The 144,179-nt window shown below is 39.0% G+C and overlaps 1 protein-coding gene and 1 pseudogene across 1 annotated transcript; both read left to right on the top strand.

Moving 5' to 3' along the window:
• Nucleotides 1-17,234: 17,234 nt before the first annotated feature.
• Nucleotides 17,235-62,712, top strand: LOC149217378 (putative inactive leucine-rich repeat receptor-like protein kinase At3g03770; annotated as a pseudogene).
• Nucleotides 62,713-70,169: 7,457 nt separating this feature from the next.
• LOC149217379 (uncharacterized) lies at nt 70,170-70,799 on the top strand. Its single transcript, XM_089390199.1, has one exon. It carries the CDS (start codon nt 70,170-70,172, stop codon nt 70,797-70,799), a length of 630 nt encoding a protein of 209 aa, XP_089246325.1.
• Nucleotides 70,800-144,179: the final 73,380 nt, after the last annotated feature.

A 144,179-nucleotide genomic window follows, 5' to 3' on the forward strand; every position in this document is an offset into this window, starting at 1 on the left:
ATTTATCGTTTCAAAAGATGGAATCACCATAGATCCATAAAGATTCAAAGCCATCTCATAAATTCCCATGCCTCATAACAAGAATTCAATGCAATCTTTCCTTGGGCAAATCAATTTCGTTAAACGTTTTGTTCCTGATTTTTCATAGATTGTCATGCCTCTTCATAACATGATTAAAAATAATGAAATTTATAAATGGGGACAAGATGAGAAAACATCTTTTGAATCTATTAAGCAAGCAATTATTGATGCTCCTTCATTATCGTCTCCGGATTATTCCAGAGATTTTTTCTTATATACTTTTCCTCTGATCATTCTTACGTAGTAGTTTTAACTCAACAGAATCTAGAACAAGTTGAAGCTCCTATTTCTTTTTATAGTTCCACATTACAAGGAGCATAATTAAATTACTTAGAAGTTGAAAAATAAGATTTCGTAGTCTTTAAATCAATTAAACATTTTAGACCTTTTCTCTTAAAATCACACACAAAAGTGATTGTACCTTTTCCAGTTGTGAGACAATTACTTATTCAAAAAGAATTAGGAGAAAAGAGAGCTAATTGGGTCACAACCTTACAGGAATATGACCTTGAAATCAAACCAACTAAGATTGTTAGAGGTCAAGGTTTTTGCAGGTTGGTAGCTGATGCATCTGAGAATACATCTGAAGATGATTCAGGTAATAACATTGAAGTATCATAGGTATGTCTTAATGATATTGAATCCCAATATGTTGATTTGATTTTCTATTTAAAGAATGGCTATGCACCAGTTGAACTAGATTTCAAAAAGAAAAGAGAATTGAGATTGAAATCCAATCAATATCAACTTGTTAATGATGTTTTGTTTAGGAAAAAATATGATTATGTCCTGCTTAGATGTTTAGAAAAGCCTAAACCTGAAAAGGTGTTGCAAGAATTACATGATAGACTAGCTGGTGGACATTATAGTGGAGACAAAACTACTCATAAAATCCTCCATGTTGAATACTATTAGCCAACTTTGTTCAAGTATACACACGTGTATGTGAGAAAATGTAAAATTTTCCAGACTGCTTCAGGAAGAGAAAGAAAGAAGCCTTTCCTTTACAACCAATCAATATTGAACAACCCTTCGAACAATGGGGGTTAGACATCATAGGTGAGATTGTTCCACATTCTTCTAAGCAACATAGATATATCCTCACTGCTACTGATTATTTTACTAAGTGGGTGGAGGAAGTACCTTTAAAGGTGGTCAATTCTAAGGTTGTTATTGATTTCATAGATCAACACATTATTATTAGGTTTGGCCTTCCTAATCCTCTAGTGTTTGTTAATGCTTCGTACTTTGTTGGAAATGTAATTATTGAATTTTCACTAAAAAGGGGTTTGAAAATTAAATATTCTGCAAATTATTATCCCCAAGGGAATGGATTAGAAAAATCCACTAACAAAAACCTCTTGAGAATCATAAAATGAACTATAGATGAAAATCAAAATAATTGGCATAAAGATTTAATTTTTTCTCTATGGGAAGATATAATTACTCACAAATCTTCCTTGGGGACTTCACCTTATTATCTAGTTTATGGAAAAGAAGTTATGTTGCCTCCTAATATAGCTTTACCTTCATTATCCCTAGTGCAATCAATTGAAGAAAAACCTTGTTCTTCCCTTCAATTAAGATTGTCTCAAGTATTGAAATTAGAAGAAGGGAGAGATAAGGCAAAACAGATTCATGCAAAACATCAAAACACTATCAAGTCTTGGTTCGATGCAAGTTCAATTGGGAACAAAACTTTTGAAGTTGGATATTTGGTTCTAAAATAGGACAAAGCCAATGAGGAGAAAGGTAAACATACATGATGGTTTGAGGGGGCTTGACCCAGGTTCAGAGTGTGCTGCACACCAACAAATCCCTCAACCACTGGCACTTTCAGTAATAACTTGCAAGCAAATCTCAGTCTCACCTGAAGCAGTTATGGGAGGCTACAAAACAGGTTTCTGCAACCAGAGGGATATGCGTTTTGTTGCGTCATTATACTTATGTTTTCTACCTTCCTACAACTTCACGTACATAAATAACTTTGCATTGATGATTATCTTTATAGAATTAACCTTATCGCATCAAATAACATAAATAAGTATAACCTGTATTCTTTCGCACAATTTAGTAAAAAGAATGCATAAATATATTAACAAAAACAGATAATGAACACAAAAAGATACACAATACTTCGCCAAAAATTCTTCTTTATTATTACAAGTATTCAATACATATACTTCTTTGACCTGTGCACCCAACAGTAGGTGGTATACACACTCAACTGTAGACTCTTTCAGGCTTCCATGCACTCAGCTACAGAGCCTTCCCCAAAACTACAGACTATAGATGCGAATATAAAGATTCAATTCACTTATGATTATATGACATGATTCGATTACAAATTATTACATCTCCTTATATACATTACATCATGACAAAAACCATGGTCCACATACCATGGATCCAATAAAACAATGACTAATACCTGAAACTCGTTACAAAATAAGGGGCTTTGACCCACCCTAAAGCCCCTAAAACACCACACGATGAATATAATTTCACCGGCTCCACATCCTCCACTCCTCAAAATGTGGAGTCTTTGACCTAAAACTTGGACCAAGTTGGGTTGTGCCCAACAAGCCCCCAACACTCACGCATGACTCGTCCTAAGTTACTCAACTTCGGTTCCCTTGATCTTTGCTGCAATTCCATTGTATATTGAATTATAATGCTGGATTGTCTCTGCCATTTGTTTCACGTGTTTGTGCATCTCTTCCAGCAACACCTATGTGGTTGGGCCAGAAGCCTTCTGCAGTATCTCTTCAATTCTTTGAGCCTGTCATCCACTGCCAGAGACATTTTGAGCACCTCATCCTACCATGGCTAAGTTTGTGCTTGTAATATTTGATCCTTCCTCCGAAGCTCATATATCTGCTTTTGGAGGTTCTTCCCTTCAATAATGTTGATGAGTCTCTACAAGACTAGTAAGGTATTTACAGCTGTCAGGATCTCATCATGCTGCTTTTGCTTCACTTGTAGTTCTTCCTCGATTTTCTGGATGTTTGGATCCTCCTGCAGTGAGGTCCAAATGTGCATCGTATCATCTAATAACTTCTCGTAGTTTGCCACAGTGTCAAAGATTCCTTTCAACGTTTCTTTTAAATATTTATGTCCCTACTCTGATACCTCTGGTGGTGGGGCTAGCTACAACCTTATTTGCAGCTCTCTTATCTGCACTTCATAATCAAATTTGATCTTTGCCAATGTGTTCTTTGATTCCTTGATCATGAGGGTGAGCTTTGCAACCTTTTTTGTTGGTGGTTCCTCATCACCAATCTTCACATCCGGAACTGTGCTGCAACTCTCTTGGATGGATTTTTCCAATTGCTTTTGTTGCTAAATTGCATCATTTTTTTCTTAGCCACCTCTTCTAGATACTTATTCAATGAAACTTTCTCCTTCTTTGTCTGCATTGTCATCATCGAGGTTCACTACTCCCGCTCCTTCAACTCAGTTGTTAAACTTTGATGGAATTCATGCAACATTTGAATGGGTAGTGTGGAAATATTTATGCTAACATTCTTCCATACTTTAGCTCACTCTTTGTCCTCTGGTGAGTACTATTGAAGTGCCCCAGCTGGCATCTGCACAATTCTAATGCCGAATTTCATTTCTATTCTTTTCTCTCCATGTAGTGAGTGAGTTCTTTATTCTCGTTATTTTTCTACTCATGGCAATGCCTTTAGCTCGACAATGCATTTTTGTACTTCAGTCAAGATCATTCTGTATTGAACATCAATTCTACTTAGGTATCTGCCATGATCTCCTAGTCCTTTTCTCCGATCTTGTCAATGTCCCCATCAGTGAGGAAAAATGTTTCTAGCCCTTGAGCTTAACTGCCTTTTGATTTTTCCTCTTGCCTGTTGCAGTTGCGTCTCTTCTTCTGACAATAAAAGGTGACTCCTTTGATACTCCTGCATCACTGAGGGGCTCCTCATGCTCCTGCTTATTTTCCTCTATTTCCACCCCCTTCATCCTTTCCACTTGTACCTACATCTTGTGGGGTACCCTTCTCTGTTCCAACTGATCCACCCAGTGGACTCATCCATTCTTTTGGCCACTGTTATACTACGTTGAGAAAATCATCTTTAGTCACTAAAAATGGCATTGGATCTACACATGGTGGTGAATAAGCATCCAAGGTTGTCACGCAGTTTATATAAGCAGTATTGTCACATTGTAAATTTCAAAGCAGACTTCCACAGAGCTTATGTGAAAGAGACGAAGGAACCAATGAAACCATTTGTTGGTTTGAGGGAGCTTGACCCAAGTTCAAAGTGTGGTGCACAACAACAAATCCCTCAACTAATGGCCCTTTCAGCAATGACCTGCAAGCATTTCACAGTCTCATGCAAAGTAGTTGGGAGGCTGTAAAACCAGGTTTCTGCAACAAGAGGGATATGTGTGTTTTCGCATCCGTGTACTTTACTTATGTTTTCTACCTTCGTGTACATAAATAACTTCGTGTTGATGATTATCTTTATATAATTACCCTTATCGTATCAAATAACATAAAGTAGTATAACATGTATTCTTTTGTGTAATTCAATAAAAAGCATGCATAAAGATAATAACAACAACAGATAATGAACATAGAAAGATACAAAATATTTCACCAAAAATTATTCTTTATTATTACAGATCTTCAATACATATACTTATTTGACCTGTGCACCTAGCTGCAGGTGGCTTACGCACTCAGTTGCAAAATCTTTTAGGCCTCCGCGAACTTAGCTACAGAGCCTTCCACAAAACTACAAACTACAAATATGAATACAGAGATTCAATTCACTTATGATTACATGACATGATCTGATTCAATGAAAAATTATTACATCTCCTTATATATATTACATCATGACAAAAACCATGGTCCACATACCATGGATCCAACAAAATAATGACTAATACCTTAAACCCGTTACAAAATATGGGGCTTTGACCAACCCTAAAGCCCCTAAAACACCACGTGATGAATATAATTTCTTCAGCTCTGCTCCTCAAAATGTGGAGTCTTTGATGCAAAAATTGGACCAAGTTGGGCTACGCCCAAAAATACAAAGTTCTAAATACTTTGGCTTGGACCATTTCAGAGTGTGGAAAAACTTTTCCCATCTAGTTTTATTCTTCAAGACTTACAGGGTAGGATAGAAACCCTCCCCGTAGATGGGCTAATATTAAAAAAATATTTTCCTTCAGAACTCGTGCTTTGTTGTAAATATGTAAATAATCATATGTAATTATCGATGTTTCTTTAGGTTAGTTTTGTTGAATGTTACTCTCTTGACTTTGTAATTGGGCTTTTATATAATATTCTCTAGTCATTTTTATGAAATTCATATAAAAATAAAATTATTAAGAAAATGATTATTGTGTTATAGTTTATAATTTCATGAATATTCTAGTCTTTGATTTTGTGGCCATTATTTTGTGAAATAATCATCTCATGAATCTCTAAAAAGATTATTTTTTCTTATGACTAGTCATATTCTAGAACAATTATTGAAATAAGTAAAGACTATGGAAAAAATTCTAGCATCTTATGACTCTTACTGTCATCCACAACTCTTAAGGATAAGATTTACTTCCCCATCCACTAATCAAATATTTTTAGAGTGTAATTCAAAAATATTAAACTTGAAAGATAAGGGGTCTCATTAAGAGCCCACTTACCATGATCATGGGGAACTAATGATTTTAACATTATCAAATCTAGTCATTAAGCCTAGATAATGTATTATATCCAAAAGTTGTAAGACAAGAGGTCTCATCACAACCCGACTTGTTCAATATCATTAATACTTGTAATGAAATTATCGACATCTGGCCACCACACCAGGATAATAGCTTTCAAGGAAAAGAAAAAAGCTAAAAGTTTGAACTAAATGTCTCTTGGTTAAATGGTAACCCTATCGAGGATATGGATGCCTGCTGGCAGCAGTGGCACTACTAGTGACAGAAGATTCCATCTTTATGAAAAACTTCAAATAGCCTTTATTTCATCGCTATAACTGATATTATTAAATGGATGTCAAGGAGAAATATAGTCTTTCATACCAACAAGATGTGAAGTTTACAAGTAATAAATTTTATTTTATTCACTGAAATTTTTATCGGAAATATGGATTTGAGCATTCTAATATTTTCATTTTTATTCCTTTATTTTTTAAAAGATTCATTAGTATATTGAGAGATAATTCCTTTGCCCAATGCATCACCAATTATTGTAGCAAACAACAACCACCAATTTATACTTAGTTTCTAATAAACAATGGGTACCCTTTATGCTTAGTTAGTAGTTAAAACATTTAGCTTTTGTTTGGGAAATTTGTTAATAAGTGCTTGAAATTATTTTCATAAAACCTTAAATTTTTTCCCTCGTCAGAATGAATCATCAGAACTCTCTTATTAGAGGTGAATTTTAAAAGTATTACGAAATACTAAAATTCCGATGGGTCGACTATCGAAGTTCCCTTTATACATAAACTTATTATATTGGGTCATTTATTATCGATGCCTCTTTATTTCATAAGATTTATTAATATAGAGTTACGAAAACTTTAACTCCGAAACAACTTTCCCAATGCTTCCCTTGAAGGCCTTTATGTATCAGAATATTTCTATCAAAATTTTTTGAGAAAATTATAGGAACGACACTTCGAAATTATAACTCCCAAAAACTTTTATGATTAAAATATTCCATTTCAGAACTGCTCATTTTGGAGCCTCATTTTTAATTACACTTCTGAAAATGCACACTTCCAAAAAACTCATATTTCGGCAATGCTCATTTCGGGACTTATTATCATCTGAGTCATCATATTTTGAAGCATCTTCTTTCAAAGAATTGTCATATCGTAAGTTTATTTCAAATGGTTGTTTGATATTTTAACTTCCAAAATCCCACATGGCATCCTTGACATGGCTACTTGTTATATTACTTATTATATTTAAAGGTGATTTGAATGCATCTCAAAAGAATACATGGTTTACATTTAATTCACTTTGATATCATTTATTCGTTTCGAAAAGGGGATTTCTTATTGTAAAATTATTTTCACCGGTGCTAATTAGTTGATAGTTATTGGTTTTGATAAGGTCTTGCACCTGTCTCTTACAAGAAAGCTTTGGTTCCCATAATTATGAAGAGATGAAGAAGGGAGGCAAGGTTAAGAAGAAAGCTCCTTTGCAACAATCTTCTTGTCGATTTGCAAAACAAATTGATGAGAATAATCTAGGAGCCGGATTGTTTTCTAATGCAATATGCGCCAAGGACGTTAGACTTTCTTCCTTAAAAGCGATTTACGCACATTTTGAGGATGAGAATCCTAGGGTTACAGGGAGAACAATCAAAAAAGATGAGAGTGCCCCGGTTTCAGAAGATACTTCTACAGATGTTGTCAATTCTTTCTTGCATATAATTGCAGTCAGGCCTCAACTACTTCCTTATACATATATGTTATGTTGCGTTGTGGAGAATTTGGATATTTCCAATAGGCAAATTCACACCAGCAAGGGCACACTTATTGGGTATTTTTCCAGCAATGATTTGCAGAGCATGTATCACCTATCCAATCCACAATATAAATACAACAAGGTATATGTAGAAGCTTTCATAAAGTATCATGGACACCCATCCAAACAAATCAAACCTTGGAGAAAGGACCCGAATAAACATAGAGCAGAGGAAAGTGGTAAGTATTCGGTTGATTCTCTTGCCAGTCCATTTTCCCAAGTCATTGCTATGATGTGTCAGTTGCATTCATTAGCCATTGGGTCAAAATTACTCGATGAATGGGTACCTCTTATCTATGGATCCTTAGAGGGATATATATTTGATTGGGCTACTTTATTGTCTAATAATTTGGCTTCGCATATTCTAGATTTTAGAAAGGGTAGCAATATTTCAGAGAATAATATTCTTCCTTTCTATATGTTCTCCTACATTATGGATGTCTTATGTTTTTCAATGGAGTTTCCTACCATGGGATGGGAATGGACTCCACAATATCCAAAGCACATACATATTTATCATGATATCCTTTGGGAATCTAAATATCAGGAGCATTTTTATCAAATTTGTCACAAAGTTATACGTCCTATTTACAAAGCCATTTTTGGGTCCAATTCACCCTGGATGTCTCAGGAAGATGAAGATGATCTTCAGAGGGTTGGGAATTGGTTCAGAGATGAACTTTTAAATTATATAAGAGTTTATGAAAGTCTTGCCAATGCTCATGTCTTACCCTTGTTCATCCTAGACAAGCTTTTAAGCAGAGAAATTGCATATCAAACTATCGGATATTTCATTTCTATGACATTAAAGGATTCAAATAAAAGGATGTGGCCATAATTTCCTACTAAATTTGGTATATTTTCCTTATAAAACTATCACCACACAGAGAAGGAAATTCTATATATTTAGGCCCTCAATCTACCTATTTTGCTCAATGAGAAATATGATCTTATTTTTGTAGTAAAGAATTTCATTGCTTCTCAAAATCTTAGATGATTTGTCCATGAACCAAATAAATTGGATTATTTTTTGAACAATCCTCCACCTATTCTACAACTCTATTAAAAGTGGAAAATCAATTAATTCTTGAAGAAAAATGCCAATTTTCTCAATATTGCAGTTCTCGAATAACTAATCTTCCCTTACAATTGTTACGGTTGCTAGAACAGTCGCCTATATCTACAAGTCACCCAGAGAATTCTACGGAAAAATATGTGATTCTTAAGACTCAGCCATAGGTTGTTGTGATTTCTTCTCCTCCTCAAACTGGCGAATTTATTATTAATTTTGACTTGAATGAAGCATGGAATGAGTTCAACATGAGTTTAAATTCCAAGAGTAAAACCCAAAATCTAGTTTCTACTTCTTCACAACAAACAAATATTCAAGGGAGTACTAGGAAGGATGAATAGAAGAACAAATTAGATAAAATTGTTGTAATATCTTCTATTCCATATAGGAAGGATTTTGAGGTTATTCCTGCTTTTCCCACCTCTGAATTGATCCTAAATGTGGAGGATATTCCTCCTCTAGATATTTTTTATAGTCATCAGCATAAAGCTATGGTAAAAAGAGGAAGGAAAAAGAGAAAGTTGGATCAGTCTTAGTCATTGATTTCTGATAAGGCCTCTTCCTTTGAAGTCTTATGGAGAGGATCTACTGCAACCCCAACAAATGAGTTGGGGAAATTAACTTATTTCACCAGTGCTTATGCATCAGCTACCATTAATAAGGCTAAAGAGGTTCATGGCCTTTTAAAGGAAAAGGATGGAAACATCATCTTACTGGAGTAGTCTCTTGAGACTGAGAAACATAAAATCAATGAACAATGGTAGAACCAATTGACAGAGTTGCAGCAGAAGCTTGATTCCCTACAGATTCAGCATGAGAAAGAGATGAAAATGAAGGTTGACTAGATAAAGGGAATGCAATAGAGAATTGAAAAATTACATGTCAATCCTCAATAGTCAGACTTTAAGAAGAAGGCTAAATAATTAAATTATTTGCTAAAATATCAACAAAAAATGTTTTGCAATAAGATTACAATAATTCAAGATTAGTGTAAGATTGCAAACTCTCTGATTGATCATTTGTCGGATATGACAAATTATTTTGAGGAGGTAAATGAACAACTTTTTGATTTCCTAAACTAGCAAGAAACTGCTGAAGGTAGAGTTGCAAACCTGCCTAAAATGGATGAAAATTAGAAAATTATAATCTTTAGAGAATGGGAAATCCAAATGAAGTAGGTTGAAGTTGTTGTGCGTGAATCTTGAGATACTTCCAGTTCAATCATAGAAATGGTCAATGATACATTGTTGCAATCGAATTTCATTACTAACTACTCTGAGGATTCGTTGCCAGATGCCAAGATATTATTCAAGGCTTGTCTAGAACAGAGTGCAACAATGGCAGAAAGGATTGAATAGTTATCTAAATTGGTACCAGAGAATCATTGGTATTTCTTGGTCAAGCCACATAGTCAATGGCTAGTTCTTTGATTTCTCTCAAATGTCACCTCTCATATGCTGCGAGCATTAAAGTCTGCTATTTTTACAAGTTAGATGAGGATTTCCCAGGCACCCTATGAAACTCATGATGTTATTGGAAATCTACAGGCTGCAAAAAAATAGCTGTTGGACAATATTCTTCCTAAGATTGGAAAGCTATTGCAACAATTTACCAATTTTCCTATTCTTGTTGTTTTAGTTGAAGAGTTGTTAGGATAGTTTATTTTTATCTTTTGTATGTAAAGTTATAAATTCCCTCTCTGAGATGGAGAAGGGGTTCTGAATTTTTGCAAGAACATAATTAAATTGCATTATTGTATTTAAGTTTTTCTTAATATTAAGTTGAACCACTTGCATTTCCACGATGAGTAGAGCTATAGTGTATCGGGTACTACTTGTTAGCACAGTTCTAGGCTAAGTCATGAGTAAGTTTTGGAATTTTTATTTATTAGGATTAATTTTGTAAATTTAAAAAAAAATTCATGCGTTACTGGAATTTCTGGTAGCATCCAATTTTCTTGTTCAGACAGTCTCCCCTATTTTTTGGATAGTCTTTCCGTTATTGTTTTATTTCCTGTTTTCTATGAAAATTTCTCGATGCTACTGGATTTTCCGATAGCATTTCCCATTTTTAAAAATAAAGCCGAAAATGCAATCGTTTTCGATTCTCCACGTGTCATAACGACGGAATATCTAATCTAAATCATGAGATTTCATGATTGGATAGGTCACAAACTCCAAGTCAAGTCAAGTGGTAGTGATTAATCATTTTGGTTGATGGTTTTTGCTAGGTGTGAGTCACAATGATAACCAGTCATTGTCTACCTCACCCATCTTAAATACCTCGTGTTTCCCAAAATCTTAAGCATGTCTGTGGCATCAGTCTCAACCAGTTGTTTCAATTCTGATGGCCATTCTTTCTGTTCCACGTAATGCGCTACTGGAATTTCTGGCCAGTCCAAATTAATGCAGGAAAACTGCCAAATTTGCAAGATTCTCATACAACCACCTATAGCAGATCAACTGGACTCTCCAGAGTAACTCAAATTCATCATTACAACTACATGATGTCCATTATGACATGAAATATTATGTGATCATGAAGGATTATATGCATGGGAGACTGAACCATAACTTCATCTCAAATATTCGAAAGTGAAGGAAATGTCACTATTTCAAATTTCTGAAGTGCAGTTAAGGAGACACTAATTAAGGAGTTTAAGAACACATCCCAGATTTTCAAGCTGCCTAATTCAAGATAGTTGCAATAACTATTGGGTAAGCTTTCACACTTCGACACCTATTCTTCATAATCAGCAAGCAAATATTCTATGGCACCAAAGTCTAGGAAAGGTGGAAAGTTTAAGAGAATTGAACACGAAGGAGTTAAGCTAGTTTATGCTAATCCGAAGGTCAAAATGCTATTTATTCATGCAAGCTAGTATCCACTCTGCATGAGGTTAGGAGACTCACATCAAGGTGTAACCCGAGAGTTTGCTCAAACTTTCAATGGACATGAAGCTACCATTTTTGGTTTTCAGTTGTAGGTTTCAGAACAGTCAATTGCAGAGGCTTTTAACCTTCCCCGGGAAGGAGAAAAGTTGTTTAAGGACAACTCATTACAAGAGGAGATCTCAAATCTTTTATCAAAGATGAATACAGAGATCCTAACTAAGCCAAAGGAATTCCCAGCAATTATCTGAAGAAAGAATGGGAAGAAACAGTCAAACTGGTTAAGATTTTCCTCACTTGTGAGAGAAGATATACAATAGTTTTTCTTTACCATATGAGGTTTCTTTTTCATTTTGCAGGTATGAGGACTCTTAATCTGCCTTATTTCATATTGAAGAGCCTGACCAAAATGGCAGCTAGGATTCAAACACATCAGGAAGCATCAGAGTATAGCCTGTATCATCAGGCAATTATCAAGGTTCTGGTTGAAGAAGAACTAAAAAAGAGAAACCAAACCTGGGACCATTTCTTGTTTTACAGGGCAGGCCAACCTGCACCAAAACCCCAAGAAATTTCTCAATCTTCTTCAACATGGGTTCAGACAAAGAGGACATCAACTACATCAGCTGAAGGAAGCTCTAAAAGAAAGACAAAGAGGGAAAGTGTGAGTAGAGGTGCCAAAAGTAGCAAAGAGAAACCCTTAGTTGCTGAATCTGAAAAGAGAAAGGAGCAAGGTGAAATATCTTCTGCCCAGAAAACAAAAAGCTCAAAAATGGTTCCTCCTATTAGACCTTTTCCTAAGGTTTACATAAGAACTCAGAGAAGAAAACTTGCAGCTGAAGAGAAATCTAAAGCGCAGGTGTTTCTTGAAATTCCGGAAGCACATGAACAACAACAAGAAGACCAACCTCTTGATTCTGATGAGGAAATATTGAAGGAAGCAGGGTATACAAGAACCAGTAAAAACAAGAAAGAAGAGCTAAAACCAGTTGCTGGAACTAGGAGGAGGCATACTAGGGAAAAGAACAAATATAGACTGAAATCAAAGGCCCTAAATAATCCTAGTTTACTGATTGAAGTAATAGTTATAGAAGAACAACCAATAAAGTTGCAGACTGAGGATCCTTCAATTGCAGAAATTAGAAGATCCTTGAAGAAGCAAAGAGGTAAAGCTCCCATGGACCAGCCATTAGAGCCTTCCAAAAGAAGAAAGATCCAAAAAGAAGCAGAAAAGAAAGAGGCCATCATCAAAGGAGAAACAACCAAAATCACAAGGTCTAAATCTGCTAGAATTAAAACAAATTTGGATAAGCTTGTAGAGGTTGCAGCTCACATGGAATGAAAGGTATTTTTGAAGCATTTATGTTAAATTTTTGAAGTGGAAACGTTATCCTACCAAAAAATGTCAAAAATGTTTTCAGTTTTTTTGCTATTACAAGTATTTCTGGAATTTCCGGTAGCACTTGTCTCAATAGAAATATACAGCTGTCAGCAGCAAACCTGTGAGCCAATTTTGGAAGAAAACAATTTATAATGATATGGATAAGAAAGATGATGGATATGAGACAGTTATGAGGTTGTTGAAGGTTATATTTAATGAATACATATGGCCATTCAATAGGCAAGACCATAAAGGGAAAATTCAGTGGCAAAAGGGGCAACTAGTCAGTTTTTCCAGCAGCAAAGTGTCATTCTTCCTCTTCTTCTCATCTACAGCTATACTTTCTGTTGTAATTTGATGGGAGATGTTTTTGATATCTGGAAGACACCCATGTAACATGAAAATAGTGGAACCACCAATTTAGGAGAGCTGGAGTTGGTGCCTCTCTCCCTATATATATCTTTTGTAAATATCATTTCAGGGTTGGATTTTGGTTCACATGAAGACTCAGCTGAATAAAATAGCTTTTTCTACACTTCATGCTAGAGTATTTTGTGATTCAAGTCATATCTCATGTGTGGTTTGTCTATCCCCTATTTTCAAATTTCTGAATTATAAATTTGCAGTAGCTAGTATGGTATGAGTGAGAATCATTAAGAGCATCTGATGATGACTTTTCTACTGTCCAGTTTTCTGTAAATTATAATATATGTTCAAGTAGAACTTGCTAGTGAAGGTTTCACAAAGGATTTGTGAGATACTTTATACATGTTTTTACTTCCTAATTGTTGTCTTCCTTGTCTAGCCTGTTTTAATCTTTTAAATGATAAATTATAGCAGCTAGTATAGTATGAGTGAGAATCATTAAGAGGATCTAATGATGACTTATCTACTATCTAGTTTGCTGTAAATCAAAATATCAGTTTAAGTAGAAATTTTTAGTGAAGGTTTCACAAAGGATTTGTGAAGTACTTTATACATTTTCTTACTTTCTAACTGTTATCCTCCTTGTCAAAAAAAAATAGAGCTTGTTACAAGGCTTTATGTAGTTGAAGTGACTGTCTTAAGATACTCATCTTCTTAGGATAATTATCAGCTACCTGTTCTCTTTCCCCTACTCCCTACTCACTTAACCATACAATTTATGCTTTCCACAGCTTGCCAAATGCATGAAAGTTAAAGAGGAATACAATCATTTCAAAAATCCTTCAGGAAGCCATCCCACCACTTAAAAAAACCTTTTAAATTTTGAAATGAAATCATGATGTGTAAGGCTTAGTCCTTTGCAGTCTAGGTAAGTCTTAGTCCTTTGCAGTCTAGGAGTAACTTCTTGTGCTAACACTACTATCATGTTTATTTGTGTGTTTGATTTGAATGGAATTGTTATATGTTATTGTTGACATACATGTGTGAAAATCAATCTTTCATGGTCACTATTGATATGCTTGATTGAAATTTTCTTTATATTGTAAGCAACAGGATTTCAAACATATGTTCTGTTATAACAAATTAATTTAATTAACTATTTAATTAATTTTTTTTAATTGCGCTTATATCATGATTGCATAATGATCTATATTATCATGTTAATTGTGAAATCTTTGTATCACATATGTCATCATATTAATCAGGTATAATAAGTAGGTTATAGTAGTTCTTATTTTAGTTAACAGTACGTATTAGAATACATTATCACTTTCCATCCCACTCCATATAATTTTGCTAAAGGGAAACTGGTCCAATAATTCCAATCGGAGCCACCATTCCAAATGGAAAAGGATCTGATTTAAGGTCCTAACGAGGTGGTTTTCCCCAATGTTGATGAAGTCATTTAGGACCATCAAGAAGCGCCAACAGAGGTACTAAAAATATTAAAGGACAACTTAGTTACAAAATAGGATGAAACAAGAAGTATATCAACATCACAATGAAAGGAAATTTGAGGTGAGGGATTGGATATTTGTAGGACTACAACCATATAAATAGATTTCCTCAAGAAACAAAAGAAGAAAAATAAATTAGCACTGAGGTATTATGGCTCATGTAAGGTGTTGCAAACGATTGGAAGTTTGGCTTACAAATTGGAGTTACCTCCATATTTACGTATGCATCCAATATTTCCATGTTTCTTTCTTTAATATGGTAAACAATGACAATATCCTAGCCCATACCATTTTAACAAAAATTAATGAAGAACAAAAAATCATACTAGAACCAAAAAAACCCCTAGAAATAAGGATTAAGTAGCTGAGAAATTGAGCAATTATTAAGCAACTCATAATATGGAAGAAATTATTAATTGAAGAGGTGACATGGGAAGATGAGATTTTCATGTAGAAACACTAACAATTGGTTAAGTGTTAAGGACAAAAAAAATTTATTGTAATTTAGGAAGTGTTATGTTACGGAGAGATCAATATATTGCATCCAATAATTGTTATGTTTTTGCTATTGCCTTGTGAATAGGGAGATCAGGGCAGTTAAAAAACATTAAATTTTTTGTTAGATAATGAAATTTACTATTTATAGAATATTATATCACATACCAAATTGGGTGTCTTTCCCTACCAACTTACGTGTGATAGACAGAGGATAAACAAGCGATAACAATAAAATGATAATAATTGAGTGAACATATAAACTGGAAGTTTTCCATGAAACTTTTAAATTGATATAAGAGTAGGATTTGATTCACTATGTGTTCATGGGTCATGAAATCATTTAATATAGTCTCTAGTTGCAACCACATGTTCGACCACACCTCAAGGACCATGGTGTCTCCATGCTTTTAGGTTAGGCCTTCATGGGAGTTGAACCTTGTCCAAGGGTGAAAAACTCATCACTTTCCACCATTGGAATTGAAGTACATGGGGGTTAGCTTTGATCCACTTATGTGTGCATGGGTCATTAGATCATTTAATATAATCTCTTTCAATGCAACCACATGTTCAAATACTATCTTAAGGTGATCCCATGGCTTCAAGTTAGGTTCTCACGGGAATTGAATGATTCCCAAGGATGAAAAAAGAATTGCTTTCAACCATTGGATCCAACCCCTTCGGGCTAAAAATTTGAAGGACTTCGGGGTGGGATTCGATCCACTTATATGTCCACAAGTCAAGCGATCATCTAATATAATCTATTTAGGTGCAACCATGAATTCATCCATTACCTCAAGCTTCCCCCATGGCTTTAGGTTAGGCTCTCATGGAAATTAAACCTTTCCTAAGGGTGAAAAGCTCCTCACTTTCTACCATTGGATCCAACTCCTTTGGGCCATTATAATTTAAGGACATGGGTTGGGATTTGATTGGCTTATGTGTGCATGGGTCACAAGATTATTTAAGATAATCTCTCTTGGTGCAACAACACATTCAACCATTACCTATAGGTGCCCCCATGGCTTCAATATAGGCCCTCATGGGAATTGAACCTTTCCCATTGATGAAAAACTACTCCCTTTACACCACTATATCGAACCACGTTGGGAAAGTGTTGAGGACAAAACTTTTTTGGAGGGGAGGGAATGTTAAACCCTATATAAGTCCCATATTAACCTTAAAACCCCTTATTAATCCCTAGATATTGAGTATTACATTTCTATTCTTATATTTTTATGTTGGATAGAACCTTTCATTATTCTCCTACGTGCACACATGCATTCACACACACACACACACATAGAATCCAAGGAAACCCAGTATTAGGATCGTAAGATCATCTTATACATTGTGTTCATTGTAAAAGGGGGCTTCCCCCTCAAAGTGGATTGTGATTATTGGTTTCTTATCATTTTTAAGGCACATGGTTTAAAACAAATTCCACACATAATTGAGATATAGCATGATTCTCTATCACTTACAACTAAATGATAATTGTTATCAGTTCCCAACTAAACTATCAAGATTTCCAATGATTGTTCCCTTGATGACATAACAAGAGGTCCAATATATATTAATACATTATTACTAAAGCTACTTTAGAAATTGTTGAAAACTTATACAATAATGTATTTTCCAAAGAGGCTTCACAACATAGCCATAATATAAGCTAGTTGACAGTACCCAACAAACATTCAATCAAATTCAACCATCCAATTCTACTTGCCTAAGTAGACAACACACTATATATTTTTACTAGTGTTAGCATTAATGTCAAGATTAGGATAGATGAGGACATAACAATGAGGACAAAGGAGAAACGAGGATAGATAAATTTTATTTATTGTTTTTCTTGTGGATGGAGTCATACAAAAATATTTTTCTACTCATAGAGGCCTTAAGTATGGATGACTCATCATGTGAACAAATTCGAAGTTCCAAAACAACAATTCTATGAAGCTCAAGTTGGATATCACCATCAGAGAGATATGCAGTTGTTTGAAATGAAACTATTGTACATGGGTAGGCTTGAGGATGGAAATTTTCTTGTGATAAGGTGATTGGATTTTGAATGGATATATTCCATTCAAAATTTGAAACTTCACTACAAGTTTCTCTCAAATATATAGCATCACCACTTAGTCAGTCTTCTTGGACACTCCTTTGATTATGATGAATATGGTTCAACTGTAAAAATTATTTTTCACATTTTTAAATATGCATCTAATGGGACATTAGGAAGCAATCTATCTGGATGAATGACTGGAGAAGTATTAACCTGGCCAGAAATATTAGTTTTGGCAATCAAAGTAGCTAGGGGCATTTTTTTGTGCATACAGGGGTGGCAGCTAGTATCTTCCATAATAATTTGAAAATCACCAATGTACTGTTAGACCAAAATCTAGTTTCAAAATTAAATGGTTATAACTCTCCTATGCTTGTAGAAGATATGGATGAATTTGAGACAAAAGTTGTGTAGAAATTCTGCAGATTCTCTACAAATCTCGCACTAAGATCATGTAGAAAATCTGACTGTAGATTAACCCAATAATGCAATATAACCAAAAAAAAATAGTATAACCTACTTCTACTATCAATTTGAGGAATCTTAAATATTGAACAAGATTAAGCTGAACACATATAACCAAAAGAAGAAGAATCAATGCACAATACACATGAAAATACTACGGGGAAATCCTCAGCTAAAAACCCCACTATCTATATTATCATACAAGGTGGAAATACATAAGAATTATACAAAGCCTTAGCTCTCAGTACAATCCTCACAGATGCTCACAGAAAATCTTGGCTTCTCACAAGCCTTCCTCTCTGCCCTCCAAGCTCCTATTGCCTTGCGTTGTTCCTCTGGGATGATCTCCTCCAACCAAGTGGAAAACTGATCTCACACACTGATCTCACACCCTGTCAGAACTGTGCAATCCTCAAGGAATTAATTCCTTCTGCATGCATGAGTTTTCTTTATAAGAGAAAACATGCAACTGATAGTACACTATCCTTGACTTTAATCTCAACTCGGCCTTTCTCAGAATAGGCATGCATGAGTTACTGATAAGGGAATCTTTTGTTATCTAGAGTACACTAGTTGAGTGCATGCATGCATCAACTCACTGATAACTCACAATTAGTTCCTCAAATAGTTTGGAACTAATTTAACTGGACTTAACTCAGTAAACTGAGTTAACTAATTACAACTCAAATATAACTCAATCTTATCTCCTTAATTAAGGGATAATCTCCTTAATTTAAGGGATAACTCTTGCATGACTTCAGAAAGACTTCTAACTTGAATTTATCCAACTAATTAATCCATAATGAATTAATTAATTATTTCCAAGTAGCTGGTGAGACTAAATTCAATTTTAATTCACAATTTTAATTTAATTACAAATTAAAATTGGAATTTCTAGATTCTATTTTTATCATTTATTGTTGCTATTTTCAACACTCTCTCTCAACAAGAAAGGAATTCAACTCGATCTCATTGTGAACATTTGGAATGTTATGCATGCAACACTTCTCTCTAGTGTTGTTTCTCTAGCAACTCCAGAAACAAAAGAACATCCAACATGAATCAGTATGATGCATCTGTCATCAAAGTCTCTGACTGTTATTGCCTTTGTCAACTGAAAACTTTGCGCTTCTGCTGACTCTGCCTTTCTACACTATTGTCAATCCTTCTCTGCACTCTTCAATATCTGACTTCTCTAGCATCTGTCACTTTGATCTCTGACTACATCAATCTCGTTGATTCCTCCCGCTACTATGTACTTTGGGCTCCCATAGCAAGATACAGTCCATGAGATAAAACCTCTCAATGGACCCTGCCCAATTTCAGCCTTCTTGGGACATCACCCCACCTCACACTTGGAGGTATGGCTGCATGTGATCCCTCTACCCACTTGGATCAAAATTCCCCCCTAATGGAGGTATCTGCATGAGTGGATCTCTTCACTCAGTCTCCTCTCTGCTTCTCCAATTGTGGCTCCTCCACAATTATCTAAGACTTCTTCTGGGGCTACATGTTGAGAGGTAATTTACTTTCCCTCTCAACCACCAAGTCTCTAACATTTTCCTTGCTCCTCAAGTCTTTTCATGCATCTTGAACCTCAAGAACATATAGGTTCTTAACTTGTGAACTGATCCGTTTCACCTGTCTCGTGGTGATGTGTCTAAGGAAAACCTTTCCCTTACTGAAGACAACATCGTATTCTTTGTCCTCCAACATCGCAACTGATACCAAGTTCTTCTTTAGTCGAGGCACATACTTCACATCTTTCAAGGTGATAGGAGCTCCATGCTCCCTCTGTAAAGCAACCATGCCCACTCTTGAAACACTAGACCCTCCGTCATCACCCATCTCTATGCACATCTTCAGTTCTTTCTCCTCCAAGGCACTGAATAAACTTTTATCACCGATCATGTGGAATGAGACTCCACTATCAAGATACCAGACACAACCCATCATCGATGACACCATGCATGCGATGAGGGTAAAGTCCATTTCGAACTGAGAGGCTAATGCCTCACCTTTCGATCCATCCGAGGATCCTTTCTTGGAATTCTTCGATGGGCAATTAGTTGCATAATGTCCCATCTCGTGACAATTAAAGCATCTCACTTTAGACTTGTCACCCTTCTTCCCCTAATGAGGAGAATTCGATTTGGAATGGGAAACCTTCCCCTTCCCTTTCCTTGCCTTACTTGCTAAGGCCATATTGTCTTCATCACCATCCTTGAATGAAGAACCATCTTGTGTGCTCCTCCTAATCTCCTCCTGCATGAGATCCAACCACAGTCGTTCCCAATCCTGCAGTTTCTCCCTTACATTCACAGAGTCCTAGTAGCTATTCCAGCTCTTTGGAAGGCCAAGGAGAGTGAGGCTCACCATATAATCATTGGAAGTAGTTATTCCCACACTACTAAGCTCATCTCTGCAGGTGGTGAGCTTGTTCAGATATGTGGAAATAGTATTGCTCTTCTCCATCTTGATTCTTCAAAGCTTATCCTTGAGCACCAATTTCCTCTGGTCGCTACTACTCTGGTAGAGGTCCTCCAATGTCTTCCACATTGAATATGGAGTATCCTTCCCATGGAGACTCGAGACAATATGGTCTCGAACTCCCTCAAGGATGATTCGTCTCGCCTTTGCCACACACTTCTTCCACTCAACCAACTCTTGTGCATTAGTTGGAGCTGGCTTTTGGATTTCTTGAACAATGAAATTCTTCAAGCCATTGTCTTCTAATACAGCCTCCATGTGATCTTTCCATGCTATGTAATTTGAGCTACCTTCCAAGGCATACTCAAGTCTCAAGCCATAGAACGCCATTGGCCAACCTTGAAGTATGATAAGAATTCAATTTTCACCGGCAACCCCGAACTTAAAACTTCAAATTCTCTTCTTCGTATACTGTTCACAACTCTAATAAACTAGGCTTGATACCATGTAGAAATTCTACAAATTCTCTACAAATCTCGCACTAAGATCACGTATAAAATCTGACTGTAGATTAACCCAATAATGCAATATAACCAAAGCAAAATACTATATCCTACTTCTACTATCAATTTGCAGAAGCTTAAAGATTGAGAAAGATCGAGCTGAACACATATAACTAGAAGAAGAAGAATCAATGCACAATACACACGAAAATACTATGGGGAAAGCCTCAGCTAAAAACCCCACTATCTATATTATCATACAAGATGGAAATACATAAGAATTATACAAAGCCTTAGCTCTCACAGCTAGCCAGCTCTCAGTACAATCCTCACAGATGCTCATAGGCAATCCTGGCTTCTCACAAGCCTTCCTCTCTGCCCTCCAAGATCCTATTTCCTTGCACTGTTCCTTTGGGATGATCTCCTCCAACCAAGTGGAAAACTGATCTCACACACTGTCAGAACTGTGCAATCCTCAAGGAATTAATTCCTTCTGCATGCATGAGTTTTCTTTATAAGAGAAAACATGCAACTGATAGTACACTATCCTTGAATTTAATCTCAACTGGGCCTTTCTCAAAATAGACATGCATGAGTTACTGATGAGGGAATCTTCAGTTATCTGGAGTACATTAGTTGAGTGCATGCATGCATCAACTGACTGATAATTCAGAATTAGTTCCTAAAATAGTTTGGAACTAATTTAACTGGACTTAACTTAGTAAACTGAGTTAACTAATTACAACTCAAATATAACTCAATTTTATCTCCTTAATTAAGGGATAATCCCCTTAATTTAAGGGATAACTCTTGCATGACTTCAGAAAGACTTCTAACTTGAATTTCTCCAACTAATTAATCCATAATGAATGAATTAATTATTTCCAAGTAGCTGGTGAGACTAAATTCGATTTTAATTCAAGGACAAATTAAAATTGGAATTTCTAGATTCTATTTTTATCATTTCTTGTTGCTATTTTAACAAGTTGAAAGCATAATCTTGTGCAAATAGAGCCAAAATATTTAAGGAGGTATCTAATTTTTAAATCCATCAACCATAAAGTTAAAAATTATTTCAAGGAGGAAATTTGTTGATTAAGGAAATATTTATAACTTTTTTTTCATTATACTGAAAACCATTTTTGAAAGACCACTTTCTATGCATAACCGAGAAAGAAACATAGTTCAAGAGCTGTTGAACTTCAATACCAAATGAGGAAAGTAGAATGCGAATTATTGATCCTATTATTTTAAGTATTAGTGTTGATGAATCCTTGGCAACAATAATAGAAATTACTTGTAAATGTATTTCAAAAGATTCAAAATCTCATCCTTTAGTGGAAGATGTGCTATGACATTTGTGTTATGCAGCCAAAGTACAAGATACATTAGGTGGTGAGAATTGTGACATTAAACTTCCCATCAATTGTTTGAACCATGTCCAAAATTTCCTAGTGTGTGATAATAGTTTTTCAAGGACAACAGACGCCAAGCACACATAGTAAAACCTTTCCTTAGACTAAAACTTTCCATGAAGAGAGGAATGAGTATGTGATTTGTGATAGTACAAGTTCTGCCCAAATAACCAGTGACATGACCATGCTTATCTTCCTAATAGATTTGTGGATAAGTTTGGATCTGATTAGACCTTTGAATTTGATGATTTCTCTATTAGCTTCTCTATGGAGGATAGAAACGATAAGGACATAGAGCATGGTATAACTTTGAAAATCTTGAATGATGATATTGCTCTAGAATATGATGAGAAAAATGGCCATAAAGTAGACCTATCCATGTGATGATTTGCATAGCATGAAAATACTCAATGTTATTAACATCACAATTGGTGTGACTTGCTAATTTCCTTATCCCTAACTTCAAATGTCGAACACTTAATTTCCATGTTAGGCATTTCGAATATAAACAAACTTTTATAATACCATTCATTTGGAAGACTTTTCATTCCCTTGATAGGAATTTGTTTATCCAAATGTCAGTTTCAACTTTGAGAAGAATGTGAAATGAACGAGTGGACCACTGAATCACTTCAAATCCTTGCATTGGAATACAAACAAACAACTAGTTATATAAAAATAAATTTTTGGAATGTAGAATAGCTAGCTAATCGATTAATTTCATGAGAGACCTGGTTCATGAATTGTTTGGAAAAGAGAGAAATACATAAAGACTTGAGGAAGAGAAGCAGAACAAAATTTGACTTGAATTAGGGGAACATAGAAGAGAATCAAATGCAAAGGAGTAGATATTGAGTACATAATAGAGAGGAGAAAGAAGAATTCAAAATTAAAGACTAGGTAAACCAAAAAAATAAAACTTACATGTATTAGGGGATTGGTGTCTCCTTTTAGGTAGTATCCTAATAAAGAACAGGTTGGAGCCTGTAAGAAGAGGGAGTGGGTGCTCCCAAAAAGTTTTATCTTGCAAAAAAACAAGAGGTTGAAGCCTCCTTTAGGTAGAAGCCTACAAAAATTGATGTAAAAAGGGATTGGGTACTTGCTTTACATAACAGCAACAAAATACGTGGTTTTTCCCTTTATGGGTTTACACTTATATCTGGTGTCTACATGTGTTGCATTAGTTTCTTGTGTGTTTGCCTTTGATTTTATGGTTAATTTCTTATATCTTTATAATTTTGCTAATTTTTAAATAAAATGTTAAAAGGCTATTAAAATAATTTGGAATTGGTCATTGTGAAAAGACACAATTACTTATTTACCCCCCTTTCAGTAATTACCTAGTTTCCGACACATATTTCATTTTTGTTTGAATTTATAAACATTTCTCTATATAAGATTACAAGATTCTGTTTAATCCTCAAACATTTGTCTACTTAGGGATATTTCATTTTTGTTTTAATTTGTAAACATTTTTAGATATAAAATAAAAAAATCTCTTTAATCCCCCAACGTTGGATAAATATCTCATAGAAAAATAAAAACATAATTGTGTTTTTCAATGCCAATTATACAACTTAAAAACCCCTACAATCCTTATGAAGAAGGTCATACTCTTTATTTCATTCTAGTTGTGAATTATTTCTTAATTTCTTAACCTATGGTTCTTCGAGTGGTGATGGTTAAAGAGATCAACTCAAACAGATTAGAAAAATAATTTATTAATTGAAAGAATAATGTTGGTTTACTTTATATATTTAATATTGAAAGTCTTTTGTCTAATTCTTTAATCATTAGAGAGTTATGAATATTGAATTGTTTTGATATCATTTTCACAAGAATCACTTAGAAAAAACAACGTGTCACCACATGTTTGGTCTTCTCTTCATGGCATAAAATTAGTGAATTTAGCATTTCTAGGGTGTTAGGATATATATCCTACTTCAGAGTCAGTTAAGATCAACTCAATTTAGCGCATATTTAGGTAAAAATGTGTTTCTTTATTATGGATTAGTATGTTTTTGAAATTATGTAATTTAACAATTACAATATGTTTTAGACATAAGTGATTTGGTGGTTCATATTCTTCTTGATATTAATAGCTTGATTGGTCTATGATCTATATTTAAAGAGCATGAGGGGTCATTTACTGAAGATCAATTATGAGAAACGATTATGTACAATAACTTTTCTTTTTCATTAATATATTGCATCAAGTGGTTGTATTGGTTGGGAGCATGGATCGTTTCCCTCTTTGAGGGTTTTAACAATCTAAAAACACTAATGTATTGATCTTTGATCTAGTTATGTCAGTAGTTGTGTAAGGTATTCATCCCACGTGAAGATACCTTGTCTTGTCAAACATGGTATCAAAACCCATATTGGATGAGCCACTCTATTATTGATCAAGATCTTGAATCTGTATTCTTGCATGCATCAAATTATTTCTAGGTTTTATTATTTCTATGCATCTCTAGCCTAAAGAGTCTCTTTTGTTGAGTTTGAAGTGCTACATTCCGTGAAAAACATTTTTTGTTTCATATGAAAAGATTTTCATTTTCCCAAGACATGGATTTTTTTAGGTAGACCAAAAGGAATAAGTTTTGATTATGCCTTCTAAATTTTATTTTTACTAATTTAATATTTTAATTTTTCTATTTATATTCTCAATTTGTTACTCTTTCTATCTACACATGTTATTTTCCATGCATTCTATGTGATGTCAACAAATAAAAAATAGACCATAAAGTGTTTTATTTTCTAGGTATCCTCTTTGCTATATGCTTTATTTGAGGTCAACAAATTAGAAATAGAGAGAAAACTTGCATTTTCTAGGAAAGCTAATAGATATCTAATGCCAATATTTTTAAATGTTGATTTTCATTTTTGGCAAAATTTCACTTGTTTGCAACCTTGTTGAAGTATTTTGTAGAAAATAAGAAACAATTTTCAAGGGAAGCACACACTTCAAAAAAAGGGAAAAAAAAAAAGCACCCCACTCCTCCTTCATAGGATTTGCTATATATTTTACACTATTTCACTAGGTTGAAAGTCACTTTATCTAATAAGTCTTAAGTTCAATTCTTTCTTTTCCTTGTGTTATTTTTTAGAAACATATGTAGCATTAAGTTTTCACGTAGCTTTATTGTAAAATGCATTTCACTTATTTATATTAGTGAATCACTATTAAATTTACTATTATTTTCTAAGTTACTTTTTGTATACAATTTAATTCATAGAGAAAACTCATTGTAAAAGTGATTCTCACTTGTTTTATAAAAGCGAGTCATTTCATAAATATCTTATTTGTAAGAGTGAGTTTATAAGCAAAGTTAGGAATGGAATTTTCTTTACTTCAACCTCATTGTACATTCATCAACACCAAGACCAACCTTCACCTGCCACATGGTGCCTTGATTACATTTTATGCCTTTCTTAAAAGGAGCATAAATTTGACATCTAAAGTTTGTTTTTAGTGTCTTTTTAAACTATCTATCTTTTTAGAGCTTTCTATTCAAAAAAATAGTTACATAATTTGAATCCATATTATCCACATATATTTGTAACACCCTTAACTTGGGCCCAAATTGTAATATACATGTACATGTCATGCTTAGGCTAGTGATTCAGAACATTGAATACGATGTTGAGACATAATTCTATTGAGGCTTACATGTCTCTGTATGTATATAAAGGTTAGGCCAATGGGCCAAGGAACCAATATGTTTTAAGGTTGGTGTGTCTATGTAATTGGATTAAGAAACTCATATTATTAAGCAAGTGATTCGAGTTCCATTAAGGATTGTGTGCCTAGATATGTATGATGTATTAGGCTGGTTGGCCAACATACTTATGAATTTGAGGTTAGAGTACCCGAGGAAGATCAGGCGAATGAGCCTGACTGACATGGAATTTTAGGTAATTTGTCATTATGTTGTGAACTAAGGGAAAAAATAATTTGGGGGCCAAGAATCCACAACTAAAGGGCATCATGATATGAAAGTATATATTGTAATATTATAATATAAAGTAAAAATGGCTCAAAGCCTATAAAATTTTGTTTCCTTTATTCAAGGGACAACCAAAATAGAGGGATAAGAGTCTTTGGATGGGAGCCTCCAAGGTACTTATAAGACCCACAAGGGTAGCATAACTCTTGGAGTCACAAGACTTTGGCACATCCCTAGTCGACTGAGATAGGAGATAATGGGGGCATGTGATATTGCTGGTTGGAGGTTGACGAGTATGATACCTTAGCTCTGTGTGGCCTTGAAAGGTACCTGGAAGACTTGTGAGGGTAGTGGTGCTCCTAGGATCTGTAGGAATGGTTATTAAATGTTGCCATGCTTGGTACCTTAGTTGTGTGAGGCCTCGAAGGGTGCCCTGAAGGCTTGTGAGGCGAGTGGAATCCATAGAAGCCACATGACTATTACTTGGATATTGTCGAGCTTGGTAACTTGATCAATGATTGTTGGTACTAAGATTGTACTATATTTTTGGGTGTGTTGATGGTATGGAGTCGAATCCCAGCGATGGGGTGACCAATTGATAAGAGAACTAGATTAGTGTGGTATATGGCTAGGAGGAATATCTGAGATTTGCATCTAGCCAAAAAGTTTAAAAGATACGTGTTCCAAAACTTCTTATATTCCTATTTATATATTATCCTAAAATGTTTTTGCTAGGTAATCATACGATTTTTAGTTATTATGGTTTTACTGTGCATAATAGTTGTTGTTATCGAGACCAAATGGGTGACGAGATTCGAGGCCAAGCATAATCGACCAGTTTTTCAGCTTTGGCGCAGACTCAATCCTGGTCACAGTCCTATTCTTGGGTGCCAGTAGCCATGACGATGTGGGCATAGTCATTTTCCTTACGGAATGCACCACACTCTAGGTTCGAGCGCTGGCTGACGACAACACCTAAGAGCAAGCACATTCTACTACGGTGGACCAAGTAGGCAGACAGGTGTCACCAGGGAAAGCTTCATGCACCATATTCGATGAGTAGGCCACGTAACGGAAGCACGACCCTCCCGCATGACCTCACGGCTTGAGATATTCGCCCCTCACCCTGCGCGAAACACTACCACATGTCTTCACCCATGTCAGTCGGCTTTCCATTACACCACATCACCCATTACCTGGCACTCATTTCCGCGCCAAATCCCGCACGGACCAGTTGTGTCTCTTCCCTCTGTGTCCGCCTCATACGCCATGGAACTCGCCACATCTGCAGCCACGTTTCTATGCCATCCACCCACTGCCTTCCATGTGTCTCAGTCTCACCACCCAATCCACCACCGTGACATCACAAGAGCCTCGATGAAGAATCTAACACACTTATCAGGTAGCTACCTATCGAATAGCACGACGGGTTTCACATCAGAAAGTTGCATGGGGGTTAGTCAAGTAGGAGGTTGTGTAGCTACAGACATCTGGTACCCTTTTCCTCTCTGCACCATTTCGAGTCTCCGTAACCCGGAGCTTGACCATGCAAGAGCAAGACACGTGCCCTCCAAAAGCAGTCAAGCCTCCCACGTGATATGCCATGTGTACTTCAAAATATCCTGCAGAAAAACATGTGCGCACGTGTTAAGTCCCAATTGCGATAAATAGCAACAATCTACTCAGTTTGGGTTAACTACATTAATCATAATACTCGCCTCCAATTTCAGAGCATAGCCCCATAATCTTACTCTTTGAAGGCTTCTCACATTGAAATTCGACCAATTCCGCCATTTGTATCCCATTCTCAGCGTGTTTTCCAGTTGTATGGGAGGATAATATCCACCAAAGCCAACATCTTGGAATTCGCATGACTTAAATCCTACAGAAAAATGTTAATTCTAAATAGCCTTCTATCCACTGAATTACTCCACCCCAGGCTAAGAATTATTAGAACCACCGACAAAACCTCTTACATTTCATCTAAGTATGAGCTACGAGGGGTTGGTCATTGCATAATCCGTCACATCAACACATGGTTCCAGTCCACCCTCCCACTTGAAGTATATAATTCGGCTCAAAAATGGCCTCTCCTTCCGTGTATAAATGCACACTCTAAAGGAAAGGAGGTGGAATTGGCTGTCCCAACACTAGCACCAACACTAGGAACGCACTCTAAGAGATCTGGATCTCAAATAATTACTACACATCTTGGAAGAAAAAATAGACTCCTTGAACATGTCAGAATATTTCGAGGACTCACGAACTCCCTCTCCAAAATTAATACAGAAGTTAGAAGCAATTGAAGCAAAACTTCATCAAGTAAGAGACTATAGTAGAAAGTTGGAGACATTACTCCTCCACCAGAAGAAGGAAAATTCCAGGAGATTATATCTCAGGATGGCCAACAGAATGGTTTGGGAAAGAATCACCAAGATGGTTAGCAAGCACGGGAGGTACCTGGAGTAGATGCAGGAAAAAATAAATGAAATCAAGGTAGCTAAGAAGGAACTGTAGAGACTTAAAGGGGACATTGAAAGGAATGCGCAAAAAGAGACAATGATAATGAGCTTCATCAATCATATGACCAAAGAAGAAGTTGTCGAGGTCAATATCGATCACTCCTAGTGGGCAGCCTAAACAGGGAAAATAAAAAGAAAATGTGAGCTGATCTCGCAGTTTGAAAAGAGAATAAGAGACATGACTCCGGAAATTTATAGCTTCAAGGGAAAATATGAGGTGATATGTAGGAAAAATATCTTGTCACTTTTCGACGAAAATGGAGATTTGTGCTCGAAGGAGCCTTTCATGAATGACTTGAGGGCTATAAAGGAAAGCTAGAAAGACATGGAGGAAGGAGAACAAGTAACAATGCAACATAAAGGCATAGTGGATTGGTATCAAAATCATTTTGAGCTATTTTTCATGCTCAAAGGTATTTTTGGGGAATGTAGGGGAATGGATTATGATCCCATCATGAGCCTGGAACGAGCATTACATGAGACAAGTGCATCTACCCACCAACTGACGAGGAGAGGAAGGGCATGTTGAACATTTATTAGTTAGTTGTCTGAAAGAATCTCACGTTCAGGCTAAGAAGAATCATGGCAGGAGTGGCCTCAGGTCCAAAGACAGTCCACATTGCTCGGTTAGCACCAAGAGTAGGAAGAAAAGCGACACCCAACTAGGAGGGAGAGATGCTATCAAAGCCAAATCTTGAGGGGCCCACTCTACAATCAATAGATGTGCAAGGAAATGTCTAGAAGAAATTAGTTACAATACAACTGGAAAATTTATAATAAACTTAAGTTGGTTTCCATATACCACTAGTAGTTTAGGGTAGGACCAAGATCTTGGAGTGCCTATATATAGGTCTCATTTTGAAATGTAAAAGGGGGTAAAATATTGGTTGTAGGGGAAACTCTGCCAAAATTTTTGGTAAATTGTTGGGAGGTCTTGAAGAAATTTTGGAAAATAATTTTGAATTAACTATTGGTCTGTCTATTTCTCTCATCATGTATGTGTTCATGTCACCTTTATTTTAAATTTTACTACTAATAGAAATCAAGTTTATTTAATTTTCATGGCATTTTGAGTTGTGAACCTGATATGTCGTGTAAATTGTGTAGAATTGTAAAGATCTAAGCTTAAATGAATTTTGGCATCAATATGATGGTTAGTTTTAGTTTTGCAAGATCTATCAAGCTAGCTTGAAGGCTATCTTGGCTTTCTTGATATTTCTTACAAGGATTTTAAAGGAACAAGTAAGTCTCATAATTATATGTCTTCTAATGGCTGAATTCTTAATTGCTAAGTCATCCACTAGGATTTATTTGGCTTAAATGAATTCTTAATTTCTCCTTTAAGTTAGGTAGAGCTTGATTCTCCATTTTCATCCTTCTTTTATTTTCAAAACTTTTATGTCAAACCCAAGGGTTATGAATGCTCCTACTCAAAATCAGCAAAAATGCAGCCTAGTAAAAGACTTAATATACTAGCACTTTTCCCCCAACCTTGATCCCAAACCACTCTCTAATTAACATCTACCCTAAGACAGATTTAACAAATATTTACTAGCTAATTGTGTATACCATGTGCTCATGCAGAATGCTCAAATAAAGTTAAATATGAACAAATTTCCTAAGATATATACAATTTTGATTCTCTTGATTGTCTTATTACAATTGATCATTTAAGAAAGAAGAGAACATAAATTCACACGAGGGTTTAACCTTATGGTTGTGATTGAATTCAACATGTTATTTCTTTTCTTGTGACACTTAAAGGTGAGAAGGAGATTCATGTGGCTTGAATGTGTAACATAAGGTTGTTATAATTAAGGTTTCAAGTCCGAGTTTCACAGCCATATATAATTTTTAGAGAACAATTAATTCATGGTTTTCCTATTTGCTGCAATATCATCATACATCAATTGTTGTTTGGAAAGGAAAGAAAGAACACCAACACTATGAGAGTGTCAAACATAATAAATCTTTCAAGAAGTAAGATAATTACAATTGAAGCCTGAATTTGAATCTTTTGTTTATTAAACAACACATAGAGACCATTTAGATGTTCCGAGGCTCTACACCATAGCACAATGTGGTGTGACTCTGGGGATCCAACAATAGTTATGTGTTCTGGTTGAATTATGTATGTTTTTTGGGTTTTGTCAGTATTGTGTGTGTGGTTCCACTCATTGACAGGGTTGCGGATGTTACACATGGAATTAGAGAGTGGTTGCAACATGGAGTCTACGAGGGCCAAAGATAAAGCATAGGGGAAAATTTTTTATTGACACCAACATGAAATCATCAAAATATCCTCCCTAAAAACATGTGCAAACATGATAAGTCCCAATTGCGATAAATAGCAGCAATCTACTCAATTTGGGTTAATTACAGTGCATTTTAATACTCACCTCCATCTTTCCCCAAAATTTCCAAATTAGGAAATTCAAGTGCAGGCATAACAATTTCATAGCATAACCCAAATGCGCCCCATAATCTTACTCTTTTAAGGCTCCTCACATTGAAATTTGACCAATTCCACCATTTGTATCCTGTTATTAGCACGTTTTCCAATTGTATGGGAGGATAATCTCCACCAAAGCCAACATCTTGGAATTCACACGATTTAAATCCTCTGGAAAATTGTTAATCCTAAATAGCCCTATATCCATTGAATTACTCCACCCCAGGTTAAGACTTATCATAACCATCAACAAAACCTTTTACATTCACCTAAGTATGAGCTACAAGGGGTTGTTCACTGCCTAATCCATCACATCAATACATGGTTCTAGTCCACCCTCCCACTTGAAGTACAAAATTTGTCTCAACAATGGCCTCTCCTTCGTGTGGAAAGGAGGTGGAAATTGGTTGTCCTAACACTAGCACTAGCGCTGGGAACACACCTCTAAGAGATCTGGATCTCAAACAATTACGCCACATCTTGGAAGAAAAAATGGACTCCTTGAACATGTCAGAATATCTAGAGGGCTCATGACGTCCCTCTCCAAAATTAATACAAAAGTTATAATAAGTTGAAGGAAAACCTCACCAGGTAAGAGAATATAGCAAAAAGTTGGAGACATTACTCCTCCACCAGAAGAAGGAAAATTCCAGGATATTATCTCTTAGGATGGCCAAGAGAATGGTTTGGGAAAGAATCACCAATATGGTTAGGAAGCACAGGAGGTACTTGGAGTAGATGCAAGACAAAATAGATGCAATCAAGGCGGCTCAAACGTAACTGCATAGACTTAAAGGGGACATCAGAAAGAATGTGTAAAAGGATACATTGATCATCAGCTTCATCAATCATATGACCAAAGAAGAAGTTGTTGAGGTTAATATCAATCACTCCTAGTGGGTAGCCAAAATAGGGAAAATAGAAAGAAAATGTAAGCAGATCTCGTAGGTTGAAAAGAGAACAAGGGACATGATTCAAGAAATTTAGAGCTTCAAGGGAAAATATGTGGTGCTATGTAGGAAAAATATCTCATCACTTTTCGATGAGAATGGAGATTTGCACCCAAAGGAGCCTTTCATGAATGACTTGAGGCCTATAAAGGAAAGTCAGAAAGACTTGGAGGAAGTAGAGTGAGTAACAATGCAACATAAGGCATAGTGGATTTGTATTGAAATAACTTTGAGCTATTTTTCATGCTCAAAGGCCTTTTCGGGGAATGTAAGGGAATGCATTATGACCCCATCATGAGCTTGGAACAAGAAATACATGAGGCAAGTTCATGTACTCTACAAGACGGTGAGGAGAGGAAGGGCATGTTGAAAATTTATAAGTTAGTTGTCTGAAAGAAGTTCACATGTAGGAAAAGCATAATCATGGCAAGAGTGGCCTCAAGTCCAAAGACAATCAACATTTCTCAGTTAGCACCCAGAGTAGGAAGAAAAGTGACACCCAACCAAGAAGGAGAGATGCTATCAGAGCCAAATATCGAGGGGCCCACTCTACAATCAATAGATGTGCAAGGAAACTTCTAGAAAAATTTAGTTACAATACAACTAGAAATTTTATAACAAACTTAATTGGTTTTCCATATACCACTAGTAGTTTAGGGTAGGGCCAATATCTTGGAGTGCCTATATATAGGCATCATTTTTAAATGTAAAAGGGGGTAAAATCTTGGTTGTAGGGGAAACTCTGCTAAAATTTTTGGTGAATTGTTGGGAGGCATTGAAGTAATTTTGGGAAATAATTTCAAAGGAACTATTGGGTTTTCTATTTCTCTCCTCCTGTATGTGTTCATGTCACCTTTATTGTAAAGTTTACTACTAATAGAAAAAATGTTTATGCAAATTTCATGACATTTTGAGTTTGGAACCTGATATGTTGTGTAAATTGTGTAGAATTGTTTAAATATCTAAGCTAAAATGAATTTTGGCATCAATATGATGGTTTGCTTTAGTTTTGCAAGATCTATAAAGCTATCTTGAAGAGTATCTTGGCTTTCTTAATATTTCTTGCGAGGTTTTAAAGGAAAGAGTAAATTTCATAGTTATATCTCTTCTAATGGCTGAATTCTTAATTGCTCAATCATCCACCAGGCTTTATTTGGCTTGAAGGAATTTTTAATTTCTCCTTTAAGTTAGGTAAAGATTGATTCTCCATTTTCATCCATCTTTTATTTTCAAAACTTTTATGTCAAACCCAAGGGTTATGAATGCTCCTACTCAAAATCAACAGAAATGCAACCCAGTAAAAGACTTAATGTAATGGTCCTTTTCCCCAAACCTTGATCCTAAACCACTCTCTAATTAACATCTACCCTAAGACATATTTAACAAAGATTTACTGGCTAATTGTGTATAACATGTGCTCATGAAGAATGCTTAAATACATTTGAATATGAACAACTTTCCTAAGCTATATATAGTTTTGATTATGTTGATTGTCTTATTACAATTGATTATTTAATAAAGAGAACATAAATTCACATGAGGATTTAACCTTATGGTTGTGATTGAATTCAAAATGTTATTTCTTTTCTTGTGACACTTAAAGGCTAAAAGGAGATTCATGTGGCTTGAATGTGTAACATAGGGTTGTTATAATTAAGGTTTCAAGTCTGACTTTCACAGTCATATATAATTGTTAGAGAACAATTAATTCATGGTTTTCCTATTTGCTGTAATATCATCTTACATCAATCATTGTTTGGAAAAGAAAGAAAGAACACCAACACTATGCGAGTGACAAACATAAGTAATATTTCAAGAAGTAGGATGATTACAATTAAAGCCCGAGTTTGAATCTTTCGTTTATTAAACAACACATAGAGCCCATTTAGAAGTTCCCAGGCTCTGCACCATAGCACAATGTGGTGTGACTCTGGGGAGCCAACAATATTTATGTGTTCTCTTTAAATTATGTATGTTGTTTTGGTTTTGTCAGTATTGTGTGAGTGTTGCCACTCATTTAGAGGATTGGGGATGTTACAAGTGGAATCAGAGACTAGTTGCAACATGGAGCCTACAAGGGCCAGAGATAAAGTATAGGGGCAAAATTTTGAGAATGTCTACCAATTGTCTGACAAAATATCTAAAATGGAATATGTAACGTGTGGGTATTTTGGAAATTACAATTTGAATTCCCATGTGGCTTTGGAATTTTCATGTAAGGGATTAGGGTCCAAAAAAATCACTTGAAGACTCCACTTTTTCTTTTTCACAGTTATCTCCATTTAATGGAAACCTATTTAACTGGGATGTAGTGTCAAGAAATTATTATTTCATAGAGGCTAGCAACCATCATTAGAAATATGGGTTTGGAAAGTTTCTCTGGTGTTCCAAATTGAGCTCTAAATCATTGTGATGTGTGCTAGAAAAGGGGATATAGATCTATATATTATGAACTGTCTGATTAAATCTTAGTGTTAATAGCAGGCTTGGCCAAACATGAATCTTTGAATGAAGAAAAAATATTAATAGGCCATTGTGATAAATTCTATATCTCAACCCGATTATTTTGTAGGGAACAATATTATCGACATACATATCAAATTTGGGTTTATGAAGTATGCTATAAACGTGTTTGAAAAAATTACTCAATGAACTCAAAGGAAACATTGTTGATTTTGTGTCCTAGCTTTAAGAATATAAGATAGCATGTTCTAGGAAAATATGCCAAACATGGACGCAAAGTTGAAATCCTCAAGTTATTTTATCAAATGAAAATATCAAGCCTTACAAACATAATAATTTCGAATTCCTTTTATTTTGAAAAGGATGTAACGATTTGGGTATTCTAGAATAAGGCAAGTTGATTCACATTTAGACATCTAATATCGTATCATAGATGTTTACTGTCATGGTGGAGCCATTCACACAAAGTTTGTTTATAATTACAAATGGCCTAAGATATGGTGTCTTATCTTCAATTGTTGTTACTTATATTGCTTGTACTTATGTGTGCATGATGAAAAAGATCTGGTAACTTTGTTCATTTGAAATTACTTATCCTTCTCACCTGTAGTAGTGGTTGAGGTGACCATCCCAAGTGGCTCTGGGGGTGGTTTTGTTTTTTTGTCCAGATGAGTGGACATGTGGTGTCCTTGATTGTTTCTACTTTCTAGACATGTATAAGGTTATAAAAGCTCTAGAGGATGGGGTCAAACAAGGATTTCATGCAAGATTTTTCCCTGGACATAGAAGCACTCATTGAAGTGGTGGTTCAAGTGACAGAAAATGTTAATCTTATTATCGCTAGGCTATGATTCTCACACTAGGAAGAGGAGTGAGATGTCTTTCTAGAGCAAGTTGCATCAGGGAATGATGTATCTCCTCTGTCTGGGGGGTATATTATAGAGAACTACAAGGGTAGTTGAGGGCGGAGGCACAAAGGCATCAAGGAAGTCGAGAAGAAACAAAAAATGGTTTTGGAGGATGACGATTTCTAGGAGAGGGTGGTAGTTTTAAAGAAGAAAAGATTGGTTGGAATATGGTCATACATCTAGATGATAGGGGAGAGGATGAAAGCATGGGTTGGTCAATGTTGGTCTCCCATCCTTTCATATAGACCTAAGGTAAGTATTTTATTCAAGCGTTGGTTCACCCTTCATTTGTGACGCCTTAAGGATGCAACTATTATTGTTGATCATCCATGGGTTAGAAACATGTGGTTTCTCTTACTTTAGAAGTGATATGAAAGATTCAATCCCTTCTCAGATATGCAGAGGCATAATATTATCTGGGTCAAGTTGTCGGGTCTTCTGCTTGAGCTGTGGTCTGAAAAGGCCATTATGGCTATAACTAACAATATTGGAAATTTTATTTTTGGGAGGAATGTAGTTGGTGATGCCTAAATAGGAGGATTGCATCGGTGCTCGTTGAAATGGAATTCTCATGGGGGGTGTCTGGTGAGATCCATTTCTATTGGGGTCCATAATCCTTCTGGTAGTGACTGGATTATTTGGTTGTTTCTTTTCATTTTCTATGTTGTCATAAGACTAGAAAAATCAATGTTGATTGTCCATATCACTTCTAGGAGTGTCATCGAAGGGGTGATCATCAAGGGTCTAATCAGGTCTCCCATGTATATGCCCATCATATGGAGGACATATGGGCTCCAGAGAAGGAACTATCATTGAATCTAGGAACTAATGATCCAATTAGTTACATATAGAGGGAAATGTTTCCATTGTTTATATTGAAGATCCCAATATTTCTGATGTGATGTTTTCCTCAATGGTTCCATTTCATACATCTGCTAAAAATATTAGAGATATGGGTAGGGAAAATTCTTGTATTTCTGACTTTCTTCTCCATAGGGAGGTGAAGGAGCCACATTTTTCTATAAATAATTCCACACAGGGTGGGTCAGATCAGGTATGGGATCAGAGTGGTCATGGATCAAAAGAGGACTATTTTTCTTCCCCAATCAAATTCAGAGAACCCTCGACCCATCTTAAATATTTGGTGTCTAAGAATATGGAATTAGAATATCCAGCCAAGGAGGATTCAAGTGGTATTAAATAATTTACTACCAAATTTTTCTTTTTTGATGAGAAGGAGATATATGTGAGCCAGACATCCACAAAAATTGTGACCATAAGGAAGAAAAAAGTAGTGAAGTATAAAAAAATCTCAAGTGTATCTATGATTCCATTTTATATTCAATATTCTTTTCTGGATTCCCCCTTGGATACACTCCCAATTGAAAAAGAGAATTCTTGTATTAAGGTCAAGCAAGTGGACGTGGCTCTTCTTGATATCTGAGTCCTTAGAGAATATACTCCCGATGAAGACCACCCCAAATGATTATTATGTCTTTGAATCTTCGGGGTTTGGAATCAACATCAAAATATAGATCCCTCCAACAATTGATCAAGAGTCACCACCTAGATATAGTCCTTTTTCACGTGACTATGATTAGCACAAAATTTACATGGGATGTTGTGTTGAAAGTATGTCCCCAATGGCATGTTTGTGTGACCAATTCCTACGAACTATTGGGAGGCATGGACATAATGTAGAATCCAACCTTTTTTAATCTAAAAGCATATTATTATGATGCATATGGGGATCATATTGTCTGGTTATCAACGTGGTGTTGTGAGGAGGCTCCACATTATAAATAGTTATGCTCCATATTTGGATAGGAAGTGATTTTGGGAGAGGTGTGGGGGCTGCGATATATTAGCTTTGAGGTCACTGATCATAGTTGGGGATTTTAATTTCACTCTGGATAAAGATGAGACTTAGGGGACATGAAAGGAGGATCCCTTGGTGCCTTTTCTAAATGACATTTTCTCCCATAAGGCATTGGTGGATATTTGTCCTATTTCTCTAGGGATGACATGGAGTAATGGAAAACATGGTAGTGTGCGGATCTCGCAAAGGTTGTATAGATTAGTTGTCCAGTCAGGATTGTTAGGCTACCTCGAGCAACCTGAAATCATGGTCACTTCCCTCTTTGATATCAAATATTTTTCCTATTTTTTTGGAATGGAAGGGAGATGTTAAAGGGAGATCCATTCCCTTCAAATTCAGTCATAACTAGTTAAAGGAAATGACTTTCTCTAAGCTAATTAACAACACCTATATTTTGTCAAATTTGGGGGTAGGGGTTTAAGCTATGGCATCTATTTGTTATAAGCTAAAGTCATTGAAGGGGGTGGTGAGGAATTGGGTTAGGGTTAAGAAAAAGAATATTACTCAAGAATTATTAGATATAGACGTGGAAATGGACCATCTATCTAATCCAGATAATTCTAAGTTCTTATCGTCAACCACAAGGGATAAGCTTATAGAATTGGAAGGGAGAAAGAATAAGATTCTGTTGGACAAGGAAGTGAGTCGACATGTTAAAAGTGGGGAATCTTAGGTTGCAGAGGGTGACAAAAATACACACTACTTCTATAATTAGGCGTCCTTTAGGAGGAAAAATAACACTATTTGTCTCATCAAAGATGATGAGGGAAATTTATTAACCACTCAAGGGAAATTTCAGTCAACTATATAAAGTTAGAGATGGTAAGTTTAGAAACAAATAAGTGGCTATTGTAATCTCTTCTTGCCTTTGATTCATGTGGAGGCGAGAGAGTTTATTGAGGTTTCAATCACCAAAGAAGAGGTATTTGGTCTTCTGAGGGCTTTGGAAAATGAAAAGAGCCTAGGACCGGACGGTTGGCCCATGGAGCTCTTCTTACACTTCTAGGACATCATGATGGAGGATTTAACTACAATGATTGAAGAATCTAGATGTTTGTGCTCGATATCGAGATCAGTAAACTCTAATTTCCTTGATACCATTTTGAAGGTTGCAAATCCTTTGTATTCCATTTATTATTGACCTATATCTCTTTGTAATTTGGTATATAAATTGATTTCTAAATTAATAGCTAACTGAATCAAACATGTATTATCGAAGAATATAACCTATGAAAAATATGGCATCCTATAATAAACATATATCCATAATGTTGTTGCTATTGTACAAGAATGTGCACATTCTATCAAATCTAGGCAGCTTGGAGACTATCTTCTAAAGATAAATCTCGTTAAAGACTATGATTGTGTGGATTGGGAACTCCTTAGGCTGATTCTAATCAAAATTGGGTTGGTTCTTAGATGATAAATTGGATCATGGCATATGTCTCATCAACACACTTGGTTGTTATCATAAATGGGCTCCTAAAAAAGTTGTTGCAGGTGACTATAGGGTTAAGACAAGGATGTGCTTTGTCCCCTTTATTGTTTTAGATTGTGATTGATGGTCATGGTAGGAGGATTTTGGAGGCAAGGTATAAGGGAATTTTCTCAGGATGCAGTATATCCAAATATATTACTCTATCACATTTAATGTTTGTTGATGACATTATTTGGATGAGGTAGGGTTCCTATTTGGAAAGGAAGGTGTTTTATCAAATATTATGTGATTTTGGGGAAGCTTCGGGCCTCATATTGAGAAAATAAAAATATTCTCTATATTCTTTAGACAAAGAGTTAGCCTTGGTCCAAGATATTTCCACTCTCTTTGGGGTTAAGTCTTATTCCCTGGATGAGGGCTTTTGATACCTTGGATTCTTCATAAAACCAAACCGCTATGAGATGAAATATTGGATTACTTGGTGAAGAAATTCAAAAAGAGGCTGAGATTGTGGTTAAATAAATGGTTGTTGTTGGGGGGCTGTCTAGTAATGATGAAGGCAGTGCTACAAAACATAACTATTTACTGGACGCACATTTTTAGTCTTCCAATTATTGTTATTTGCATAATTAAGTCCATCATAGCCAATTTTATATGGGATGATTTTGAGGATAAGAGGAAGATACACATCGTGAAATTATAAACTTTGTCAAGACATGTGTCATTAGGCATGTGGGGAATCATTGATATGGAAAGTTTTAATCATGCGCTGTTAATAAAGAACTTATGGTAGACTTTTAGTGGTGGTGGTGTTAGAAATTAATTACGGGAGCAATGAAATACACAAAATATTACATAAACACAAATAAAAAAACACATAAAACAAGAGAGACATAGATATAGGTGGTTCAACCAATTTGGGCTATGTCCACAACGAAAGAACCAGTCCTTACTTTTATATTATCTAGCAAAATGAAGAGAGACAACCTACAAAAAATCCAATGTAATTTCCTCTTTGCTCTCAAACATTCTCCTCTCTCTCTCTCTCTCTCTCTCTCTCTTTCTCTCTCTCAGAATAAAAATCCACAACTGCAATACAATTCCCTCATATAAACTGAGGGGTGCTTTCTAAGGGAAAAAACCTTAAATTAACATAACTTCTACCATCAGATCATTAGCCTAATGAACGACCTATATTGACTACGAAATTAGGGGGGAGGCGGGTTGGGGGCAAACGATGATTAAACAAGTGACGTTGATGCCATGATAGGAACAAGGAACCAACGTGAATGAAACAAATACCACAAAATGATCAGATAAATAATCAGGATCCACACCTAACAATATCCCACTTGGAGACTTATTATAGCAACTCACCGCTGCTTCACTTGTTGGACAATGCTTCCTCTTTGGACCTGGTTTTTTCTCATCTTCATCATCATACTTGAATACTAATTAAAGCTGAGCAAGATCTCAATTTCTCCCTGGTTACAAATTTTGTTAACATGTCTGTAGGATTTTGGCTAATGTGTATATTTTCTAGCTTCAACTATCTATCGTCCAACACTAATCATATGAAATGGTACTTGAGTTGTATATGTTGAGTCTAGGAATGAAATGTTGAGTTATTTTCAAGATGAATGGCACTCTAACTATCACTGTATAACTTGCCCATCTCCTGCTTCTTTCCCAACTCATCCATAAACCTTTGTAACCAAATCATTTCTTTACTAGCTTCTATAGCAACAATATAATTTGCTTCCGTTGTTGAAAGTGAAACAATGTTTTGCAACTTTGAAACCCAAATGATAGTTTTTCAACCTACTGTAAAGACATACCCTATGGTGCTCCTTCTATTTTCTCTATCACCTGCCATATATGCATCAACATATCCCTATAGAGTAATGTTTGAACCACCAAAGCATAATGCTTGATTTGTGGTACCTCTCAAATACCTAAGAAGCCACTTCACTATAATCCAATGCTATTTTACTGGATTTTTCATATACCTACCTACAACTCCCATTGCATGTGCAATATCAGGCCTTGTGTAAACCATTGCATACATTAAGCTTCCAACTGCTGATTTTTATGGAAATTTACACATATAATCCATCTCTTCATGAGTCTTGGGACACATCTCCTTACTTAGTTTGAAAAGTCTAGCCAAAGGTTTACTAACTAGTTTTGAATTCTGCATATTAAATCTTTCCAACACCTTTTCTATGTACTCACTCTAAGACAATGTTAATTTGTGATTTTCCCTGTATTTAGTTATTCTCATACCAACGATATTTTTTGTAGCACCCAAATCCTTCATTGCAAATGAAGTTTCCAATATTCCTTTGAGCAAATTTATTTCCTGCATGTTAGACCCTACAACAAGCAAGCCATCTACATATAATAGATATATATTATAGCTACCATCATTTTGTTTCTTAACATAAACACAGTGATCAAAATGACATCTAGTATAACCTTGTTTAGACATAAACCTATCAAATTTTAGATACCATTTCCTTGGAGCCTATTTTATGCCATACAATCTCTTTTTCAACTTGCACACTAATTTATCCTTCCCTTTGACGTCATACCCTTGTGGCTTTTGTATATAGATTTATTCCTCTAAATCCCCATGGAGGAAGGTTGTCTTTACATCTAGCTACTAGACTAGATGTAGCTAGATGTCTTTAAATTCTTCTATTGCGACTAGACTTAAAATAGTTATGATTGAAGTCATTTTAACAATAGGAGAATTTTTTTTATCAAAGTATAGGCTTTTCTTTTGTGCAAACCCCTTCACCACAATTTTAGCCTTATACTTTTGTTTATCTTCATCTTCTTCCTTCAACCTATAAACCCATTTATTCTGAAATGTTGTTTTACCTACAGGAAACTTGACTAAGTCCAAAGTCTAGTTATGCATCAAGGAGTCCATCTCTTCTTCCATGGCTTACTCCCATGTTGGGGGTGGGATCCCCCCAAGGCGCGTTTTGGGGCTTAAAGCCCAAGTTTTGACTAAGTCCATTGTAAAGACTCCGCGATTTGTGGGCGCGGAGCATGAAGTTGTAATAGAGTAATAAGGTTGTCCGCCCTTGTTTTTGTAATGTAATGTCGGTTTGAAAGATCTACTCATGGTCCGCGAACCATGTGATTGTATAAATAGAGCAAGGCCCTAAGTGTAGAAAATATAGAAGGAAGACATGAAGAAATGAATCTATGAAGCATTGAGTCAAAGTGTAAGTCGTGTCTTTGGGTCGTAGAGTAGGAGAAGGCTCTGCAGCTGAGTGCGCAAAGGCCTAGTAGTCTGCGACTGAGTGTGCGGACCCCTGCAGCTGAGTGCATAGGGCAGGTTGAGTTTGTAACCAATTGAAGCATTAATAAAGAGAAGTTTTAGCATATTTATGTGTATCGTTTTCTGTTTTATGCAGTGAAGTATATTGGGTATGAATTGCAAGTTTACTATTATTTTGCTGCACGAACTTATATGAATGTGCTAAACAAGTAAATATAACATAAGGCATCTGTGTATGCCAAGATAACTAATTGTTATAAGAATATAAGTAAGATCCACGAAATAGTGCGGATCATTGCCCTAATAGCACGAAAGCCCTAGAGCCCTAGGTTAGGGCTGCGCGAAGTTAGTTATAACAAGGGCGCGAAGACCTCGCAAGATAGGAGAGTGCACAAAGTACCCTGTGCGAAGGTATTCACAGTTGGACTAAATCAACCCCTCGGACATCTCAAGGGTGTGGAAACCTGGCTCTAACATCCTCTTATACTGCTTTGGGTGAGACCTCAGTCCACGCTCCGTGGATTTTTGTCAAAAGGGCCAGTAGTACATGGATTTGTTTGGCTATTTAACTTCGAACCTGGGTCAGGCCCCAACAAGCCAACAAATGGTTTCGTTGTCGGGACTAGAATCTGCATAGAGATGTCTGATGTCGTATCACTGGAATCCAACTAAGAAAGAAATTGAAGATTGGTTGGATAGGAATATTCACGAGTTCGCGGCACAGGAGAACAAGAATTCGTGACTATCAAAGGAAAAGTGTTTAGATTGCTACTTGTACACAGAAATCCACGAAATTTTTTTCGCATATTTCCCTAATGAGTTGTACGAGTGGATCGTGAAGCTAGAAGATAGCCAAGGAAGGTGGAAACTCGATAATTCTATTGTGTGGACTCCAGAGTTGGTGCTTAGATTGGAAGCATCAAAGGATAAGTTGGCATGCGCTGTTGATCACTGCCTCGATCAAATTATAGGAGGATTCAATACTGAGTTCGCGGTAGACACTTTAGTCAGCTATAGTGAGGCAGAACGATGCTTTCTCAAAGTACCGTGAGGTAAGTATGTTGAGTCTCTGAACACATGGATTAAAATTCTACTGTGTGAAAAGTGGAGTATGAAAATACATTGATGTTTGGGGCTACGTGAAGTGGGAGAATTTATAGAAACGAAGGTAGTACAGAACTAGAAACTAGCCCCTTGGTTTCACCTCCATGAGGGGACGAGGAAGAGCTCGCGAAGGTCTCACCAAGAAGTGCCATCAATTTGATAAGAGATAGGATTCCGTGCATACCACCCCCACCCACACCACCACCAGCTTCACCAGCTTCACCCCCATCTCCACCGATACCACCTCCGCCACCACCGTGAGTCGATATGGCAAGCACGATAAAGTTGTCAGTATTAAAGGGAATAGGAAATGAAGATCCAAACCAGTTTTGGTTTGTGATAAGGCCTGTATGGGAAGCACAGGGAGCTATAGATGATGACATAAAGAAACAAACGTTGGTCAGCGCTTTGTAAGATCGTGCGCTGACATGGTATATTAAGTATTCTAATGACAATCCAAATGCGGGGGTCGCAGATATCCAAATCGCACTGAACAAAGAATTTAGTAGGCCGAAGTCAGAGGCTGATCTAGGTGGATATTGGTGGTAACCTACCAAGTCCACTTGGACCCCCACCATTGTTTCTTTCAGCTTTTCAGTTTCCTTAATCGTAGCACAATTTACTATTTTTCGCAGTTTTTCGGGTCCTGAACTTCCGGAGCCATTTTGAGGCCCTAAACGACGTTTTTTTGGAAAAATGGGAGTAACATGGGTCCATGGACTGACGTTGCTCTTCCCAAATTTGTAGTTCTCAGATAGATCTTTCTAATGAGATACTGTGCACGTAAAACAGAGATCGTATGCCAAAGTTATGACCCCGAGAAGTTGATGTACGAATTTACCCAAACGGGGCCCACAGTTTGGCATTTCATCTTCTAGGGTTAGGTTTTTGGATGTTTATGGCTTTCCATTGTTTCTCAACAATAAATAGGCCTTTGAGCCTCATTATAACACAGTTCAGAGGCATGTAGCTACCACATCTCTTCTTAGAGATAAGCTACCATCGCCCTAGCTGGTTTATTTCCATTTCTGTTTGTAAACATATTTCAGTATTTTCCATTAATGAAATGAAGTATTATTTCTATTGCACCTTTATGTATATGTTTATCTCTGTATTTTGTTGCATTCCTGTTTAAATCTGGATTAGTGGTATCAGAGCGGTCTGTTTTTTTTTCTTTGTTTTTCTTTGCATGTCCCCAACGAGGTCGGGATATAAGGAGTTAGGGCTTGAACTGGTCAAACCTTTACAAGACCAGCCTCGCAAATCCCGACGGCCTCCCATGGCGGATGAAAAGAAAGATGAGGGGGAAGGAGATCCTATCAACATCTTGCTCGAAGAAGCACTCAAGCGACAAAGGAACGTGATGATGGACAACTTTGCCTAGATCCTTTAGCAGCTACCCAGGGGCAACACATCGGCTTCCAACAGCTACTCTGGAAATGCCACACTATTTAAGGTATAAGTTAATTTTGAAATCCCCATATTCGAGGGTCAGATAGACGCAAATGCCGTCAATAAATGGTTAAATCTGCTAGAGGATTATTTTTCTGTTTATGATTTTTCCAGTTGAGAAAAGATTATTTTCGCTCTTCTCAAAGTAGCCCCCCACGTCAAGGATTGGTGGGAAACCTACTGCGAGCATAAGGATGAAAGTACAGGCTCACTATTTTCGGCCGCACCCACTTGGAATTCATTCTGAGATTCCATCAAGGAGCAGTACTACCCTGTCGGAAACTATGAGGATCAATACATAAAATGGACCACGCTGCGGCAGGGAAGGGACCAAGACATGCCGGAGTTCACCAATATTTTCCATACCCTTCGCACAAAGTTGGGTATCAAGGATTCAGAGCAGCATTTGGTACTCAAATACCGTAGCTACCTACATAAGTACATCCAGGAAGAAATAGAATTCCTGAACATCTCCTCTCTTGGCACTGCATACCGATATGCCTTCAGGGTTGAGAAAAAGTTTAAACAGAAGAAGCGAGACGTTGGATCTGTAAATCTGAAGCAAAGGAAAGGTGCCCCCAAATTGCAGAACAAAGGACAAAGCCAAGGTGAGATGATCCAAGACAACCTGCCAAAACTCCAATAAAAAAACAGCGCCGCGAAGCCGAAAAAGGACACGGGAATGTGGTGTGAGTTCCATAAGAGCTCCACTCACAACACAAGTGAGTGTCGGGCCAAGCAAGTCACTGGTGGCTGAGCTAATGGTTTCAGAATTTGATGCGGGTTCCGACTCTGAGTCAGAACCCGACAAGGGGAATGATAGAGGGAAGCAGATTATCGATGCGGAGCCCAATGCCACTGTTGCCACCATGAAGATCCAGAAGGAGGAACCCGAAGATCCAGAGGAGGAGGAGCATCTCTTCCACTCCCAGATGTGGGTAAAGGGCTCCCCGCTACAGTTCATTGTTGACAGCGGGAGCCAAAAGAACCTCATTTCGGCAGAGGTCGTGAAGCAGGTGGGCTTACCGACCACGGCACATCCACAACCGTACACCATCGGGTGGCTTCACCAAGGACGGGATCTTTGCATGAGCCAGCAGTGTCACCTTCCATACAACATGAAGCCCTTCACGGATGAGGTATTGTGTGACATTTCTCCCCTTGAAGTTTGCGATGTATTATTAGGACAACCATACTTGTGGAAGTGACATAAAGTGTATGAATCAAGACCCCGTGCTGTTATTGTTACTTTGGGAACTAAGTTGTACAGGATACCGAAGGTAGCACCACCTACCGCCATCTCTTTGATTACTGCAAAACAATGCAGTAAGCTCATTTCCAAAACCAGGAAATTTGTTTTCCTGATGATACGCCCTCAAGGAAAGAAGAAGACGATGGCCATGACCTCCAGACAGGGCCCCTCCGCACGACAACTACAGATGGATAAGGTCGTGGAGGAGTACGAGGACATCTTCACCTCCCCCGCAGGGGTTCCTTTGCACTATCAGGTCAAGCAGTCCATCGATCTAACCCTAGGTGCGTCGCTGCCCAATGGACCAATCTATTGATGCTCCATTCTAGAGAATGATGAAATCAAGAGGCAGATTCAGGAGCTGCTGTAGAAAGGTCACATCCGTCCAAGTTCATCACCCTGTGGGAGCCCGATCGTGTTGGTACAGAAGAAGGATGGGACTTGGAGACTCTGTATTGACTATCGGGCGCTGAACAAGATCATTGTCTGTAATAGGTACCCGATACCATGGATTGATGACCTCTTGGACCAACTGAAGGGGGGAAAATATTTCAACAAGATCAATTTGAAGTCAGGATATCACCAGGTACCAATCAAACCCTCTGATGTGTGGAAGACTGCCTTCACAGCCAAGGAGGGCCTGTTTGAATGGTTGGTGATGCTTTTTGGATTGATGAATGCTCCTGCAACCTTCATGAGGTTAATGGATGACTCATTTGTAGTGGTATACTTGGATGACATCCTGATCTTCAGCCAAAGTTGGGAAGAGCACCTCCACCACATCCAACAAGTTCTCCAAACACTATGGAAACACAAGTTATGTGCCAATTTGGAGAAATGCACTTTTGGCATGACTCAGGTTTAGTATCTGGGAAACATTATTGATGAACAGGGGGTGCATGTGGATCCATCCAAGATCCAAGTCATTCGAGATTGGCCATCTCCAACCACTCTGACAGAGCTCTGCAGCTTTCTAGGTCTTGCCAACTTCTACCGCAGGTTCGTGTTGGGATTTTCTCATATCACTTGGCCCTTAAGTCAAGTCACCAAGGGAGGAGTGAAAGCAAAATTCTTTTGGCCTGAATCTCAACAACGGGCATTCACAGAGTTGAAAGATTGCCTCTGCACAGCACCCGTGCTCGCATTACCAGACTTGCAACAACCATTTGAGGTCGAGACAGATGCCTCTGACTATGCTATTGGGGCAGTCCTTACTCAACATGGGCATCCAGTGGCATATCACAGTGAGACACTTTTAGACATAGTCCAGAAGTATCCCACTTATGACAAGGAGATGTATTCCATTGTGCAGGCCTGCTGACAATGGAAGCATTACATTTTGGGGAAGGAAGCAGTCATCCGCACAGACCACCGACCCCTACAGTTCATACAGACCCAAGGGAAATTGCAGAATGATCGCCATCAGAAGTGGCCCACATACCTGCAACAATTCCATTTGAATATCAAGTATAAGAAGGGTAGCACCAATAATGTTGCAGATTGCCTCAGTCGACCACCGATCATGGCGTTAATCACTGTGCTCAACTCTTATGGGCACGAGACTTCTGATTGGCCACTTCTCTAAAAAAATGACCCAGAATTCGGGCACACATACCAGACACTCTTAGAGGGTCAACATATTCCAGATTTTCACCTCCAGGATGCCCTATTATGCCACCTAGGTCACCTTTGTGTTCCTTTAAGTGAGCGTGCCAAGATGATTTGGGAAGCACACTAGAGTCGAGCTACTGGACATTTCAGGGTCGAGAAAACAGTGGCACTACTGCATAAGTATTTCTATTGGCCGAATCTTCGACATGATGTCGGGAAGTACATTAGACCATGCACTGCCTGCACCATTAACAAACCAACCATCAAGAAGCAAGGCCTCTATACCCCACTACCTACCCCTAGTCGACCTTGGGAATCCATCTCCATGGATTACATGTCAGGTCTTCCTTCCATTAAGCATGGAAAAAACTGTATTTTTATGGTCGTTAACAGGTTCTCGAAGATGGCCATTATAGCTGCCTGCAAGAAGAATATCACAGCAGAAGCCACTGCTAAACTCTTCTTTGAATGAGTGTGGGTACACTTTGGGATCCCATAGCCTATCATCTCAGATCAGGACAGCAGGTTCCTCAGTAAATTTTGGTCCAGTCTCTGGTCGATGCTCAACACCAAACCCACTAAGTCCACAGCCTTCCATCCTCAAACTGATGGCCAAACAGAGGTTGTCAATAGGATGATCGTACACATTCTGCGCATGTACAACTCAAAGCATCCACACACATGGGATGAGAGCATCCCCTATGTTCAACACAACTACAACTGAGCTCTCCACAGCTCGACTGGCCACAACCCTTTTTAGGTGGGCTTGGGATTCTAGCCACTATGTCCCATTGATGTGGCCATGCCAGTTGCAGCTACTCACGCAGATTCGGCTCATGTCTAGTCCAAAACAGATAAGACAAACAACTTCGTTGAGCACATCCAACATATTCGCCAGAAGGTCCATGACATTCTAGAGAAATCAAATGCCAAGTACAAGCAGCGACATGATCAACATCGGGTGCCACACAAGTTTCAGGTGGGTGACAAAGTCTAGTTGCATTTGTAAAAGGAGCACCTTATCGGAGCCTGTCAGAAACTCAGACCACTCCGATATGGTCCTTACACCATTACCAAGGTTGTGGGGGAAAAAGCATTTGAGCTCAGCATTCCCCCATTCCTTGGCTTGCACCCAGTGTTCAATGTGGACCGCCTTCGGCCATACTTTCCACCATTACTAGACACATCCGACATTGCAGAACAACTCACACCCATAGAGTTAAATCCAAATTGCATGGAATAAGCTGCAACTGATCAGATCATGGACACACAAATCAAGCACACTCACCAGAAGAATATCCAATTGTACCAAGTTATCAAAGCAGGCCAACTCCTTCACTAGGGCAAGTGGTTCACCAGGGACCAAGTTCAGCAAAAGTTTCCTCATCTCATGGAGGAACTCAACACAATGGGGACCATTGCTTCCTAAGGGGGGAGGAATGATCTAGGTGGATATTGGTGGCCACCTACCAAGTCCACTTGGACCCCCACCATTGTTTCTTTTAGCTTTTCAGTTTCCTTAATTGTAGCACAGTTTACTATTTTTAGTATTTTTTCGGGTCGTGAACTTCTGGAGCTATTTTGAGGCCCTAAACAATGTTTTTTTGGGAAAACTAGGAGCAACATGGGACCATGAACCAATTTTTCTCTTCCTAAAGTTGTATTTCTCGGATATATCTTTCTAACAAGATATTGTGCATGTCAAACGAAGATCGTATGCGAAAGTTACGACCCGGGAAATTGATGTACCAATTTACCCAAACGGGGCCCACAGTTTGGCGTTTCATCATCTAGGGTTAGGTTTTTGGATGTTTAGGGTTTTCCATTATTTCTCAACAATAAATAGGCCTTCGAGCCTCATTGTAACACAGTTCAGAGGCATGTAGCCACCACATCTCTTCTCAGAGATAAGCTACCATCGCCCCAGTTGGTTTATTTCCATTTCTGTTTGTAAGCATATTTCAGTATTTTCCATTAATGAAATGAAGTATTATTTCCACTGCACCTTTGTGTATATGGTTATCTCTGTATTTTTTTGTGTTCCTATTTAAATCCAGATCAGAGGTGCAGTCGATCATTGGGTTCAAGGAGATCACAATGCTGCCAGGTGAGACTCCCTCAGAGTTGGATAAGAGACTGAAGTGTACAATTTGTGAAGCCAATATGACTTTGATGGATGGACAGCACCATGAATGGTTTGTAGCATTGCTAACACCACATTTGAGGAACACGATATCACAACAAAGATTAACGACTTAGGAAGAGGCCTTGGAGATCGCAATGAGGCTACATGAGACCCTGATATAGGACACTAACTTGGGCGTTTAGCAGATCCACGCGTAGTTGAAAAACATATGCCTTGAGATGCAGAGTCTGAAACAAGACAAGACAACTTGCTTGGAGGTGCACGAGGAAGTATGGTGTGTAAAGTGCAAGGGTCAAGGACATGACAAGGACCACTGCACGGTGTTCGCGAATTACCATGCGGGAGGAGGGCCGATGCCGTTAAGACCGGAGGCACAGGTAGGACCTAGCGTGGTGCTTACTTTGTGGTGTGAAATCTGTCAAATAGGAAGAAAGCATATTATAGACAACTATCATTTGTTTCAAAACTACACGCAAAATTCACAACAACTGTTCTATAATTTCTGTAGATCAGTGGGACATGATGAGCGTACCTGTAGAAGCTATGAGCTAATGATGGATAGGACTCCCACTTATAGAGTCTAGGCCGAAACGCGGCCCCTTGACCAGAACACAGGAATGGTGCGAACTGGATTTCATGAGCGCGGATGAGGCCGAGGTGGAGGAGGACCTAGAAGAGGTCATGGACAGCTAATTTGTTACAATTGCGGAGGGCTAGGACATTATGCCTGTTATTGTATGAATCCAACACATCCATCATGTTTATATTGTACCTTGTTTGATAATGAGATGGAGGATTGTCCCACACTGATAGTTAGGTTGCGCGACAAGGGAGCGCTCCAACCTCCCCCGACTTAGAACCTGCAAATGATGAGGTCTGAGTTGTGTGAGGAAGAGCCTAACGTGAACATTGTGCTCCGAAGTGGAATTATGATAGGGAAAGATAAAGGCAAGCAGCCTGAAGATAGTACTTGGGTTCATAAGGCTCTGATGAAAGAACCATAGTTTGATTTGGAGCGTGCTAAGGAAACCTTCATGGAAGCCAGGAAGAGCTTCGTTGATGCCTCCACTTCAGGAAGTAAAGATAGACCAAATCCAGAAATGGATCCATCAATTCTCACGACGTTCCTAGAAACATGCATGAAGCTACTGCGTGACAGTAAGGCTGTAAAAGGATCGTAGGGACTCATTAATAGATGCGATGGGACCGCGCTAGGAGAAATGCGCGTATTCTGGAAGATTGGAAAGCACACAACGAGGACTGGAAGAGAATTGAGGCTGACCGCACAGATTGGAGAATATGAGATGGAGCAAGTGATTCTGGACTTAGGATCAGATGCGAACGTTTTGCCAAAACAGAAATGGGAGCACATGGGGATGCCTACGCTGCAATGGTCTCCTATCCAGCTACAAATGGCGAACCAGTAAAAGATAATACCTATGGAGAGATTGCAGGGAATCGCAGTGGATATTAAAGGGGCAAGTGTGCTAGTAGACTTTGAAGTGATAGAGATTGTTGATGACAACAATCCATACCCCACGCTATTAGGAATAGATTGGGCGACTGACATGAACAGAGTAATAAACCTAAAGAAGCGCAAGATGATTTTTGAGAAAAAGTCCCTGCGCCTAGTCATACCTTTGGACCCTACAGAAGGATCACGCTACACGGAGCCGGTGCGCAACTATGAAAGTGACGATGACTTGGATTGCATCTACAAGATAACCGTGCGAGAGAAATACTGGGTAAATCCCACCATGGACGAATCTCATGGGAGTGCAAAATCTCCTGTACATCGGATTCAGACGAAGAAATAGAGCGACAGCAGAACTGGTTACACGAGGTAACCACACAGAGATGTAACATGATGATGAGATCGTTGCGCTGCATATCGATAGAGGTAAGGAATCTGGCTACTTATGATGGGTTAAGTGAGGTAGATACTTTCTTGAACAGATTTGAAAGGGAGGTGTCGGAACAACAACGTTTCGAGGCTTTGAAATGGGTACTACATGCTACACCCGCGAGGTGGTGGGGCACGTAGCAAGGAAGCTTTGAGGACTGGCGCGAATGCAGGAGAATGATGCGCATGCATTTCAGGAAGCCTCAGATGCGATCAATAGATAAGAATTCTTGACGGAATGATCTGCGCGTGAACCTGTCCTGATGGGTACATGCATATGTTAAAAAACTTGCGCAAATGCACATGGACTTCATGTTTGGAAACATGATCAATACGCATGTGTGGGCAGGGAAATTGTGCGAACGGTCCCTCCAGTTGGGACAACAGTGTATGGAAATAATGGCTGTGTAGAAGGATATCCATGTAGAAGCCTTTAGCCTAGTGTGTGAAGCACTGAACAAGATAAATAATGCATAGTGGAGTGATTGGGACCTGTGCATACCAGCAGTTCTATGGGCTTATAGGACAACATGGAAGAAACTGACGGAATAGACACCTCTGAGGTTGGAGTATGGAGCAAACATTGTCGTCCCAATAGAGTATAATATGCCTAGTCCATGCATAGCAGCGCCGGTAGATATGACGGCTCACGGAACTTTGGAAGAAGGGATAGCACTACTGAACGAAGAAGAACGCTTGGGACCTGAAGAAGAAATCCAAAAGGGTGATCTCACACTCCAAGAACTCATGAAAGAAAGAGTGTGCTTAAGGGAGAAAAGCGCTCTGGTGGAAGTAGAAGTCAAGAAGCTTGAGGAAGAAATAATGAAGGATTTTCTTGATAAGAAAATCGGGATGATAAAACAAGGTGTGCACGACTACAGTGAAAAATTTGGGGACTATCGCCGAGAGTTGATCAGCTTGATGCCTTGGATTGGATCATATATTACTAAAGGGATCACCCATGGTGGCGTGATGTAGATGATGAAGTGCGCGATGCAGGCAATAAAAACAAAAGGCATATTTGTTCTAGGGAAAGTGATGGATGACCGGTTGTAACCCTATACAGGTGGTGCGACCACCTGACTAGCTGTGGGAAGTACATGCTTAGAGCTCCAGGTAGTTGAAAGGAGGTGCGGGACTATAAACTACTTTGCTCGGGAGCTGCACGATGTCGGGGCTGCGCACGGGAGCAAAGTGTCACAAGGTCCGCGATCGCGCAACGGGGGTTGTGCTGCCGTGCAGGTTAGCTGGAAAGTGACCATTGTAGTCACTATTCACAATGTGATGCTTGACTTGAGACCAAATGGAGTGGGCAATAGAAATTTAAGACGCGCTTTATGGGCAAGATTTGGGAAAATCTACCACCAAGGGAGCATTAATGAATCGAATTTGGGGGGAACGATTGAATTTAAATTCAAAAGGTGCTATAAATTACAAAGGGCTTCCCAACAAACAACAGTTGGTCATTTGTGAATTGAGCTGTCGTGCTCCCTGAGTATTTCAAACCGAGACCTATTTTCCTTGAGGAGAGCGTTGGTTGAGCACCTTGGTTGAGAGATTTCTGGACGAATAAGATGGAAGTGTCTGAGGAAGCCAGGGAAATCACAGAGATGACTGCCGAAGAAGCCGCATAAGCCAAGATTGTTGTGGAAATCCCTAAATCACTGTGCACGCCGAGACAAAAGAAATATGAACAACCAATGATTCTGGTGCGTGTATCCCCTCGAAACCTGCTGCGAACCAAATTAACAATGGAGGAAAAAGGGAAAGCGGTTAACCTGGAAACCGACGAGGAGGAACAAGACCTTGAGGATCTCATAATTGAAGAGGACAAGGATGAGGGCATGGAGGAAGAAATCGAGGCTACGCACCCTCCAACAAAGCTGCCTACGTATGTCCCCTTGTGGAAGGGGAAGGCAAAGGTGCCCAAGGACCTCGATGAGAGCAAGAGCTCTCTAAAGACTCTGCTCCTCCCAGACGATATCATTTTTGAGGGCACGCACCTAGGATGGGTGCCGAACTTGAAGTTTGAAGATTGGGATCTCATCGACCACGAGAAATTCCCTCACTTGGAGACCACATAGCTCATGAAGCCAAAGCAGAACACCGTGGCGGGAGTCATAGAGTTGGAGCCACGCAAGTGGTTATGTGGAGTTGAAAAGGTAGGGTTGTTAAACTTGCTCTAGGTGCCGCATTACCACCGCACCCAAGTGACTATCTTCGTCATTAGGCAGCTCCTCTGCGTGGTGCATGGTGGGTTTTTGTGGCTGGAGGAGCCCATCCCCATCACAGACCACCTAATCCATCAAATTACTCGATTCCCATGTAAAGGAGAGGATCTTGCAGACATTTCAGAGGGAAAGAGTAGTGATTTGGCCATCACGGAGGCCATGAAAAAGAAATACAAGTTGGAGAAGAAAAAGAGGGGCTATGCAATCTCCAACATAAAAAACAAAGTAGTTAAAGTTGCAACCTAGATACTGGCAGGTAAGCTCATGTGGAAGTGTCATGCAGATGAGGTGCCCACGCCGATGGTTGCACTTGCTGAGCAGTGCACAGAGGGGGTCCAGTTTAACTGGTCTGAGTTCTTGTGCAAGGAATTCCTGGAAAATTGTCGCGAGGCATAGGAACAAGGGAAAAACTTCCACTATGCATGGCTTTTGTTGTCCATAGTGCTGGTGGCTGGGGAGTTGCCAGAAGACAGCTAGTTCCCCACAATTGCAAGGGATCTCCTGGACGCCGTGAAGTACGCTTCGCTGTGGGCCACTAGAGATGTGAACCGGATCTGCGATAATAAAATATTTTGGGTGTTCATGGAGATGAACATCAAAATGGGGATTAATAGCAAGCCACGGTAATCACCCACTGTCTACAACAACTTGCAAAGTTTTGTAGAGTTTAAAGTGGACTTTCATCACATCTACCTCAGGGCGCGCAAGGACCCTGCAAAGAAGTGGAAGGAGCTGCCTTATATGGCCACAGATGATGTAATCTTTGATGTACTGGAGACGTGGCCACCGGAATGGCACACCCTAGACATCTCCACGATGGAAAAGTCTGCTGCGTAGAAGAAGAAGTAGGAGGCCAAACTGTGCATGGCATAGTTGGTAGAAAAGAGAAGGCAAGAAGCAGTAGCAGCATAGGCGTAGGAGGCACAGGATGCTACGCAGACAGCAACAGAATAGAAAAAGGCCGCAGAAGCAACACAAAAGGTAGCAGAGAAGGAGTGCGAGGGCCAGAAGTCACATTCATTTGAGCAGGAACAAGAGATGGAAACAGAGGTAGTGGAGGGCGGCGCGTACCCATAGACAGTGTCGACACTATTGAAGCGCTAGCGCCCAAGCAAGCAGATGGGGTCACACAAGAAGGTAAAAGCGTCAAAACTGTCTATCGACTCGATCACCCTTACTGAGGGGGATCTGCACGATATAGGGGAGATGGTGTGTGACGTCACGAAAGAGGCCCTCAAGAACTTTGCAGAGGAGAATCAGATTGTGTTGGGGGCCCTCCCAGCATAGATTTAGGAGTTGCAAGTGCACACTCCTCAGGCTGGTACACTCTCGACCAGCCTCGCAGTAGGAATAGCCGCAGTTAAGGAAATGATGTGTGCTCGTACGACTAACAAAATAGTGCTGCCAAAAGGGGCACTGGTTATAACAAGTGAGGCTGACAGGCCTATGATCAGTACACTGAAAGGTCTAGGGATCAACATGGCTGCGCTCCCATGGGAGACGCTCTATGTTCTACAGCATGGGAATACTACAGAACTGTGGGCAAGGGAGAGCCACGCGTTGCAGGTGCTGAGTGAGCAGAAGATTGACATGGAGCAGTTGAGCTTACACCGTGATGAGGTCGTGTCTCAGAATGGGTAGATGGTGCAGGTACTTGAAGAAGCCTACCAGACGGTCCCTGAGCTGGCCATCCCAGTAGAAGCACCAATAGAGGCACACATCTAGAGATTAGTAGTAGGAGTGCCTAAGGCATGAGAAGAAATGGCCAAGGTTCAGCTAGAGCTGAACCTTCAGATAGCAGAGCTGCAGTTGAAGGTGCAACCGTCCACTCCTCTAGAGGTATGGGAACAACGCATTAGCGCCATTATGTTGGGGATGGAGGAGATCAGCAGTGCAGTCAGGGACTGCACCAAAATGTTGGAAGAATCGTTCGAGGTCCTCACCAATCTACAGGAGGACCCAAACATAAAACACCTAGAAATAGAGGCACGTGAGCTACAATAGCAGTATGACAACATCAAAGGGACCATGCAGATGGTGGCCATCACACAGAGGCTCGCTCAAATGCAACAAGCTAAAGCGCTCAAGGAGAAAGTAGACGCAGGGCGACACAGAGAAGCAATTTTGAAGGCATGTGTTTAGCCTTGGATCGACGAGGCCTTCGTAATCACTGCAACAATTGAAGGCAAGCTCACGTAGATGCAGTGGATGCAGGAACAGATTGAGGGAAGTAGTTTTGACACCGCGGTCTCGGAATAACAAGTACAGGAGATTTAACAGGTAGTCACTCAATGCGCTGCCAACCTTGCATCCGTTCGAGCAGAGTTGGAGGGTCTCTGCACGAAGATCTCTGCACCGACAGAGTGACTTGAGGGTGAGTCACGATGTTTGTGTTGGGGGCTTGTTGGGTGTGGGATCCCCCTAAGGCATGTTTTGGGGCTTAAAACCTAATTTTTGACTAAGTCCATTTTAAAGACTCCGCGATTTGTGGGCATGGAGCGTGAAGTTGTAATAGAGTCATAAGGCTGTCTGCCATTGTTTTTGTAATGTAATGTCGGTTTGAAAGATCTACCCATGGTCTGCGGACCATGGGATTGTATAAACAGAGCGGGGCTCTAAGTGTAGAAAAGATATAAGGAAGACATGAAGAAATGAATCTATGAAGCATTGATTCAAAGTGTAAGTCATGTCTTTGGGTCGTAGGGTAAGAGACGGATCTGCAGCTGAATGCGCAGAGGCCTAGTAGTCCGCAGCTGAGTGTGCGGACCCCTGCAGCTGAGTGCACAGGGCAGGTTGAGTCTATAACCAATTGAAGCATTAATAAAGAGAATTTTTACCATATTTCTATGTATCATTTTCTGTTTTATGCATTTAACTATATTGGGTATGAATTGCAATTTTATTGTTATTTTGTTGCGTGAACTTATATGAATGTGCTAAACAAGTAAATATAACATAAGGCATTTGTGTAAGTGAAGATAACTAATTTTTATAAGAAGAAAGTAAGATCCACGAAACAGTGCAGATCGCTACCCTAGCAGCGCGAAAGCCCCATAGCCCTGAGTTAGGGCTGCGCGAAGTCAAGTATAACAAGGGCATGAAGGCCTTGCAGGACAGCAGAGTGCATGAAGCACCTTGCATGAAGGTATTCACAGTTGGACTAAATCAACCCCTCAGACATCTCAAGGGTGCGGAAACCTGGTTCCAACATGCTCCCATACTGCTTCGGGTGAGACCTTAGACCGTGCTCTATGGAATGTTACCAAAAGGGCTAGTAGTACAGGGATTTGTTTGGCTACTTAACTCCAAACCTGGGTTAGACCCCAACAAGCCAACATCCCACTTCTTCTTGGTTTCTACCTACATTTCTTCTTCATATCTTTCTAGTTCACCAAAATCAGTCAACAATACATAATATAATGAAGGAGAGTATCGTTAAGGGGGTCTACTTATTTTCGTATATCTTCTAACACCACTTTCAAGTGTTTGAGGTGCCTATTGCTATTGTTGGTGTGGATGCTGATCGTTATGATTTTTAGCTAAATTTACTTTTTTTGTGATCTTATCAAGCACTGTGTATTCTTTGTTTCCGTTTTCCTATTTCTTTCCCTGCATCTGATCCTTATAGAAGGCGTTTTCATTGAATATGATATATCTGCTCCTAATGATTTTGTGATTTTCATAATCATATAAGAGATAACCAAAATCATTAACACCATATTAAATAAAGGTACATTTCTTTGATTTTGCCTCAAGCGTTGTTTTATTTTCTTTATTAATGTGAACAAAGGCTTCACAATGGAAAGTCCTTAAAAATGAGTAGTTTACCTTTTTACCTATCCATTCCTCCTCTGGAATATCACCATCCAAGGAACTTGAAGGCCCTTTATTTATTAGATAAGAAACAATATCTGCAAAATCTGCCCAAAATTGTAAAGGCAATCCTAGATGCAATCTCATGCACCTTGCACGCTCCATGATTGTCTTGTTCATCCTTTCTGACACACCATTTTCCTGTGGTGTTCCTAGAACTTTCTTCTCTACGAATCCCATGCTTTCAACAATAGTTATAAAACAGTTTGTTGCAGTATTCACCTCCATTTTCTAATCTGAGACACTTCAACTTATTTTGTACCAAAGATTTCCATTTCTTGAAAGTATTAAATACATCAAATTTATTCCAAATGCAATAAATCCAGGTTTTTCTAGTTACATCATCAATAAAAGTTACATAATACCAAGACCAACCGAAAGATGATACCTGAGAAAGTCCCCATACATTCGTATGCACAAGCTCTAATATTTTTCTCTTCTTTTCCTTCCCAACACTAATAAATTTGACTCTCTTTTGTTTTTCGTAAACACAATTTTAACATAAATCCAAATCAACATGCTTCAAACCTAGCAACAAATTTCTAGAGTAAAGAATATGCATCCCTCTCTCCCTCATGTTTCCGATCCTATGATGCCAAAATGTCATATATGATCTTGTGGAGGTAAAATAATTAACAAAATAAGAAATACCATTGCACAAATACAATGTACCAACATTTTCTCCTTTTGTTATTACCAGGGCTCCTTTATTGACCTTCCAGGTTTTGTCTGTGAATGTAGTTATACAACCTTCACCACCTAACTACCCTATTGAAATTATATTTTTTTTCAAATATGGAACATACCTTACCTCCTTCAATAGCCATTTGTTTCGATTTTGTTGATGTATAAAAAAATTACCCATTCAAATGATTTTACAGGGCTTATCATCACCCAAATGGACAAGTCCAAAATCTCCTTTAACATATTCATGAAAATTTTTCTTATCAAGTGTAGCATGGAATGAAGCCCCTAAATCAACCATCCAGGAATCAATAATATTTTCTAATGAAATAATCAAAGCATATTGCAACACATCACCCATCACATTCACTTCATGTTTGTTCTCCTACTGTCCATCTCCTTATTTTCCTTTCTAAAATTTGCAATATTTTTTTAGGTGTCCTTTCTTCCCATATTTCTAGCACACTATCCTTGATTTAGATTTGGATCTGTCTTTTGTTGACTTATTGTGATTTCCTGGGCTCCTTCTTTTTTCTTCGCTTAGTCTCTGTAGTCAAATCATTACCTGATGTCTCACCAGAGATTCTTCATCGCATTTCCTCGCTGATGATGGCACCAACAACATCATCAAACTTTAAAGTACTAGATCCAGAGACAAATTTACTAATAGCCATAACTAAGTAATTCCAACTTTCTCATAATGAGCACAAAAATAATAGAGCCCTAACTTCATCATCAAAAGTTACCCCTATAGAATTGTTGTAGCTGCTACAACCTCCTCCAAATTTTGGCCTATACCCAATTTTAGAGCCTTCCTTGATCTTGTTGGTCATTGTCTCAAACTTTAAAACTCAATTCATTTGTTTTCATAGTCTTCTGTTCCCCTTTGCAAGATGAGCAAAGTCTCATCTTTCAACATGTTGGCTATCACATCATGTGTATAAGCATGTTTTGGTGGTTCTAAGAGGTCATCATTGTGCAAATGATTTGTTCTAAATTTGTAATTACCCATCACACTCATTTCCAAACTTTTGAGCATTGTCACACAAGTGTCATCACGGTCGTCGCAAAGTACATATTTGGTGTCGCACTTGTTGTAATTTTTCATAAAGTTGTCGCATAGAGGGAAACAATTTTTTCATGTGTTTGGATGATATATGTTGTTGTGTTGTAAGAATATTTTAAGTGTGTGATCACACTCAAAGTTCATCATCGTTCACATCGATCTCACTGATCCCGCACAGCCATTTTCGGAAAAAATTCCCGACCACGCAACCTAGCTTCATCAGGCCTCCCTTGTGTTACACACTATGCGGCCCCAGTCCTCTAGCTATGACTCTTTTTTATTAGCACTACGAAATGTGAAGTTCTTGACTCCCAGGACTGTTGCACTGCATAGTTTCTATGCCCAAGCCCCAGGCTTCACCTCCAGAATTGCGGAACCATGACCCCCAACTTGGCCTAAACTGTGAACTTCACAACCTCAAGTCTCAAGCTCATCCCATGAGACATTGAACTAGGCAGTTACCTAGTAGCCCAACTTTCTTTTACTACCAGAACTACGCAATGAGCTCTCCAAGTGCCCATCCCTACAACCTGTCCCATTGACTCTAGAAAATGCACAATCTTGTGCCTAGGCCTAGCCTGAACTACACACTACGTAGTCTCAAGGCTTAGGGATTTCCCTTGCCTACTTAAACTACACAACTGTGAAGTCACTGAGTCCGTGTTCCTAACCCGTCACTTGTTCCGGGCTTAGTTGGTGGATCAGAATGCATCATCTTAGGCTAGGGTGTTTTCAGACTAATGTCATCTTATCATGAGTGAATTGCAGAAATAGGTACCCTATCATGTCATTGAAATATGATGAAGAAAGAGGGAATCATTCTCAAAGACTCTCTTGCAGTTGAACTTACAATTTGATCAATCAAGAGAAAACAAAGGGACACTAGTTTGTGGCCACTATTAAAGACTTGAGATCATTGAAGATTCCTCATCACTAAGCGATGCAAAGGTGAAAATAAAAGCATATTCAAGAAGACATCCAACACTTAACAAAAATAGTGGCTTGGTGTTTGCACATCATCAAGCAGTTCATGTTAGTAATGTCATGTAATATCATGTCATAAGTGTTCATATGCCACATCACTATTGTGGATCATGTATATTATATTCAAAATGTATTGTAAAGTGGAATTCCAAAGGATACGCATGGAATGTAAAGATTCATTTTAGTTGAAAAGTCATAGGGATTCAAACAATCATGAGGGTAGTCAAAGAGTCACCCTTGGTTATATGTACTCCCTCATTGTATGAGGAAAAGGATTTTCACCTTGGCTCCTCCCGCAAAGCATTAGAGAGATAAACTAGTTCTTTGAGGAGCAAGGAGTGGCTCCAATGCTCCACTACGAGACCTAGTGATGTACATTGTAAAAATGTGTCTTGGAACTTTTAAATAATAACAAAAACTTTCAAGGCCAACGTGTTATTCATTGCATGGATTATGAATATTTGTAAGACTATTTTACAGATGTTTTTATTTCATGTTTGCTTTCACATGTGATAAGATAGTTGAACTATTTTAGTTGTTTTAGTACTTATGTTATTGGAAATGTGTTGGAATGGATGTTATTGTTGTCCCATCCTTGAGGACTATTCAGTGGTATATTAGATAGATCTCTCTTCATTCTTTGGTTGTGGACTATTCTACTGGATGTTAGATTGGTCCTTTTGGTTCATGTGTGTCTCTTCTTGGGTGGTACTACTACCTCTCACTTAGAGTCTCACTTTTCTCCCCTCTCCGCAGTAGAAGAACCTTGACACATTTATAACCTAACACTCACCAGACACACCTTCTTGCTTTCCAAAGGCACCATTGCATCCCTCTCTCTTGCTGATAGTTAGAACCAAGGAAAATATTTAAGGATTCAAAAACTAGTCCTTTATACCAGATGAGACTCCTACACCAAACAATATGAGATCTAGTTGGGACTTCATATCGCGGAGATCCCATGAATTTTGACGGGTCCATACTGTTAACATTTATGGGGATAGAAGGAGAGTAGCCAGACTTTTATGGCTGGTAACACCACCAACCCCAATCTTACCTCCTCTGGTCAAGGAAATAACATTACCAACAATTCCCATGCGTGCCTTCCTGGAGTTGTTAATTATTTTTAGCCTGAGACTTCATAGCCTTATGAACTCACATTTGAACAACTTTGAGCCATCCTCCTCATCACTTGAAAATTTGCGAGAGCTATTGGATTGATACTTAGAATAAGAACTCTTCCATATTTTCTGAAGAAGAACCAAACCACCCCAACTTGGATAATGGTTTCAACAGTTGAAGAGTTGCTTCTCGCAACCCTTGAAGAGCTAGCAGACTCTGAAGAAAACACAGAAAAAATTATAACAACCTCCAAAATTCAATGGTGGTGATGGTTATAACACAATTCTCTCAGACGATACTTTCCATGGGTTGGGCAGAGAGGAAGAAGAGGAAGAAGACTAATTAGATTTTGAAGAGGAAGGGGAAGACAACATAGGGGACATGGCAAACCAATATCTGGATTGGATGTCTCAGGGCCCACTTGCACTACCGGGTGTGTTACACAAGATGCCAAGGCATCTGGAAAAGCTCCTAATGAAGTATGACCCTGACAGAGTAGTGAAGGAAGAGGACCATCTAGACCACTTATACCTACATCGGAAAACACTTGAGGTACACTATGATGATGTTTCATGTAGACTATTTCCATGTACCTTAGATGGTAGAGTAGCTATTTGGTATCATAGTCTTCCTTTGAATTCCATCCAGAACTAGAGGGGGTTTAGGAAAATTTTTCCTTCGGAAATTTGCTGATGACAAGACCCCCACCATGTTATTGAAAGAGTTGGGCAGTCTCAAGATGAAGAGAAAGGAAAAATTGAAATATTTTAATCATAGGTTTAACCATATTTTGAATAAGTTCTCAGCAAACACTAAATCTCATGACTCCATTACTATCAATTATTACACTCTTTCCTTACTGACCAACATTATGCATTTTGTAAAGAGAACTGCGAAACAAACATTGACAGAAAAGTATGAAGAGGAAATCATGGTTGAAAAGGACTTGCGCACAATTGGAGTCATTACAGATGAAGAACCAGCTAAAGACTCCAAAGGCACAGGTAAAACGTGTCAAGCCTTTGTAAGCAAGGAGAAAGAGAAAGAAACTATTGATATTGAGAGTTTGATTCATACCATCAAGACTCTATCAAAGGAGTTGGAAGAAATTAAACACCGGTCAAGCAAGACCACCTTGAGTAACAAGCCTCCTATGTTCAACTTATTTAGAAGGGCTACAATTTCCGACAGTAGCAACAATCAACCGGATAAGTCTGTTTAAAGCTCCAATGTTGTATTAAATATTGAAAACATGGGTATAGATCAATATTGTTCGTATCATCAAGAACATCACTTTGAGAAAACATTCCCACAATGGAATCAGACCATGAGAATTCTTGCTACGCATCTTGCTGATGTGGTAATGGCTGAGGAGAAGATTGTGCCTACAAAAGAAAATCTAGAAGTTGTTGCAATCAAAGACACCGAGTGTGGGGCACATATTAAACATGTTCAATTGCATACTCACTACCCAAAAGTGTATGACCAACAAAAAACCTCTAAGTGATGGTCCAGCCCAGAAGCAGACCAACCAGTACAATTTGAGAAGCCAAGGTCTAGTTACTGTGCTAGAGTTGACGAAGCAAAAACTCAAAGAAAATTTGTTAAGAAAGATCAGTCCACCCATCAGCCCGACATAGAACACTCAGAGCACATCTGGTAATATGGCTACAATGAAAAGTGCTTCCATAAATAAGTAAGAGTAAGACCAACATTCTAGAAGTCACAAACCAATTTACTCACCCAGACACTTCGACAATCCTTCGCGTTGTATATGACAACATAGTTGAAGACATGAAGAAGGTTTGTGCGAAAATTTCAATGTTTGAACTAACAAATATCACGAGCCAGTGGGATATCCTCTTACACGCACTTGGGTAGTCCACCATATGTAATGATGCTTCTTCTGACAAGGGATATGGTACGTCTTATGGTTCCCTCAAATTTGTACTTAATGCTTTAACAATGGATGCAAATACACTCTATCCCCCTTTTCTGTTAACTTTTGAAATCTTGAATTTTAATGTACACAATTGCTTGGTTAATTTTGGTGCATTGGTGAACATAATGCCATTATTTGTTTCCAAGAAAATAATCCAAAATGGGACAAAATTGTTTGGTAGGGGTCGCCTAGGTCCAAGTTTTGTCTAACTCATGTAAAGTCTCTGAATTTTGAGGATCAGAATGCGATTAGCGAAGAGTTCTAAGAGTCAAAGGGGCAGTGGATCAAAGCCCCTTATTTTGTAATGGGATGGGATTATTTAGAATATTTTGAGCTCCACCCATGGTTTGCAAACCATGGTATTGTAAGGGTAAAGGATATATAAAGGGATGTATTAGCAAGTCTAAGGCAGTGATGGATGTAATGCTATGAATATGTTTTGGATATCTTTTTGTATTCGGGAGGAAGGGAAGGCTCCTATAGCTGTGTGTGCGAAGACCTTGGTAAGTCTACAGCTATGTGCACAGGGCCCTGCAGCTGTGTGCACAGGGTCAGAAAAATTGTATTAGTGAAGCTTTGGATTAATAAGGAATAATTTGGAACAAATCTATGTATTTTTATATGTTCGCATAGTTTCTGTGTTTTTCCTTGACTATGATTCGCTTTTTTATATTCCTTTTGTAATTTCATTGCGAAGGTTCAACTACTATTTTATATGATGAATAATGCTTGTTAGATTAGTTACTCACAACTCGGAAGACGGTTAAGTAAGAAAACACTCTACAATTGTAACAATAAAGTTAACAGTTTGCGAAGGCCAGCTTAAGACCTAAATCGAAAGAAACCTTACAACAACATTGCATAGCTCCTCTAGATGTAGAAACCTAGTTCTAGCATCCCCCAATATTAACCTCAGTGAGACTGAGGTCTACGCTGCGTAGATCATTTCTGTAAGGGGCAATAGTATATGGTTTTGTTGGTTAGCAAAAACTAACTCTAAACCTGGGGCTAGCCCCTGAAGCCAACAAATGGTTTTGTTGTCAGGACCGAATCTATCTAAGGGATGTGTGATGTGGCAACTGAATAGAAAAGATATCCAATATTGGGTAGATTGGAAGTTGCACGAATTTGCAGCACAAGAAAGAAGAAATCTGCTCTAGTTGATAGAAAGGTGGTTATAGAGGTATATCTATATGGAACTGCACGAGATCTTTTTCACATCGTTCGCTAACAAGCTGCATGAGTGGCTTTCAAAGCTAGCTGTAAACGAGCCGAGTTGGAAACACAAAGATCCTACTGTGTGGATCCTAGATCTGATTAAGCAACTTAAGGAGACTGAAAATAAGGTTGCAATGACTGTTGAATACTTGATCGATAATATTCTCAGAGGCTTTATTACTGAATTCACAATTGACACACAATATCCTACAATGAAGTTGAGCATCAATTTTTCAAAAGGGCCATGAGGTAAGTATCTGAATTCTTTGAAGCTCTAGATTAAGATGTTGTTATGTGAAGAGGGTGTTATGCTTATAAATTGATGTTTAAAGGAAGCCAGATTGGATCTATGCTAAGTGGAAAGTATTCAGATTAGACTGTGACAACTTTATTGAGGGTGTGTACAGTCCAATATTGGGTGAATTAGAAAGCGAAGAAGAAAGGAAAAACCCTAGTACACCTAGAGATGCAGTGTAGTCCGAAACTAGAGGCACTTCTAGGATTCCACATCCATCCACTCCACCTCCACATTCACCTCCACCTCATACACCTATACCTCCACCTCCACTTCCACCTCAACCTCCACCACCACTATTCAACATGGCTAACGTAGTGAAGATGTCTATTTTTAAGGGCCGGGGATCAGAGTATCCGGATCAATTTTGGTTTGTCAAATAAGCTGTGTGGAAATCACAATAGATAAATGATGATGATATGATGAAAGAACAACTTGTCACAACGCTGTAGGATAGAGCACTATCATGATACATCAAGTATAGTATGATGAATCTAGCTGCTTCACTAGCTATGATAATGAACACATTGAATGTAGAATTAAGGAAGCCTAATTCGCAGTCACAACGCATTATAGAAATAAAATAAATTAAGAAATCAGTCAATGAGACTTCCTGGGATGTAGATCAAAGGTTAAAATTCTTGATGGGACAAGTCAAATTCTAGATCTCTGATGAACATCACAAAGAATGGTATATAGTTGCACTATTTCCACACTTCAGATTACCACTATCGCAGCAAAAAATTGGGATGCAGGCCGAAGCATTAGAAATCGCAATGAAGTTAGAAGCTTCAATGGTACAAGATACTCATATACGGGTTTAGCAGATACAGTCCCAGTTAGCAAGGTTTCATATGGAACTGCAAGATTTGAAGAAAGGTAAGGAATCTCGGTTTAAGATACGCTCAGAAGCTTGGTGTCTAAAGTGTAAAGTGGAAGGTCACTTTAAGGATTAGTCTCCTGTCTATCCTAATTATTTGGCTAGAAGAGGTCCCAATCCTTTGAAGCTAGAGCCTAGTGCTGGAACAAGTACCAGACTGAGTGTATGGTGTAGTATTTTCTGAGTTGTAGGCCAGCATCCGATCGATCACTATTATTTGTTGTAGAAATATGTGCAGTTACCAAAGCAATTATTTTGTAATTTTTGTCGATCAGTGGAACATGATGAGAGGAATTGTCGCAACTATGACTTGATGGTAGATCAAACTCCAACATATAGGATGATATCTGAAGGTCGCACGCACGAAGATCATGGTTCACCTGCGGTCCACGAAGGATTTCAAGGTCGAGGACATGGTCGAGGGGGAGGCGTTGGATGAGGTCAGGGTCAGGTTATATGCTATAACTGTGGTGAAGTTGGAAATTTTGTGCACTATTGTCAGAGCCCCACTCATCCTTCCTTGTTAGTATTGTAGACAGTTTGACCACATGATAGAGGATTTCCTTGTTTTAATGGCTAAGATGCAAGAAAAGAAGAATCAACATCCTGCATAGAATTTACAAATGATGAAATCTAAACCATGTGAAGATGCTTGAAGCGTTCATATTGTGACACGAAGTGGTGCAGCCACACGAGAAGATAGAGCAGAGGGTAAAAAGCTTGTGGTAGGTACATGGGTTAGGAAGGCAGGAGAGAAGAGTAATAACTTTGATCTCTAGAAGGAGAAGGAAACCTTCATGGAGGCGAAGAAGAGTTTCATGGACCCAGGAGCTTCGACATCAAGGACGCAGACACAACTAGTACCAAGGAAGAACACTCCTAAACTAGATACTGCGATGGAGAATCCTAATTCGACCGTTCTGAAGTCATTTCTACAGACATGTATGAAGTTCCTAAGGGACCATAAAGCAGTGGAAGGTTTGCAAGAACTAATCAAAAACTATGCTAGTAAAGAGAAGCCACAACCTAAACAACATGCAGTAAACAACGTCAAAAAAAATAGGAAGAGAAGTGGCCGGGAAATGCGATTAACTGCGTAGATTTGTGAATTCGAAATGGATCAAGTAATTCTAGACTTGGGATCAGATGTGAATTTCTTACCAAAGTAGACATAGGAGAGGATGGGGCAACCAAAGCTGCAATGGTCATTGATTCATCTGTGCATGGCTAATCAGCAGAATATTATCCCGATGGGTCGATTGCAGGCCGTTGTTGTAGACATTGAAGGAGAAAGCATGATGGCAGATTTTGAAGTCATTGAGATTATGGATGACAGTAATCTATATCCAGCTTTACTAGGAATCGATTGAGCATTTTTTATGGAGGTCATAATCAATCTCAAAAGGATAAGTATGGTATTTTAAAAGAACGGTACCAAGGTTGTTGTTACTTTAGATCCCTCTGAGGGAGTGCAATATATAGAAACCGTCCATGAAGAAAACAGTGATGAAGATATTGACCATATTTACAAGTTAACTGTGCAAGATGAGGATTGGATCAACCCCACCACAGATGGAAGGATAAGTTGGGAGAACAATAGTTCATGTCATTCAAACTCGGATGAAGAATTGGAGAACTGGAAGAACCGGTTGCATGAAGTTTTTACTATGCACTGTAATAGACTGACAAAATATCTTCGTTGCATATCAACTGAGGTACGTAATTTGTCATATTATTATGGGATAGGTGATGTCAACTTATTTCTAGATGAATTTGAAAGGGATGTATTGGAAGAACAATGATTCTAGGCCTTGGATATAGCTTTGAGGGCTATGCCTGCACACTGATGGGGCACACATAAGGATAATATAGGAGATTGGAGGGAGTAACGACGATTGATGAGACTCAAGTTTGGTCACACAAACACAAGGATCATAGAGAAGTACAATGGGAAGGATGATCCCCGAGATCATTTGTCTCGTTGGACTAAGGCATGGGGCAAAAAAACTAGACCAGAATGGGTACATGTATTTATTCACGCGTAGGATGTAATACCAATGAATTGGTATCTTGAAACGGAGTTGCGCCATGGAACCGCCAATTGGAATGATTTGAAGGAAAGTTTTATATTGACTTTTAGATTTGAGTATGGTTTTTAGTGTATAGATGATGCCCTTAAAGAAATGAGAGCAACAATTTTCCGAAGACCTAATGATCCAACGACTTAGGTACAACCCAACTGGAATGCATAGTTGTAGCATGCACTGGAATGCTATAACATGACCGTTGAGGAGGGTGAGGAAGATCCATGCAACATTAATATTCCTAAGTCAGAAGGACAACATGAAGTGGCAGGACCAAACGTTGAAATACCTGATGTAAAACAATATGTTAAGAAGGTCAATATAGGCTCATAGGCGGAGCCCAAGTTTGTGCGCATAGGACATTACTGGGATGAGGATACACTAGGAAAAGTCGTTGAATTACTACATGAGTATGAGGAGCTACTCCAAAAAAATTTCATGGAGTTAAGAGGAATTGTAGGAGATCTAGGTGTAATGAAGATCACTTTGAAGTGAGATGTGAAACCTGTAAAACAATGACCTTAGAGGCTCAACCCGAAATAAAAAGAGAAGGTGAAGGATGAACTTGAGAAGGTGGTCATAGCTGGCATAACCTAACTTGTAGAAGAATATGAATGGGTAAGCCCAATGGTAATGCAGGAGAAAAATACAAATGGAGAAATAAGGATTTGTGTCGATTTAAGGAAGTTGAATGATGTATGCATGCATGACCCATTCCCAACACCGTTCACGGATGAAGTTTTGGAAAATGTAGGAGGAAATTAGGTCTACTCCTTTATAGATGGGTTTTTAGGGTACCATCAAATTAAGATAGCACCGGAAGATAGAATTAAGACCACTTTCGATACTAAATGAGGATCCTTTCAATATACAATCATGCCATTTGGGTTGAAGAATGCACTGATGATATTTTTCAGAGTTGTCGTCGCAACATTTAAAGAATTCATTCACAAGTTTCTCGAGTTTTACTTTGATGACTGCACAGTCTTTGGAATGTTAAAAAAACATGTCTCGAGCCTGTGCTTGATGTTGGATATCTACAGGAAGTATCAAATCTCATTGAACCTGAAGAAGTGTATTTTTTGTGTACCTTATGGAATTTTACTAGGACATGTCATTTGTAAGTAGGCGCTAATGGTCAACCCTGCAAAAATCATTGTTATTATCAATTTGGATCTGCCAAAGAACGTGAAACAACTACACGTAATTCTTGGACACACTGGATATTATCAAAAATTCATTAAGGCATATGCATAAATTACTGCACCGATGGAGAAATTACCAAAAAAGGATGCCACCTTTTGTTGGGACGATGAGTGTCAAAAGAGACTTGACATCTTAAAGGAGAAAATGGTCACTATGTCAATCTTGGTGTTTCCCCATTAGAAGAAGGAGTTTCATTTTCATGGGATGTGTCATGCATAGGTTTGGGAGTTGTCTTAGCATAGCCAGGAGAGGGGGATCTTGATCACCCCATTGCATTTGTTAGTCATAAATTGTCTAAGGTGGAAAGGAATTATTCCAAAATGGAGCGAGAGGGCTTGGCTATGGTGCATGTGCTGGAGAAGTTCAGGAATTGTTAGGTGTGCACTTCAAGATGTTCATAGACCATTCTGTGCTGAAATACTTGGTGAACAAGCTTGTGTTGGGGGGGGGGGGGGGGGGAGATATGCAAGTGGCTCTTATTGTTCCAAGAATATGATTTTGAGGTAATAGTCAAGCCAAGATGATTGAACGTTGGGCCGGATCATCTATCCAAGATTGAGACTAGTGAAGAACTGACCAAAATTGAAGAAGGATTGTCGGATGTGCAACTCTCCACAGTAAGGGTTGCTGATGATCATTTTGTAGATATTATTTACTTTTTGACTACCGGAGTAGCCTCCGCGAGGTATACAATGGAGTAGAAGAAAGAACTACTAGTAGAGTTGCAGGTTTTTCTCTCATTGTTGCGTATTTGTATAAAATGGGCCTTGACAAGATATTGCGCAGATATGTCCCTGAGCACAAAAGACACAATATTTTGGTAGAAGCACATGGTGGTGTCGTGAGAGGACACTACTCAGGAAAAGACACCGTGCAGAAGATTTTGAGAGCAGAACTATGGTTGGCCATGGTGCACAAGGACTCTAAAGAATATTGTAGTGCTTGCGATGTTTTCCAAAGGACCGGAAGACCATTAAGAAGAGATGGATTTCCGTTGAATCCACAAGTTACTTTGTAGGCTTTTGATAAATGGGTAATTGATTTTGTTGGGACGATGAATCCGTTGGGAAAGAAGATTGGTGTGCGATACATTATTACTGCGACGGATTACCTGACCAGGTGGGCTGAGGCACAATTGGTAAAGGATTGTAGCGTAGACACTGCTGCGCACTTCATCTTTGAGTATATATTGTCAAGTTTTGGGTGCCCAAAGATCTTGATCAGGGACAGGGGATTGCACTTCCTTAACAACATTATTGAAGCATTAACGAAGGAGTTTGAGGTACATCATCAGAAGAGCATGCCTTATCATCCTCAGGTGAACAATATAGTTGAGGCTTTTAACAAAATGGAGAATGCTCTGACTAAGGTGTGCAACGTCAATAGGAATGATTGGGATGTGCAAATACCAACAATTTTATGGGCATACAAAACTACTTCCAAGAGGTTTATTGGGAATACTCTGTTTAGATTGGTGTATGGACAAGAAGCTGTAATACCGATGGAATATATAGTACCAAGTCTTAGAATCACAACAATCACGAATATGGTGGACAAAAATGTTATGAAAGAAAGATTGGAACAACTGCTCACACTAGAAAAGGATCGCTTTCTTGCAAGATTTCACCAACAAGTACAGAAAGCCCAGGAAAAGGCATGGCACAATCAACATATTAAGCAATGAACTTTTAAGAATGGAGACTTGGTTTTGTTGTACGATAGTAAGTTCGCACAGTTCCCTGTTAAGTTCAAGATGTTGTGCCTAGGCCCGTACATTATTAGGGACATCTCAGAGGGTGGCACAATTCAACTCGTGAAGCTAAATGAGTAAATGGTATTCGTTTGAAGACCTATAGGGACGATTCCATCCCTAAGTCTACGTATTGACTATATGAATGAAGGGAAGTCTTAGTGCGACAGGCAATTGGAAGGAAGCACGGGACTATAAAGTACTCTGCCAAAGAAGGACTTTGTCGAAGAGGGAGGGTTGCACGGTATTCAAAAGGATAGTGCAGATGGAGGAAGTTGCGATGAAGAAGGGGTAATTGTGTTGTAGAGAAGGGTCTGACGCAGTTCATCTGGAATATAATCATTAGGGTTGCTACAGTTGATTTGACAGGGAAATTGGAGCGGGGGAAACACATTTAAGGAGCATGTCTGGGAAAATACGCTACCAAATACACATTTATGAGGAGGATCTGGAGGAGATCGAGAGGTTTGAATTTGAAAATGTCTATAACTATGACACCCCACTCCACATTTGGACACTTTTCTTGCTGAGAACTCGAAGTGTGATTTTGCGCCTAAGTGTGAGCCGAGAATTTTGTTGCATGTCTAGTTGGAGTTGGGAGGAGATTGAACAAGAGTTTCTTAGGAAAGGGCTAGGATCCATTATGACTGCTACACCGCCAGTACATGCCACTGCACCAAGACCATCGAGGATAAAGCCTACTATTGCCAAACTAGTAGCAGCCAAGAAGCAGAAGAAGCCACAAAAGCCTCCAGTTAGGCAATCACCACAGAAAATACCCACCGAACTATGGTCTAAGGAGATAATGGATAAGCTGAAGCAACCGATGGAACCCAAAGATTTGGATGAGGATGAAGTGGCTGAGGGAATAGAGGATATTCACGCTAACGAGGTGGAACCAATCTCTAGGTTTCCACCTTATATGCTGCCATGGAAGCCAACCTCAAAGGTGACGAGGGACCCAAATTCTATAAAATTTAAGGTCTTTACACCTATGATACCAGAGGACGTACCGATCGATGGAGTCTTACTGAAAAGGGTGCCACAAATCCACATGGAGGACTAGAATATGAATGATTGAACCAAGTATCCCCAGTTCGATCCAAACAAGTATCTGAAAGCCATTTACTATGAGGAAGCTAGAGTCACAAGGGTCGAACCACTACCATGGGCAGTAGGAAGTCAACGTGCTAGGTTGTTGAATATGCTCTATATTCCACACTTTGGGTGCAGCAACATAAATACAATTTGTGTGCGCCAGTTGTTGGCATTGGTACATGATGGGTGTCTCTGGCTCAGGACGCCAATCCCAATTAATCATATGTTAATTCGAAGGATTACTGCACTGCCTTACCAAGGAGCAAACCCCACTGATGCATTTGCCGGGAAATCTTAGGAGAAACGTTGGCCGATTAGATGAAGAACGACTTTGGATTAGTCAAGAAATCTTGGGGATATTCTATTTTCTCTATTTGTGCATTTTTCCACGCACATTTTGGAAAATTAAAGATCATGCAGCAAACACAGAGAATAATCGATCTAGCAATAAAAGGGTCAACAACAGAGAAGCTCGTAGAAGAAGTTTGACATGTCGCAACTGAATGCACAGAGATGCTTCATCCATTGAAGTCTACATACAACAACCTCAAAGCAAATATTGAGGATGTACCAGCTAAGTGACTCGAGGACGACATATTTGTGTAGGGGGCCTATTGGGTAGGAGTCCCCTAGGTCCAAGTTTTGTATAAGTCATATAAATTCTCCTTAGTGCATATTTCTAAGAGTCAAAGGGGCTTTAGGGTGGGTCAAAGCTCCTTATTTTGTAATGGGATGGGATTATTTGGAATATTTTAAGCTTCACCCATGGTTTGCTGACCATGGTATTGTAAGGGTAAAGGATATATAAAGGGATGTCTTAGCAAGTCTAAGGCAGTGATGGATGTAATGTTGTGAATCTGTTTTGGATATCTTTCTCTATTTAGGTGAAGGGGAAGGCTCCTTCAGCTGTGTGCATGGAGACCTTGGTAGGTCTGTAGTTGTGTGCGCATGGTCAAAAGATTGTATCAATGAAGCTTTAGATTAATAAAGAATAATTTGGAACACATCTGTGTATTTTTATATGTTCGTGTAGTTTCTGTGTTTCTGCTTAACTATGGTTCACTTTTGTATATTCCTTTTGTTATTTCATCGCGAAGGTTCAACTACTATTTTATATAATGAGTAATATGTTAGACTAGTTACATGTAGCTCACAAGTTCGTTAAGTAGGAAAATTCTCTATGACTGTAAAAATAAGGTTAGCAGTTCGCGAAGGTTAGATTAAGCCCTAAGCCGAAAGAAACCTTACATCCACATTGCATAGCCCCTCTCAATGCAGAAACCTAGTTATAGCATCTTCTTATATTGCCTCATGTGAGACTACAGTCTGCGCTACGTAGATCGTTGCCGAAAGGGTCAGTAGTATAGGGTTTTGTTGGTTAGCGCTGACTAACTCTAAACCTGGGTCTAGCCCCTGATGTCAACAAAATAGATGCACAAATTATTCAGCTGGACAAAACTCATGTCCATGCAGTTTGTGAACTCAGAGATGTGATTATTCGTTTATCATCCGATGAGTTAGTCCACCAATGTATCAACAAAGTGATTGTGTACATTCTGGAAGCATATGGAGTGTTATTAAGCAGAGATTGGTCCAACAAGCTATAAGTCTACTTTGATATGGACTAGTCACATTTATGGCTTCCGTATAAGGGAAAAAATAATGAGATCCGGGTGAATTTAGAGAGATACCTAAAATTTACTGTCACTCCCTTGAATGGACAAAATGAACATGTGTCTTTCGCAAAACTTATCTTCAAAAATTTCTTCTTGGAAACCAAATTGTGGTGCTATCTTGCACAACCATCCCCAGTACAACCAGATACACAGTTGGAGCTCCTTCCTAGTCCAACTGGTGAAAATGAAATTTGTACAGTTAGTAGTAGTAATAATAGTACTGGTGTAATTCCCAATCCTTGTACATATGATATGTGGACATTGTACTTTGATGGCTCCAAAAAGTAGGAGGTATCTAGAGTTGGTTGCATTTTGATAGACCTGGTACAAAGAAAAAATTTGATCTCTAGCTGCTTGGAATTTGAGTGCATGAATAACACTGCAAAATATGAAGCACTTATCTTGGGTTTGCAAAGAGTGATCGACCTCAAAATTGCGATTCTAAAAGTAGTAGGTGACTCAGAAATTGGTGTGCAACAGGTACGCGATACAATACATTGTGTGTCACCTCATAATAAAAGCTATCAACAAGAGGCATGGCATTTGATTTCACAATTCCAAGCTTTTAATATAATTGTTGTTCCTAGAAGGCGTAATGCAACTGCGGATGCATTGGAAAATGTTGCTGCTAGGTTGTCATTGTTAAGGGACGGTTTTTCTTCTGAAATTATTTATAAGCCATCCATCCCTAATAATATCACTAATCTACATGTTTTTAATGATCACCAACAAATGGTGCAATTCATAGAAAACGTTGATGTGTTCAAGGACGCAGTGATAGATGAGGATGAGCACGAGAAGACATTACAGGATGCAGCCAGTGCAATTAAAGGAAATATCTTCCCAAAGGTTGTGGTATCATTGGAGAAGATGTATGACCTGGAGAATTGCTTATGGGGACCTGCTAATGCTAAAACCCGCAATTCTATAACATAATCCTCCCACATCTACCCAAGTAACCGACCAACTGGGCTAAACATGTGATGAGAGACTACTATGATAGGATTCAACCTCCTATGTAATTGTAAAGAAATGGAATCGATGGAAACACAACATACAAACCTTCCACATTAGCTAAAATACCCCCAGGAACCATCCCAAACTTTTGGGAAACCAACCCCTAGGTCCCATAGAGTTTTTAGAGAAATTAATCCCCAAAATCTCCCATGATATGGGCATGCCAACGTCCAAAGGGATCTGAACGCTCCCATAGCATGGAACACCAGCTTCTAGGGACTGTTTTTCTCAATGTTGTGCCAGCATCCCTCGGATTTGAGCCACTTTTTCAGGTAATGATGATACAAATGCAATTACTTGAACAATGGCTTGACTGGACCCCTACTAGCCATGATAGGAATTTTTTCAAACATATCACAAATATGTAATCAATAGGTGTAAACAACAGAGTTAAGCATATGGGTTCAATACTTATCTGAGAATCTCTAAGAAGCATTGTTCCCTTATATCATTAGTTGAATTATCATTTATTTGGTCATAGACACATTGTCTATTCATTCACAAATCAAAACATGAGGAGAGCCATACATCATGATTGTCATAATACATGATTATAACCATCATAGTAACAATAGAAATGTAAGGGATACATCAGCCATAAAATCCACATATAAATAGAAATGTAAGGGATACATTAGCCATTCACCCCCATGCCATATTCCAAACATGAATTTGGGACTCAAACCAAAAGAACCAAGTAGGGAATCTTGAGGCTAAACCACCTCACCCTCATCAATAGAAACCAGGCTTTACCGTAATCCATCCTGGATCACTAGGCCAAATAATAAACATGTAATAATAGGATTTACCATGATCTCCACCAGATCACTAGGCCAAAACAAGCATGGATGCCACCAGATTTCTCCACCTACACCGTGAGGAATTTTCTTGTCTCCTAGTCTCTCAATATTTACTGCAATCCACAGTCCAATCTAGGGATCACTAGGCCCTAAACCAAGACATCACCCTCTAGGCTTTACCATATATCTCGCCATTCTCTAGCAAGGATTACTAGGCATAATCAAGGGCAAACACCTCTTGGATTTATCGTATATCTCGTCATTCACTGGCAAGGATTCCTAGGACCACCGAGGCAACACAAAATTTGACTTTACCACAACCCATAGTGTTAAGTTATGGTATGTTCTATGCTTATAATAGTTTACTTCCTTTTCTCATTATATTCCACAGATTAGCAATCACATGTACATAAAGTAAAGTGTAGATAGAACATTAAACAATCGATAGAAAACAAGCCAAGAAAAGAGACACAAGATGTGGTGGCTAGCCAGGGACAAACCCCACAATGTGTGGGGAAACCCTTTGATCAAATCTTCTTTTATCTTCAATAATTCAGCAGAGAGAAATAGTACAATAAATCTGATTCATATCAGTAGTAGCAAACCCTAGATCAACAACATCAGCATTAGCGGCTTTATCATCAAACTTGGGCAGATGATATCTCACAAACCGACCGTCGGATCGGCTTGATTCCACCACCAAAAGTTGAGTCTTCTAGAGGAGGTTCAGATGAACCTACAATGCAGTTTAGATGAGGACATCTTCTAGTCCACGCAGGTCAATCTTTACTTCTGTAGTTGCAGCTTCAGTTTCAACAGCTTCCTTCAAACTAGGGCAGTCGATATCTTGTAAACCGTCTGTCGGATTGACTTGATTCCACCACCAAAAGTTGCAACTTTCAGAGGAGGTTCATATGAACCTACAACATAGTTCAGATGAGGAGATCTTCTAGTCCACGCAGGTCAATCTTTACTTCTGCAGTTGCAGTGTCAGTTTTAGCAGCTTCCTTCAAACTAGGGCAGTCGATATCTTGCAAACCGTATATCAGATTGACTTGATTCCACCACCAAAAGTTGCAGCTTCCAGAGGAGGTTCAGATGAAACTACAACATAGTTTAGATGAGTAGATATTCTAGTCCACACAGGTCAATCTTTACTTCTGCAGTTGCAGCTTTAGTTTCAGCAGCTTCCTTCAAACTAGGGCAGTGGATATCTTGTAAACCGTTCGTCGGATTGACTTGATTCCACCACCAAAAGTTGTGGCTTTCAGAGGAGGTTCAGATGAACCTACAAAATAGTTTAGATGAGGAGATCTTCTAATCCACGCAGGTAAATCTTTACTTCTACAGTTGCAGCTTCAGTTTCAGCAGCTTCCTTTAAACTAGGGCAATCGATATCTTGCAAACCGTCTGTCGGATTGACTTGATTCCACCACCAAAAGTTGCAGCTTTCAGAGGAGTTTCAGATGAACCTACAATGTAGTTCAGATGAGGAGATCTTCTAGTCCATGTAGGTCAATCTTTACTTCTGCAATTGCAGCTTCAATTTCAACAGCTTCTGGCTTCACATGTGTGAGGGAGAGACCCTTTTCTGCGCAATAGAGAAGAGACTCTTTTCTATGTAGTAGAGAGAGAGAGAGAGATGTGATGAGATGAGTGAGTCCAAATTAGGAAAATTCATCCTATATTTATACACAATGTTGGTGTTTGAATAAATGCGACTATTGGGCTTCTGAGCCTACATGAGTTGTAAGTCGGCTTGATAATAATTCCATAATCAAAATAAATTCATATCTCCATGAATACTTATCGGAATCGGATGTTCTTTATATCAATCCTACACCTCTCGACAAGAGGAATCTAATAAAAATATTATCAGCGATGAATAAGATGACCCACATGAAGTTTTGCCCTAGTTTCCAATTTTAACACTCCCTCTCAACTAAGGAGAACTTCATCTGCAATCTATCTATCGGTCATTACTATTCATCCATCAAATGCACTGCCCTGTACAGCTTGACCCTTGTCCTTCTCTACTCTATTTTTCCTATTCTGCTTTGTCTTGATTTGCCCTGTATTGATCTATGTTGTTTTTCTCTATTCTGCTCTACTCTTGCATTATTCCGTTCTGCTTTTCTTTTGTCCGAATTATGAAGAAGAAGAAATGATCAAGGATGTATCATACTGACTCATAGTCAGTCTCAGAGTATGTACCACTAGCCCCATACCAGTCTCAACCGACCCGAAGTCAGCGTCATAGTGAGTACAACTCCACTGGTCCCAGACTAGTATCACCCTCCACTGACTCAAAGTTAGTTTCAAAGTGCGTACCACTGGTTCCAGACCAGTCTCAACTGACCCGAAGTCAGCTTCATAGTAGGTACCACTCCTACCACTAGTCCCATACTAGTATCGCAGTCTCAGAGAGTGTACCACTAGTCCCAGACCAGTCTCAACCGACCCGAAGTCAGCATCATAGTATGTACCACTCTCACTGGTCCCAAACCAGTACTGCACTGACACGAAGTCAGTCTCAAAGTATGTACCACTAGTCCCACGTCATAGTATGTACCACTCTCACTGGTCCCAGACCAGTACTGCACTGACATGAAGTCAGTCTCAGAGTATGTACCATTGGTCCCAGACCAGTCTCAACCGACCCAAAGTCAGTGCCATAGTATGGTACAACTCCTACCACTGGTCCCAGACCAGTATCATTGATCCCAGATCAATGGAGGTCATCCTAGCATAGGGAGTACGGTAGATACAGCGATGTGTCCATCGGTACTACTATGGCCCCTAACTTCATTTCCCTGCTCATTGATCAGATGAGAGGTATTTCCCATGAGTCCCAGACTACATGGGTGGGATGCCTCGACAGGAGAACTTAACCAATCCCGTCCTCACAGGAGAACACATCAATCCTACTACAATCGTCATGGAGAACACATCAATCCAGGCCTCACAGGAGAACTAATTATCCTTCTACACTGGAGAGTGAATCATCCTGTTCCACAAGAGAGCGAATCATCTTTTCCCAAAAGAGAGCGAATCATCTTGTTCCAGTGTGCACCACCAGGGGAGGGTGAGTCACCCTATGGTCGTATGTTGCTCTAGTAAGAATTGCAAGCCATCAGAGCTCCTAGAGCTCAATGTATGCAACATGCAGGACCCTTGTACAAGGGTTTCTTGACGACTCCAAGTCATTTGGGAAAATCATAGATTAGATCTTTCCTTGGGGCTTTGACAAGCTGTATCAACCTGTACATCATCTTAATGCGATGGGGCCTCCTTGCTCATCGACTTACCATATCCCAGATGATGTCTATCTGCTGGAGCAATCGACGAATACGGGATTCCTCAATAATCCAATCCCACCTCTGGTTGTTACAGAGAATCACAGTGGTATGTGTTCAAACAGCTCACTGAAGATCTTCCCCAACCAGGCAGCTTCATATGAGATCATACTCGTAGATATGTATCCAGTCTCAGCGGTGCTTATGGCAACCGACTTCTTCTTCCTGCTCATTCATTATATCGAAGTAGAGTCTAAAGAGAAACAACACTAAAAAGTACTCCAATGATCCTCCACACTACCTGCCTAATCAACATTCGAATAATCATGCAGTTTCATATTTCTGGCAGTGTATCTCAATCCATGAAAATTTGTGTCCTGAAGACATCTGAGAAGATTCTTGGCACCAATCTAGTGAGGCTCAACCAAATATGAGCTCACAATGCTAATTGCAAAACATATCTTCGGATGGAGGTTCACCAAGAACATCAACGCGAATGAGTTTTTGAAACTCAGAGGCATTTCCCAAATCTGGTCTGACATCACTACCATATAGCTTCTGAAAGTTAAGATCCTTGAGATAGTCACCAGCTTGCAGTTCACCATACCAAATCTTTTCAGAATCTTCACCACATATTTTCCTTGAGATAGGAAAATTTCCCTTGGCTTCTGCCACACTTCAAGTCCTAGGAAATAGTGCATCAGTCCTAGGTCCTTCATTTCAAATTCAGAAGCCAATTCCCTCTTACATTTGCGGATGAGAGGGTATGCACATGTTAGAAAGAGGTCATACACATACAACACCTAGTATGAGAGGCTTGTCATATTTAACCTTAAAGTAAAGGTTAGGATCGGCTTCACTCCTAGTGAATCCCAGCTTCATCAAGTAGCTGTCAATCCTCTCATACAATGCTCGGGGTGCTTGCTTCAACCCATAGAGACCCTTCCTCAACCTGCATACATGAGATTTTCGATCATAAATCTCAAATCCTTTGGGTTTCTCCACGTAGACCTCTTCTTTGATCGAGCTGTGCAAGAACATGGTATTGACATCCATTTGATGTAGGTTCCATCCTTGTGAAGCGGCAAGGGTTATGATCGAACGGATGGTCGTATATCTGGAAATAGGTGCAAATATCTCATCATAGTCTATACCTTCTTTCTGGGAGAAACCACGAGCAACAAAACGAGCCTGATACTTTTCTGTACTTCCATCTGCTACATGCTTTATCCTGTAGAGCCATTTGGAAGTAACAACCATCTTGTCCTGGGGTCTGGGAACTACTTCCCAGACATCATTCTTCATTATAGACTCATATTCTTCAGTCATAGCATCCTTCCATACTTGATGCTTGACGGCATCTAAGAATGATGAAGGCTTATTTTGTATGATCGTACTCATGATGGTCAGGTATCCCTGATACCTATTAGGTTTCTTACTTTTACGAAAAGTTCCTTGGGGTGCAGCATGTCCTTGAGCATCATCAAGTATCCCCCTAAGCCATGAAGGCCTCTTCCTAGAAGAGGAAGGCTCAGGTGGATAAATAGGATCCATGGGTTCTTCCACATCAGGAATTGTTACATCATCTGCCCATAGAGACAGCTTCCATAATCGTACGGTGCCACACCATTCTTCTCTGGAGTATGTGGTGTAGTAGTCTCCCTCTTAACGCCAACCTTAGGTATGCCTGAGTGAAGCAACTGTAATATATCGGAGGTCTTGATTAGGCTTGAGGGGAATGGTCCCATTTTGAGCTTTCCTTCGGCACATCCTAGACATACACCTTATTTCTCTACTCAGAATTCGGGCATCTCTGTCACCATTTGTCTTACACCGAGTAGAGCTTTATAATGAAGGGGGGTGTTGAGCCCTGAAACTACATCTCTTCTACACACTTTTCTAGACTTTTTCCCCTCACCAGTGCCTCATAAGCTATCAAAAATCATTACATATTGATTCTGAGAGTGCATTTAAGTGGTTTTCTAACTATATTTTTGTGTTTGCTATTTGACTTAGATTTTTCTCATCAGCTGCGAAATGCAGCCACTTTCTGCAGCTGACTCGAGATTTCACAGTTGTTTTTGTTGATCTCTAGGTTACAGGTGCTGGAAAGCAAAACAAGGCACGTGGGCAGTTGAGAAATGATCTGGACATGGACCAGGTCCTTTTGGTTTAGCCAAATTCATAGAGGAAAGCCTTGGTCAAACAATGGTCAAACGAGGAGTTCTACGACAAACAGGTCTTTGTTTTCAACACGTGAAGGGTTCGAGACCGTTCCTAGATCCATGGATTCATTTTGACAGCTGTAGACTGCCTCCACGACGCAAATCCAACAGCCACCTTTTGGTAGATTGAATGATCATGGCAACCAACACGCTAAGCTCACGGGTGCTGTCTTTTTACGTGTCCTCTGCTGAAGGTGTTTCATAGGAAAAATAGTTATGTAATTTCCTTTATAAATAACGTGTTTGCAAACGCATGTAGCTTTTTTTTTTTTTTTTTTTTATGTAGTATTGCTATTATTTCATGCACTGTGCTGTGACTTTGGTCCTGATTTTGTAACGAGAGGATCCTTCCTTTGTTTTGCAATATAACAAGACTCTGTTTTATATGACTGTGTGAGCGTAATTTCAGACTGACAACGTGTTAACCAAGGTTGTGCAGAGGGCCCCTGCTGGCTGGGGTTTTGTTTCTTTATTTCCGTAAAGTTTTAATGTGTTGTTGTCTTATTTCCATTGTAGATATTTCATAGTTTGTTCATCTGTTTATATATTTCCTAATTCATTTATGATGTTAACGTTTCATTCCTATACATGATTTTCCAGCACTGTATATTTTTGCTAACACTAATTGGTGTGTTTCAGGATAGGTTATGCTCGAGAATTTTCATATAATTTTTGCATCAAATAGTGACATGAGATTGGCCTCTCTACTGACTTTGTTTTCTTAGCTTTTCAATTTCAGTTATGCTCTGATTTCAGTCTTATTTATTTGTTGTTGTTAGTTAGTTTAGATATCAAATTCTTCATGTCATTTAACGTTATCTCCAGAGCCATGGCTTAACCCCAAAAATCTACTTGGCGAGCTATTGGATTATGCATGAAGTGATTTGATTTTACTTTTATTTTCTTAATTACATATCAGGTTCTTCATGTTATTGGCGTTATCTCCAGAGCCACGGCTTAACCCCGAAAAGCTACTTGGCAAGCTATCGGACTATAAGTGAAGTGACTTGATTTTATTTTCATTTGCAAGTAGGTAATTTAGATATCAATTCCTCATGTTATTGACGTTAACTCCAGAGCCATGGCTTAACCCCGAAAAGCTACTTGGCGAGCTATCGAACTATAAGTGAAGTGAATTGGTTTTACTTTTACTAGTTTGCAGTTTTTGATTTGTTTGAGTGCAATAGCTTAACTTTTATTTCTGTATTTAGATGAGCAGCAAAGATAGTGATTTCATGATTAGTAGTTCATCATTTGTTTGATTTGAATAGCTGCACATTTACATTCTTATTCAAGTACTAATTTCATCACTAGTATGTTTTGAGATCCTCTGAAGTGTTAAGCTTTGGAAGTCATCATAAAGGACATAATTTCCTTAAAAACTATATCCATAATTTCATTCTAAAGTATTCTTAAAACTTAGAAATATGATTTCCATTTGCATTAGGAGACAAACAAAGATAAAATCCCCAAAAACAAAATAAAATTGAAAACAATAAAAAGTAAGAAAGAGGTTGTCTTGCACATATAGTGCGCCACACTTCATCAGTTTACGACTCCCGGATTGATAATTAATGTAGCAATTTAGGACATACTAAATTGACTAAACAGGGGGCAAACCTCCGATGCCAAAGTTCAAATTGAAGAGATGTGTCATAAGACATGACACCTAGTGGACTTCCATCGACCTGATATAATGAATCAACACGAAACCTAAGAGTAAAGGCATCTTTAACATTATTTTTCCAAATACGTACCTTGCCATCATTGAAGGTTACCTTGTAGCCTTTGTCTTCTATCGCCGAGATGGACACCATGTTATTTTTGAGGTAAGGTGCTTTTAATACATGTTGGAATTTCTAGCCTTATTGCATGGTTGTCCTCTTCCTTGATTCCCAGCTCTCCTCTTACCTTTGCTATGAATTTGTCATTCCTTTGATTGCCATCAGAGGGATTTTGATCATCGTCCCAGTGTGAGTCCTTTCTATCAGGGCACTCCCTTGCATAGTGACCTGCTTTATCGCAGATGTAACATCATCCTTGTCTTCCACCCTTAGGTCCAGCCTTTCCTTTTAATTTAGTCCTGGAATTATTTCTTTTCTTAGCATGAGAAGAAAAGGCAGCAGGAGGACCTTTAGGCATGGGCATTTCTTACTTTTTTACCCTTGTTTCTTCTTGAATGCATCTAGCCATTAATTCCTCGAAACTAGGAATTACATTATTGTTCAGAAGAGTAGTCCTGAACACGTACCATTCGGATGGTAATCCTCCAAGAGTCGTGAGTGCCATTTCTCTGTCAGTAATAGTCTCCCCAATAGATAGGAGATCATTCTTGATCTCGGTGATTCTTAGGAAGTATGCTTGCATACTCTCATCTTTATCCTTATGAATTTCCTTCAACTTATTTCTAAGAAACAAAACTTGATTTGCATCATTAACTTTAAATAAACTCACTAGTATATTGTAGATTTCCTTGGAGGTGTCCAGTTCAGAGATGTAGGCCACCAAGTGCTTGTCGATAGAGTCCCGGATGATCTTCTTTGTTTTGACTTCTCCATTTTTCCATTTGTTCGAGGCAACAGTGGATGAATTTGATAGAGGCTCAACAATATTACCTCTTACATGGTCCAACACTCCCTGATATTCTAGGGTTAGATCGATAGACATCTTCCATCTGTGATAGTCAGCTTTCTCATGGAGCTTGTCTTCGGCAAGAAAGAGTGTTTAGGACCCCATAGTTCTTTTAGGATAGCCTTGCCAATCTTTTCTTCGGTGATTTCTTTTGCTTTTGCTCAAGATTTGTCTTCACCTTGGCTATGATACCATGTTAAGTTATGGTATGTTAGCAATCACATGTACATAAAGTAAGGTGCAGATAGAACATTAAACAATCGATAGAAAACAAGCCAAGACAAGAGACACAAGATGTGATGGCTAGCCAGGGACAAACCCCACAATGTGTGGGGAAACCCTTTGATCAAATCTTCTTTTATATTCAATAATTCAATAGAGAGAAATAGTAAAATAAATCTGATTCATATCAGTAGTAGCAAACCCTCGATCAGCAACATCAGCATTAGCGGCTTTATCATCAAACTAGGGCAGACGATATCTCACAAACCGACCGTCGGATCGGCTTGATTCCACCACCAAAAGTTGGGGCTTCTAGAGGAGGTTCAGATAAACCTACAACATAGTTCAAATGAGGATATCTTCTAGTCCACGCAGGTCAATATTTACTTCTGCAGTTGCAGCTTCAGTTTCAGCAGCTTCCTTCAAACTAGGGCAGTCGATATCTTGTAAATCGTCCGTCGGATTGACTTGATTCCACCACCAAAATTTGTGGCTTTCAGAGGATGTTCAGATGAACCTACAACACAATTTAGATGAGGAGATCTTCTAGTCCACGCAGGTCAATCTTTACTTCTGCAGTTGCAGCCTCAGTTTTAGCAGCTTCCTTCAAACTAGGCCAGTCGATATCTTGCAAATCATTTGTCGGATTGACTTGATTCCACCACCAAAAGTTGCGGCTTTCAGAGGAGGTTCAGGTGAACCTACAACATAGTTCAGATGAGGATATCTTCTAGTCCATGTAGGTCAATATTTACTTCTGCAGTTGCAGCTTCAGTTTCAACAGCTTCTGGCTTCACGTGTGAGGGAGAGACCCTTTTCTGCGCAGTGGAGAAGAGACTCTTTTCTGTGCAGTAGAGAGAGAGAGATGTGATGAGATGAGTGAGTCCAAATGAGGAAAAGCCCTCCTATATTTATACACAACATTGGTGTTTGAATAGATGCGACTGTTGGGCTTCTGAGCCTACATGAGTTGTATGACGGCTTGATAATAATTCCATAATCAAAATAAATTCATATCTCCATGAATACTTATCGGAATCGAATGATGTTTATATCAATCCTACACCTCTCGATGAGAGGAATCTAATAAAAATATTATCAGCCATGAATAAGATGACCCACATGAATTTTTTCCCTAGTTGCCAATTTTAACACACAGTCTGGTTCAAGGGTTACTAGGCCACGTGTTCTATCATTCAGAGATCCACCTCTCTCAGCTTCGAATCCATCCAACAATCGAGCTCAACCAAAACATCAGAACCCCATCACACCATGGCTATCCAGAAATGGGAAGGCTAGGTTGAAAATAATGTCACACCTGGAAACACCCATGCCATAACAACAAAAGAACCACATGCAATACCATGCATGCTAAATATAGCAAGGAAAATACACATACAATGTGATACCTGCAAAGAATCCTATTGTAGATGCTTGATCCTACTCATCCTTCCTTGCTCCTTCCTTCTTCTTGCCTTCTTTTCCTTTCTTGATCCAATGCCAAAGTGCTCCAAGAAAAATTTGTGTCCAAGAGTGAGAGAGAGAGAGAATAATGAGAGAGCTCCAACATAGAATTGACAAAAGGTTATAAACTGATCCTCAGAAGCCTTTTTATCAATTAGGCCTCTTTTTTCTTCATTTTCCATTATTTTCTTTCATTTTCTTCCTCATATGCAACCTATGACCTTTCACCTTCCTTTTCTCCTAATTTCCATTATTTTCATAAATAAATGTGCCAAAAATGCCATTTTTCCTTTTTAAAGCTTTAGCCATTTCCATTGCCAATTTCCTTAGCCATCATAACTGAAATGAGCACCCACACTAGGATGTCGTGCCCAACATTCAACTTGGAATAAGCGTCCCATCAACCATGGTTATTATTTTTTCCTGTATTAACTTTTATTACATGAAAAATTCACCAAGTTTGTTACAAGTTCCACATTTTCACACGAGCAGATTAACTTGGGAACAAAAAAGGATCCAAAGTATGTCAATCTTGGTACTTCTTGTACACCACAGGAATGACAACCCTTTATCTGCCTATTCAAGCAGTAGTGAGATGTGTCTGTGTGGATGTACGATGAGATTAAAACTTATTACACACGAATCATCCAACATGTGATACCAATAAAAGAAGGTGCCAAGCCATTCCAACAAAAAATGATAAAAGTATATCCAACGCTCGAACTTCTTATTAAGAAAGAGTTAGGGAAACTGTTGGAGGCTCGATCATATACAGAGTGCGACACTCAATTTGGGTGTCAAATTTGGTCCCATTAAGAAAGAAGTCTGGGGAAATCTGCTTCTGTGTCGATTTCTGAAACCTCAATTGATCCTTGGAGAAGGACAACTAGCCCATTGTAATAGCCTCCTCCCACATCTACCCAAGCAACTAGCCAACCATGGTAAACATGTGAGCAGAGGCCACTATGATAGGATTTGAGCTCCTAAGTCATGTTAAGGAAGTGGAACCGATGGAAAAAAACCATACAGACATTTGACATGAGCATTACGACCCTCAGAAAACAATCCAACCTTTCTTCCAACCAGACCCTGTGTCCCACTGAGATTTTGGACCACTTCACCTCTGGACGCTCTCATGCCATTAACATGCCAACATCCAGGGACCTCTAGATGCTCTCACAGGCCTACAAGCTAGCATCCAGGGACTATTTTTCTCAATTTTGTGCCAGCGTCCCTAGGATTTAAGTTGCATTTTTAGGCCCAAAGCCCAGATCACCGCCCAGAATTGAATGAAACCTTTAGAACAATAAGTTAACATGGAAAAAATAGTGCTAATGCAATTAAGTGAATAAGACCTTGACTGGACCCCTACTAGCTGGTGGGCTCCAGTATTGTAGCAATAATGCTACAACTCCTGGAGCTTCCTTCTCTAATTTTATCAACCCGGTAGTTCATAACAAACTTGGAAGCGACGGTGCTGTATGCACAAGTACTAGCTCTTGCCGTAGCTGTCACTTGGTCAGCTGGCACAAGTCCGCTAGGGGCTCAAGCCAACTTCTATGAGCTCTTAGAAGAAGCTTTTTAACTGATGAACGAAAGCTAACTCAAAGGAAGCTAATCTACTTGCGGAAAGAAACTGAAAGCCAAAAAGAAACGCAAACCCTAGAAAACCCTAATTCTACCAACTAGTCCTACTGATGCAAAGGAAAGAATGCAAACTACGAAAAGAGATGCCATTACTTCTAGGAAGGTAAAATGCATGTGTCTAAGTTATCACTATCTGAAGAAAACATCTTTTTGAATTTTTGCTTAAGTTGTTGAAATTATCATGCATGTGCTTCTAACTAGTTTTCCACTGTGCAGGGATGGATCAAGGGATGAAATGCTTTGGGAAAGGTTGGGATGGTACAGAGAGGGTCTAAGGGATCCCTAACATTCTTTTTGAGAGTTTCACAAAGTCTGGATGCCATGCAACCGTGTTTATGAACTTCTACAGGAAATCTGCAGGGGTTTCTACAGGAAGTTCTGTAATTCTTCTACAGGATGTTTCGAAATGGGATTTTTGGGGATGGGTGATTGATGGAAGATGCATGGATGGTTATGGAGGTAGGATGGGGGTCTGAAGTGACCAAGGAACTGATGGATGGAGTGGTGAGATGATATGTGGAAGGCTGATTTGGCTTTAAGGTAGTTGAGACAACAATGGAGAAGAAGGTAGGGTTACGTGGGCAAGAGGATGGGTGTGAAGCGAGAAGCCTAGATATGGGATGAATCAGATGGCTCTGATGAAGCTTGACCATGTGAGTGAGTGATAGAGATGCCCTGCACAATGCACATTCAACCGAATAAATGAATTCTTGCAAACAAACTAAGTCCTAGCTAACTTAATCTAACTGTCAATGAAATGAATAAACAGCAGCCTCGTTTGGAAAGAGAACCATGTACATCACGTGAGCAAGAACATTCCGAAAGATCTAAATGCATGACAAACTCCTACCAATCGATTCCCAACATAAAAAACTACTTTAACCAACAAAAACAACCAAAATAACAAAGCAAGATCTAAAGAGCAGATTTTATTTTAAGAACGCAGCAAACACACATAAAGATAAACAGGGGAGGTACTGGGTGCTTGAGATGGGCCCAACCCCAAGAGCTACAGCCTCCCAAGAGAGATTTAGAGCTGGTGCAAAGCTGAATTCATCTTTATTAATCAAGAATGAAGAGTTACATCAAGACTGTCCACAAGGAGAGCTTGAGAATGAGCTGAAAGCAAAGCTGATCTATTGCATACAAATCGAATTACAAAATGACTACAACAAGGCTATGAAATGACTAACTACTAGCTACTATCTACTGGCTAACTAGCTAACATCCACTGGCTACACTGGCTAACCCAAATTGACTAACTGAAATGAGGTCTTAAGCCCTCTTATTTATACAATTTGAGGACCCAACAGTACTCCTAAAATTTAGGGACTCGGCTGCCCAAGACTTGTAGTTAACAGCAGTCCTACTTGACTTGCTTGGCTGCCCTTGTGCTGATTGATTCAGTGGCCCTTGAACTCCAAGCTGATGGTGGAGAATTCGAGGTAAGGGCCCATAAATGAAGGGGACACCTTCCTACAAATCCTCTAGCTTGTTCTCCCACGAATTTGGCTGCCAAGAGCTCATTAAGACCTTCAATTTTGTCTCCAAGTTGACCAAAAAGGCTACACAAAGCACCCATTAGACTTGTTGGCATAATGACTAACCAAATTCACTCTATTAACATAAAAATAATCAAAAACATGCAATAAACTAATGAGAATGGTGGATTAAGTCAAATTAGGAGGTTGAATGAGCCCAAATAATTGTCCATTTTTGGGGCTCATCATCACCCCCCTACTGAAAGTGTTGCTCATCCTCTGAGCAACCCATCTCTCTCCTCATCTTTGATGGCCCTGGTGGCTTCTTTGGCTAAAATCTCGGCCGATTTCTCCTTTGGCCTCCCTCTTTTCAAACTTCCTGTAGAAACAGTTTGCTGGCTTCCTGTAGAAACAGTCCTCTGTCTTCCTGTAGAAACAGTCTGCTAACTTCCTGTAGAACCAATTTTCTCTGACTTTCTTGCTTGGCTGGGGGTGCCTTCTCCTTGAACTGTGCTGCTAGTTTGATCCTCATAGTTATTATTCTCGATGGAGCTTGGTGGACTTTGGGATCCAAAAAAACCATCTCAATGAGGTCAATCTCCCTTTTGATCTCAGCCTGGTTAGAATTAATAGAATTATCACTCATATCATCATCTATGTTACAACCCAATAGCATATCAAGGTCAATATTTTGATCAGATGAATCACCATCTAACAGAAATGGGAAGTTGATGTCAGCATCAGACTCCATTTGAAAAGCTCCACCTCCTGCTACTACTACCTCAGAGTAGTCAGTCTTGTCTGGAGATGTGACTGCATTGGCAGATCCAGAACCCTTTCCATTACCAGTACCATTCATTACAAATTCACATAGAGGAATGCTATGGCTTCTGTCCATGGGAAAAGGGTTAGGATAGTTTTCTGGGTTGAATGTAAATGGCCCATTATCTCTTTGTGGAGATCCATCATCCTGAATCAAATGCAGGGTACTTGAGACAGTTGATCTAGGATCTCCATGATGGTGATGCAGTTCTTCTTGAGTTTGCATATTCATGATGGAATCACCTCTTTCAATTTTCTGCATATCCCCATGATGGTGATCCTTTTGTTCTTCAGTTTGCATGTTCATGATGGGTTCACCTCTTTCCATTTTCTGCATATTGAAAAACAAAGAATTGCAGGAATAGGAGGAAGTTGTATGAACATTTTCTACGTCCCAGGGTTTCCATACAGGGATACTTACCTTATTGCAGTTGTTGGGAGAAGAGGCCAGGCAATGAAACGCATTGTAGTTTTCTTGCTGCAGTTGAACCTGAACCTGTAGCAGCTGCTCATGTCGCTGCCGATCCCCTTGATCTGAATTAGATGACATTGCATCTGATATTGGTACCTCTTTCCTATCCTCATTGCAGGGCACTAATTCCTTCTTCTCGGCTTCTTTCAAATTCCTTATGTAGTCTGTTAAAATCAAACTTCTGTGTTTCCTGTCATCTATAGAGCCATCCAGAGTTCTCCTTGATCTTCTGCGAGCAGTTTGCCTGCGTTTACTTGCATTCCAGTGGTTTTTTATGGCATTCTCCGTTCTGCCCGGAAGACGTTTGGCAATTTCTGCCCACTTATTCCCCACTTCTGCGTGAGCCTTCACCAATAATTTTTCTTCTTCTTCAGTCCACAGATCTCTCTTTCTTTAAGCTCCAAACTTGATGAAGAACTTTAGGCTTCTCTGCTCTGGAAGTCTCTGCTGCACTCTCCTGTAGAAGACCCCACCCGTTTCCTGTAGAGTGTGATTCTGCCTTTGATTGAGCCCGATGCACAAGTGAAATTCGAGAACAGTTAGGAAACTTAGCGGAGGACGATAGGTTAAGCCGATTGTGGAAGTAGAGGATGTATACTTCGAGTTGAACAGGATGCAAGTGCAAGTTAACAGCAGTCTATGAGTTTCAGCTGAGCGCTCAGATTTCTGCGTGATTTTTGGAGTGAGGTGGCAAAACGTGTGCTGGCCCGGATGAACTGCTGTGCTATCATGAACTGCATGTCTTCTTCTATTTGTTAATCAATTGATGCCCTGTGCACTGAAGTTCAACAAATCTTCCATTGCCTGCGTTTCTCAACTTCCACGTGAATGACTATCCACGCATGCTGCGTGATTTTCTCGTGAGTGCTAGAGAACTGAGTGTCTTGCTACATTCATGGCTTAATTTCACCATTCCATTCGTTCATGCAATGCTTAGACTAGATTCATGCAATAGATGAACAAGGTTTAGTCACGTACCTGAAGTCAAACGGCTGCTTGTGAAGCTTTTTTCTGCTGCATGCTCTGATTCTGCTGCTGCATGCTTGGATCCTTTGATTGCATGAGGCTTGGCTGATGATTTTGATTGCTTTTCCTTGTGCAGGTATCCTCTGGCTAGATCTGAGCTGCATGCAATTGTTTTCATGTTCAGATCTGCACCTTCAAGCTGCTGTTGCTGCATGGTCACAAAATCAGAACTTGTTTTCGCCATTGCTCTCAAACGGTAACCCGGATTGATCTGAAACTCAGTGATCATGTTCCTATCATCATTATGCATCTCCCATAGCAAAATCGTGATCAATGGATGCACAGATTTCGAGAAAAATGGAAAATGGCTGAAGATTTCAGAGCTCGATTTCTCGGAAACCGTGCATTGGAATCGACTGAAACTGCTTGGGTAGGTTACCATCACTCACATGCATATCCCCATGAAACAGGTTTTGAAACGGATGCACGGATATGGAGAAAATGCAAAAATGGCTGATGGTGATGGAGGCTGATTTCTTGGAAACCGTGCACCGGAATTGCATGGAACTGCTCAGGCATGTTGCCATTAACCTTGTACAATTCCCCATAAAACGGTTTGTCAAATGGATGCATGGTTCTCAAGTTATGGCAAAAAAAAATTTTGTTCTATGTCTTTTTGCTTCAAGGCATTTTGCATTTTTGTTGCATGGTATGAAAAAATGAATTTTGGCTGTGAGGCAGGTATGGAGATGATGGAGGAGGATTTGAAAGATTGCATGAGGACTTCTGAACCCTTGAGGAAGCTACCATGTTCGCCAAACCACTTTTTGAAATCCATGTCTAGTTTCCCACAATTTCTACAGGAAGTTCCTATAGAAGCACAATGAGAAGCACAATGAGGTGGAAAAAATGATGGAGAAAGGCAAGGGATGGACACACAAGTGCTTGTAGGCCTAATCAACAGATTCCCACCATCAGATTCCATTTTAAACTTGAATTTGGTTCGTCCAAAGGTTCTACAGGATGTTTCCTGTAGAAATACAGAGCTTCCTGTAGAAGGCACAAGAAAATTCCTTTGACCTTGATTTGAGTGCTCCTCCTGTCATGAAATGTCCTTCTTGCAACTTGCAATTAGCCAATGGAGATTAGTTTTATTTTTCTTTTATTTTTCTCTTTTTTTTTTTTGAAAAACAACTAGGGCGCCTCATGGAGGTTTTCACCCTAATTGCCTGCCCTGGGCGCCTCCAAGGAAGGTTTTCACCCAAGGATCTTATTCCATTTTTATTTTCTCTTTTTTCCAACCCATTGACCGCCTCATGGAGGTTTTCAATCAATGAGCCAATCTAAGGTTCCTCCAAGGAGGTTTTCACCTTAGATTTTTATTTTTCTCTTATTTTCATTTTTTTTCTCTTTTTTTCTTTTTTTTTTCTACCCTACCCTACTTGAAAAACAAAATCATTTTCAAGTATAAGAATACTTCCAATGGAGCCATGTGCACATCGAGATTAGAGAAAAAATGATGTGAAGGCTCGAAATGCATGCTTGGACAAGTATCCAGATCTCAGAGACCAAATGATCTGGCGTTGAAGGGATCAAACAAAGCTGAGGAAGAAAGTACTGCTGCAACTTAGTGACCTTCTGAAACCATGTCTCAATATAGCTTTGATATCCTTGGTTCTTTTGCTGATCTGGATCATTCTTCATGTCACCTTCTATCATGACCTTCTGATCTTCCTCTTTTTGTTGATCTTTCTCTTGAATACATGGAAGATTTGATGGTAACCATGAGGGAACTCTCTCGATCTCTGATTCTGATCTCTTCTCTTCATCAAGTGCAGCCCATGGTTCTTTGATCTCCTCTTTGGAATCTTCTTTTGCTTTTGGTCCTTCAATGTTGTCAATATAATCTCTGCTTTGCAACACTCTTCCTGAGCTTTGGTGAAGATCATTGGGCTCAAGAGGAGTTGTTTGGATATGTTGTGCCTCAGATTTGCAATTGGGTTGAGCTACTCCATTGTATGGCTTTGGAAATGGTACGGGTAGTTGAGTGGAGGTGTGAAATTGAGATGGAGATGGATGGCATTGTGGTTGGGTAGGCATTTGGGGTTGCCTTGGTGGAGGAGGAGGCGATGGTTGTGGATGAGCAGGTGGTGGAGGAAAATGAGCGGGATGAGAGTTGTACTGGGGCCTCCACCCCTGATAAGGTGCATTCCACTGAGGCTGTGGCTGAGCATAAGAGTGAAATGAATGAGCAGCTGGTTGGGCATAATATGGATCTGTGAAGGAATAAGGAGGAGGTGTGAACTAGGAAGGATGAGAAGGGGGACCCCAAGAAGGCATGAAGGTGGCTTGATAAGGGTCATAATAGGTCTCGGGTGTCCCTTGCAGTTCCTGCTGGTAAGATATAGGTCCATGCGGCCTCCTTTGGTTCATATAATAGAGTGATTCAGTGGTTCCTTTGGCTCTTTGATATGTAGCTTTGATTCTGGGTAAGGAAGGGCACTGATCTGTAGGATGGTATTCTTCACAGATGAAACACACTTCTAGGGAGTGCATTGGACATTCGTTCCTAGGATGCTTTCTAGAGCACCTGGGACAAAAGATGACCAAAGCCCTCTTGGCTTCCTCTTGCTTCTTTTGGATCCATAGGGTATCCAATTGCATGGCAAGAAACTACCTCATATCACTCTTGAAATCTTCTATCTGATCTTCAAATTCGTTTTTGGACAAGGGACTGCTCCCAACATTTCTTCTTGTAGCCATTTGCTTCAGAGGAATGGCTTCTTCTTCTTCTCCCCTAGAGGTTCTTTAAATATGCCTTGATGTCCACCCAGGGGTTCTTTAATCACAGCCATCGAAGAAGAGATAACGTTGGCTGTGTGAAGCAGTGGGGGTGTTGTGCAATCATTTTTCTAACTTATCTCTACTCCTACAAGGCATGAAATGAAATCTTTTTGGTTGATTTTTTCTTTTTTCTACTTCTACCTGCAAAACTGAAATAGATTGAACTGCAACTAACTATCTTGCTAAAATGAAAATGCGGAATTGAAATGAAAGCAGGAAAGGACTAATCTATTTTGCTCAAATGAAATTGCAGGAATGAAATGCTAGGCTACGCTTGCGGAATTGAAATGCTAATCTATGCTTGCAGAAATGAAATTGCGGAATTGAAATGCTAATCTATGAAAGCGAGAAATGCTAATCTATGAAAGCGGGAAATACTAATCTACTTTTGCATAAACGAAATTGCATAATGGAAATGAAATAAACTACTTAGAAGAAGATTGTAGTGGAAAATAGAAGAAAAGCGGCAATCACCAATACTCTGACGCTTCCCCGGCAACGGCGCCAAAAAGATGGTGGGCTCCAGTATTGTAGCAATAATGCTACAACTCCTGGAGCTTCCTTCTCTAATTTTATCAACCCGGTAGTTCGTAACAAACTTGGAAGCAACGGTGTTGTATGCACAAGTACTAGCTCTTGCCGCAGCTGTCACTTGGTCAGCTGGCACAAGTCCGCTAGGGGCTCAAGCCAACTTCTATGAGCTCTTAGAAGAAGCTTTTTAACTAATGAACGAAAGCTAACTCAAAGGAAGCTAATCTACTTGCGGAAAGAAACTGAAAGCCAAAAAGAAACGCAAACCCTAGAAAACCCTAATTCTACCAACTAGTCCTACTGATGCAAAGGAAAGAATGCAAACTACGAAAAGAGATGCCATTACTTCTAGGAAGGTAAAATGCATGTGTCTAAGTTATCACTATCTGAAGAAAACATCCTTTTGAATTTTTGCTTAAGTTGTTGAAATTATCATGCATGTGCTTCTAACTAGTTTTCCACTGTGCAGGGATGGATCAAGGGATGAAATGCTTTGGGAAAGGTTGGGATGGTACAAAGAGGGTCTAAGGGATCCCTAACATTCTTTCTGAGAGTTTCACAAAGTCTGGATGCCATGCAACCGTGTTTATGAACTTCTACAGGAAATCTACAGGGGTTTCTACAGGAAGTTCTGTAATTCTTCTACAGGATGTTTCGAAATGGGATTTTTGAGGATGGGTGATTGATGGAAGATGCATGGATGGTTATGGAGGTAGGATGGGGGTCTGAAGTGACCAAGGAACTGATGGATGGAGTGGTGAGATGATATGTGGAAGGCTGAATTGGCTTTAAGGTAGTTGAGACAACAATGGAGAAGAAGGTAGGGTTACGTGGGCAAGAGGATGGGTGTGAAGCGAGAAGCCTAGATATGGGATGAATCAGATGGCTCTGATGAAGCTTGACCATGTGAGTGAGTGATAGAGATGCCCTGCACAATGCACATTCAACCGAATAAATGAATTCTTGCAAACAAACTAAGTCCTAGCTAACTTAATCTAACTGTCAATGAAATGAATAAACAGCAGCCTCGTTTGGAAAGAGAACCATGTACATCACATGAGCAAGAACATTCCGAAAGATCTAAATGCATGACAAACTCCTACCAATCGATTCCCAACATAAAAAACTACTTTAACCAACAAAAACAACCAAAATAACAAAGCAAGATCTAAAGAGCAGATTTTATTTTAAGAATGCAACAAACACACATAAAGATAAACAGGGGAGGTACTGGGTGCTTGAGATGGGCCCAACCCCAAGAGCTACAGCCTCCCAAGAGAGATTTAGAGCTGGTGCAAAGCTGAATTCATCTTTATTAATCAAGAATGAAGAGTTACATCAAGACTGTCCACAAGGAGAGCTTGAGAATGAGCTGAAAGCAAAGCTAATCTATTGCATACAAATCGAATTACAAAATGACTACAACAAGGCTATGAAATGACTAACTACTAGCTACTATCTACTGGCTAACTAGCTAACATCCACTGGCTACACTGGCTAACCCAAATTGACTAACTGAAATGAGGTCTTAAGCCCTCTTATTTATACAATTTGAGGACCCAACAGTCCTCCTAAAATCTAGGGACTCGGCTGCCCAAGACTTGTAGTTAACAGCAGTCCTACTTGACTTGCTTGGCTGCCCTTGTGTTGATTGATTCAGTGGCCCTTGAACTCTGAGTTGATGGTGGAGAATTCGAGGTAAGGGCCCATAAATGAAGGGGACACCTTCCTACAAATCCTCTAGCTTGTTCTCCCACGAATTTGGCTGCCAAGTGCTCATTAAGACCTTCAATTTTGTCTCCAAGTTGACCAAAAAGGCTACACAAAGCACCCATTAGACTTGTTGGCATAATGACTAACCAAATTCACTCTATTAACATAAAAATAATCAAAAACATGCAATAAACTAATGAGAATGGTGGATTAAGTCAAATTAGGAGGTTGAATGAGCCCAAATAATTGTCCATTTTTGGGGCTCATCACTAGCCATGACAGGCATTTCGTCAAACATATCATAAATATGTAATCTACAGGTGTAAATAACAGATTTGAGCATAGGGTTCTCATACTTATTTGAGATTTGCTATGAGGCATTGTTTCCTTGTCACTTTAGCTGTAGTTTCATCCATTATGCCTAGATAATTGTTCATTCATATACAAGTAAAAATATGATGAGAGCCATACATAGCTACTAGCATAAAACACAAACATAAGCAACATAATATCAACAAAAATACCAATGAAATCAAAGCCATATGATCCACATATAAACTAATACAATACTCATAGAAATAAAAGGAGAAATAACCTAATATTGATGATGCAAAATCCAAACCTGGGATGGGACTTCCATGTTCCACCTGACTGTAAAATGGCTAAGACAAATCTCTCTTTAGCCATTCACACCTGTGTTGAAAATATCAACAAGAAATGATAAAACTAGAAATGCTAAAAATAGCATTGCTATAAATAGCAATTCAGGATATACTCCAACTCTATGGAAAATAGCATCAAGAAATGATAAAAATAGAAATGCTAAAAATAACATTGCTATAGATAGAATTTCAGGATATATTCCAATTTTGATTTTTCCTTGAATCAAAACTGAGAATTAAAATTTGAATTTAGTCTCACTAGTTGTTTGAAAAATAATTAATTAATTCATCTTGAGTTAATTAGTTGGATAAAATCAAACATGAAGTCTATGTGAAGACATGCAACAGTTATCCCTTTGATTGAGGAAGTTATCCCTTAATTAAGGAGATAAGGATGAGTTTTATTTGAGTTGTAATTAGTTAGCTCAGTTAACTGAGTTAAGTCCAGTTAAGTTAGTTCCAAACAGTTTGAGGTACTAATTGTGAGTTCAGTCAGTTAATGCATGCATGCATGTAACTAGTGTACTCCAGATAATTGAGAATTATCTCATAAATAACTCATGCATGCCAGTTTAGACAAAGACCCATTTGAGATTAAAGATAGGGACATTGTACTATTAGTTGGAGGAATTTTCCTATAAAGGAAACTCATTCATGCAGAAGGAATTAACTCCTTCAGGATTGCACAGTTATTTCAGAGGTTAGTGTTGTGTGTGAGGTGAGAATTACACAGGTTGCAGCTGGAGGACCCAGGAGAAATTGTGAAAGGGAATAGGAGGCTTGGAGGACTGAAGGAAGGCATATGTGTTGTCTATTCTGTCTATGAGCAGCAGTGAGGGATTGTATTGAGAGCTGGATAGCTTGAGAGCTAAAGATTTATGCAATCCTGAGATATTTCGACTTGTATGATAATACAGATAGTGGGGTTTTTAGCTTAGGCATTCCCCAGAGTATTCTCCTATGTTTCATGTGATTGATTTCTTCTTCATCTATTATATGTGTTCTATTTGATCTTGCTCAAAATCGATTAAGCTTCCGCAAGTTTGATGCTAGAAGTAGATTAAGTATTTTTCTTTATTATATTGCATTATCAGGTTAATCTATAGTGAGAATTTTTACATGGTATCAGAGCTAGCTGATCTATAGAGAAATTTCTACATGGTATCGGAGAAAAGGTGATCAAGGCAGAGAACAATATACAAAGAAGGGAGAATTTGAAGTTTTGAAGTTCTTGATTGTAGGTACAAAATCAATTTCTTATCACATCTCAAAGTTCACCAATGGCGTTCAATGATTTGAGACTCGAGTATGCCCTCGATGGCAGCTCGAATTACATAGCCTAGAAGGATCTCATGGAAGCGATATTAGAGGACAACGGTTTGAAGGACTTCATTGATCAAGAAGTCCCCAAGCCAGCAATAGCTAATGCCCAAGAATTGGTGGAATGGAAGAAATGTGTGGCGAGAGTAAGGAGGATTCTTCTGGAGGGAGTTCGAGACCATATTTTCTCGAGTCTCTGTGGGAACGAGACTCCATTTTCAATGTGGAAGACATTGAAGGATCTATATCAAAATAGCAGTGATCAGAGGAAGTTGGCGCTGAAAGACAACCTTCAGAAAATCAAGTGTGAAAAGGCGACACGATCTCTACATTTTTGAACAAGCTCACCACTCGCAGAGATGAGATTGGAAGTGTAGGAATCACAACAGCCGATGGTGACATGGTCAGTCTTGCTCTCCTCGGTCTTCCTAAGAGCTAGCATAGCTACCAGGATTCAGTGAATGGAAGAGAGAAACTACTAGATTGGGAACGACTGTGGTTGGATTTGATGCAGGAGGAGATCAGGAGAAGCACCCGAGATGGTTCTTCATCCAAGGAGGATGGAGAAAATCTATCCTTAGCCAGTAAGGCAAGGTAAGGGAAGGAGAAGGATTCTCATTCCAAATCGAGTTCTTCCCATGGTGGGAAGAAGATTGACAAATCTAAAGTGCGATGCTTTAATTGTCATGAGGTGGGCCATTATGCAACAAATTGTCTAATGAAGAAATCCAATAAGAGATCCTCGGAAGGATCTGAAGGTGAGGCCCTAGCCTCTCAGTTCGAATTGGATTTTACCCTCATCGCATGCATGGTTTCATTGATGATGGGTTGTGGTTGGTTTCTTGATAGTGGAGCCTCATTCCACATGACCGGCGATAAGAGTTTGTTCAGTACCTTGGAGGAGAAAGACCTCTAGATGTGCATAGAGATAGGTAATGATGAAAGGTATAGTGTTTCAGGAGTGGGCATAGTTGCTTTTCAGAGGGAGCATGGAGCTCTCATTACCTTGACATAAGTGAAGTATGTGCCTGGACTGAAGAAGAACTTGGTATCGATCGTGTAGTTGGAAGACAAAGGTTATGATGTAGTCTTTAGTAAGGGAAAGGTTTTCCTTAAACACATCACCACGAGACAGGTGAAGCAGCGCGGTTCACGAGTCAAGAACCTATATGCTCTTGAGGTTCAAGATGCATGCAAAGCCTTGAGGAGCAAGGCAAATGTTGGAGACTTGGTGGTTGAGAGGGAGAGTACATTACCTCTCAACATGCAGCACTAGAAGAAGTCTCAGACAATTGTGGAGGAGCCACAATTGGTGAAGAAATTTCAGGAGGTTGTGGAGTAGCCACAACTGGAGAAGTCGAGAGGAGACCGAGTGGAGAAATCCACTCATGCAGATACCTCCTGTAGGGGGAAATTTCGAGCCAAGTGGGCAAAAGGATCACATGCAGCCATACCTCCAGGTGTGAGGTGGGGCGATGTGAAGTGATAGTTCAAAGAGGGCTGAAATAGTGGTAGGATCCTTGAGGTACCCAGCCTCTTTGATTAGAACTTGCTACAGGAGCCCCAACGAGGAGTAGCAGGACTAGTTGAGTGGGTAGAGACAGATGCGGATGGAGCGGCAGAGGGAGCTTCAAAATCATAGGGTGTTTCTAGCCCAACAGGGAGGTCAGTTGGGAGATCAATTACTTACTTCTCAGTAACTGAGTTGCAGTGCAACAGTGGGAAACACAATGCAACATGATGAGAGGAGGTGTAGTGCGGATGCATGTTGGGAGCTAAGACCAGTAGCAGCACGGATGCAGCAGGAGGAATCAGTGTGATTGATGTAGTCATAGATCAAAGTGATAGAGGCTAGAGAAGTCAGATACTGAGGAGCACAAAGGTGCAGAGTTTTCAATCGAAAGAGGTAATAATAGTCAGAGACTTTGATGACAGAGGCATCATTCTGATTCAAGTTGGATATTTTTTTGTTTCTAAAGTTGCTAGAGCAACAACACTTGAGATAAGTGTTGCATGCAGAACATTCCAAAGGTTCAGGATCAAGTTCGATTTGAACGCCTTTATTGTTGAGAGGGAGTGTTGAAAATAGCAACAAGAAATGATAAAAATAGAAATGCTAAAAATAGCATTGCTATAAATAGCATTTCAGGATATACTCCAACTCTGTGGAAAATAGCATCAAGAAATGATAAAAATAGAAATGCTAAAAATAGCATTTCTATAGATATCATTTCAAGATATATTCCAATTTTGATTTGTCCTTGAATCAAAATTGAGAATTAAAATTCGAATTTAGTCTCACTAGCTATTTGAAAAATAATTAATTAATTCATCTTGAGTTAATTAATTGGACAAAATCAAACATGAAGTCTATGTGAAGATATGCAATAGTTATCCCTTTGATTGAGGAAGTTATCCCTTAATTAAGGAGATAAGGATGAGTTGTATTTGAGTTGTAATTAGCTAGCTTAGTTAACTGAGTTAAGTCCAGTTAAATTAGTTCCAAACAATTTGACGAACTAATTGTGAGTTCAGTTAGTTAATGCATGCATGCATGTAACTAGTGTACTCCAGATAACTGAGGATTCTCTCATAAATAACTCATGCATGTCAGTTTAGATAAAGACCCAGTTGAGATTAAAGACAAGGACATTGTACTATCAGTTGGAGGAACTTTCCTATAAAGGAAACTCATCCATGCAGAAGGAATTAACTGCTTCAAGATTGCGCAATTATTTTAGAGGTCAGTGTTGCGTGTGAGGTGAGAATTACATAGGTTGCAGCTGGAGGACCCAGGAGAAACTGCACAAGGAAATAGGAGGCTTGGAGGACTAAAGGTGTAGGAATTTACAGGGTAAGTTCCTCAGATAGAACACCAAAGGACACCGCTCACAAACAGATCACAGATCAATATACCATTATTATTGACGTGGTTAAAACCCTCAAAGAGGGAAACAGTCCACGGCTTGAGCCAACACGGCCACTTCAAGCAATTTATTAATAAAATAATGAAAATGTACATAAGCTTGTCTCATGAACAATTACCCTACAAATGACCCTCCATGCTCTTTAAATAGAGATCATGGACCAATCGGGTGTTAAGCCACAGATCAAGTGTCAGTAATATCGAGGAGAGAATGAACCATCGAATCACTACATATCATGACCGTCAGATTGTAAGTTACAAAAGTACATAGTAAAGAAACACACTTTACCTAACTCTACACTAGACCAAGTTATACTTAACTATTTCCTATGTGTCAGAATATCCTAACATCCCCCTTTAAGAACAACTTGGGATAGGATTGAAGGATGTACAAATATGACACAATAGGAGAATGAAGGAGGCACTAGAGCCTATCCCCCTTAGTGACAACTTCCTGAACTCCAACCATAAATCGAAGTTTAGTAAACTTTGCCTCTGTGAGAGCCTTTGTAAAGATGTCTGCAACTTGATCATCTGTTGAACAATATTGCACTTCAAGAATATGGTCATGAATAAGCTTTCTGATGAAGTGCATGTGCAGTTCAATGTGTTTGTTGCGCTGATGTTGGACTAGATCTTTGCATACTTGAATGGCACTTTGATTATCACACCAAAGTGTAGTCAGATGTTGCTTCTAAAAGCCAAACTCTGACAGGATCTGACGAAGCCACAGGGCTTCCTCACTAGCTTCTACATCACCATGATACTCTGCTTCTGTTGAAGAAAGAGAAATGGCACTTTGTTTCTTGCAAGCCCATGTAATAGGTCCTGAACCAAGAGTGAACACATAACCTGCAGTAGACTTCTAATCATCAGGGTCACCAACTCAATCGGAATCAGTGAAACCAACCAATAAAGGAGATGCTTCTGCACTGTAATGAATCCCAAACTAAACTGTACCTCGAACATAATGAAGTAATATTTTAGATGCTTTCCAATGACTTTCATTTGGGTTTTGCATAAACCGAGCAATAAGGCCAACAAAAAAGGAAAGGTGAGGATGAGTATGGGTTAGATACAAAAGTTTTCCTACAAGTTAACGGTATAAGGTAGCATCAACTTCAGGGGAAGTACAAGTGACTGGAAGTTTGGCTCCAGACTGAAAGGGAGAAGGGGCTGGCTTACAGTCTTCCATGTGAAAATGGCGTAGAAGATCAAAGGCATACTTGGACTAGGAAAGGGAAATACCTTCCTCGGATTGCAAGACTTAAAGACCAAGAAAATAATGCAAGTGTCCTAAGTTTGTCATTTCAAACTTCTTTTTAAAACTGGACTTGACATGGTTTATAAGGTTGGGATCACTACCAGTAAGGATAATATCATCAACATAATGAACAAGAATGATAAGAGACTTGCCCACTTTCCTGGTGTAGACAGTATTGTCAGAATGACACCTAGAAAAGCCAGTTTCTAAAAGAAAGCTATCCATTTTGGCATACCAAGCCCGAGGGGCTTGCTTGAGACCATAAAGGGATTTCTTAAGTCGACATACAAGACTAGAGTTTGTTTGTATAAAGCCAGTAGGTTGTTCCATATAGATTTCTTCATGAAAGTCCCCATGCAAAAAGGTAGATTTAACATCCTGCATCTGATGGACTTCCCATTTAAAAGAGGCAGCAAGGGAAGGAACAAGGTGGATAGAGTTCATTTTGGCAATAGGGGAGAAGGTTTCAGTATAGTCAATGCCTTCAACTTGTGAAAAAACCTTAGAAACAAGATGAGCTCTATGTTTATCAACTTTTCCATCTGGTCCATACTTGGTTCTATAAACCCATTTGCATCTAACAAGCTTTTGTCCCTTTGGAAGGGGAACAAGATCCCATGTATCATTTGCCAATAATGAACGATATTCTTCATTCATAGCTACGTCCCAATATGGATGGCCTGAAGCTTCTGCAAAGGTGTGAGGATCATAATTAGCTGAAGCTTGAGCTAGTAAAGAAGAGGCTATATCAAACTGAGAACGTGTGCGTCACTAATCTCTAGGATCACTGGCAAGAGCACCTGCTGCATCACGAGTAGCACGGATCCATTTTGGAAGCTGAGGAGCTAAAGGAGGATCCTGAGAAGGTGGGGGAGGATTGTCATCCTCGTTGTCATCATTTGAAGAAGAAATATTTTCAGAAGTAGAAGGGATAGAGAGAGGTGGCACATCCGCCGAACTAGGCTCATAGGCCGATATATTTTCAACAAACTTTACATCTCTTCTAATGATAACATTTTTGGACTTAAGTAGAATAAGTCTGTATCCTTTGACATCTTCAGAATATCCAACAAAAATACATTTTTCACTCTTAGGTTCTAAAGCTTTATGTTTCTCATCTGGAATATGGGCCCATGCTTCACTTCCAAAAACATGAAAGTGACTTACATCTAGTTTAATTGAGCTCCATGCTTCTTCTGGAGTGATATTCTTTAAAACCTTAGTAGGAGTGTGATTTATTATGTAATTTGCACAGTTAATTGCTTCTGCCCAAAAATTAAGACTAAGTCCTTTAGATTGAAGCATACATTTAGCCATTTCCTTTAAGGTGCGATTCTTCCTTTCATCTACACCACTTTTTTGTGGAGTATATGGAACAGTATGTTGCATTTGAGTTCCATTCTCAGTGCAAAAGTTGATGAATTTGTTGTTAACATATTCTTCGCCATTATCAGATCTTAGCTTAAGAATTTGATGTCCAGATTGTTTTTCAACAAAGGCCTTAAAGGCAAAGAACATGTTAAATACTTCACTCTTGAGTTTTAAGAAGTATACGCAAGTGAATTTGGAGAAATCATCAATGAAAGTTAAGAAATACTTGTAGCCAGAGAATGAAACAACTAGAAGTGGACCACATAAATCACTATGCGCAAGCTATAAAGGGGCTGAGGCGTGCCAAGAGGCACATTTTTCAAAACTATCCAGATGATGTTTTCCAAGTACACATCCAGAACAAACACCATCTCTGCAAGATACCATTGGAAGACCTGTCACCATATTTTCTTTACATAGATTCTAAAGGGAGTGATAGTTTAAGTGACCAAATCGCTCATGTCAAACTTTGCTCACTTCATCATTATGAGCAACAAATACCGAGGGAAGATTTGATGACCCAAAGTTGTTAAACGTATACAACCTTGTAGAATCATCAGCAATGCCAGTAGCTAAAATTTGTCTAGGATCTCTTAGGTCCTTAATTACAAGATCGTGAGGTGAAAATTCAACGATTTTACCTTCACTTGAATGAGTTATCTGATATACAGATAGAAGGTTGCAGGATAAGGTTGGAACACATAATACATCATTAAATTAACCATTGTCTATATGAATAGTTCCAGTCCCTACAACACTAAGAGATCTATCATCACCAACATATATATTTTTGGTGTTACAATCATTTAAAGAAGAAAACTTGGCTTTGTTTTTGGCCATGTGATAAGAAGCTCCAGAATCAATGAGCCACTCATGAGAATGAGAAGAAGAAGATACATTTAGTGCATATCCAGACCGAGATGCTTGACAACCACATGCAGACAGTGCTATCCCTGAAGATGAAGTTGAAGTTGAAGAGTGCTCCAAATGGATGTTATGCTTCTTCATTGCTGCTTCCAAGGCTTCCATCTTCTTAAAGCATTTGGATTCTAAGTGGCCATCTCGATTACAAAAGTGGCAATTTCTATTAGTCTTCTTCCCTTTGTTTTTAGTTGCCTTATCATTTTGATGAAATGATTTTTCATTTTGAGACTAAAATTTCTTAGGACCCTTGTTTGGTTTAGGAACATTATTTTTAGGATATGACTTCTTAGGATTCTTTGAATTTGGTTGCTCCTGGGTGGCTAAGGCTTTCTTAGAAGAGTTTCCAAGATTAAGAAGACCAAGATGTAAGAGTTTTTGTTGTTCTCTTATTAAATAATCACAAAAGGCATCAAAGGAAGGGGACTTGTAGTATTTTCCTTGAGAAATGAAGGCTTTTCTTGTAGAATGGAAGGTGGAAACAAACACAGAGTAGGCTGGTCCCAACTTAGTAAGAATAGAATACATAAGGTTACCATCTTCTTTCTTAACCTTAACACCTTCCAAGAGAAGTCTACAGGTCTTGAACTTGGACAAAAAATCTTCAATGGAAGAAAAATTATTGGGGTCCAATGTAAGCAACTCATTTTCGAGTTGATGGGTTCTAAGTTCATTTTTAATTCCAAAAAATTTAGTGATCTGTTTCACTGCTTCATTAGGAGTATCAAGTTCTGCGATATGGAATCTAAGGTCTGGAGAAATAGACATCCCTATCAACCCACATGCTTGATCTTGCCTATTTTCCCATTTGGCTGCCTTATCTTCATCTTTTGGTTTGGTTTCTTGGCCTGAGGCTATTCTGTAAAGACCTTTACTTCTAAGTACATCCACAATGTAGGACCACCATTGGAAGTAGTTGGTTCTATCAAGAATAACTTGGCATGGAATTTCCATTTTAATAGAAACTAAAGCTATAGATGCTGAAACTAAGTGTTCCAATGGAAAGATCTCAAAAAATTAGGCTGATTAAAAAAAACGGCTTTCGGATGAAGAAGTTATGGCTTTTTGAAGAAAAGTTGTTGAAGATGTCGACGAAGTGCGGGAATGTGTGGAAATGAATGATAATGTTATATTTAAAAAAAATCCGCCCCCTTTCCAAACTTAATCTAATTAGCTCAACAAAAAGAAAGACTTGAACTCAAGGCCTCTATTCTCATAAAGTAGCCTTGGACCAAGTGAGCTAGATTAAAAGGTTAGTAATTTTTGGAAAAGAGGAAGGGTGGGGGGGTTGTCACTGAAGCTTTGGGGTGTGTGATTACTTGAGAAATCTCTTTCTTTCCTACAAAACAAAAAACACAAAACCCAACACGAACATAAAAAAAAATAAAAAATAAAAAAATAAAAAATAAAAAAAACCTTACAGCTTGAAGTTAGTTTTAGCCAGAAACTAAATATTTTCCTCAATGTTTCTGATTTTCCGAGATCACACTAAGACACAACGGAAAATAGCATATGCATGAGAAAAATCCTTCCTTTCTATTTATGATTTTCCCAGATTGCACAGAGTCGTGGGACAAAGAGCATACGCAGAAATGAAAGGAATAAATCTGGTAATTAAAAAAGGAGCTAAATAAACCGAAACAAACAGAGAGAAAATAACTAAAAACTGCAAATAAACACTGTATACCTCCAGATCTTAAGAATGACGTAGCTAGGGCTACCGTAAACCTTTTCGTGTCAAACAAAAGGGGTTCCTCACTAGAACAGATGCTCCTAACACAATAGAGTAGTCCTCTCGGCTTGAAAGTAGTTAGTAACAGTAGATCTAGGAAACGATAGTCGGATGCAGTTCTATCGGCTTCAGATTTGGATCACCAATGGATGCAACCCTCAAATAGCTTTGATACCATGTAGGAATTTATAGCATAAGTTCCTTAAAAGAAACACCAAAGGACACCACTCACAAATAGATCATATATCAATACACCAATATTCTTGATGTGGTTAAAACCCTCAAAGAGGGAAACAATCCATGGCCTGAGCCAACGCGGCCACTTCAGGCAATTTATTAATAAAAGAATGAAAATTTACATAAGCTTCTCTCATGAATGGTTACCCTAAAAATGACCCTCCATGCTCTTTAAAGAGAGATCATGGACCAATCGGGTGCTAAGCCATGGATCAAGTGTCGGTAATATCAAGGAGAGAATGAATCGTCGGATCACTACATATCGTGATCGTTGGATTGTAAGTTACAAAAGTACATAGTAAAGAAACACACTTTACCTAACTCTACACTAGACCAAGTTATACTTAACTATTTCCTATGTGTCGGAATATCCTAACAGAAGGAAGGCATATGTGTTGTCTATTATGTCTATGAGTAGCAATGAGCGATTGTACTGAGAGCTGGATAGCTTGAGAGCTAAAGCTTTGTGCAATCTTGAGATATTTCCACTTGTATGATAATATAGATAACGGGGTTTTTAGCTGAGGCTTTCCTCAGAGTATTCTTTTGTGTTTCATGTGATTGATTTCTTCTTCAGTTATATGTGTTCTATTTGATCTTGCTCAAAATCGATTAAGCTTCTGCAAGTTTGATGGTAGAAGTAGATTAAGTATTTTGCTTTAGTATATTGCATTATCAGGTTAATCTACAGTGAGAATATCTACATGGTATCAGAGCTAGCTGATCTATAGAGAAATTTCTACAACCTGTACCATATTCCAAGCATGAATATGGGACCTCATAAAGGCTTCCATAGGCCAAACCACCTCAACCCATCAAACAGTGATTCCACCTCACAGTTGGACATCACAAACCATAATCATATTGGTCTCTACCCAAGACTTCCAGGGCTCCATAGTGTGTGTCCAACCAATGATACGGGACTAGTAACTCAGCTCAAGTTCTTACGGGGCTCCAGAGCGTTGTCCAACCAAGACTCCAAGAAATAGTAACTCAACCCAAGCTAAGGAAACATGAGAACCAACCAAAAAAAAAAGAAAATAAACCCACAATATCCATGGCTATCTAGGAAATGGAAAGGCTGGGCAATTCAATGTCAATCTAGGCCATCCTCCATGCCAATGACAAATCACAACCGATAAACCACATGCATATTCCATGCATGCCAAAATTGGTGAGGAAAACATATATGTAACACGGTACCTGCAAGAAAATATTGTTGTAATTGTTGATCCCGATGTCCTCTTGCACTTTCCTATTCTTCCTTTGCCTTCTTTCTCCAAAAGTCCAAGTATGCTACACCCTCCAAAGTGATCCAAGAAAACTCTAAGTATCCAATAGAATGAGAGAGAGAGAGAGAGAATAATGAGAGAGGTCCAAAACTGATCTGACAAACCTTCACTGACCAAGCCTACCCACTGATCCTTAGAAGCCTTTTTATCAATGAGGCCTCTATTTTCTTCATTTTACATTATTTTATTTCATTTTCCTTTTCATATGCAATCTGTGATCTTTCACCTCCATTTTCAACTAATTTCCATTATTTTCATAAATAAACTTCCAATTAATGCCTCATGCCTTTCCAAAGCCTTTTCCATTTCCTTTGCCACTTTCCTAAGCTGTAATAACCAAAATGAACACATGCTAGGATTTTTTCCCCACCATTCATCTTGGAATGTGTGTCCCATCAACTGTGGCCTTATATATTTTTACATGATTTTTTACCAAGGCTATTACAGAACCCTCCCCCTTGGGGGAACACCATCCTTAATGTTCAATGACACCTATAATCAACAAGACTGTTGAAAAAAAAAATACTGCCCATGGAGATTTATAACACAACTCGTTGTAGTATTTACAATGACCATATGCTAAAACATGACAAACATAGCATTTACTGGAGCTTTATAACACAACACATTAGAGTATTTACAATAACCACATAAACACATACACATTTTCTTCACCTAGAAAATAACCATACTATTGATGGATCTTTATTAACTAGCTCAATACATTATTTATAATAATATATACATATACACATATACACATTTTCTCAACTAACAAATAAAAGCATGTAATGCATGTATCAATCAAAAAGGGAATCCAGAAGTTCACACCTCCACCCTCAAAGTAATATCAGGATTCATATCCTTCCGAGGAAGTCCAGAATCCACTTCAAAGTCAAATTTGCATCTGATGTCTAGCACTATAATCTTGTGCCACTTCTCCTCTCATTGAACAATTATCGACTCATTATTCCAGGGTGCACTCCCAATGTGCATATGATTCCATCTGGAAATGCTAGTGACCAAAAAAAATCCATCCCCGACATTCCCTTCTCTACTACACAATCCCTCGGGCAATCTAGTCACCCCCTTCTATGCAGTCACACACCTTCCAAGTTCCACTGGCACGCCCATCTCGGGCAATCCATCCCTTGGTAAGGCTTATTCACATCAGAAGATACAAAAGCCAAGGCATATCCCTACCTGTCACCATCATACTAGTCATAGCATGCTCATGGAAATCAATGGACACTATTGGGAACTGGTGTCCCACAATGGCCCCACTCCTGAATACTTTCCAGCATGATGTTGCATTTTCCAATTCCTTTTTCTATTTCAAATTCTTACAACCAATTTCAACCACCAAACCGAGCATTTTCGTGCTTCCTGTAACAAGCACATACCTTCCATTCAACTTAAAATAAATTCAAATCATACCTCATTAGTGGCCCATCAATAAGGTACATTTGCAATTTATGTCTGATTCCTATCACAACAAGTCAAACCAACATCTTTGACCAAATCAGCGTGTATAAAAATACCACATCAGGTTAGTTCAAAATACAACCATCATAGATCAAAATCATGAATCACATGCCATCATCATAAACTAGAATCATAGATCACATGTAATCAACATAGACCAAAATCATAAATCACATGTATAATAAAATTGGAATAAAATGTTGATACTTATCCCTTAATCAATCCTTAGCTTGTAGCTTTGCATTCATTCCGTACACACTCTGGATTGGTTTCCATATCTGACAAACACCCAGTTCCTTCTACTCAACCATGTGCACATACACATAGTGTGCATCACAAACATATAACCACACACAACATACAACACCATTAAATGCATGCACCTACACCTACACATAATACATACACCTACACCTAGTGTAAAACACAACAAAATACATGCACATACACCTGGTGTACACCACCACACAATATATACACCTAAACAAAGCACAACATAACGAATACACATGTCACGATACTATGTCTACACAATGCACATAAAGGTACTGCATGCCCGCAAAACAACATGTACGACATGCACACAATACCACATGTACACCAATACCATAAGTACAATGCATACACAGTACCACCTATACAAAGCACCACCTGCACAACGTGTGCACAACATCACATGTACATGACACCTTTCCACAATGTGTACACAACGCCACATGTACATCATGCCACCTATACAACGTGTACACAATGCCAAAACTACATAGCACCCCATGCATGACATGTACTGTTGGCTTATATAGGCCTGACCCAGGTTCGGAAGAATTATTTAGCCAAGCAAATCCCACAGCTACCAGCCCTTTCGGCAATAGCCTGCGAAGCGCGGACTGAGGTCTCACCCGAGGTAGCAAGGGAGGGTGCTGGAACCAGGTTTCCGCACCCTTGGGATGTCTGGATGCGGTTTGGAGGGTTCACGCTCTGTTCTACAGCTTCGCGCTGTGCTATATTCACGTGGATCCTGAATACCCCACGCAGTCTATAGATCTAATCTAGCGAATGAAGTATTTCAATGCAGATATAATTTTAATGGGGTCTTTAAGCAAACATTTATTACTTTCATTCAGTTCGAGTACTAAGATTAAACTCGATTCACAAGTATTCAATAAGCATATGCACGTAGATCAAGATAGTTTCATTAACCATAAAAGAGTAGAGTTGCGATAATTCAGATTTAACATAGAATTCAGAAGAAACTTATCTTTATTTCCACTTATCACCCTTACATCCAGATCTGCCCTACGCACTCAGCTGCAGGGGTCTGCGCACATAGCTGCAGACTCTTCCAAGCCTTTGCGCACATAGCTACAGAGCCTCTATCCTCTACCCAAACCCCTAATTCAGACTTACAGATGCTTTCAGAATGCTCTTCTCAGACACCCATTACATATCAGATCTCAAAATCATACCAAAACTTAGCTATTCTACCCATAGAGCCTTGCTCTATTTATACCTTTCTATGGACCGCGATCCATGGGTAGGCCAACTCAACTTACATTTCTTTACATTACTTTTGGGTGGACTACCCTTTTGACTTTGACTTATTACAACTCACGCTCCGCTCATCTCGCAGATTATTTAACCTCCTCTTACCCAAAATTGCGGGCTCCGAGCCCCCTAACCATTGCACGGGGCTTCCGCTAGCCAATAGTCCCCCAACACAATCATCGTGACTCATCCCAAGTCACTCAGCTGGTTCGGCCAACTTTGCACAGAGATTGGTGAGCATCTTCTATGCGTCACTTGTGCTAGCAGCAAACTCTTCTGTCATTCGCTGCATCTATTCTACATGTGTCGCTGACACTTCAGTCTCTATCTCTGTTGTCTCCATAGTGGCATACTGAGCCTGCATGTGGGCTACCTTGTGCTCTAGGGTGGTTGAAACTGCAAATGCCTCATCCAGCCACGGCTGGAGACAGGCTTTAACCACTGCCTCGTTTTTCCTGGCGGTATCAGCTTAGATTTTCAGGTCCTGCGCCTCCCACATCTTAGCCAAGTGCTACATAATAGCAACGGTCTGTGTGGTTCCTCTAAGCTGATCGTAAGCTTGTTGGAGCTCCTGGGCCTCGGTTTCCAATCAGCGAAGTGTTGGATCCTCCTGAAGGGTGGTGAGCGTAACAATCGACTGAGTTAGCAGCTCAGTACATTCTACCATTGAACGTGTGAGCATCGCATGCCCCATAGTAATAATGTTCCTATGTTTCTCTAGGATCTCTAGTGGCGTTGGTGGTGGAACTTGTAGTTTTAAGTCCGCAATCTGCGAGCTGAGCTCCCGCTGGATCCGCGCGACCTCCTCCTTTGCATCTCGGAACCCAGTAGCCAATTGATGGATTTGTGTCTCAATAGGTAATTCTGCCACAATCTCTAGCTCACGGGCCCCCAAGCAGGCTTCTGCTACTACCTTCTCCACCTGCTACTTTTGTGTTACTGCTTCATCATGTTGGAGTCGTAGTTGTTCGATATTAATTTTCTGTTCCTGGAGTACTTGATCGGCGCAGCCGGCCCTAGCGCAGAGTTTGATTGTGGCGATGTTGTGGAGTTGTTGTACAATTTCACACAGTAGAGCAGCCACATTTAGTCCTAGCCCTGTAAGTCATTCTAGCATAGCTTGGTCCTCAGCCTTTGTAGTGATCAATGCTCCTACTGGAATCAGGTTAGAATGATCCACTTGGGCTTTTAACAATGGTTCTGTAGCTATCATACTGGAAACCCCCAGGGTAGCGCTGGTGCCTAACGGCGTGATTCTTGTTCCTAGTTCGTGTAGCTGCGTGCAGAGTTCCCCCAACACAATTTGCTGCTCCGACATGGCCTCATCAATTGCATCCTAAGTGGCTTCTTGAACAATGTTCTCGATGTCAGTTAGGTCCCCTTCATTTAACGTAGTCACGACGCTATCCGTTTTAGACTCCTTTGCCTTCTTTCGTGGCTTCAGCCGTTCTGATGTCACTGGTCGCTTCAAAGGTGAATCTATGCCTGTTGCTGGTGGTTCATCTGCGACTGTCTTAGAGGGTGCCTTTTGACTGCCCTTGTCTATTATTGATGCTGTCCCTCCTGGTGGTGTCCTTCCTTTTGCCGCCAGCACCGCTTCCCGTGCTGCCTGAACTTCTGCGGCGAACTATTCATTGCACTTTTGCTGTGCAACCTACTTAGCTTCCTCCTTTTTTTGCCAGACAACGGCCTCGTTGTGCTCTACTGTCGCCGGTCCACGCTACACTGGTGGCTAGGTATCCACAACCCCGTCGAAAATGTCATCAATGGAAATAAAACAAAGAGAGGTCCATGCCCATGCCGGGTCCTTGCGTGCCCTAATGTAGATACGATGCATGTCTGCTTTAAACTCGGCAATATGCTTCATGCTTTCATAGATCCCATCAGATAGGCGAGGTAGCGCATTAATCCATTGGCGCACAATCATGTCCATCAATATCCAAAAGATTTTTATGTTTCGAATACGTCCCACATCCCTTGTCACCCAGAGGGAAGCATATCGGGCGGCTTTTGACCATTCCGAGTCCAAGACAGGAAATTGGCTTTCTTCGGGTAAGTCAGTGGTGACCAGCATGATGGACAGGAGCAACCACGCATAATGGAAAGTCTTTCCTTCCTCCTGTACTTCGCGACAGTTGGTCAAAAACTCTTCACAAAGGAACTGTGACCAATTGAACCATACGTTGGCTGTGCATTCCTCAACGAGTGCAATAACTACTGTTGGAACCTCAGTGCCATGACATTTCTTCATTACTTTCCCTACCAGCAACTGAGTGGTGATTCAGATGGCGTTATCTGAGATACTATCAATGATGTACCCTAACTGTCCCTTCGTGAGCTGATACTTCTTTTTCAGTCGCTCTATCATCGCGACATCGTTACTTCTATCAGTAATTTCCCGAGGGTCCCTTCCGTCGTAGGGAAGGTGCGAGACCTAATGAACAAGTTCAGTTGTGATACAGACGGGTTTGGCGACCCATAATATTTCCTCATGAACTAAACAGAGCAACTGCTTGATGACCAACATGGTGATAGAAGGTCAGAGGAAGTGAGGAATAGAAAAAAGACAGAGCAACTAGCTTTGTCCATCTTCTACAGCGACTCCTTTGGCTATAGCACTGTCACCGTCCCTTCTACATTCCGCTCCATCAGTGCATCCATCACTAGGTGGGGAAATTTTACTATATTTGCGAGGTCCCAATCTTCATATTTCATTGTCGCAACATGGCCAACCACCGAGTTTTCCACTGGGACTGCTTTTGGTAGAGCCGGGGTATTGATTACAGTGTCGACTTCATCTAGGTTTGTAGGTACCTTCACCTTCCCCTTGCTTGGAGGCACATACTTGGGTCGTTGCACTGGCTGTATGGGATCTTCCTCAAGGTTTACTTCTTCGATATATGTGGGAGACTCTTCTGCTTCCTCATCGCTATCAATTGTAACTTTTTCCTCCATTGTGAACTTGCTAAAATGCAGGTGTCGCAGCGACCTTCTTACTGATTCTGGAATCTGAGGGTCCTTCCTAGTCCTCGACATCTAGGGTGATTTAGGGAGCTCGGCTGCTTGTGGCGAAGCTTGCTGTGGATTATCGGTGGTAGGGTTGTGTGCTTTGAGGATTGCTTCCTGGTAGTGCTTCGGTAATGCCTTAAACCATGGACTTTCTTTGAATTTCTTGTCACTCATCTTGTGCTTATTTCTCACCTAGGGTGGCTTTCTTGCAGGACGGTAAGATGTGGTGGTATGACCCTTACTCTGACTATATATGATTTTAAATATAAAATCGGCTGTTTTCCCTTGCGGTAGCTCATAAATGCAATTTTGGCAGTTATTCTTCTACCTTAATTGCCCGCCGCCCGCTCCAATGTGCTTTAAATAGGCCATCATATCATGAACAGTACCTGCAATGGTCACTTTCCATCTTTCCTTCGCAGCAGCGAATCCCCAGGGTCGCAAGTGCGGTTTTTGTATGTATGCTATGGCCATGTCACGCGGCATTGCAGCATCCTGGTTTATAGTCTCGCACCCTCTTTCAACTGCGTGGGGCACTGGGACTGGGCCTCCTACGAATAGTTAGGTGGGCGAACCCCTCGCGCGGGTCTTCCGGTTCCTTACTAGCCCGGGTTGCAAGCACCTTCTGCATTCCCTTGATTCTGCCAATGGATTGCGGTGTGTGCGGTCTTGTCCTTTCTGGTGCAGGAGCAACCATGCTAGCGGGGTCGCTGCTTGTGGCAGGGTAGGAGAGACAGCCATGTTCGTTTCCTTCATTATTTCTTTCACGTAATCCATGTAGGTGGCTTCTAACTGCAATTTGTTAATCACTTTATCCAGCTTTGCACTCTGTGCGTAGAGTCTGGCCCCTCTTTCTTCTAACTTAGCCAATTGCACCTTACCAGGAAAAATGGCTGCCTAGAGCTGTTAAATTCTTCCACGGATGTCATCGCTGATAAGGTGGACTGTATCTATGCTGGGTTGCTTGGTCGTAAAGAGACTTCCCCGCCCGGCCCTGGCGTTGTTGAGGAACGATTGTTCTATACCGACTTGGTGGCCGCGTACGTCCTCCAATGCGTACCTGCAACCGCTTCCGGCATTTCAGCTTCTGCGGCCCCTCCTCAGGTGCGCGTAACACGTCTTTTGCCACATTGTGCTTCTCCCATGCTACGTCCAAAGTGCCGAGCTGGATGAGCTGCCCTTCATCTGTTGCGGTGTTCTCTACTAGCTGTTGTCTTTCCTTGGTGGTTATGTGTCGTAATGACCGGCTCATCATATTGCAGTTAAGTGTTGTAACTTCCTGCAACTGGTTCTGCCATTGTTCAGTCTCCTCATCAGAGTCCACTGTATAGGTGCTATCATGTTCCCATGAGATTCTCTCGCCATTCGCGGAGCGTGCCTGATCTTGGTCCTGGGCGGTTATCTAATAGATGTAATCTAGTTCGTCATCACTATCCTCGTCGCGCATAGGTTCGGTGTAGTGTTCTCCTTCCACTGGGTCCAACGGAACTACTACCCTTAGTGACTTCTTTTCGAACGTCATCTTCCGCCTTTTCAAGTTAATGATCCCTTTCATATCCATTTCCCAATCAATTCTGAGAAATGCAGGGTAAGGGTTACTGTCATCAACAATTTCTATGACTTCAAAATCGGTCTGTGTACTTACACTGTCGATATCCACAGTCACTCCTTTCAGTCGACCCATTAGTAATATCTTTTGTTGGTTGGCCATTCGTAGCTGGATTGGAGACCATTGCAGTGCAGGCTTGCCCATGTGCTCCCATGTTTGTTTAAGTAATACGCTCGCATCCGAGCCTAAGTCCAGGATGACCTGATCCATTTTGTATTCATTGATTTCCGCTGTCAGTTTCATCTCCCGTCCGGTGCATAGAGAATGTCTTCCTATTTTCTGGACTACCTGTGGCTCGCTGGATTCGGCACACCTAGTGATCAGCTCTTGCAACCCTTGAACGACTTTACTATCGTGCAACAGTTTCATGCAGGTTTCAAGAAAGGTAGTAATCTTGGAGGGGTCCAATCCTGGCTCCATTTGATCCCTCCTACCCAGAGTAAAAGCTTCCGTGAAGCTCCACTGAGCTTCCCTCAGCATCTTCTCCCCCTGTTTCGGCTCAGAGTCATGTTTCTTTGTAGGTGTTTCGTACCACTTTCTGCCTTCCACACGCTTTTCTTATGGATTACCTCCTACAGTTGCGCCGCTCTTTAGTACCATATTTATACTGGGATCCTCTTCGTGAGGTTTTGCTCACATCATCTGGATATTCTGGGTGGTGGGGATTGGAGTACTCCATTTTCGTGCATTTGGGAAATTAAGGTTGGACAGTCTACCATTTCATGATCAAACTGCTCACAGTAGGGGCACGAAGTCCTAGTTGGGTTGGTGTAGTCACGAGCGTAGTGTCCCGGCCCACCACAATTATAACAGATTAGCTGTTTGTGGCCCCGCCCGGGCCCCATTCCTCTTCCTTGGCCGCGTCCTTGAAATCCTCTCCATACTTCAGTCTGTATTCAGTAATCTAGGGTTCTTTCCATCATTAAGTCATAACTTCGACAAGTTTGCTCATCATGTCCCACCGATCGACAAAAGTTGCAATACAACTGCTGCAGGGTCTGGGTACCCACTTGGAAAATCGTGCACTAGAGCGCAGGCGCGGCACTTGGTCCTACTTGTACCTCCACTTTTAATGGCATCGGGCCTCCCCCCGCCAGATAGTTCACGAAGACAGGGCAATGGTCCTTATCGTGTGCTTGGCTCTTGCATTTAATACAACCTACCTCTGTACGTACCTCTGGTTGGGATACTCTTTCTTGCTTCAAGCTTTGCATTTCTAAACTCAAGTTTTGAAGTTGCACGTGGATTTGCTGAACTCCCAACCCTGGATCCGGTATTGGGGTCTCGTGTAACCTCATTGCTGTCTCTAGTGCCTCAGCTTGGGTTGAGATCTTTTGTTGTGATAGAGCCATCCTCAGATGTGGTGTCAATGATGCCACAAACCACGCACAGTGCTGCGCATTTGTCAAGGTCATGTTAGCTTCGCGAATAGTACTCTTTAACCTCTGGTCTAGGTCCCACGGAGTTTCGCCAGGAAACATTGCGATCTCTTTGAACCCAATAACCGATTGGGTTTCAGACTTTGGTCGGCCAAACTCTTTATTTAGCGCATCCTGGATTGCCATTATTCCCTCATTTGGATGGTTGGTTGAGTATTTTATGTACCACGTCAGCGCACGGTCTTGTAGTGCACTAACTAATGTGGCCTTCTTGATATTCTCATCTGTAATGCCTTGGGCGTCCCATACAGATCGTATCACAAACCAGAATCATCCTGGTTCTTCATTCCCCACACCCTTAAATACTGGTAGTTTGATTGCACTCGCCATCCCAACTTTTGGTAGAAGTGGTGGAGGAGGTGGGGTCGGAGTTGGTGTAGACGGCTTCGAAGCAGGTGAAGCGGGTGGTGGCGTGGATGGAGGTGGTATCAATGGGAAGCGCTCCTTGATCAACTGAATTGCACTTCCTGGTGAGAACCTCGCAAGCTCCTCCCCACTTTCTTGGGAAATATAGGCTAAAGGACTGTTCTCTACTCCTCCCATTCCGCGGTAGCCTCTTCTGCTTTGTGTTACTCTAGACATCAATAAACGCACATAATCTGTTTTTCACACAACAACATCTTAATCCAAGTATTCAATGATTTGATATACCTACCTCGAGGTCCTTGAAGAAACTGCCTTTCTACTTTTCTATAGCTCACAGTTGCATCTGTCGCAAGCTCGGTGATAAATCCTCCTGTTACCCGATCCAGCCAATGATCTACTATGCGCATGATTTTATCCTCTGTGGCTTCTAGTCTGCACACCAGTTTCGGGGTCCACACGATAGGCTGGTCCAATTTGCACCTTCCCATGCTGTTAGCTAGCCTTGCGATCCACTCATACAGCTCTACCAAGAATGACGCAAAGAAGATCTTGTGAATATCTGTGAATATATACTGGTTCAGCCAATCTTCCTTCGATACTCATGGGTTTCTATTTTCCTGAACTATGAACTCGTGGAGTTTCAAATCCCACCACTCTTTAATCTCTTTCTTTGTAGGGTTCCAGTGTTCCCACATCAGACACCCCTTAGGTAGATCCCAATCTCGGCAATGGAACCATTTGTTGGCTTATATGCGCCTGACCCAGGTTTGGAAGAATTATTTAGCCAAGCAAATCCCATAGCCACCAGCCCTTTCGACAACAGCCCGCGAAGCGCGGACTGAGGTCTCACCCGAGGTAGCAGGGGAGGGTGTTGGAACAAGGTTTCCACACCCTTGGGATGTCTGGATGTGGTTTGGAGGGTTCGCGCTCTGTTCTACAGCTTCGCGCTACACTATATTTGCACAGATCTTGAATACCCCACGCAGTCTATAGATCTAATCTAGCGAATGAAGTATTTCAATGCAGGTCTAATTTTAATGGGGTCTTTAAGCAAACATTTATTACTTTCATTCAATTCGTGTACTAAGATTAAACTTGATTCACAAGTATTCAATAAGCATATGCATGTAGATCAAGATAGTTTCATTAACCATAAAAGATTAGAGTTGCGATAATTCAGATTTAACACAGAAGTCAGAAGAAACTTATCTTTATTTCCACTTATCACCCTTACATCCAGATCTGCCCTGCGCACTTAGCTGCAGGGGTCTACACACACAGCTGCGGACTCTTTCACGGCTCTGTGCACACAGCTGCAGAGCCTCTATCCTCTACCCAAACCCCCGATTCAGACTTACAAATTCTTTTAGAATACTCTTCTTAGACACCCATTACATATCAGATCTCAAAATCATACCAAAACTTAGCTATTCTACCCATAGAGCCTTGCTCTATTTATACCTTTCTATGGACTGCAATCCATAGGTGGGCCGACTCAACTTACATTTCTTTACATTATTTTTGGGTGGACTAGCCTTTTGACTTTGACTTATTACAACTCGCGATCCGTGCATCTCGCGGAGTCTTTACCTTGCTCTTACCCAAAATTGCGGGCTCTGAGCCCCATGACCATTGTGCAGGGCTTCCGCTACCCAACATGTACACAACACCATATGCACAACATGTACACAAAACCACCTACACACAACACCATATATACAACATTTACACAACACCACATTCACACAACACCACATGTACAATCATGCAAACAACATGATATGTACATAGTACCAAATGTACAACATGCACACAACACCATATGTACATAGCAGTGCATATACAACATGTATATAGAACCCTATGTACACAACATTTCATATCCAACATGCACATAGTATACTATGTACAGAACAGTATATATCCAACATGTACATAGCACCATCTATACCCAGCACTGCATATGAAGTATTTGCACAACACTATCTATACCAGCATGTACATAACATTTCATAAACAACATGTACACACTATATATACAAAACACCATGTGAGAACAACATCACATATGAAACATGTACAACATATACAACATATGCACAACAATAGTACCACACATCCAAAACCACACTCTCTCTACCAAGAAACCTTGCTTCCAGTATCTTATCCATGCTTGTCCCAACATGTTGCAGACCACACCACTTTCATTTTCATTAATGTATCCCTTGGTATAGATTGCCCATAACATAGACATACTATAATTACATAATATCAACTCATAACCACATGATACTGACCTCATAAATTTTTCAGGGCTACTCCTCCCAGTTGATTCCTCATAAGACCAGGAACCTCTTCATGCCCTTCACCTATATAAGAAATCATTCTTCCACAATAATGATACCTGATGACCTTGTCGGATAGTGACATAGATACATGGATACATACATACATATACATAAACATTAGCATAAACAATCATGATCCTGTCAGACAACGATATGCATACATACACATACATACATATAAACATCAACATAAAATAATAATGATCTAGTCAGTCAACAACATACATACATACATACATACATACATATGTACATATAAAAATTAACATAAAATAATCATGATCCATGATGACCTTATCAGACATGTAATACATACATACATACATGCATGTATACACATATAGACATCAACATAATCATGATCACAATGTATTTACTAGATATCATAAGGTCAAGGTTAAGATAACTCCCTTTATGTGTGCAACACATGCGTAACACATGCACAACGTCGAAAACAATAGTTCCCAACATAGCCAAGGCATATGAAGCCTCAAATACATTCAACTTACCTACCTTGATTACCTTTCCCATGACTATCCCTTCATCGCCTATTTACACCAATGGACCCAACCAGTCCAACTGGCTCTCATACACTTGCCTTCAACTTCCTTTGTACATGCACTGGCTTCATCTGAGTCTTACATTTCCTACTAGATTTCATTCAGCTCTCTCTAAGCTCCACTAACTTTCCTCTTTCCCAAGACTCAAAACTTAAAAGGCAATCACAATAAACAAACAAGAATAAAACCATGAAAACCAATAATAATACAACAACACAAACAAAGTGGCATGATCATGCACTAGACATAACAAAACTTCAAATCAAGCGCAAGAAAATCACAAAAGTCCAAAAGCACAAGACTAATAAAAAACACCATGACTCAATCCCCATGGTTACCAGTGCTTCCAAAGGAAATATCAACCCAAGCCTTCTTCATAATTTCATGGAAATCTCTTTTCCATGCAATCTCCTGCATCATATTGCCATAAACACATAATTTCCAGTGCATAAATAAACATAACAATACACCAGTTACCTTACCTTTCTATGCCAAGCACGTTGCTTGCAATTGAACACATCCACACCATCTCTCAAGGGACTCCAATCCTTTGATGGATCTAGCCATAACTAGAACCAATCGTTATACCTATCAAATACATGTTCATGAGTATAACATATATCCACATAATGTCAGACAAAGTCAAGGTTTAGAAGAATTCATGTACGCAAAGATCTCATGCATTTGGAATTAGGGTTTCCAAACACAGCCAAAGGAATTATTGGCCAATACCTTTCTTCACCTTGTTACCTTGTCGCAACCGAGGCTTACTATGTACTGTCACATCACCCAATTCTTAGTTATATAAACACATAAATTGTTACCTTATCATGCTAATACCAAGTATTTTTCTTGTAACTGCTTACACATGTCAACCTGTTGAAGCCTCGAAAATCATTTCTTCAACATGGGGGAAAACCACCCAGTCCGAACCTTGGTTGGCAGCTCCTTTTCCGTTTGGTGTAGTGGCTCCGACTGGGGATAATGGGACCAGTTTCCCAATCTAATTTATAATAGTGTTGATGGGGTGATATGTGATATTTTGGAGTAATGTTTAAGCTAAAAGTAATCTAATCTAAACTAATAATCACATGCATTTATCCTAATTCAAACACTATCTAATTATAATTATACTCGGGAATAATTTGAATAATGCGATCTACAATAATGTCCAAAAGAAATTGGTAATAAAGATAATTTAATTGCAATAAGAAATGAAATCGTTTAACAATAATCATTTCGTATAAAAAGTTAGCTGAAATGGTTGTGAAAGATATATCGCATAAGAAATTATTCATGTATTCAGTATAAAATTTAGGCCATCATCATACATAAGTGCAATAATTCTAACCAAGATTCAAACTTTCATACATAAACAAATTGAAGAGAAATTATTGCTTAATACATAAGTAAAATATAATTACGAGATAAAAGTACCATTTGTAACAAGTCCTACTCATGTGCTTCAACAATATTGATCTACTTTTGGTCCCTCCAACACCATCTAAGAGTACAAAAGTGCAATTTCAGTAGAATATGCCAGATAAGATAAAAATAAATCTTGTTCCATTCATTTCACCAAAACTTCCTCAAAGGGACAGAAGTGCATGTTTTGAAGATTGTTTTTGATAAAATTTCTGGACCCCTCTCTAAATGCATGAGAGGGGTTTAAATACTAAACTATAAAATTAAAAATAGATTATTACAAAAATAGTTGAGGAAGTTTAAATGACCTTCCTCAAATTATGCAAAAATAAAGCAAAAATAGAAATGAACATGGTGACTAACTCTTCTGCATTTGATCTTTTAGATTGAAAATTTCCATCATGGGCTTGAGCTGTGTCAGTTGGTCGATTTCAGCTTTCAACTGCCTAGTGAACCCGGCGCCAGTCAGTGTTGGCACCATTTTCTCTATATAAGTGGTTAGGCATCACAGGGTCATCCACTAGCTATGAGGTTTCACTAAATGTCACCAATATGATTCCCATTTTAACCTGGTTATTTGCCTAATTGCTTCTGTTTTTTCTTCTATTTCCTGTTTGCACTGTAGTTCAAGCTGTTTTACATTAGGAAGAAAACTTGGAATGGACTTTGCTACCAGCTTGGCGCTATGTAATTTTTCATTAATATTTTCGATAACACTGTTTGCTGCTGCTGCCGTGTCTGATGTTGCCTTTTTTGCCTCTCTAAGCTGAGAATCCTAGTTTGCAAATAAGATTTCTTTGTGTGACTCCTCCAGTTTAGGTAGGTCGGCCTTTCTCCCATCTTTTGAATTCTACCAGGTGATGAAGTCGGAGAAACTTTTCAATATTTCATCATATTCAAGTCTCATTTCTATGACTTGACTCGTCAATTTGTCGCTTGTTTCGCAATAAGAATTCCATTGCGAAATCTTCTGGCATAATAGTTCCTTTTGGTGCATCAGTTGGGAGTTTAGGCCAAGCGCTTCAATAATAAACTGATCAATTTTTGGATCATCTTTATGTAGATCATTTATTCCTTGTATTTGCGCTTCCTTCTCTACTATGCTACCTTGATGTTTTATTTGCATCTGCTTGAACTCTTGTTGAAGCTTAGCTAACTGTGCTTTTGCTTGCTGGCTGGATTTTGCTTGCTGTAATTGTTGTTCAAGAGACAAAATTTTATATTATTTTTCCTTAAGGAACATTTTCACCTTTGTTTCTTTTTCGATGGTCATTGTAGCATAGGCACCTGCAAACTATGACAGTCTAGTAAGGTTGGCGGATGGGTCGATGGGTGAGTCTTTCCAGACAACATCCATCGGTTCATTATCAGGGGTAGTAATAGATGTAGAATCCAATTTCCTTTTCTTCCTTTGTCTTTTAACAACATCTTTGTGTTGTGGACTATAGAATACATATAAAGGAGGAATCTATTCAATTCTCAAAACAATTTCAGAGGTGGGAGTGATAGGAATGTGCTCTACCTCTTGAGTATTTACAGTCTCCTTTGTGGTAATTTCTTGAGTTTCTTTCTGTTGTGGAGTTTGTAACTCTGGTGCTTGTTCCTTTGTATGGAGATTTTTATTAAAGTTTTCCCATTCTTCCTCTAAATCAATCACTAGGGGTTTTATTGGCTGGGTGGAGGTGGAATGGATTTTAGCCTGTTTGCTAGCTGAAGTTTGCTCAACTGTCTTTTCTATAGATTGGGTTATGTCTTTTTCCGACTCCGTGCTTCTGTTTTTCCCATTTTGTGATTGTTTCTCTGACTGCTCTGACTGCCTGGTAGACTTCTCTTGGGATTCTACTCCAGAATCAATTTTAGAATTTTCTTTGGAATCTCCTTCTAGACTTACACTGGGAGTAGGCTCCCTTATTGGTTCAATCAATAATTGGTCCAATGGGACCTTCGTTAGCCTCCTTTCTCTATACTCGTAAAAGGCTTCAAGATGTTCATGGTCAAAAAGTAATTGCGGCATATGCTTCACCTCTGTGAAGGTGTTATTTTGTAAAATGATGTCATCAAATGCATCTTCCTCATTACAGAACACTTTTATTTTTATCATGGTGCTAAAGTCTTTGACAGTGCCGAATGGGTCATATTGCCTTCCTGGGAATTTAGGTAATTACAGAGATAACATAATCTCTGCTTTTTTGAATGCATGCCCCACGTCGTGCAATGAAAATTCTCCATAATGTAAAGGGAATGTAGGCCAAATGGCCTTTTTTGCTTCCTTTAATGTTTTGCTCATGCCACCCTCACTAGTTGTTTGATAGGCTATCTCCCTAACCATCAATGTTTCCAGAACATAGTATGGGAGGACATGGGGGGAGGTAATGCTACCAAACACCTTGATATACGTGAATGTTTCCTCCCCAAACCAATTGGCCACTGAGAGGATATCTACCTCGGCTTCTTTGGAAAACCTCGGGGCATCTCAGTTATAAAGCTGTTTGTGGATAGGAAGCATGACTCCATGAATTTTTTTGTAAAAATGTGGTTGAAACTGAGGTTCCCACATGTCTTTATGGTATATGTGAATGGGAAGTGGATTTTGGATAGTCCACTTCCATCCCATGACAGGAAATTTCGAACCGAAACAAATTCCATCCATTACATAAGCACTCATAAAAAATGGAGGGTAAACCCTCGAAGCAACACTTCTTTTCTTTCTATACTCCATTATTGTTCTTGCTAAATTATCAGACAAAATTTGTGCCCAATTTATTATAGTTGCGTTTACGGCTGCATCTATAAATGGCAGCCATTATGGGGAAAATTTAGTGCTATTGGGTTTGCCAAATAGTCTACATATCATGGCCACTGCAAAACTATGAGGGGGACAAATAGACGCAGTAGAGTACATACCGTTCTTGTATTTTTTGATTTTTCCCTCATTATTTGACTAGGTATGGGTGCAGTCTAGTGGATCCTCATTCTCTTTGGAAAACTTCTTGACGAACTGCTTGTTAAAGATGACTTGTGGCTCTGGTAGGTAGTACATAAGCCGCAGGTTTTCTGGCATAAAAGATCCCATAACCTCTTGGCTTCTTGCCTCGAATTCTCTATCTGAGATGTCATCTTCATCAATAACCCATTTAACCATGTTTATATAAGGGATTATCTTTGGACGCACATCTATGTGATGAAAAAATGAGCATGCTGTCTCAAACATGGAGGCATCTGAGGAATCACGTCCGTCAACTATAACCTTCGTTTCCAGAATCCTTGGTTGCTCTTCTTCCAGTATATTATGCATGTCTTCCCACATAGAGGTTCTTCCCTCTCCGCTGCATGTAGTATCCATAAATAGAGGAGTCATTTCTGATTTCTCAGAGACGACTGCCTTGCCTTTCTTCACCATTTCTCTCAATGATTTGCTCTATGGATTTTTCCTGAGAGTGAAGAACAACAACTATTGGATACACAAAGATGAAAATGCACATGAAATGGAATAATGTGGATAACTTGTAAATGTGATAAAAGGAGTTTTATTTGAAAACACGTAAGAAGATATCATATCACGTTAAATGGCTTTTCACACACAAATGTAGTTAACTCTTACTAAATGCCCACTAATGCTTCCTTATCTCTTAGCTTTAATGCTCATAAATGTTTGCATCGTAATTCGGGAAGAAAGATTCTAGGGTGGTGAGCCTTTGAACTTCGATAATGCCAATTTTGCGATTTGCAAAGCTATATCGCAAATCAAAATATCACATTATGCCTTTTATCTTTTCTTACCCTCTTTTACGTTTCTGCGAGATGCAAGATGCGAGCCGCTCATTTATTGCCTCAAAACATAGCTACTTGTCAGGTTTTTCTATGTAAAGACCTTTTTACTAAGTGGCAAACCTAAACATTTGCTCGTAATATATCCAAGAAGTGGTTCCAGGTCTTGATCACATTTCACAATATCGACTGATGGTAAGTTTGCGGTACTCTTTTAAATGCTCAAAATGCAATGCGATAAAGATTACGATGCCATCACAATTTCACATTTCGCTTGTTTTGGGATAACCTTTTAAGGCGAGTTCTTCATAAATAGCGATATGTCATGCGAGACTTGGTTTTGACGAGAAAAGCTTTAGGACCTAGTTTATATAAAAAATATGATAGTTTCGAGATATAAATCGTGGAGTCCTCTTTTAATCGTTTTTCACTAGATTTGGTGGGTTAGCAAGGTTTTTGATGATGTTTAATCATGCGATACGTGGGAAGGCAAGCATTTAGTAGTTCTTTGAAAAAGGGATTTGATTGATATCTTGCTTTATTCCAAAATTAAATAAGAAAAATGCCTAAATAATAAGTTTATTTTTGGAAGGATTTTTTAAAGGGTCCCTATTTATTAATGTAATATTAACTACTGATATTAATAAATGGGGGGTTTTTGAATAACACAACAATTGGCGATTCACTTGGAAGAACCAGTTATCTTTGAGAGTTTTTTGAAATTTCTAGAACTTCCAAAATAAAGATAGTTTTGAAAATGAAAATTACATGGAATATAAGGTAAGTAATACTGCTCATTAATAATAAAACAACATCTACTTAACTATCATTCTTTTGATTATTCTTTTCTCATAAGAAAGTCACTTTGTTTACATCAATCATTACTTGGTTTTAAGGATAAAAACATAGAGGCTCTTCTCAGATCAATTTTTTGGTATTCTCAGTTGTCATAGGTAGAGCCTCTGCTGCCAATAGGCGTTCATAGCCTTGAGAGGGTTACCTTTTAACCAAAAATGATTTAGTATCCCACCTAGTTCAGAATGAAATTTTAAAGATAAGCTCATTTGTATACTTACTGCTTTCTTTATTTTCTGAAGTAATTCATTCTTCCTTAAAATTTTCATCTTTTATCTCTTAAAGGACAATGTCTTGGTTTGGTGACCAAAATGACAATTCCATTCACTTGATGTATAACTTAACTGAACAAGTTGGCTCTTGATGAGACCCCTTGTCTTTTGATTAATATAATCTCAAGCCATTACCTTGTTTTGATATGCAGTATTGGTAATGTCAGTTAGTTATACTCTTATGATCATGTTAAGTCGACTCTTGATAAGAGCTCTTATCCTTTAAGTTTAAGTATATTTTAGAATGACACTCTAAAAATGAAAGCTGATTAGGTGGGAGAATCATTGGCTCCTTAAGAGCTTCTGGATGACAATTGTAGAGTTTAAAGATGCTTTTCTGTAGAGAGACTTTGCTTTGTTATTGATACTTTTCTTGACTGATGTAAAGGAAAGATTTCTTTCTAAAGCCAAGTTTCATAAAAGATCAGATAATTTTGGCAGAGAATAGGTAGTTTTGGAGCAATAGAACTTAACTATATATTTCATATGTGAAGATTACTTTCATAACAATGTTTACTTATACAAGCGAAAAGTCAAAAATAAAAAGAAACTATCATTTGTAAATCCAAAAGTAAATGTTTTTCAACTTGTATTATTCTTTCTAAAAAAATAAAACAAAGGCAATAATATATAGTGAACTAAAGAGATCATGTTTTATGGAAAGTATTTCTTTAAAACCTACCCATTAACAGGTAGAGATTCTCTCTTACCTGATAAATCTTGTAATAGAAAAGTTGATGGGCCTATTTGTTCCACAATCTGAAATGGGCCAAGCCACATTCGTTCGAACTTGGTATGCTTACCTTTCTCTTCGTGGGCTTTATCCCATTTCAATACTAGGTCTCCAAGTTGAAAAGATTTTGAACTTACAGAATTTGAATCAAAGGAAGCTTTGACTAACTGCTGATGATGTGCATGTGTGATTTTGGCCTTCTCTCTTTCCTCTTCAAGCTTAAGGATTTGTAATTGTCTAACTTGCATAGATGAGGAAGGAGTTTCTTAAATGAATTGAACTAAGGCTAAAGAGGGAATAGCTACATTTGTAGGTAAGATGACTTCTTTCCCATAGACCAAATTAAAAGGAGAAGTGCCAATGGAGGCTTTCTAAGTTATTTGATCTGCCCATAGGGCAAACATCAAAGACTTATGCCAATTCTTCTAACTTTGGTCAACAGTTCATTTAATAATCCTAATGAGATTCTTGTTTGTGGATTCAGCTAACCCATTTCCTTGCGGATAATAATTAGCAGAGTACTTAAGCTTAAAACCTCTTTTAAGAGAAAATTCTATCATAGCATTGCCTGAAAAATAAGATGCATTATCAAACATCAAGTCAAATAGTAGGACAAATCTGGTAATGATAAATTGATCGATGAATTCAATGATGTTTTCAGGATTGGCTACCTAGAGTGGAATTGCTTCAACCCATTTGGTGAAATAATCAGTTGCTGTAAGGATGTATCTATGATGCTTAGAAGAATGAGGAACGATCTCACCTATTATGTCCAATCCCCATTGCTCAAATGGTTGGTCAATGTTTACTAGATGTAATGGTAATGCGGGTTTCCTCTGTCTTCTAGTGGTTGTTTAACAAATTTTACATCTCCTTACATAACTGTGTGCATATTTCAATAATGTTGGCCAGTAATAGCCAGCATGTAGGATTTTATGTGCAGTGGTATCTCCTCCAAAGTGACTGCCAACTAGTCCATCACGAAGTTCCTTCAACACCTTTTCTGCCTCAGATTTTTCAAGACATATATGTAAAACAGGATCATAATTTATTCTAAACAACACATCATTGACAATTTGATATTGTCTAGCTTTTAATCTCAAGGCCCTTTTCTTTGTGTAATTTAATTGCATTGGGGCATATCCATTTCTTAAGTAAAATATGATATCAGTATATATTGACTCAATGTCGTTAAGGCTTACCTCATAGATTTGTACATCATCAGCTAAATGTTGTAATGCTGATAGATTAGATGCTCCTGCCAACATCTTGCAAAAGCCTTGACCTTTTACAATTTTTGCTGGTCTGATTTCGATGTCATATTCTTGCAGAGATGTAACTCAATTTGCTCTTTTCTCACCTACATCCCTTTGTATTAACAAATTTCTCACTACTGATAATGGTACTATTACTTTGGTGTGGGTTTTGAGGAGAAAAGGTCTGAAGTGTTTTATTGATTTGAAAACAACAAAAGCTTATTTTTCAACATCTGAGTAATTCAATGCGGATCCCTACAAATTGGAGCTAAAGAAAGAGATTGGGGCTTCAGTTTTTTCTTCATTGACTTGTGTCAATATGGTTGCATACGATTTCTCGGAACCAAAAGTATATAAAATGAAATGATTTGAAAAATTCGGCGTTGCTAAAGATGGGGCATTTATGATTGCTTGTTTGATCAAGTTAAAGGCTTCATGTTCTAAGTGTCCCCATTTAAATAGAGAATTTTTCTTTATCATGGATTGAAGAGATAAAACAATTCGTGAGAAGTTAGGGACAAATCTTTTAACAAAATTTATTTGACCTAGGAAAGATTGCATTGATTTTTTATTATGCGGTAAAGATATTTCAGAGATTTCTCTAATTCTGTCAGGGTCAATATGAATCCTTGCTTTGGACACAATGAATCCAAGGAGCTTTCCTTCACTTAACGTGAAAAAAGACTTCTTGGGATTAAGAGAAATCCCATACCTTTGGCAACGTTCAAAGATTTGCTTTAAATCCCTTAGATGATTACTGCGTTTTCTGGAATATACAGTTATATCATCTAAGTATATTACTACTGATTTGTTTACTAAACCTTTGAAGGCTATATCTATGGCTCTTTGGAAAGTGGAATTTGCATTAATCAGTCTAAATGGCATCTTTTGATAAGCATAAGTGCCCCATTTTGTCCTGAATGTAGTTTTCAACTAGTCATCTGGATGTACTAAGATTTGATTATAACCTGAGAATCCATCCAGGAAAGACGTTAGTTTTGAGCTTGCAACTTATTGTAATATCTGTTCCATAGGAGGTAATGGGAAATTGTCCTTTTGGCAAGCTTTATTGAGGTTGTGGAAGTTTACACATATCCGAATATCATCGTTCTTTTTTCTGATTGGGACAAGATTGGAGACCCACTAGGAATGTTTAACATGAAAAATAATCTTGGCTTTCAGCAGTTTATTCAATTTAGATTTAATTTGGCTTTCTAAATTAGGATGGATATTCCTTAATTTCTGCTGAATAGGTATCTCATCAGATGTCATGGGAATAGTATGCTGAATAATAGAGGTGTCATATGTCTTAAGATCTTCATAGTTCCATGCGAAGACATTCTTGTACCTCTTCAAAAAACCTATAAGGGTTGATTTTTTGTCTGATGTAAGTCCGAGACCTAGATTAATATTTTGAGGCTTTAGGTCAATCCCAAGGTTAATCAATTCAAACCTCAGATTTGAACTTTGAAGTTTTGAATTGGTGGGTCGTTTAAATCTGTCTTTGAGGTCATATAAATCTTCCAACTTAACTACAACTTTTGGTATAGCTTTATTGACTGTTTCTTGTTTAATTTGGTTATCATGCTAGTCTTCATCAACTTTCTATTCATCATAAGAGCCTTCTAAAGTCATGAAGCTTATGATATCCAGATCATTATTAAAGACTCTCCAGTTGGTGATATTATCGGGAATAGAAGGCCTAAAAATCAATTCAATGGAAAATCGATCAGGGCTATAATCCTCTGGTGGAATAAGCTTGGAAGTGACATTAGCTAGAAGATCAGCACTAGCATTTTGGAGTCTTGGAATAGGGGAAATATTAAACGCTGTAAAGTGAGAGGTTAGGTCTTCGACTAATGACTGATAGTGTTTCAAATGTCTTGACAAATAGTGCATAGTATTTCTCACTTTCTTTATTACAATTTCTGAATCTCCAAATACTTGGAGGTGTTTGATATTAAGGTCAATTCCCTTATACAACCCTTGAACTAGTGCTTCATATTCAACAGTGTTGTTTGTGCAATCAAATTCAAGTCTGCATGCTAACATAGTCTTTTCTCCCTCTGGGCTAACTAATATGCATCCTGCTCCTGCTCCATCATTGGATTTAGATCCATAAAAAAATAATTTCCAAAATAAAGAGCTAACTACAGGTTTATCTACAAAATTTAAGCATTTAGAAGTGTTTGTTTGGGAAAATTTTATGACTTGAGATACAACAGAGTTTTCTAGGAAAGGTGAAGTGTAAGCATTGAAATTTCCTAGAAATGATTTTACTGAGTAGTTTCCGTTGATATTGTTACTATACGCAACTAGTTCATTTTCTCCTTCTAGCTCTATGACTATGTATTTTTGATGTTTCTTGCGATCAACCCTTATTTGATTTGGCTTGCCATTATAGGGGAGCTACATGTGAGACTAGTTAGTTGCAAAATAACCATGAAGTTTTTCTGACCAGTCTCTACTAAGTATTAAGCCATAGAACTCAGGAATATCAGCTACAAGTATGTCAATGAATTGACAAACTTTAGGATTTGATGAAAGTCTGATGGTTACTTGATTAAGTTCCCCAAAAACTTTGACTTGATATTGATCTAACTATACTATACGTACAATAGATTTTTGAGGCTGAACATTCAACTTTGCATAAACTGTTCTAGGTAAGATGTTAGATGAAGCTCTTGAATCAACTAAACAGTTGTATAAATTCTTATTAAAGACTTCAAAATTAAGGGGGAATGGAGGAGTATGAGATTTAGATCTTCCTCCAATTAGAGTGATGTTGGTTGGATCAATATTGTTTAAAGAGGTGCTAGGGGGCCTTCCCATTTCTTGTGTGGGTTGTGAGATCATGACAGCGGGAAGCGGTGTAGTAGGTACTGCTTTGAGTTCCTTAAGGAGTAGCTTCTACTGATTCTTCAATTTTCAAAGCTCATGAAAGGTGATGTTTGCCCTAGTCTTCTTCATATCATCAACAATATTATATTCCATTTCATTAGACACTATCAATGTTTTAGGTGAAGGTGAAGAATCCAATTGAGGAGTAGTTTGAGTGGATTTTGGTGAAGACTTCTTACCTATTGCTTTGTCCCTAAGAGGTGTTATTGTAGCCTTCTGCTTTGAATTTTTTTGTGACAAATTGTTGAGTCCCAAACCTGCATCTTCCCTATACACCTTTTTAGCCTTCTTTTCCAGTTACTTGAACCACCAAGCTGTCAAATCATTGCATATTAGTTTTAAAAGAGCTTATAAAATGGTTTCCTAACTATGTCTTGTGACTGCTGTTTGATTTAGATTTTTGCTCAGTCAGTTGCGGAATCTTGTCAGTTTTTGCAGCAAGCTCAACTTTCCGCAGCCATTTTGTTGAAGTCTATGTTACAGGTGTCTACTGGAGAATTCAGCCACATGGGCAAGCTGCAAATGATGTGTACATGGAACGTGTCCCCTTGGTTCAGCCAAATCACTCACAAAAGGCCATGGTCAAGGATAGTCAAAGCGGTGGTCAAGCTAAGAGTTTTGCGGTGGCAGGACTCTGTTTCTCACCACGTGAAGACTTGCGTGGCAAATTCCTCAATCTTAGGAGGTGTGCTAAAACCTGTGGACTGTTCCGTGAACCCAAATCCAACAGCCACCACTCCTTGGATTTAATTGTCACCGCTACCATATTGCTAGATCTCCGGACGTGGTTATTCACGTGTCTGTTTAGAAGCGCAGAATTTAGGAAGTAGTTGTAGCATCCTCAGTTATAAATAACGCGTTATCATACGCTTGTTAGTTAGCTGGAGATATGTAATTTGACTGTTGTACAAGCCCACTGTGCCGTGCTCTATCCTTATCTTGTGACTGCATTTTAATATATGAGAAGACAGTGTTCTTAAGTTCAAATTTGTGACTGATTGCTGATTGGCCAAGGTTGCAGAGGGCCCCTGTACACCAAGGCTCTGTAACTACTGTATAGTTTCTTTCTTTCTCCATTATGTTACTGTTTCCATAATTGTTTGCTTGTATATATTACACTGTTTCTGATATTCATGTTAACTGTTGTCCATACTTTATTTTATTCTTTCTCATGATTGTTAACTGATCAGTGTTTTTTCTTTCAGGTTCTTGTAGATAGCCTGGGCAATTTTACATAGCTTTCTAATGACTAATGACATGAAATCATCTTGTCCTTCTGCTGATTTATTTTCTGAGTTCTAATTCCAGCATTGTTATTTCTTTCAGTTTTGTTTTCTTCATTTACTTTTATGCAATTTAGAAATCAGATTACTCAATTTGTTTATGATTACCTCCTATAACCAGAACGAGACTACTGGTGAGGGGTTAGAATACGAGTTGATGTGATATGATTTAGTTTATTTTTCTGCAAGTTAGTGATTAGATTACTCATGTCATTTTTAGTTACCTCCTATAGCCAGAGCGAGACTACTGGTGAGGGATTGAAGTATGAATGCGTAGTTTGATCTTAGTTTCATTTTATGCAATTTAGATATCAGATTACTCAATTTGTTTATGATTACCTCCTATAGCCAGAGCGAGACTACTGGTGAGGGGTCAGAATATGAGTTGAAGTAGTATGATCTAGTTTACTTTACTTACAGTTTTTGAATTTCTTTAAGTTCAGTTTTTTTCTCTTTTTATACAGCAGCAAGGATACTGGGCTTCATTGTCACTAGCTCACTGTTTGGTACATTTTTATTTTCTCTTAGTAATTGATTTCATCATTGCAAGTTTTGAAACCTTTTTGAGAACTTTGAAGTTTGGAAATCATTGTAGAGGTCACCATTGCCTTGAACACTTATATCCATACTTGACTTTTTATTTTGCCATCTCACATTAGGGAATCAACAAAAGATAAACCCAAAACAAACCAAAAATCACAAACGATAAAGAATTAAGAAATCGGTTATCTTGCATATACAGTGCACTTCACTTCAGCAGTTTATGACTCCCGGATTGACAATTTATATAGCAATTTAGGACACACTAAATTGACCAAAATTTTTGGCGCCATTGTCGGCGAAGTGAAACTAGGTAGCAAATTTCTTGAAAAAAAAACAAGAAAATTTCAAGGAAGGTAAAAATTGATAACTTCTCAAAGTATGCTCTCCTCTTGCACCTAGTGTGATCTGGAGGATTAGAAAAGAGAGTTATTGGTTCAATAATTTCTTAAGTATGCTCTCTTCTTGCACCTAGAGTGACCTGGAAGATCAGAAAGAGAATTATTAGCCCGACTTGAAGAAAAATAAAAAAAATGACATGCATAGAGCAAGAGATTCTAGGGGAAGGTTTATAGCTAGGGCTAAGAGTTCGATTTTTACAACTCCATCTACTTCAAGGTATAGACAAGATACACCTCCATCATCTCCAACTCACACTCCTAGCCTTAGGATTCCTGGAATTCAAGAGGCAGTAGCTGAATTAGGAGACTCTCCTACACTATCCACTGAATCTGAGTTAGGAAAAGACCCTTTCTTTACTTCTACAGGAAAACACATTGTAATTGAGGAAGTAGAATCACCTGAAGAGGAAGAGGGAGAAATTCCTCCTCGTTCGCCATTAGTAGAAGAACCAGAGGATTCTGAAGTCTCTGAGGAAACTATCATGATAGAGGAAGTAGTAAACGGATTTGGAGGAGGTAGAGGTAGAGGTAGAGGAGGAGGAGGAAACAATGAGGACGTAGAGGTAACAATCGGGGAAATAGGGATGGAGATAACTCATTTGGATTTCCTATAGTTGATGAGGAATCTTGAACAACAATGAAAAACATCTCACCATCTATCCTCCCAAATTTCTATGGGTTGCGAAGTGAGGATCCTGAAACATTTCTATTTGAGTTTGAAGTCGTATGCCGAACTTATGATTATATGGAAGACTCTCAAAAACTCAAATTGTTTCCTTCAACATTGAAGGGAGCTGCTTTAAAATGGTTCATGGGATTAGTCACTCAATCTATTAGGACTTGGAATGATATGAAACAAACATTTTTGGATAGATACCTGGACTATTGTATGCCCACCAATCACAAGGATGAGGTATTCAAAATGGTGCAAAAAGAAGATGAAAACTTGGAGGATTTACTTGAAAGATTTCAATACAACCTGAAAAGAGCAAAAATGAATAACTTGGATGAGGAAACCTTGAAAGCCCTTTTATTAAAAGCCATTAGAGATGAATGGATAGATATTTTGAACATGATGGGAAAATGAGATATATCTCAACTTCCACTTCATGATATAGCAGAGCTATGTGTCCATCTCTCAAGGGGAAAATCTAAAACTGGGAAAGGGCCTAGAGATTCTTCTCTCATTAGAGAAAACAAATCTGCAACTGGATCAGTAAGTAGGGATGAGATTGTCAACATGCTTGATGAGTTCAAAACTGATATTTTAGGGAGTCTTAGTGAGCAACTAGACACCCTCAAGATACAAAACAAGCAGAAAGCAGAAGCTGAAGCTTTGGCCATCTTTTGTCCGAAATGTAGGAAGAAACATGCTCTAAGGGAATGTCTCTTGGATGCAAAAGTTGTAGAAACATGTGTGATTTGTGCAGAAAGCCATGAGACCAAGGATTGTCCTTCAATTCCTGGGCTCAAAGCTGTCTTTCAAGAAGATCCAAATTCAATTGAGTCTCTCTGTTTTGTTTCAAGGAGACCTTGGCAGGGGCAACAAAATCAAGGGTTTAACAACCCTACGAACTTTCAACCCCCACCAAATTGGAATCCTTGGCAACAACCTTGGTCCCAACCTCAAAATCCATTTCAATCATGGGTACAAGGTATGCAAAATCCTTATGGGAGATTTGCTCAATTTTATCAATATCCTCCATCTTTTCAAAATCAACAAGCTCCACAACTTCCAAATCAAAATCCACAACTTTCATTGCCATTTCCACAACAACAACAACCTTCTCAACAGAATCCAAATTCCCAACTCTTGCTTCCATTCCAACAGAAGACAAATCAACTACCTTCCCAGCCATTGCCAAACCCCAATAATAAAAACCCTCAAAATGCTTACATGGTAGAAGGACAACAATTTCCTACTTATATGATTGTTCCTCTCAATGATGTACAACTCAGATCTGGTAGAGTTTTAGACAAGCCTTCTATAGATGCCCAAAAGCAAAGCATTTTTGAGGAAGATTCTCTTGAAGCCAATAAAGGTTCTGAAGCATCTCTTCAAAACCAAAGCACTCAAAAAGAAAAAGAAAAAGAGTCAACCCCCACAGCTCCTATAGTTGAGCAACCTGCATCTTCATCCACACCTCCTTTTCCTAAAAGATTACAAATTGACAAAGGGGTGGAAAAACAAATCTTGTTGCCTGACTATGATTTCCTAGATGAATTAAAGAATGTTTGTATCAAGATTCCCTTGTTACAAGCCATTACAGAAATTCCTATTCTAGCAAAAACAATAAAGGAGTTGAGTCTCAAAAGACCAGGAAGGAAACCAAGAGATACAAGAGGAATCCACCTGGTAGGAAAAATTGCAGATATCATGATGCGAAAAATTACCATGCAGAAGTATGTAGATCCCGGTAGTCCAATTGTCAAAACACATATCAATGGGGTAGAAATTCCAAATACTTTGATTGATTTAGGAGCTGCTATCAACATTATGAGTAGACAGACTATGGAACAGCTAAAACTTCCTAATCTTCTTTTTACACCTACTTTACTGCAACTTGCAGATCGATCAATTATCAAACCAGATGGTGTATTAGAAGACATTTCGGTCTCCTTAGATTCTTGGGAATATCTAGTAGATTTCATGATTTTAACTCCCAAGAGTAATCTAGGAGGGCACCCACTCATCTTAGGAAGACCTTGGCTAGCCACAGCTGATGCTTTTATCAGTTGTAGATCTGGGGATACGTATATTTTTGATGGTAGTTCGAAGAAGAAATTCAATCTGTATCCTCCAGCAAAAGCAATTACAGAATTAGGAGATAATGAATGGGTCGATGATGAGGACACTATACAACCTGTCTTTACCATTTCTGAAATTAGTGAAGATAGTCAAATTCTGAACACATTAGAAAATTTTGAAACATCTTCAGAATATGACCACACACAATTTCAGTTAGATTCTGACATTGAGTATTTATCATCTAGACAAATGTCTCTTTACTCTATGGAAGAGTTTGGTAGTTCCGCCATTGAGATCTTTCCAGGTAAAACATTGAATATCAACAGAAACTTGGAAAAATCACAACAGGGAGAGCTAACCAAAATCTTGCAAAAACATTCTACTGCATTTGCATGGGAGTATACTGATATGAAAGGTATTGACCCTAAGACTTGCATTCATAACATCTACATCGAGGAAAAAAGTAGACCAATCAGACAACCTCAGAGAAGGATGAATCCAAATCTTAGGGAGATAGTGAAAGAAGAGCTCCAAAAACTACTCAATGTAAACTTCATTTATCCAATTTCAGATAGCCGATGGGTTTCTCCTTTGGTTATAGTACCTAAAAAGAATGGTAAATGGAGGGTATGCATTGATTACAGGGAATTGAATAAAGAAACTTTGAAGGATCACTTTCCTTTACCCTTTATCGATCAGGTATTAGATACTTTAGCAGGCAAAAAGTACTTTTCATTTTTGGATGGTTTTAGTGGCTATAATCAAATTCAGGTAGCACCTGAAGATCAAGATAAGACCACATTTACCTGTCCATGGGGAACTTTTGCTTACCAAGTGCTTCCTTTTGGATTATGTAATGCACCCGCAACATTTCAAAGGGCAGTACTAGGAATCTTCTCTGATCTAATCCATGATTGTGTAGAGGTTTATATGGATGATTTTACAGTTTATGGTGATTCATTTGAAGAGGCATTAGAGAATTTGGAAAAAGTCCTTATAAGGTGTAAAGAAACAAACCTTTCATTGAGTCATGAAAAATGCTTTATGATGTTTACTGAAGGTATTGTTTTGGGACATCATATTTCAGGGGATGGGATTAAAGTTGATAGATCAAAAGTTGAAGTCATCTCCAAGTTGCCTATTCCAAATTGTCAAAAAGATGTTAGAAGTTTTCTGGGATTTACTGGGTACTATAGAAGATTTATAGAAAACTTCACCAAAATAGCATCTCCACTCTTCAAATTACTTACAAAAGACTGTGAATTCAAATGGGATCCTAATTGTCAATCAGCATTTGAAACTTTGAAAGCAAGAATATCTGAAGCACCCATTTTGAGAGGACCAAATTGGAAACTTCCTTTCCATATTTCTACAGATGCTTTAGATACAGCTCTAGGAGCTATGTTGGGTCAAAAGGATTTAGTTCCTTATGCCATTTACTATACCAGTAAAAATTTGACTCCCACTGAGTTGAACTATACTGTGACTAAAAAAGAGTTCTTAACTGTTGTTCATGCAATCAATAATTTTAGACATTATATAACAGGCTATGAAACTTTTGTCCATACTGATCATTCTACAATTAGATATCTAATGAAAAAACCTGTTACTAATGGCAGAGTTACAAGATGGCTCTTACTTTTACAAGAATTCAATATTACTGTGTTGGATAGACCAGGGAAACAAAATACAGTAGCTGATTTCTTGTCTAGGATCCAAAATACTAACGAAGATTCTCCTGTAGAGGATAAGTTTCTAGATGAATATTTATTTGCAGTAACTGCTAAGACTCCTTGGTATGCAGATATTGCTAACTATTTGGTTACAGGGAGGCTACCTCCACATCTATTTCCTAGTGAAAAAAGAAGAATTATTCAGGAGAGTTCAAAATATTCATGGATTTCTAACGAACTGTTTAAAACAGGGTCAAATTGTGTGATCAGAAGATGTGTTCGGGAAGATGAAATGCCTGACATCCTTAAGGCATGTCATGATGAACCATGCGATGGACACTTTGCTGACAAAAGGACGGCCTATAAAATCCTTTCTTTAGGATATTATTGGCCTTCCCTCTTCAAAGATACAAAAGAATATGTCAGAAGGTGTGACAGCTGCCAAAGAGTAGGGAAACCGACTCTTTCAAATGAAATGCCATTACAACCACAGGTACTCATCGAACCCTTTGAAAAATGGGCTTTAGATTTCATTGGACCCATTAATCCACCATCTAAACAGAAGAAGTATATATTGGTATGCACTGATTATGTCACTAAATGGGTAGAAGCCAAAGCATTACTTTCTGCTACTGAAAATTCAGTTGTTACTTTTCTTTATGAGGATATTTTTACTCGCTTTGGTGTCCCAAGAGAAATTGTGACAGATCAAGGAAGTCAATTTACATCCAACATGATGGAGAAGCTGATGGAGGAATACAAAATCAAGCACAGAAAATCTACTCCTTACCATCCGCAAGCAAAAGGCCAAGTGGAGTCTACAAACAAAGTTATTGAGAATATCATCACCAAAAATGTTCATCTACACAGAAGAGATTGGGCAAAAAGGCTTCCTGAAGCCTTATGGGCCTACAGAACTACATGGAGGAACACAACAGGACATTCTCCCTATGAACTTGTTTATGGGAAAGAAGTCCTGCTCCCCATTGAGTTTCAAGTCAAAACTTTCAAGATGGCAGTTCAGTTGGGGATGGATCTATCAGAAGCCCAAAAGCACAGAATGGAGCAGCTGAATGAGCTAGATGAGATCAGACAAGAAGCAATCCTAAGAACTGATCTAGTTCAACATCAAAGAGCTAAGTGGCATGACAGATACATCAAAGAGAAAAAGTTTCAAGAGGGAGATTGGGCATTACTATTTGATTCCAAGTTTAAAGACTTCAAAGGTAAATTTCAGACCCATTGGCTTGGGCCATATGAGATTGACAAAGTCTTTAGCAATGGAGCAGTAAGAATCAAGACCATTGATGAATTTCAAACTCCTCTTATTGTGAATGGCCACAAATTGAATATTTATCATAAGCCACTCTCAAAAGAGGAATTTGTCAAAATGTTTCAAGAAAATTCTGCAATAAGGCTAGTGAAGAAGAATCCTTCTTCCCCACCAGCCTAGCCTGTGTTCCTTTCTGTCAAAAAAATAAAAATAAAAATAAAAATTGTATAAGCCTGAAAACCAATCACTGATTGGCAGTCTTATACAGAAAATGTAGAGTGAAAATCAGGGACACCTGACACTCTATATTTTCCAAAAAAAGAAAAATCTCTCCTTCTTTTCCATTTTCACTTCACTTCATTTGCCATCCCACTCCATCTCCATTTCATTTTCATTTCACTCCACTCCACTTCATCTCACTCCATCTCTTCCATTTCATCAATAAATGTCTCTTTCATGATCATTTCCATTCAGTTAGTTATTGTCTAACTATCTTTGTTTAGCCAAGTGGGTGCTATGTCAGTTTCCGCAGCTGGAATCAGTTTCCGCAGCCAGAAGCAGTTTCCGCAGCCACCACTCTGTTTTTCAAATTTACAGTCAAAATGTTAGTACAATAATCATAAAAATGCAGGTGTGACTGAGCATATGCTATGAAGACATGGAACATCTACAAACACCAATAAGGAGCAGTTGAGTAAAGGCTAATGGACAACAAATGACAAGGATTCCAAGGTATGTGCAAAAATTTCTTTCAAATAGCAATTAAAGGCACAATTTTACATAGTTATTAAACCTTAAAGCTCAACTATGTGTAATGATTATCACGATAGCTCCATTACCCATTACCATTCCATGACATTACGCCATAAGCCATGCATTTATTCCCTAACAGTCTCATGATTAAATTTTGGGTTTAACTCGTAGATGACTGCACTTTCATACTCCACTTGTAATCATGAGATGTGACCTATTTCATTACGGCTCCTCTCCACTGCATTTTTCGCAGCCATTCCATAAACGTGTAACCTCTCGTATGCAGCCGTTCAATTCAAAATTCTGATTTCACTCCACTACTCTACCATTCTGTTAAAGCCACCTCATTCACATACGTCTGCACTTCATTTTGTGAACTCACCTCGGCTGCTCATCCTCTGTTTCCACTTGCACTTCCTGAACACTTCCGTTCCCTGTTATCCATCTTCCAATTGCAGCCACTGCGTTTTTGCCATAAACCCTGCAACCTAGCCATATTACCTCTGCTAAACCCTCACACGCAATTGAATTTCAGTTGAATTTCAAAACAGAGGAAAGGATGGGACGATTACTAAGGGCAGAACCAGAAGGACCTAAGTATTTAGAAGGTTACCCCCAAGTAAAAGATTTGCTAAAGAAAGAAAAATGGCTACGCTTCATTCAAAAATTTAAGGGCCATAATAAGGAGGTAACGAAAGCCTTTGCACGGTCTTTTGACGGCCAGATGGTGGAAATTGGAGACTTGAAGCTCACGGTCACTGAAGCATCAGTAGCAGCTGCCACAGACTTGCCCCGGGAAGGTGAGCGTTGGTTTAAAAACAAAAATGTGGACGAGCAGGCATGGAGAATCATGTTACGTAACCCAGGTATGGACGTTACTATATTTACAAAAGGAATTCTTGTTCATGCATTGAAAGAAGAATGGGCCAGCTTATTGTTAATCATCCAAAAGTTTATCACTTGCGAAGGACGCTTTGGAGCAATGTACATGTATCATGCTAGGTTATTGATGAACTTCTTAGAGAGTCAAACTCTTAATCTGCCTTATTTCTTACTGCTGAGTTTGAAAAAGATGAGTACCACAGTCCAAAAGAACATAGGAAATATAGAACCTCATTTATATCATCATGGACTTGTAAGGATTCTCATTGAAGACCAACTGAAGAAAAACAAAGATACCTGGGAATGGTTCTTAGTAAGAAATTACTTTCAAGAGCCATCTGAGGCACCTGAAAGTAGTACACCAAAGACACCGAGAAGGAGTAGGAGAAAAGAAAAGAGTGCCATAATCCAAGACTCTCCTATTATCAAAACTAAAGAAGTTGGTCAAAAAGAAAAGGAAGAAAGAACTAAGGACAGAAAACAGAGAAAATTGAAAGGCAAAAGAAACATAGAACAAGTCTAACAATCACTAGAGCCATCTATAGAGGAAGACTATCAAACATTGTCTGAGAGACTAGTGCATCTTCAAAAACAAGCTGCTACAGCCAAGAAGAAGGAAAAAGGAAAACAGAGCATGGAAGAAGGGAGTACTAGCCCACAGTATTTAAGAAGAAGCAGCAGGCTTAGAGGAAAAGGGGGAAAAACACAAGTAAAAAGACCCCACTTCATCGACTTGGGTGGGGAAACACCCAAGAAACCTCCAGTTGGCCGTAGTCCACCTCATTCTCAGCCAAATATTGAAACTAGTCCTCTAGATGTTGATGTAAGTCCCTCTCGGCCGGAATTAGAAAGCAGTCCTCCTCCTCAACAAGACTTTGAAGTCAGTCCAAGAAAAACACCCGAAATAGATCCAAGTCAGCAGGAGGTGTATGATTACCTCGAATCTTTAGAAAAGACAGCTGCAGGCCCGAGTACATCGTCCACTCTGCCCCACATGACACAAGATGCACAAGTCCAATCCTTAAAACAAGAAGTGTTTGAGTTAGAGGTTCTAAACAGGCATATTAAACAAGAAAATGAAGCACTAAAGGAGCAGAGCAAAGTGGAAAAAATCATTCATGATAATACTATGCTACATTTGGGTCTATGGCAGAAGAAGAACAAGAAACTAAAGAAAAAGTGCAGAAAGTTGAGCAGGGAATTAATCAATCTCAAATTCAGATGTTTGATAAGGAAACCCAAGATGGTGGTAGCACCAAGAAAGAAAAGAAGAGGACTAGATGTACTAGTAGAGGCTTAAGAACATATGGACTAAAGGGGAATGACTAAAATTTTGGTTGCATGAGGACATGCAACACCTTCACAGTGGGGGTATGTTGAGTCCCAAACCTGCATCTTCCCTATACACCTTTTTAGCCTTCTTTTCCAGTTACTTGAACCACCAAGCTGTCAAATCATTGCATATTAGTTTAAAAAGAGCTTATAAAATGGTTTCCTAACTATGTCTTGTGACTGCTGTTTGATTTAGATTTTTGCTCAGTCAGCTGCGGAATCTTGTCAGTTTCCGCAGCCAGCTCAACTTTCCGCAGCCATTTTGTTGAAGTCTATGTTACAGGTGTCTACTGGAGAATCCGGCCACATGGGCAAGCTGCAAATGATGTGTACATGGAACGTGTCCCCTTGGTTCAGCCGAATCACTCACAAAAGGCCATGGTCAAGGATAGTCAAAGCAGTGGTCAAGCTAAGAGTTTTGCGGTGGCAGGACTCTGTTTTTCACCACGTGAAGACTTGCATGGCAAATTCTTCAATCTTAGGAGGTGTGCTAACACCTGCGAATTGTTTCGTGAACCCAAATCCAACAGCCACCACTCCTTGGATTTAATTGTCACGGCTATCATATTGCTAGATCTCCAGATGTGGTTATTCACATGTCTATTTAGCAGTGCAGAATTTAGGAAGTAGTTGTAGCATCCTCAGTTATAAATAACGCGTTATCATATGCTTTTTAGTTAGCTGGAGATATGTAACTTGACTGTTGTATGAGCCCACTGTGCCGTGCTCTATCTTTATCTTATGACTGCATTTTAATATATGAGAAGACATTGTTCTTAAGTTCAAATTTGTGACTGATTGCTGATTGGCCAAGGTTGCAAAGGGCCCCTGTACACCAAGGCTCTGTAACTACTGTATAGTTTCTTGCTTTTCTCCATTATGTTACTGTTTCCATAATCGTTTGCTTGTATATATTACACTGTTTCTGATATTCATGTTAACTGTTGTCCATACTTTCTTTTATGCTTTCTCATGATTGTTAACTAATCAATGTTTTTTCTTTCAGGTTCTTGTAGATAGCCTGGGCAATTTTACATAGCTTTTTAATGACTAATGACATGAAATCATTTTGTCCTTCTGCTGATTTATTTTCTGAGTTCTAATTCCAGCATTGTTATTTCTTTCAGTTTTGTTTTGTTCATTTACTTTTATTCAATTTAGAAATCAGATTACTCAATTTGTTTATGATTACCTCCTATAGACAGAGCGAGACTATTGGTGAGTGGTCAGAATACGAGTTGATGTGATATGATTTAGTTTATTTTTCTGCAAGTTAGTGATTAGATTACTCATGTCATTTTCAGTTACCTCCTATAGCCAGAGCGAGACTACTAGTGAGGGATTGAAGTATGAATGCGTAGTTTGATCTTAGTTTCATTTTATGCAATTTAGATATCAGATTACTCAATTTGTTTATGATTACCTCCTATAGCCAGAGCGAGACTACTGGTGAGGGGTCAGAATATGAGTTGAAGTAGTATGATCTAGTTTACTTTGCTTACAGTTTTTGAATTGCTTTAAGTTCAGTTTTTTTCTCTTTTTATACAGCAGCAAGGATACTGGGCTTCATTGTCACTAGCTCACTGTTTGGTACATTTTTATTTTCTCTTAGTAATTGATTTCATCATTGCAAGTTTTGAAACCTTTTTGAGAACTTTGAAGTTTGGAAATCATTGTAGAGGTCACCATTGACTTGAACACTTATATCCATACTTGACTTTTTATTTTGCCATCTCACATTATGGAATCAACAAAAGATAAACCCAAAACAAACCAAAAATCACAAACGACAAAGAATGAAGAAATCAGTTATCTTGCATATACAGTGCACTTCACTTCAGCAGTTTACGACTCCTGGATTGACAATTTATATAGCAATTTAGGACACACTAAATTGACCAAACACAAATCAATAGGGTTTTTACTTCGGGTAGCGACATGCATTGCTTCTTGATTTTCCTCATTGGGAAGGATAAAATTCCACATTCCTTGTAACTCTGCCACTTCTTCATTGTCCATTTGTTCTTCATTTGTTGAAACTTCATCCTCCTCTCCATCTGATTCGAAATTTGATATAGAATTTGGAGGTTTAGGATCAACAAGGGAATTCCTTTTAAATGGCCTAAAAGATTTCTTATAGGAAGTCTTTGCTACTTGTTTTTTGATATCAACCATTTCGTTAGACATGGTCTTGAGGTCTTTTTGTAACCCTTCAAGATCAAAAGGA

Source organism: Pinus tabuliformis, chromosome 1_1 (genome assembly GCF_031772625.1).
Source record: "Pinus tabuliformis cultivar Carrire ecotype Pingquan chromosome 1_1, CPIR1, whole genome shotgun sequence".
Classification (NCBI taxonomy): domain Eukaryota; kingdom Viridiplantae; phylum Streptophyta; class Pinopsida; order Pinales; family Pinaceae; genus Pinus; species Pinus tabuliformis.

Coding starts and splice junctions, on each gene's coding strand:
- LOC149217379 (XM_089390199.1), top strand. CDS start 70,170: ATGAATCCGTTGGGAAAGAAGATTGGTGTGCGATACATTATTACTGCG.